Source organism: Calliphora vicina, chromosome 2 (genome assembly GCF_958450345.1).
Source record: "Calliphora vicina chromosome 2, idCalVici1.1, whole genome shotgun sequence".
NCBI classification, from domain to species: Eukaryota; Metazoa; Arthropoda; class Insecta; order Diptera; family Calliphoridae; genus Calliphora; species Calliphora vicina.
In genome coordinates, this window is record NC_088781.1 from 12,941,861 (window position 1) to 13,086,039 (window position 144,179).

Sequence of the window (144,179 nt, forward strand, 5' to 3'; positions counted from 1 at the left end):
TAGAGCTTTAAAAATTCAAAAATACTAAATAAAAATTTAATATAAACCGGTTAATCGGTTTTTTTGAAGACAAAAACCGAAACCGTTTAACAGGTTTTTTAAAAGACACTTTTTCGGTTAAACCGGAAACCGGTTTTTCAAATTTGCCGGTTTTTTAGACACTCTACTTCTCACTTAGTTATTGAACATTATAGTATAAACAACAAAGTTAGTTTTTGCTTCGAAAATGTCGAATTTTTTACCAACAAAGCGTCATATGCGGGAAGTTTTGCTTTACTTCATTAACTTGAAAACAGTGCCGCTGAGACACACCGTTTGCTCACCAAAGCTTATGGTGAATGTGCGGTTCAGAAGTGGTGATTTTGACACGAAAGACAAAGATGTCCCAGGGCAGCCAAAAAAGTTTGAAGACCAAGAATTGGAGGCATTAGTCTGTATGAAAATTGTTGTCAAACTCAACAAGAGCTTGCAAAATCATTGGGAGCAACTAAAGCAGGAATTTCAAAACGTTTACGAGCAGTGTACCATACCAATTGAAGCCGAGAGACCTTGAAAGTATTTAGAATGAATCGGTTGGTAAGTTTTGCCTCACCCGCTTTATATTCCAGACCTTGTCCCGTTCGACAACTATTTGTTTCGATCGAAGCAGTTTGCTCTTTCTGGGATATTCTTCACTTTTGGACAGAGTATCCGATATTGGTTTGATTCCTTTTTGGCCTCAAAAGATGAGGAGATCAGAATCCAAATTATTCAGCTGTATTACGAAAATCTGCGATCTGAGAGAATTGTTTTTCGTTGGCAACAATGGCATAACTGAGAAATAATTTGTATGAGCATCTAATTTTGGATTTTTATTCCTTGGGGTTATGCGAAGTTAAAAGTCGTAATTCGCAAGTAGCAATGCTTTAAAAGGTGATAGAAAATAAGACCTTCCGAATGAGTAATCGCTGCCAACATTTGAATAAAATTATCTTTCGGATCATAATAACGATTTTGACATACAATTCTATTTTAATAGTTTTATTTAAAATATAAAGTGATTCTAAATAAACCATCCTGTAGAGCATTAGCGATGGTTTCTTAAAAAAAATAAACTAAATATTTTTAAAAGAAAAATTTCCATTTTAATACAACTTGACACAAATATATTGTTAAGTCAAATCTATGACGGTACGAATAAACGCCCAAACCCCAATAGGTTGGTTTTTTCACTACTTGTGTGAAAGCAGCCAAGGTTTTGTGAAAAATTATACAAATGAAAAATGAACATAAAACCATCTGTGGAGAGTAACAAAATTCTCCCAATATTTGAATTTACTTCCATTTATGCAGTAAAGTGTTGTCAATAAAAACAATTTTACAGCTGACAGTTTAGGTTGAGTAAATGAACGTTTTAAGTTTTCGTTATTTCAAAAATAATTAGCAAAATCATCATAAAAGTGAAGCACACTTTCACATCGATACCTTTGTTAATAGACTAAATTGACGTAAGCATATCGGGTTCAGAGGTATCACATGTAACCCCATGATGTGTACTTTATGATCCAATAAAAACACAATAGGTCAGATGAAAGCGGACAGCAGTCGGATTTACCATATATGTTTCTCATTTCAATGAAAACTCACGATTTGAAAATTGAAAAATTTGTTAAAATTGTGTAATATTATTTAAACATAACTGTCCATAACTTTGAAACTACTCAAAGACAATTTAAAGCCAAAGATATTGTCCTTAAAATGGTGCGAATAAAATTGTTTACTTCCAAAAGATTAACGGTCAATATTCGGAGTATATATTTCAATGTAAAAAATATCAAAGATCACGGTGTTAAGTTCAAAAAGAACGTATTATGAGAAAGGGTTTTCGATGAAAAAGTCATTGATTTGAGGAACCCTTTGGAACCGTAATATGTGTGGTAAATTTCATTAAAATCGAAGATGTCAAATTCGAAAATAGTAGTTTTCTGTCCGTTTTGATATGGATTCTCCCAATAATCTAAATAAAAAAAAGTATTTCATTCAATAGTATTAATTCAAATCATACGTAAATTTTGGGACAAATGAGGAACAAAAAGTCAAGATTTTTAAAAGAGAACTTTCCATTTTAAAAAAACTTGAGAAAGTGGTTTCACATCTGGATATATCGAATAGCGGCTGCTCTATGTAAAGCCTTTATGCATATCTCCCTTTCAGTAGTTCATGTTTTGGCGTAATTTTCCTTTCTAGTTCTCGGTGGTCAAGGGATTGAGTTTCTTCGCTTCATCAGATTGCACTGATTTTTCACAGACTGTTCTATATAGGAATAAGCCAAGTGGTTGCCGTCCCTGCCCTGCAACTGTTATTTAACACAAAAAAAAAACAATAAAAAAATTAACTTTCAGCATTTTACTTTGTCTCTTTTAAAACAACAAATTAAATAGAATTCATGTTTATTTTCTTTTCAGACCCTGTTAAGAAGGAACGTTTAAATTTTTATTTTTTTTTTGCTTCATGTTTGTGCCATCATCAATTTGGCATGGCAAAGTAAACTATTTTGTTGGGCTGCAACAAAGATTCATTGTTTATTTATTTTACAACCAAAGAAGTCTGGCTGGCTGGCTGTTTGTTGTGTGTTAAGATGTCGTTTCAATGGACAATGAATGGATAGATGGACGGACGGATGAACAACGACACACAGACCAAAATCAAAGGCAGTGGCAGAAAAACATAAAAATAAATTTTAAACAGATTGTGTCATAATAACATTTTCCATAATGAAGACGTAGCAAAAACATCAAGTATCAAAAACAAAAACATCAAATCAACGACAATGACAACTAGGAACAACCACAAAACATAAAAAGAAGCCATAACAGAACGAATAATAAACGGAAAACATATAGAAATGAATGGACTCTTTAAGACACCTAGGAGAGCGAGCATGTTATTAACATGCTGCCACAAAATGACCAGTGTTTTAATAAATATTAGGGGGCTATCAAAAATTAAATTAAGAATTTTTTCCTGAACATTTTTTGTTTTAGTGATTGCAGAGATTTTTCTCAGACGTATAGGTAGATGGAAGCTTTCCTTCCATATACTTCAAAATTGATTGGATACAGCCGTGGTAATTGGAATTGATTATGTGTATTGAGTTTTCATAGTGAATAATGGAACATTCCTCTCTTGTAGGGATGCATGCAGGGATGACACAAAATGGGACCAATCGTGTGGATTATGGATTACTCCACTTTATTTTAAATAATTATTCTGGCGGTAGGTGTAGACGTATGAGTTTTACTACCTTATATTTAATTTAATAATTAGGAATAAAATAAATGTTTGAAAAATATCGCAAAGGACTCATATGAGTGAGTTTTAATCCCGATTGAAATTACGAAAGGGCTAACTGTCAAAGGAACTGCATTTTGTGATATTTATGATCAGTTGGCCATTATGATTGTCGGCCATTGTTCAAATCGATCGAAACAAATATAAGTCGGTTGGGAAAAGGTCTGTACTATAAGGCGAGTGTGGGGAAACTTCCCAATCACTTCATTGTAAATAGTTTTTAACAAGTATTGCAACATATGGACGAGCGTTGAAATTAGTGTTTATAAAAAACCGACTTTTAAAAAAACTGGTTTGTCGGTTAACCGAAAATTGGCCTTTTTTAAAAAAAAGGTTTTTCGGTTAATCGACTTCGAAAAAATCGGTTAACCGACATTGAAAGGAATTATTTTAAAAGTTTAAACAATACAGTATACATAGCTTTAAAATGGGTTTTTAGTTGTTGTTGTTGTAGCAGCAGTGATTGCTGAGTTGACAGCCCTTGACCGAGTGAACTCAGGTCAGTCCGGTGCGTAGAACCGGCTGTCGTGGGAATGATTTGGTTTTTAGTAGTCAGGAATGGTTAATATATAATAACTATAAATATGCCAAATTGCTAGTCCATTTTATTTTGTAAAAATTTCGAAATTATTATCTCAGTCAAATAGAATTGATTATAAATATGTTACTAAATATATACATGTTTTATTATTCATTAAATTTCAACCAAAAAGTGTAAATTATACATTTTTTAATTAAAAATTTGATAATTTTGAAAATTATTATTACAAAATTCGTCTTAAAATTGTATTTTATTAATCATTTCGTTCGCTTAGTGTACAAACGTGCTAAGTTCCTTTTCAGAAATATTGCAGCAGAGACTAAAAACGTTATAAAATCCTTAATTATACCCTACACCACCATAGTGGGGAGGGTATTATGCGTTTGTGCAGATGTTTGTAACGCCCAAAAATATTAGTCAATTTTAACACCCAATAACACCCACCTTAAAGTATACCGATCGACTTTCTGAGTCGATTAAGCGATGTCCGTCCGTCCGTCTGGTCGGCTGGCTGGCTGTCCATATAAACCTTGTGCGCAGAGTAAAGGTCGCAATTTTAAAGATATTTCGATAAAATTTGGTACATATTATTTTTTCGGCCCAAAGACCAAGCCTGTTGAAACTGTCCGAAATCGGTCTATTATTTCACCTAGCCACCATACAAATGTCCTTCCGAAATTGGACTTTATCGGTCATAAATGTTTAATTTATAAATGTATCTCCACAAATTGCGCTCCAAATATGTTTTATATACAAAATTCATGTCACCAAATTTTGTTACGATCGGTCCATAATTAGTCATAGCTCCCATATATACCAGCTTCCGAAAATCACTTTAACGTGCATAAATCGCTTAAAAATGTTGGTATACTCACAAAATTAAACATAAATAACTTTCATATAGACATAAATCACACGACCTAATTTCATGGTGATCGGTCCATAATTGGTGATTGCTCCCATATAAGGCCCTCTTCCGAAAATCACTCAAAAATATAAATTATTGAAATTTTAAAAGAAAAATGTTTTTGCTCTCTTACTTAGTGTAGGGTATTATATGGTCGGGCTTGACCGACCATACTTTCTTACTTGTTTAACTTAAAATGTTGTCAGGAATAAACTGAAGGAAAAAGTAAGAGAGCTATATTCGAATCTATAACCTTCAACAAATTATAATTCAAAATAAAAATTTTAAATATTTTTAGGTAAACAAAATTTATTTTTTTCCAAAGTTGTTTTTTAATTTTTTGAAAAAAATGCTTTCGAATTGTTTTTTCTTTTTTTTTTAAATTTAAAAAATTTTTTTTCTTTAATTTTTTTGTTTTTTTAAATTTTTTTTTTAATATTTAACGAAAAAAATTCGTGTTAAAAATATTTTTTTCCGGATTTTAGGTCCAATTTACTATGGTCTTATATACGTCATTGCAAAGGTCTTTCAAGTATCTATCATTAGGTATCCATATTGTCTATATTAATGACATAGTAATCCAGATATAGGTAAAAAAATAGATCAAAAATCGAGGTTGTCCTGGTTTTTTCCTTATATCTCAGCCATTTGTGGACCGATTTTCTCGATTTTAAATAGCAATTGAGCCGGAATATGACTTCCTTAAAAGTTGTGAACAAAAATTTTATTTTTGAGGCCCAAAAATTTAAAAAGTGATTTATTACTTTAACATTTTTCTTTAAATTATGAAAATTCTTTATTAAATCGAAGAAAAATTAAAATTTCTTGAAGAGCCATGACGAAATTTTTAAATTCCCGAGTTAGAAACAAATTTGTATACAAATCTTTGATATATTTTGTGAAGAATTAAAATAATTAAAATTTTATTTGTAAAATTATTTTAATCTGACTTCTAAGTGTCATACAATTACATAAATTTGTTTAGCTGTATCGTTTTGTAAGGATGAGACAAACAATACTGTTTGGTATTGGCCGCAAAAAGGAATACATATGTATATAAATGAAGGAAAAAATACACATATGTAGATATAAAATACATTTGTTATTATCTGCTCCAATTGAACGCAAACATTGAGCTAAAACACAACTACTGTTGTTCCCCCCTTTATAGATGACCGACACTCGGCAACAGCACAATTTTTCAGCCAAAACTGAATGATAATAAAATGACCAAGCAAACACTATATCGATAGAAAAAGGGGGGAGGGGTGTTGAAAAACAGATGACATTAAATGCCACGCCCTATTGACAATCACACGCACACACAGATACACAGATAGTCATTCACACATACATTCACTAATTTTTTCCATAAATAGATACAAATGTATTTAATTCGTTTTGATTATTTATCACTCATCCGCTCGTAAGCAGCTATAAACAATTTCGTATTTGTACACGATTAACTTATAAAATGAAGAGATAAGAATCAAAATTATTTTATGATTTATATGATTAGCGACAAATTATTGATTTTTATCCGCCGGTTTTTTTTTTGTATTTCTTTTGATTGAAATTTAAACATTTCAGCACGCACTGTGTTGATACTTGCTGGAAACTAATGCCATTATTTAGAGACTTTGAAACAAACAATTTAATAAAATTCAAGGACTTTTTGATGGCGACGGACGGCCTTGTATTTGTGTGTAAGTACAATATATATGTATGTTTGAATGTATACATATTTGCATTCCTCTTCTAAGGCTTTAGACTTCAACACTTGGCAAACTTCGTGGTTTTAATCGTCGTCAGACACTCGTCTTTTTAATAGAAATTTTCAAAAAAAAAACTGTTTGCTCTTGGTGGATACATATCGGCCGTTCTTCGTTTGCCCTCTTAACACACTTCATTAGTTGATTATTTCACACAGAAACATGAATAAAAAAAATAAACTAGCAGCGAGCAAAAATACTGAAAAAATCTTTTACTACATTGCTACGAACAACATTTCCCATTTCACTTGATTACGCGGCAAAAAATCTGCAAACAATTACCACAGCCAGCAAGCAAGCAGACAGACAGACCTATAGACCCACAGACATTCAAACATATGCATAGCCAGGCGACCTTTATGAAGCAGCAGCTTACAAATAAATGAGCATTCAAAATGAATTCGCCTTAACGGCGAAATAATCTTTAACATACAACAAGCAAACAAACAAACATACTCCCAAGAGAGCAGAAATTGTATCCATTTTAATAAAGCATCAAAAGCTCCGCCCTCTTTCAATAAAAGCGCATGCTTCAACAGTGAGACGACAGACGACCGACCAACAATTCAGCTCACTGCCAACTAACTGACTAGTCTGGAACACACATACCAACTAACAAAAGGTTTGTCTGCATGTATGTATCTGTGTGTAAGTATTTGTATTTAAAAGATAATTTTGGAGAGATAAGAATATAAAGATTACAACGTTTCGTGTGTGCATTGTAAGTATTGCCCGCCAGTCACGGAACTCGCTGGGTTTCGGTATGAAGTACTACACAAATGTGTAGTGGAAAACATCTTTTGCTCAAAATAAAAACACAAAAAAAAACAGTAACAATCATTAAGTATTCCTTTCCTTTCAAAAGAGAGGAGCATCATATAAAATATCCACCATCATCATCATCATCATCGTCGTCATATAAATATTATATAGGGGTAGTGGGCGTCCCCCATTACAATTGTACTCGTTTATTTTCAACATTTGCTTTTATCATTTTATTTGATAAAATAGAATCTCTGTATACAATTCGCGTTTGTATACAATTATACTGCATGCGTTTAAATAGTAGATGTCTGTTGCTCCCTTCCCCTCTCTGTCCCTCTCTCCTTATCCCCATTATTTACTGTGGCATCTGATTTTAATGTAATACTTGTATTGCAATTTTTTTTCCATTTTATTATTTTTCCCCTTCCTTTTTTAAAATATTGTTTGCATTGTAACGCACCTTTGCTGCCTGCCTTAAAATGTATCATACTCATACCTTTTTTTATACAAAAAAAAGATGAAAAAAAAAAAAGAAAACAATTCCAACATTATTATGGTTTAAAGGTAATTTTGGGGTTTAACCATAAAGAAATAAATAAAATCTAAACGAATCTCCAGATTATTTATTTTGTATAAATGGCTTTTGAGAGATGTTAGAATGGCTGAGACTTTGGCTATAAATTGTATGTTTGTTAAATAGATATATGAGTACAAAAGTTTGAATTATAATCTCGTTTAGCTGGATAAAGGATATTTAGGAAATGGAAATGAAAATTAATTTGGAAATTAAATTCAAATAGAAGGTAGCTATTGTTTAAATTTAAAATGTTTATTGTTGCAAGCAACCTCAGCTTCTTTGCTGATGATTAAGATTTTCAAACCAAATAGCTAAAGTTTCGGCTTTTAAAATGATCAAGAGTCTTCAGTTCTTGATCTAACTCGATCATGTAAGAGTTTACTTTAAGATCATTAGATAAACTTCGCCTCAATACGATCTGCCAGCTATTCAATTTCAGTGAACCACATGGAATTGACTGATATTGGGCCAATTTGAAAATGAAACATTCTTTGCTGAAATATTTTCGTCTTTTGAGGAAAATAACCAATCGAGTCAATTTCTGATAATCTGTTCTGAAGTGAACCGTATCTCAGAGAGAACGTTCTGCATCGATTGAAACAAATAGTACCTATTCGGACGGGCCCAGGCGTGTGAGCCAAAACCAAACCAATTCAATCTAAATAGTTTTTAACAGGCATTGCATAATATGGCCTAGCGTTGTCATGATGGAATATTACGGCTTCATGTCTGGCTGCATATTCTGGGTGTTCTTCGCCAAATTCTCGCTTTAAACGAATCAGTTGCGTTCGGTACAGGTTCCATGTGATGGTCTGCTCAGAATTCAGCAGATCATAATAGATAGGATATGACACGTTTGCTCCCACCAAATATAGATCATAATCTTGGCGCCATGGATAATTGGCTTTGGTGTCGATTCGGCTGGTTAACCGGGCTTCACGTATGTTGTCTTACGCTTCGGGTTATCGTAATGGATCCATCGTAATGTATCCATTTTCATGCAAAAATGATTCTCTTTTCGCTTCAATTCGCATGGTACCAAATTGGATAAATCCTGCTGCTAGCTTTGCACGGAAGACAAATATCGCCCAGGACAGCCAAAAAAGTTAGAAGACCAAGAATTGGAGGCATTACTCCATGAAGATTGTTGTCAAACTCAAAAAGAGCTTGCAAAATCCATGGATGCAACTCAAGCTATAATTTAAAAACGTTTACGAGCAGCAGGATTCACACAAAAGCAGGGATAATGGGTAGAATACGAATTGAAGCCGAGAGACCTTGAAATAAGATTTTGCATGTCCGAAATGATGTTTGTACGCTATAAAAGAAGATAATTTTTGCACCGAATCATTACTTGCGATGAAAAATGGATTCATTACGATAACCAGAAACGTAGGTGATCGTACGTAAAGCCTGGCCAACTAGACGAATCGACACCAAAATCCAAATATCCATGGCGCTAAGGTTATTCACAGTATTTGGTGGGAGTAAAAGGTCCTATATATTATGAGCTGCTGAAATCTGGCCAGACCATCACAGGGAGTATGCAGCCAGAAATGAAACTGGATGGAATATTACATCATGTCAGCACTCGGCCACATATTGCAATACCTGTTAAAAACAATTTAGAATGAAGTGGTTGGGAAGTTTTGCCTGACCCGCATTATAGTCCAGAGCTTGCACAGTCCTACTACTATTTGTTTCGATCGAAGTAGAACGCTCTCTGTAGGATACGCTTCACTTTGGAATAGAGTATCTGAAATTGGTTTGACTCGTTTTTGACCTCAAAAGATGAGCAGTTCTTTTGTCTTGGAATCCATATGTTGAATGAATGATGGGAAAAGGTCATAGCTAACAATGACCAATACTTTGAATAAATTTATATTGTAAAAATGTTAAAAAATATTTGAAATGAATTCTGACATTTCTGCAGACAGTTTTTTCAAATACTCGGCCAACATTAAATATTATTGTAAACCTCTCGATTGGCATTTTAAATCTATGAGGGATTTTATGATTCATTTACATTCAATTCTATGAAATTGAATTCCTTAAATTGGAAGAGGATCAAGTTTGAACAGATTTTAGGAATAATCAGGGGAAGATAGCCCAGAAGTGTTAGAATTGTCATTATCTGACTAAGGGTGATAATTTATTTTCCAGCACTCAGTGATTAACCCGAAACTAGGAAAATATGTTAAATAAAGTAATGTTTGTGGGCATTATATACCATCCATTCGCCTTTCTGTGTTCTTTAATTCTTTACATTAACTATCAGCCATATAAAAATCTTGACCCGGAAGTTGTGAAAAGTCTGCCAGTATATAAGTTTCATCATCCATTACAGGTGTATTTTTTTTTTTATAAAATTTGACCTCAATTTGTTCGCTCGTTCTTTTGCTTCTAAGTTCTTTAACGTATTGCGATCTGAAACTTTCTGAACTTTATACCACTTCAACCCAGCATTAGCTTTGGCTCTCAGCAAAAAAGAATCCGAGCATTTAACTTTGCGAGCTGCTTTTCTAATAGAAGTGTTCGATGCTATTTGAAAGAGTTGTTCGATTTCATTTGCCTTACCAATATCTGTTAGACCATTTTTTCCTCCTGATCCAGGTTTTGTTTCAATGCACGGTGGTAAATTCCGGCCAAAAATGTTTTTTTTTTTTTGATATTAATTTTTATAAAATTTTGATGGTAAATTTTTCTTTACATTTCAGAATATACAGCATCATTATTATTTTAGCCATAAAGTAACTATATTCATAGTGCTGTAAAGTCAAAGGTTTTTTCTTGTCATTTTAATATTAGAAAAATGTGATTTTTTTACTTTTGAATCGAAGTAGCCTGTGCTTTTTTCTTAATTTTTTTTTTTTGCAAATTATCACAGTTATCAGTTAACTATTCCACGTGGTTATTACGGAGTTTTTACGTGTTCTTTTTATATAAAAGTGAAGTGATTAGGAACTAGTTTTAAATCTATAGGAACTAAATTAAAAAAGTTTGAAAGGCCAGAACAAATTAAAAGAGGTTGGAGGTTAAATGTAAATTACATATAATACTGTAAAGTATCTGGAGGAAGAACTATAAATTTCAGCTGCAATAATCTGCCATTCCAATAACCAGAATGATTTCAGTGCATTCATATTTTACACATTTTTTTGTATTTTTTTGGTCAATTTCAAAAATTATGTAAGTTTATGCTGATATTGGCCAAACCATGTTATTGTATGTCGAGATTTTTTCAATTGATCATTTATGTTATTTTTAATTATAAACCTAATTGAAGCCATTTACAAAAATTACATACTTTTTTCGATACTTTTATAACGTCAATGTTTATTTGGCCAAGCACTGTATGCAATTTCTAAATTTTTTTGGGATGGATCAAGTGTGTTGTTCTTAAATGTACACCAAATTTCAGGCATTTACCTGAATAATATAATTTTAAAAGTAATTTCAAAACGTCCATGATTGTTTGGCTGTATTTGTATTCCGAAATTTGTATGACCATTTTTTCAATCATTTATGTTATTCTTAATTTTTGGACTAAATTTCAGGCATTTTCTCAATTTTCTCGATACTTTTAAAATTTCCATGATTGTTTGGCCAAACCCTGTATATGTCCTCAGTCAAAAACATAACAGCTATATTCAAAGCTTCGTTCCATAAAGAACTCATTCGATTATCGATACAAGACAGCTGTGTGGTAAAGAAGATTTCAAAGGAAGCAAATCATTGAAGAACCTAAATAGACTAGGCATATCCCAGATGGTAAAGATCGAATTGTTTATTTAAATTTCAAAATATTCGCAATTCTGATTTTATACCCACTATCAAACAAATATTGGAGGTATCTTGATTTAGTCATTCTGTTTGTAACACCTCATAATATTTGCCCCAGACCCACATTAGTATGTTTATTCTGGGGTCTCAAAATAATCTAAGAAGATCTAGCAATGTCCGTTCGTCTGTTGAAAATACGATAGGTCCCAAACTAAAGGAGATAAATGGCCCCCTGGAATACTGCAGTCATAAATATGTTGATTATGCGGCAATCCTGAAAAATTTTGCACAAATTAGTTCTAAGTACTCTAAGATTATACTGTAAAGTATGGCGAAAATCGGACAACATTTGTCCCTAGTCCCCATACAAGGCCCCCCTCAGAAAATGACTTCATAATTGTCTTATATTAATTAATATCGTATATTTACATACATATTAACAATCGTAAAATAAATACTTGTATTATTCCGCTCATGTGGCGGCCATAATTATTCAATGCAGCCTGATAGAGGCAACAAAATTAGCACAATAACTAAACTAAGTCACAAATACTAGCACAGTGTAGCTAGCCTCCTAGCATTTATACAGAGAAATAGTACTCAGTACTCTTATGGACTTGAGACGATTGCCGGTGACCCACTTATGCTTAAATAGATACGTGTAAATACATGAACACTCACAAACAAAACAAGAGCAGTAAAAAAAGAATCATGAAGATAATCATGGACTAAATATGAATAAAACGCCTAGATGCACATACAGTCTGATATGTGTAAATATGTATAGAATCTATACTAATATTTACTACATACATACATACATGTACAAATATGTATCGTAATATTTATAAAAACTCAAGTATGAATATCAAAACAATTACAAAATAAAATACACACCACTCTCATCGAAATCGAATGAAATATTTATAAAGCAGCAAAAAATAACATCGTAAATTAAAAACGAAAACAAATGAATAAAATAGTTTTTAATAATGCCCAGAAACAATTACAAATAGAATCAGAAATATTAAAGGAAGTGCTCTATCTCTGTATTATTTATTATTTTATGGTCTGTATTAGAGAATAAAAACAAAAAAATCCAATGAAATTTGTTGTTGTTTGTATAATAATTTCTGAGTGAGCGTAACGCCATTAAAATTATAAAAATTCCTAAAAATAAATCCAATTGCAATAGATATAAAAATTGTAATTTACAGTGGAGAAAATAATTATACATATATTTATTATTAGTTATTGGAGCATGAAAACTTTATTGAAAATTTGGAAACATAAAGGTGTATGTGATGAGCAAGGCAAGGATTTTCATGCACTAAAAAATTAAAAATATCCGCTTATAATATGCACTATAAAGAGAGAAAATATGCACTAAAAATTACAAAAATATGCAATAAAAACAAGTTTTTCATTTGAAATATATTTATTAATAAAAGAAAAATATAAATTTCACTATTTTCAGATAGGGCAATTATATGGGGGCTAGGAGAAATAATGGACCGATTCTAACCAAATTCAATAGACTTCGTCCTTGGAGCAATAGAAAAGATTGTACCAAATTTTGTCGAATTATTTTTGACAAAAATACACGATTTCGTTACATAATATGTATACATTCGACGGTAAATGCAGACTGTTCTGCAGGTATTATCGAATTACTTCGTTAGCAAAAGTTTAATGATTTCTTGCAAGCATTGATTTTCTGATATTGGGGTGGTACACCCTAAGGTAGGAACAAAAATCTGGAGAATAAATACTAGTACTAAAATTGATATATCATACTTTAAGATCCGACTGTAAATGGCAAAGATATAACGAAAAATGTAAAAAGGCGACCCCTACGTTCGGCAAAAAAAAAATAGTTTGTAACTGTCTTGCAGAAATACATTATATTGGGGGCTGTACGCGGAATTTTTTTGAGGTATGGTCTAATGTACAGTGTACACTAATATAAAAATATTGTTACGTTTTAACCTTTTCAAAACGTTTGGTTTATTTCCTTTAAATAAACCGGATACTTTTGATTGCAAATAAAAGCCGTTTAGTAGTTTGAAAATTGTAACAACTCTTTATTTATTTAAAATGTACAACAACAACAGAATTAAATAGTCACTCAATGTTTTTTATACACGTTTGCAAATTCGCAGAAATACAGACACAATTTATAATATACACGAATTTACTTGAAAAACACAACACACTTTAAGGCACTAGTTGATGTTTATTCGAAAAGCGTCTCTGATAAACTCACTCACGACTGCAACCTCTGCCACTATTTATAACACTGCATTACCATCTAGAAAGCTCTATTTCTACAATGTTCTTTAAGTGAATATTCGAATTCGACAGCGTTGCCAACTTACGATCAATGGTCAACTGAAAGCTTTTATTTAATAATGACCACAGATATGTTACAGTTTGCTATTACAGCACTGTTATTTGAAAGCATTATGCTACTTTTAAATCAGCCCTTAAAATCGTTATATTTGAATTCAAGTACAATTTCGTAACAATATATCCAAAAGAAAATTAAATATACAATAAAATGGAAAAATATGCTAAATATATGCATTTAACAGAAAAATATGCAAAATATGCTTTTATAACAAAATATGCAAAAATATGCCACAACAAATCGATGCCATTTTGTTGCAAATTCTTCGATTCAGAAATATAAATTGTCAAAAGTGATTTTATGTTACTGGCAACAAACATGCATTTGCATAGAAATCCTTGCCCTGGTGATGAACAAGGCAATAAAAGAAAAATATGCTCTAAAAATATAAAAAATATGCGCTTAAAAATGGTTTATTATACCTTTCGCCATGAGTGGCAAGGGCATATACAAGTTTGTCATTCCGTTTGTAATTTCTACATTTTTCATTTGCGACCCCACAAAGTATATATTCTGAATCGTTATAGATAGCGAAGTCGGTGTAGCCATGTCCGTCTGTATGTTGAAATTAACTTTCCGTAGCCCGCAAATATCGTACATACATGATTCATACATCAATATATCGGCAATTCTTCCGGCTCGGTTGCAATTTAATAAATCGGTCCACTAATGGCTGAGATATAAGGAAAAAACCTTGACAACCTCGATTTTTTCCCAATTTTTGATCTATATCTGGATTACTAAGTCATTAATATAGATAATATGGATATCTAATGATAGATATTTCAAAGTCCATTGCAACGATGTATATAAGGCTATAGTAAGCTGGACATACAATGGGATTGTATATCCATTTATTTATTTAATTTATGAACATTTTTTTTTCATAAATTCTTTTATCCAAAATTTTTTTTTAAAATTTAAAAAAAAATTTTAAAAATTTGGAAAAAAAACTTTTTTAAAAAAAATTTAATTTTAAATTAAAGTTTCACTACATTAAATAGTTTGAATTAAATTATGTTATTATTAGACCCCTTTCACACTAGGCAATTTAGTTGCGCAAGTCTCTTGCCCAACAACAAAACAGCATGTAAAATTTTCTTCTCTTTAACCCGACATTACCTCTGGCATCTACAAACACAAGAGACTTGCGCAACTAAATTGCCTAGTGTGAGAGGGGTCTTATAATAAATTACTATTTTTAGTAATTTAATCTTGCAAACCGAATAGACTGAAATTTAAACTGTTAAAATTTTAATTTTATGTTCAAAAAAAGGAATTTGAGTTCGAACATTTTTTAAATATGTTAAAATAATATTTAAATCATGAGGATCCTTAAAAAATACTTTTAGTTTTATTTGACGCCAATATTTTCTTATATTTTTCAATTTCGAATTTAAGAATTTTGAAATAAAATCAAAAGGTTTGAATTCGGGACCAAAATGACCAGAGTATTTTTCTGAAATTTCATAAAATTCTGCTAATAAAGACAAAATAACTTTTTTTCTCTTGATAAAAAATTCCAAATATTCAAGGTATAAACTTTGACTTCGAAATTGAAATGGTTAACGTTTGGTAATATTAACCCTTTGTCGACCGTCGGAACGTTTTCCGATTTTAGTAAAACTTTCAGACCACATTTCAAATTACCAGGACTATAATATTATGAATAGGTTTCACTTAAAATTTAAACAGTAAGGAAATTTTGCTCATTCGCCAAAATATGGACAAAAAATTAGTTTTTCTTGAAAATCGCAAAATTTAAATCGCAAATCCATTTTAAAATGGACATTCGTAACGGCCGTTAAAAAAAATATTTTTTTTGGCCATACCTGCGAATAGGTTAACGGTATCCTACGAAGACAAAACACGTAAATACGGATATATTTTAAATAAAAATTAGCTTTTATTTTAATTTTTCTCGAAATATGTTAATTTTTTTTCCTAAATTTTTTGTTCAAGTGGCCTGAAACACGTTAATGGTCTGGCGAATTTGTAATAACTTTAAAATTTTTTAACCAAATTTTGTCATTTATATCTCATTACAACGATAATTACGTACATATTTCGATTATTTTGCATTCAATTGCAAAAGTATTTATTTAGTAGCAACATTTTTTCTAAAACTGAAAAATTAAAATTTTTTTTTCGAATTTTGGCGATAATACAGTTTTTGGCTCATTTTAACCCAAAGGAGATACAGGGTTAATTTCCAAAAAAAATTTTTAATGTAATATTCATTAATATAAATAAATCTACATGTTTCTAGAAAACAATGCAGAAAGTTAACGAGTTTCACCTGTTGATTCCATATAAATATTAAAATTTTGCATATATCTGAACCTCGATGCGTGTCCAGAAATCGTTGTCCGATTTGGCTCAAATTTTGTGCACTTAACTAGTGTCACAATATTCAACCCGGCACTCTTTGAAATCTAAAAAAAATCGGCTGTCACTCTAATGAACACATTATTATGACGGTACTAAAATTTATTTAAATAAAATTTGTATAATTTCAATGGGGACAAAAAAAATACCAAAAAGTGGTGAACATGGGAAAACACATTCCATTCCAAAACATCAACAAACTAGAACATTTTAAAAATATTTTTTATATATTTTTAGAAAAGATAATATATATGGATTACGATGTCTTAAAACTAAGCGAGAAATTGAATATCCAGTAAGACTTTTTTTTGGAACCAAACTGTAAAAAATAAAATGTTCCCCTAATAAACTCATTTTCTAAATTCAGATCTGGGTTGACTAAAATTTTCAGAAATCAACTATTTAATAATACGATCTGTATATAAGCAAAATTCATTAAAACAAATTAAATATACATAAGAATTTCTATGTATTTAAGGAATTTGATAAAAACCCCTTAATACTTTAAATGAGTAGCTGGTTTGCATTTTAACATGATAAGACATTGTCGGCTTGTGTCTCAAAATTGTGCACGAATTTCAACAAAAAAACTAATGTTTTATACACACATATGAATAAATATTAAAAATAAAAATTATAATAAATTTAATTTAAAGATAAAAGAGAGAGAAAGAGCAAAAATTTCAAAACGGATGACGATTAATCTACACAATTTCAAAAATATAACAAAAAAAAATTACTCAATCTAGAGCAACAATGCTGGAAAACAATTGAAAGCATCTAAATATTCTGTTCATTCATTAAGTTAGAACAAAAAAATAGATCGTTGTGGTTAGAATTGATTAAAGTATAGAACAGTTGATATTGTAGCAGTTTCGGATTTTTGTTTAAAATAAATTTTTAAAAAGTCCTGTGGCAGTTTTCTAAAAATAACCAAGTAATTAACGGCAACAAATTCGAAAGAGATAAAGTTCTAAATATAAAAACATTTAAAAAAAAAGTTTTGTAAATCAAATAAATATATATTGAAAGTATGTTTGAGTTTAAGTGGAGTGGAGTAAAGGTGGTGTAACTGTAATATGCTGCTGGTTTGCGTGACTTAATTTAAATAACGTCCACGTTTTATGGCGCTGAATAAAGCGACAACTTATAAGGTGCTAGGTCAGCAAAACTCAACCAAAAAAACAAAACTAAACAAAAGAAAATTGTTTCAAAAAAACTGTAAAACTATCATAATAATAAAAAGAGTCAAGCAGTCAGTCAGTAAGTCAGTTAACAAACGTGTGCCACAATAGTTAAAAATCATTGTCCTTATTCCGAGTAATCCTCCGCTCTAGCCATGACTCCAACCCCCACTCACTCACTCACTAATAATAATAATAATTGTGGTTACTTCGTTTTAGAATCTATTTTGTGTTGTTGTTTTTGCTGAGCCTAGTGGCAAGTTGTAGTTGCCTAGTAGTGGCCGTGTTGTTGTTGCTGGTTTCCACCTGCTTTTTTTGTTGTTGTTGTTGAAGCAATAGAAAGAAATTTACCCACAACTTTATAGTAATATACAACAATTCTTTGGTGCTTTTTCAGAAGAACAGACTGTTTTTGCTAAAGCCGCCAAGGAAATGTCTCGTCAGTCGCGTCTACAGAGTTTTAACGAAAACAGCTATTCATGATTGTCGTGTAATATAAACAAATAACAAACAAAAAACATACAAACTTGCAACAAACTCTGAAAAAAAGGCTTCTTAACAAAAGCTGCGGTAAATACGCGCTCCCTATGTACAAACTACTTACAAAATCCTTATAAATTTACAAAAAAAAAAAAAATATATAAAAGAAATTTAACCAACAAACAGTAAAAGAAATCGTTTCTCGTTCGTATTGCTTTAAAATTTTGTATTATAACTTCAAAATACCATTAGCTTAAGTTTTTATTTTGCTGCTTCTATTAAGAAGCAAATCAAATAGTGCCTTTTTACCTTATAAGCCTGTTATTTCAAACAAACAACAAAAAAAACAAGACACAAATTTTCAAGGTGAATGTTTCTAAAGAAAAAAGAAAAAAAAAATACTTACAAACGAAACCAAATAAATAAAAAAAACTTTGCAAAACCTGTTGTTCAGTGTAGTGCAGTGTAAATTGAATTGATTTGTATGTCCACCTAACAAAAAAAGGGGAATTTTTAATTGACCCATTTAACGGCTCAACATATGTGATCGTGAATCTGCCTAATTCTACTTATGTTCAAATCAACAAAACAGAGCTGCTGCAGATGATGAGGTCTAAACTATTGCCTAGAAAATTAAATCAATGTGAGTGAGTTTTATTATGAAAATATTTATTTAAACTAATTTAGAAAGAGGATTAATGAACATATAACTATTTATATTAGTGGTGGGCACTCATAGCTACCAAGGGTCGAAAGCGATCAACACGATTGTGAGCAAAACTCATAAAAATAAACAAAAAAGCAACAAATTGGAGATTGTAAATTAAATAACACTAGTTTACAAATCAAACATTTTTGTTTGTTCATGGAATGAAACTTATATTTTTGAAAAGAGCTAGGGACGCTATTTAATTGGCAATTTTTGGTTTCCCATCTATACGTCAAAATTTTGAGATATATGGGTTTTTTTCACCTGCCCTGAGTACTACTAATGCATACTGTAGTGTACTGAATTGTAGTAATTAAGTATTTACATCGTTTTTGGGTACTCAACACTCTAGCGAAGCTATTAGATACTTTTAGAGTTGTATTCTTTTGACAAATTCAAAAAAAATTAAAGGGGAAAAATAAATACTGTTTAAAAGTACATCTTTCTTGTAGATAAACGTTAATAAATCGCTATTAAATACAAAACTCTAAAGTAAAAACTATTTTAAAATGTCTTCTAGAAAGTGTAAAATAAACCCAGGCCATTTTTGTTTTATTTGCGGAAAAATTATTCAGTCAAATCGAGGTTTTCCTATAACACAAATACTGCAAAATGCTTATTTGCATTAACAAATTTCGTAAAAGCTTTAGATAAGACAAAACCAGAATTTAAATATTTATGCAGCGTGTTCCGGAGTCTTTTTGAGACTAAACTAAAAGAAGTGATATTTGTGGGTCCTCAAATAAGAAAAATTTAGGTTGATACCAAATTTGAGTGTTGAAAATGCAGCATGGAATTCTTTTAAACTTGTTATTCAAGAATTTTTGAGGAATAAGAGATATTGTTGAGCTGAAAAGCTGGGTGAAGGGGGAAAAGGCTGGATAATTGGAAGAGATGTTCAAACTCTCTGAGCCGAAACAAAATCGTTTAGATTTTGTACTCAGAATAATTTAACAAACAATATGAAACGAAAGAAATGAATAAAACCAAAGGATTAGGAATTTTTCTAATTATTTATTAAATTATTTGGAAGGCGGATTCTTACCATAAGGAACAATAGGATTAGGATATCGATGTACACAGTTCAGAGTTAGATTTGTATCTCTCTCAAAAAAAAGTATTTATGACCCTTTACGATTGATTTAGTACTTAATGACAAGTGGAAGTATACTGCAACACATATCATTCTGCATTTATATATATTAAGGAAAAATAGGAATTGCAGGGAACTGAGGAAAATCGCTAAGTGTTGTTTTTGGCGTAAACAGATATTGTTGCGAATTTATTACATAATTTTGAACTGATGGGTGTAAATATATCCCCCAAAATTCACTTTTTATTCTCATGTGGATTTTTTCCCGGAAAACCTCGGACACATGAGTGACGAACATGGAGAGCGTTTCCATCAAGATTTGAAGTTTTTCGAGAGGAATTATCAAGGTTTTTGGGATCAGAATATGCTAGGAGACTACTGTTGAAGTGTCGTGAGGGAGACAAATGAAAATAATTATATAAAGAGGACTAAACACTTCACTTTTAATTTGTTTGTCCTTAATTTGTTTTAATGTACATTTTTATATGTTTCGTTTTTAATAAATATCTCAAAAGTTTAACGTCCAGGATTTTTTTTTTAATATTTTTTCCGAAGTTAGAAGACCTAAATACACAAATCCCCATATGTTTCAATTCATGAGCAAAAACCTTGTAAACTAGTTTAATTAGTACTTAATAAATAAAACATTTTTAAAACAAGCTTTTATTTAAATGCTCTAAAAATAACTTCAAATTAAATCAAACAATTGAAAATAACTTCAAATTAAATCAAACAATGTCGAAATTTGTGCCAAAAAAGCGCCAAATGCTGAATGTTTTGCTTTACTTCTTTAATTTGAAAAAAAATACCGCTGCAGCACACCAAGTGCTCACCAAAGTTTACGGTGAATGTGATCCATCGGTTTCAACGAGGCCAGCAAGAAAACTTTGAAGACCTAGAATTAGAGGCATTACTTCATCAATATTGTAGTCAAATTCAAAAAAAAAAAAAAATTTGGTAGCTACTCAATCAGCAATTTCAAAACGTTTGCAAACAGCAGGATTCATCCAAAACCAGGGGTATTGGGTACCATAAAATGCTGCTAGAACGCTATAAAAGAAAACGATTTTTGCACCAAATCATTTCTTGCGATGAAAAATGGATTCATTACGATAATCCGATGCATTAGAGATCGTATGTGAAACCCGGCCAACCAGCCGAATCGACACCAAAGCCAAATATCCATAGCGCTAAGCTAAATCTCAGTATTTGGTGGGAGCAATTGGGTCTTATCTATTATGAGCTGCTGAAATCTGACCAGACCATCACAGGAAACCTGTACCGAACGCAACAGATTCGTTTGAAGCGAGCATTGGCCGAAAAACGCACAGAATATGTGGCCAGACATGAAACCCTAATATTCCATTAAGACAACACTAGGCCACATGTTGCAATATCTTACTACTATCCGACTACTATTTCTTTCGATCTATGCAAAACGCTCTATCTGTGATACGCCTCTTTGGGCTCGTATATATTTTGGATATATTTCCGAAACGTAAATGCTTGTAAAGTAAAAATTGGCACATTTAATTAAACAGAGATCCCCTAAGCCTTATCCAAAATTGGCTTATTATGAAGAAAAATTTCAGATTTATCTAAAAATTTCAAAAAACAAAAAATTATTTTCATCAACAAATATTTTCAATCTGTTTCTTAAAGTTTTATTTAGTGAAGTCACATCCGAATATAGCTCTCTTACTTGTTTTAATTTCAGAATGTTTATATGAAAAATACCTAATTGTTATTAGCCAATCAGTATTAAAAGCTGAGAATAAAGAATATATTTTTAACATCTAATCAGGTGCTTATTAAAATATTGTATTTGTATTGTGTACGGCAAACTATATTAAATTTGTATTGTGGTCTGTGGTCGGTAAAATATACAGCTTCTTGGTTTGGGTTTTTTTCACCAGATGTACAACAAACAGTCTTGTTTATTTTTATATTAACTTTTGGTATATGAATATTAAATTTAATATTTGATCACCTTCCATAATTAATGCGGCTTCTGTGGTGATCACACCACCAGTTTGCCTGGCATTCATTTCTTTTAGTGTATTTCTGTGTACAATGACGTGGGGGTGCAGTACAGCACGTATCATTAGATTGCTGCAAGAAATTTGCAGATAAGAAATACTCAAATCTGAAAATATTTGTAGAAAAATATATTTTTTGAAATCTGCGCTTTATGGCTATTTATCAAATAGTGTTATTAAGTTACACTTAAGCTATTGTTTGAATTCATCTTACTTGTTTATTCTTAATCGGAATTAGTTTTCAAAATTATTCTAAGTATCTTAGAATGAAATTCACAAGTATTTATTTAACATAACCTCTAAAAAAATATTAATCATACGCTCTAGGTAACTTTTATTTTAAAAAATGTGCTGTAATTTTTTACAATTTCAATAGAGTACGATTTGAAGAATCTACAGAAATTTTACATAAGAACTTTCATGGATTTCATGAAAATCTTTTGCTCCAGATTTTAACAAATTTTTTCTTGCAGAAAATTAATTTTTTTACAATCAGCTAAATAGCTATGTTTGTTTTGTTTTGGAGTTTATTTTTTTTAATACAACTTAATAATAGAAATGAAACTAAAATCATTGTTTGAAATCTTTTTTGTAATGGGAACAAAATGAGATATCGGTCATAAAAATCGATTGAAGTTTTTGAAATTTTTATCTTTTATTTTGAAAGATTTGCAAAATATAAATTTATTCAAAGTATTGCCCATTGTTGGATTCCGAGTCAAAAGAACTGTGCAAGAACGAATCAAGCATATCGGATACTCTGTTTTGAAGTGAAGAGTATCTTAGAGAGAGCGTTATGCTTCGATCGAAACAAATAGTAGTCGGACGGAGCAAGGACTGGACTATAAGTCTGGTGAGTCAAAACATCCCAACAACTTCACTCAAAATACTTTTTGACAGGTATTGCAACATGTGGCCGAGTGTTGCCATGATGGAATATAACAGTTACATTCCAGGCGTTTTTCGGCAAATGCTCGCTTCAAACGAATCAGTTGCGTTCGGTATAGGTTCCCCGTGATGGTGAGATAAGATTTTAGCAGCTCATAATAGAAAGGACCCTTCTGCTCCCACCAAATACAGGGAATTACCTTAGCGCCATGGATATTTGGCTTTGGTGTCGATTCGGCTGGTTGGCCGGGCTTCACATACGATATCGTAATGGATTCATTTTTAATCGCAAGTAATGATTTGCTGCAAAAATGATTTTCTTTATAGCGTTTAAGCATAATTTCGGACATACAAAATTGACTTTCAAGTTCACTAGGCTTTGGTGTCGATTTGGCTGGTAGGCCGGCCTTCACATTCGGTCTCTTACGCCTAGGGTTATCGTAATGGATACATTTTTCATCGCAAGTAGTGTTTCAGTGCAAAAATTATTTTCCTGCTACTCGCAAACCTTTCGAAATTGCTGCTTGAGTAGCTCCCAATGATTTCGCAATCTCTTGTTGAATTTTACAAAAATCTTCATGTCTCTAATTCTTGTTCTTCAAACTTTTTTGGCTGGCCTGGGGGATCTTTGTCTTCCGTGCCAAACTAACCACTTCTAAACCGAACAAACCATCTTTCGCACGCAGAAACCGATGAAACCCATTCACCATAAGCGGCAATTTTTTTTCAAATTAAAAAAGTAAAGCAAAACTTCCCACATATGACGCTTTGGTGGCACACAACTCAACATTTTCGAAGCGAACAAAAATTTGTTGTTTACACTATAAAGTTCAATAACTAATTGAGAATAATTGACAGATATGTACCCTTCAAAATGACATATAAGTTATTAAAAACAAATACCGCGTTCAAAAGCTTCGCCATCTATTGTAAATCCCGCCTTTTTAAGTCATACTACAAAAAAGTTGTAAGTTTTTAGTCATAAAATGTTAACTGAGCTGAAAGTAATGCAGCTCACACACATTCCAAACTTCAGAGCCGATGCGACAAGGCACAGTGGGGCAGAATCGAAATTTTTTGGAAATAAATCTGGCATATATGTATAAACGGTTGGACCGATCGGGATAAAATTATACGTGGGTGTAGCCAAGGAGCATTCGAGTTTAAGCCATTAAAATGGGCCATACAAATGCTCCAGGGTCGTCGATATGGGGCCTCAAAGTAGGGTACCATTTTTTTGTTTCCCATCCGATTTCAATATTTTTGAAAAGACATGCTTACGTGTGCTTTTTCTAATTTTCGAGTTATAGGCATTTAAAAATTGAAATTTTAAAATTTGGCCCGCTTTTTTAAAAATATAGGGCGTAATTTCGGACCCACTATGGTGGTGTAGGGTATAAAAATTGTATAAGCATGTTTTTTCAAGACCTAGCCGAGCGCTTTCCAAAAAGCTTTGAAATCGGGTAGGAAACAAAAAAAATTGCACGTGTTTTTTGTTATTTCCAAAAAATTTTGATTCTGCCCCACTGTGCAAGGGTTGATTAAAATTTTCAGAATTTGACTATTATACCAAGTGTCACAATAAAACGAACCCACTTCTGGAAATTCATAATAAATTATGTGTTTCTCTTTAAAAAACAAGAAAACCATACCGCAATTTATAAAAAGTTTAGTTGGTGGTTTCTGGAATGGGATTTTACTGTTCTATTCTCAGTTGTTTAACCGAAAATTCAGTTGGGATAATCAAAATATATGTATGACTCAAAACAAATACACGTAACTGATAAATTCGTTTAGAGAAAACGAACTACTACTGCTACTTAGTCGGTTTGCTAACACGATACTGATTAATCTGCACAGAAGAGCTAATTATATCTACATTACTACTATATACTTTGGCATAACTTTGAGTTTATGGTGACATTGAAAATATAAATAATAAAATAATCTTTTCAGTAACTTATTATCACGCAAATATGTACATATGTACACACAAACATGTGGCCACAAATTCTAATTTCAAATTCCTTATAGATGCTGTTAGTTGGTTGGTTGTACGTACAATCAATCCCCTTAGAATTGGCGAGTTGGTTTGGTGATAAGAAATCGTTGCTAATGGTTTTAGTTTAAAATTAACTTCAAAAACAAAACCAAACAATATAACAACTTCTTTTAACAAATGCTGCAGCAAAAGTAAGTGATAAAACAAACTGAACAAAAGAACAACGAATCATTTCAGAACTTATGGAAATACAAAGTAGATGCTTGAGGAAATGTGGTGATTTATTTACGTGGTATTTTTTTCTTATCAAAAGCAGAAAAAAATAATGTAAATTTTATGAAACAAAATGTTAGATAGCAAAGTAACTAATGTACAGAAATCAGTTTTAAAAAAATTCCCAAAAATTTTCAAAATAATGAATTTTCTTTTCTTTATGAAATGAAGTCTTAGAATAACTTGTTCTCTTTCAGTATAAATTAATAAAATTTTATTACAGCAATTGATAAATCATTTAAAAATGTCATATATAACCATAAAATTAGGCAGTTATTATCTTCGAAAATAAGTGTAATTTCTTACCAAATACTCGCACCAATAAACACCTCAAATGTAGTCAAAATGTCATAAAAGTGTCTTGACAATGTTAAACGCATTGTATACATATATCCATATCTCTATCTAGAGGTAAATGTATAAATGTTTAAATGTTTAAATGAATAAATGAATATGATAAACATCTAAAGACACTTGTTCAACTATTTGTTTATAATTTTTTGTCAAATAACTGATAATCGAATCTAACAACATGCGATTGTTAATGATTGTGATTAAATTGTATTGTCAGCTAAAGTCTAAAAGTTACTTCGAAGAGATAAGTTGGTTTGCAATGGAGAGGGGAGCACGGAATAGTGTGTGTTTTCAATATGTGCCATATTATAAATTAGGTAATTAAAGACCTGTTAACCTTAATTAAATTATATACAGTGACGGGCAATACAATAGAATCACTACATATGAATTCGATTAAAGCGGTAAAACTACAAAATTTGATTTCAAAATTTTAAATTTGTTCATTATATATTATTGCTCATAACGTAAACAATAAATAGAAAAAAATAAAATAAAAAAATAACACATTCTTATGTTAAAAATGATGTCAAATCTAAAAGACTAAATAAAATATGCGACATTCAAATAGAATCAATCAGTCTTAAAATGATTAAAAATAAAAAATCATCATAAGAATTCGTTGTTTTCTTAATATTTTGTTGCATATCAATTATTTCTAACAACAGCATCAAATCTTTTGGGGATTGAGTTTAACAAACTTTCGCATGTAGATCGGGAAATTGCATACCATATTTCCTGAATTTTCTGCCAAAGTTCTTCCTTGTTTTTCAATTTTTCAGGTCCGAGTTTGTCTTTTACTATTTTCCATAGGATTTAAGTCTGGTTATTGAGACGGTCATTCCATAACACGAATTTAGTTATATAAAAACCATTTTTTGGCAAGACCTGACGTTGCTTTGGGTCATTATCTTGCTGGAAGAGCCATTTTAAGGGCATATTCCATTCTGCATGTGGCTTTATAACATTCTCCAAAATATTTACATACAAGTGCTTATCCATATTTTCTTTAATCCAATAAATTGGATCAACGCAATACCAAGAAAAGTATCCCCATATATTAATATTTCCCCAACCATGTTTAAACGTTTTTGGTTTTTGCCATTTTTTGGACATCTAACTCATGTCTTATCGTCACTACCAATTAAATTAATGGTCGTTTCGTCTATCCACAACACATTTTGCCACTTTTTTATATTTTCTGGCCCACACCAATCCTTATGATTACTCCTGGTTTTAAATGAAATATTGGTAGTGATTCTATTGTAATGTCCGTCACTGTATATCATCATCTGATACAATCATCTGAATAATAAATTAACCATATTATGATTACCACAATCATTTAAATAGTTACTGTAACTATAATATTGTTAAAAATCTTGTAACACTATTTAAATGGTTACAGTAACCATGCCCAATTATATTTTTTATCTGCGTGTATATTCTGTGCCGAATATTATATACCCTTCACCGAATTATACTTTAAAATAATTTTTTTTTATATATTTTTAAGAAAACAAAATTTATTTTCTTAAATTTTTTTTTTTCAAATTTATTTTTAATTTTTTTTGAAAAAGTTTTCCAATTTTTTTTAATTATTTTGAAATAGAATTTATGACAAAACAATTTTTTTGATGAAAAAAAATTTCGTGATAAAAAATATTTTTTCCGATTTTATACTTTAAAATAATTTTTTTTATATATTTTCAAGTAAACAAAATTTATTTTCTTAAATTGATTTTCAATTTTTTTTCCAATTTTTTTTTTTAATTTTTTTTGAAATTATGGAATTTGGGGGCTTGATTTGATTTCAATAATCATAACAATTGAGTTCTGACGACGTTGCAGCAAATGAGCGATATATACTTGATGAGACCGTAAATGAAAAATGTATTACTTACTGAACGGTAAAAATTATGAACAAAGCAATTATGTAAAAAAAATCTTCATGAAAAAGCTTTTTCGTAAAATGTTAGCTTAGCATTTTTGTTGTAACAAAAGTTAAAGGCTTTTTGAAAAACTTTTCCAGAATAAAGTTTTGTAAAAGAATTGTGTTAAAAATATATTTTTTTTTCATTAAAAAGTTTTGTTTTTTAAAAAAACTTTTTGAGAACATTTTTTCATAAAATTAATGCTTTTCTTTGATAATTTTTTTTAACAAAACTAAAGAACATTTGAAACAAAAACTATTTTTTAATTTTTTTTTAAAAAATTTTATTGCAAAAAAAGAACATTAGAAGCTTTTTGCGAAAAAAGCTTATTTTTGTAAAAGTGAGCTTTTTTCTATATAACTGATTTAATGAACTTATTTAAATATGCTTGTAAAGATAACTTTTTTGTGAAACACGGTTTTGGTGAAAATAAAATAATAAATAATGAAAAAAGATTTTTGTTAGAAAAAAAGATTTAAAAGTAATATCCGTAAAAAGCTTTTTTTTTAATTTACAAAACTTTTTCTGAAAATCATCTTTCCTAAACAACAAAATTATTAAAAAAAAACTTATCGCACTTTAAAATATATCGTGCTAAATCCATTTTCTGGTATGCATACGTGCTAAGTCAATACTTTCAAAATTTTGTATTTATTATCTCAGTCAAATGGAATTGAGTATAACAATGTGGTTTTAATTACACAAGTTTACAAACAATATTTGTTGGTTCATTGAATAAATAATTAACAAATCCGTATAAGTTTCACATCATCAACAAAAACCTTGTAGACTAGTGTTATCATTTATACTGCAAACCATGGTCCCCCCTTTTTACTATATAGACAAACTCGTATCTCTCTGCTAGGTTGTCCACTAAGTTTCTAATATTTTCGAAAGAATAATTATGTATGTTAACATGATTCTCTAATTCCAACACTTATCTATTAGCAATATAAATGAAAATAAAAGTTTGTTCTGAATTTTATATTCTTGAATAAATTTATGACACCTTTGGTTATTGCCTTATCAAACGAAAATATTGTTGTAGTATTGTATTTTTAAAACGGTTTATAACTCACTGTAAATACCCCAAAAATAAAGAAAAGTAAAGAAGAAATAAATAAATATAAATCGATTGACGATAAAATATCTTGTCTTGATGGAAAATGATAGCTTGTACTCATAGTCATAATCGTACTACATACAATACTATCCATGACCATGTCTGTGGGTAAACGAGTACATACCAGCTAAATGTATGTGAATATTAAGGTGGTGCGGTTTTAGTTTGTAACAAATAATTGCACATTTTTAGAGAAATCTAATTAAGAAATTTGTCTAAAAGCTTAAAGAGAATAAATGAAAACTTTAAACATTATTATATTAATAATGATATTGAGAAATAACTTTGGATTCTGATTTAAAAATTGGAGTAATTTGTTGTTTGTTTTAATGGACCGCTGTCGAAAGTTCTTTCCGGAACGATTATCAATTTGTTGTCGGAACGTAAAAGAATTTTCGACACAAAAGTTTTCATAATATACCTTACCTGCTTCTCAAGTAGAACAGTTTGGTCTAACTTGAATATTATGTACCCAGTTAGAATACTACTTTTTAGTTATTTGAGAAAATTTTCTAAAATTTCTATATTCCCTTAAGTGCCACCCTAATGTGCATTGTACTCATTAATACTCCGCGTACTTGTGTGTACTCGCTCGTACTACTCGTCGTGTTTGCTCAATATTTTGTATTTTATGATCCATTATAAAGTTAACGAAAGTGAATTTATTTGTTTGTTAAGACAAGTATATCTTAGATTGGACAGGTAATAATAATAATATTTTTGTGTGTATCAATTAGTCAGGTGTTGTCATTGAACAAAAAAGAAGAAATTTATTATTGAAAAATTTCTTGTGAACAAAAAACAACAACTAAATGGAATTCAAAATTGACCGGGGCGATACGCAGGAAATCGGTAATTTTGTTTATTACATACTAATACAGGCGCGGATCCAGGGGGTGCAAAACGAAAGACGGCTAGACGGACATGGTTATAACTCCGTTATCTATAACGGTCCAGAATATATATACTTTGTGTAGTCGTAAATGAAAAAATGTAGAAATTACAAACAAACAAAATAAATTTTACTTTATTTCCCCCCGCAAATGTTTGACCAGGAAAAACAATAAAAACGTCTCTTAAGGATATTGTGAACGAAAGAGTTGTGTTCTAATAAGCTCCCGATCAGTCTCAAAACCATAAGCATCAAATTGTCAGTATAAAGAAAGATTTGTAATCAATAATTTCCATGAGTTATGATAGACAATTTAATTTAGCGAAGCCGGTTTTCTAACCAACCAACCAACGAAATTTTATACAGGACATATTTATAAGCGAAATCGGAATCTAATTCCCATTAGAGTTGGCACATGTTAGATCCAGTCAAAATCTTTAAATACCTCAAAACCATTGAGATCGTTTGACATTCAGGAGACGTTTGTAATGTAAAGAGAAACAAATAATTTACTTCCACCTTGCTAATCTAATTTGTCATATGTCACATTTATTTCTCTTATTAATCTGGAGTGTAATCAGTTTGAACATTCCTATTTATTTGTTTCACTTCACGAAACTGTTTTTTACTCACAAGAAGTAATATACTAACAGACTGTCTCTTTGTAATCTATGTAGGGTCAATTGGACACACGTGTCACTCAGTGAGTCATTAATTAAACTATGAAAAGTATACGTTGTTTTCATTTATAATGCATGATATACAATTGTTAAAACGATACAGTAATTCATTATTCAAAATTCATTTCATAAAAAATTAAAAAATTTGTCACACATTTTGTCTCATAACTTTTTTGCAACTAAACCAATGTTACTTATTTTCAATAGCAAACTACTTAGGATAATGATAAATATTCTGACTGAATCTTCTCGATTTTGGTTTTGTATTTTAGACGTGAGCGTGATTTACACAAACAAAATGAATGTTACAGGATATAAACAAGTAAAACTCTTCTTACAATAGAAAATGGCTCAAAACATGTTAAATTTATTTCAATATTTCTTACTCAAGTCATCAAGGAAATATAATACATGGGTGGTTGTGGGCTTGCTGACATATACCATTGACTTTCATAAAAAGAAATCTAGGGACCAATTCCAATCTTCTAAACGACAAAGTACTCGACCGGGAAATTGCACATACAGCAATTTAATTGTTTCATGGGCTGTGCGGCAATTTAGACGATTAAAAAAGCCGCCATCAAGGTGAAAATAAGCTTGCTTGAAAAATCAGCATGCGCTTCTGCATGTTAAATAATCCATTCAACGAACTGTACTCGCTGTGCTTGGTCATTAGGCATCGTTTCTTATGTCAATTGAACTTTGAAAGCATAGGGACTAGATCATCAGTGAGCTAATTCAAATTTGCAATTATTGTCCACGACTTATTGTTAATTAAACGGCGTGTTTTTGAACGACCCGTGTGTTAAGCATCACAAATTGATCCCATTTTCCTGGATTTTTTAATTACACAATTCAATTTAAGCTTAATTAACTAAAATCTTATTTCAGTCTTTTGTTTGAATATGATTAATTCATTGTTGAACCAATTCATAATGGAATTCATTCAGCATTTAAATAGTTATATTTTTCTTAATTCAAATGTAACTCAAATTTAATGAAAGTAGTATTTCATCTTTTTGTTTTATTTTTAATCATTTAAAAAATTAGTTAAAATAAAATTGTCTAAATTCATTTTGTAAGTGTTTTGAATTGATGAAAAATTTAAACATTCAATAAATTTTTGGATTTCAATTAAAGACAATTTGAATGATTTAATAAGGAGTTAGTTTTATAAAAAATGAATTAAGGTATGAATTTGATACATTTGAAGTACTAAGGAATTAGGCATAGGAATTAATTCGTAAATAACACTGCGGAACAGAGTTTTTGGTGCCCAAGATTTGAACTACCTTTTGTACACGTTGATGAACCCACATTACTATGTTATACTTGTTTTTTTACAGTCAGCTCGCGTTTTCGAAATATCGCGCTTTTTATATTTTCATTTGTGTGTTTTTCTTAAAAATTTTGGGTAATGAAATTAAGAATGTGAAATTTTTTTAGCATGAGACTGGTCTACATAAACATATGCTTCTTTTGAGTATAATAATTCTAATGGATATTTTGGCATATTTGTCTAATCTTTCGGGAAAGTCGAAATTTGACTTTTTTAGCTTTATCCTTAATAAAATTGTGCATTATGAAAATTTTAAATAAAAATTTATCACTGCACATTCAAGGCATTATAGCGAATATATTTTTTAATTAAAATGAAAAATTAGTTAAAAATTTAATGAAATATTTAGATAATATCCCGAAATTTTACATCCTAAAAAACAATTTTTTTTATAAATAAATTTTTAGGTAGTCATTAGTCTTATTTTTTAATACAGTCTTATAATTTAAATCTAACTACAGCAATTTAAATACTTCATTTGACGTTTTTAAAATATTGCGAATTTTGTATTTACGTGATTTACAGCGTTTTTGGTGAAAATATCTTAATTTTTTTTTTAAAACACTAGTATTTTACAGAAAAAAATAAATTTTTACAAACATATAGATTTATTTCTACATTATATATCCAGGAATTGTCTATGTTGCGAATTTTAATACCAAAGTAAGCAAAATACAATTGGAGAACAGTGTTGTAATTGATTTTCGCTGATCTTTTAACATATATTCGTCACTAATGTAACAAAACATATTAGGATCTTTAACACAGCATCTCATCTTACTAGCCATAATGAAATAATATAACAAGTGAAATTATATTTATAAAAAAACAGGTGTAAAACATTCAAGTAACGAACATTTATATAGTTTTTTTAATATGAAATACATATGAAAAATACTATAAAACTTTGAGTTATTTGCCAAATAGTTTAATATATTTTCAGCGAATTTTCAATATTTTTATATAAATTAGTTTATTGACAAGTTTTTATTGTATATAGTGAACAAATTTTGAACCCTTTTACCATAGGTCAAACTTATAAGGATGAAACTGAAAAAAGTTAATTTTCAACATCCTTGCGATATCACCAATATATCCTGAAACTTAGATAAACAAAATTGATGTCAAAGAAAAGATAATTTTGTGTAGAATACCAGTACAAAGATTCGTTTTTAATTTTAGTATCCATTTATGAAATAACCCAAGAAAAAGAGAAAAAAATACAGAATAACCAAAAAAATTAAAACCGCGATATCTTAAAAACAAGAGCTCCTCAAAAAAAACTAAATATAGTTTTGACTATGTAATGTCCCATACATGTTTTATCAAAAACATTTTCCGCGGCACCAAACCAAAATGTCAATTTTGTTCCTCTGTGTAATTCGTTAATGCAATGGTTAAACGATAAAAAATGTTCACTCGTGTCAAACTATTCAAATCTTGATTGAATTTTGGATTTTGGAAATTAGTTTATTTTTAAGATAAATTGGTAAGTTAAATTGTTACATATTACAAATATTTGAAATAGAAATATTCAATACCCATATTTTTATAAAAACGTAAAAAATAATTTCGGGGGTTTACGAACAATTTATACTTCGGGTTTTTTATAATTTCTGCGGCTAATTTTTGTCGACAGTCCCGTGATTTATGCAAATAAGACATGTGGACATGTCCAATTGTGTCAAAAGTTGAGAATTCATCAAATAATTAATATTTTTTGAGTGTTATCAATAATTTTAAGCCAATTTTAGGGCCAGTAATATCATATAATGTCCAAAAAATGTCAAGTTTGTTTATCTTATTTCCGTAAACAGTCACAAAATGCCTAAAATGTGTCAATTTACTCTCTCCGGGGACAAAATGTTAAAACTACAACCGATCACTATCCCCAAGAAACCAATCATGGGATCAGTTTTGTGTCGGTTTTCTTCCCTCTACAGATTCTATGTTGTTGCAAAACATTTCAACACGAAGTTACATTAAAAATTCACAAATTAATTTATTTATTGAGGTCAATCTAATAATCCAAATTACCCGATATAGTTAAATGTTTGTACAATTTTTTAATTCCTGCGAAATAATTTAAGTACAAATTTCACAAAACAGATAACAGCTACTCAAGTTTTAGTGTCTTCAGAGAAATCACTTGAAAACAAATAATGTTTTAGTCGAGTACAAACAAATTTTGACAAAGAGATAGTCGGTAGTCAGTCAGTCAGTTCGGCCAGTTATTTCGTGCATTATGATGGTTTGTCATTAGAACAATAGAACTTATGGTGGGTTTGTGTTGGTTCAAATTGATACTGATAATGGAGTATTGAGGGTATTGAAGGTGGGCAGTTGAGAATTTTGTCTTTTAGCAGCAAGTGAGTGTTCGGTATGTTCTAGCTATTATTGAAAATGAGTGATGGGTGTTTGTTTTTTGGTGGATGAGAGATAGCAGAGCTTTTTGGGGAGTAAGTCAATGCGTGTGTGGCACGAAAAAAGACACATACATTGAATACTATTCTTTTTCTCAGACAAATCCGGTCGTTGAAATCTAACGGACAAGTTAATTAACAAAAAAAAATATATAAAAAAAAACATACAAACAAAGCAAGTGATATGAAAAGATATAGAGCAAAATAAAAGTGATTTAGCGACGGTAAAAGAATCCAAAAAAAAAATAATATAAAAGAAAAATTCAAAGTTTCTTAAATGTTTATTGAATTGATACAGAAAATAAAAGGTAAATATTAAGAAAAAATTGGAATATTTTCGTTCTTTAATAGTAAATCTAAACAAAATATGTAAAGGTGCTGTTAAAAATATAATAAAGGTGATGATGATACGTGCTATAGTAATTTAATATACTCAAATTGGAATACATTTATGAATTCAAATTGATTTAAAGACACGCGCCATACAACTTCCGGTATGTACATGCTCCTAATTCAAATTGACAGTGAATTTATCTATTGAAAAAGCATCTTGATTTGCAGCTTGATTTATGCAATTATTCCTATTTCAATCAATAAAAGGCTGCCATATTATTAAAACAAAATAAGAACTTAATTTAATTTAGAAAATAGTTTATCAGTAACATAAGTTACTTTAACACTATCAATTGACATCTAGAAGATTGTTAAAAAGACATATAATTACATTTACTATACATGTGAGAAACTTCTCTTAAATTGGATAATGATCAAAACCCCTCTCTGGAATCGTTCCATTTCTTTTATTTACATAATAACTTAGAGAATGTAGAGGTTGAAAATCGCAATTTGTTGTTGTAACAGTTCTACTGTGATCGAAAGTTCTTGTCTGAAAAAAAAACGATCGGTTATTAACTGTAGCTGGAACTTTGACCAAATTATACTCGGTTTATTCTGAATGGTAGATTAAATTGCTTTGGGAACGTAAGAAATATTTAAACACAATTATCTTTAAACTCCTCATAATCCCTCATTGAATTTCTTATTCCAAAACCAAACAAAACTTCTGCCCATTAATGCAAATCTGGTAACTTTGTTTTAATGCAATTGATGCCATTCACTACTTCTTCTTCTAACTATTGAATTGTCAGTCAAAATACGAAAACACAAAAACGCCTTATGACATTTGGCAATGCATCAAATGCCATCAAACAAAGCCAACAGCAGACACACTACGCTCGTACACACATCTATTGTATGATTGAAGAACAATGTGTTGTAAGCGCTTGATCAGAATGAAATGATCTTGCAGCCTCTCTCAAGGGCACTTCCTCTAGTTGCGCCTCCAAAAATTCCCAACTAAAGCGCATGCTGTATACAAAAAAAGTAAAGTAAAGTATTCAATTTCACTATTCCTTTCAATCACATTGCATTGCTCGCACACATTTTGTGATGAGTGTTATAAAACCTTATAAAGTGGGAAGTTCTTAAAGAAACATATGCAATTTATATGGAGTTGAGGTTTGTTAATAAAGCAATTTTTGAAAATAATTGAAATGAATAAAGTTGTGGAAACTACATGTCAATAATATTGAATTGAATTCCGTTATATTGAAATGCATATGTAAAGTATTTTCCATTTACTGCCCTTTGAATATTAAGCAAGGGAATCTTTTAACTTCAGCTGTAGTGTTAAAACATGTCCAAAGATATGGAGTCCAGCTAAAACTTTTCAATAACTAATAGATACTGTCTGTCTTACATGTACTATGTAGCCTAATAATGACTTATTATAAGTATTTATACATCAAATTGCTGTCAAGAGAAACAAATTATCTCTTATAGTCTCCATTTATTGCACAGTTTTACAATGATTTTAGTGCCGTCAAAACTAAAACAGATTTTAAGTATATTCGATATCTTGATTCTAACTGTAAACTTATGTTTTTAAAGCTAAGTGTAGTTTAGGGTTACAAACAAAAATAAGTGCTGGTTCATACACGTCAAGTTTACTTGAGCAAGTCTTGAGTTTATAGAAGAGAGAGGAGAGGAGATTAGAACAATTTACCTCTTTTTCTTCCTAACTCTTCTATAAACTCAAGACTTGCTTAAGTAAACTTGACGTGTGCGAACCAGCACTAAACGATTTTACAGGATTTTATTAAAATATTTCACAGGTTAGAATTTTAGATTTTCTAATATGGAAGTCATTATAAGAAACAGTAATATGTTCATCCCTGCGACCTTTTAAATATTTATGGAAACGTTCTCCTTGTTCTTCCATATACGATCCAAGATTTTCCGGAAACTTATTTAAATGACTGTGCAGATAGTGTACTTTTATGCTCATATTACTAATATTAAAGCCAATTAAAAGTTCCAAGAAATTTTTCCCAACGGCAACAAGAGATTTCCAAGCCGCTGCTTCTAAATCATTCATTGAATGTATGATATCATTGTCTTTCATTAAAAGTCTTATTTGTGGGTCATCAAAAATACCAGCTTTTAGTTTTTCTGTACTCACACCAGGAAACTTTCTTGAACGAAAGATAAAACATGGACCAGCTTCATCTAATGCCTATCACATGTTGCTTTATATGGCTCAAGTTGATGTGTAATGGAGGCAAAATGATCTTATCTCTAGAAACCAAAGCCAGCTTTCTAATATTTTATTTTCCAACCGTCATATTTTCTCTCAGAGGCCAGTCATTCTCGATACAATGATCTTGTTGTGCTCTGCTGTCCCATAAACAGCGGCAACCATTTTCAAATCGACTCATATAATCAATCTGATTACATACTTAAGTTTTGTTTTTAAACGAAATCTACGTTTTGATACGTTAATTTCGTAAGAATGAGCAATAGGCGCAGCTGCATTATTATTACCAATATCTAGTAAAACACATTTTAAAACAATCTCCATTCATCAGCTTTAAAACTTGAGAGTCCCATTTTCATAAAAAGGCCACCAATGTCTATACAAAAGACTACATCATTTTCAAAAACCAAAAACTGGAAGATGTTCTTTTTCGAGATCGCAAAACTATGGGAGTTTCCATCTTGAATTATAAGATTTATTTCACTGAGTCTTGAGCTCAGGTCTCTCTTTCGAAAGGCCAAGTCATACACCAATTACTCACCATACCTTATGGTGAATGTGTTCCAGATGTGTGGCAGATGGTTTATTCGGTTCAGAAGTGGTGATTTTGACACGGAAGACAAAGATCACCCAGGCCAGCCAAAAAAGTTTGAAGACCGAGGCATTACTACATGAAGATTGTTGTCAAACTCAACAAGAGCTTGCAAAATTGTTGGAAACTACTCAATCAGCAATTTAAAAATTTTTGCAAGCAGCAGAATTCATCCAAAAGCAGGATAATTGGGTATCGTACGAATTGAAGCAGATCTTGACAGATGATTTTGCATGTCCAAAATTATGTTTGAAGGCTATAAATAAAATAATTTTTACACTGAATCATTACAAAGCGTAAGAGATCATATGTGAAACTCGGCCGACCAGCTGAATCGACACCAAAGCCAAATATCTATGGCATTAAGGTAATTCTCTTAATTTGGTGGTCCTATCTATTATGAGCTGCTGAAATCAGACCAGACCATCACAGGGACCATGTACCGAACGCAACTAATTCGTTTGAAGCGAGCATTTACCGAAAAACTCCCAGAATATGCGGCCAGATATGAATCTGTAATATTTCATCATGACAAAGCTCGGCCACATGTTGCAATAACAGTTAAAAAGTATTTAGAATGAAGTGGTTGGGAAGTTTTGCCTTACCCGCTTGATAGTCCAGACCGAGCCCCGTCCGTCTGCTATTTGTTTCGATCAATGCAAAACGCTCTCTCTGGGATACGCTTTACTTTGGAATAAAGTATACGATATTGACTTAATTCGCTCTTAGCCTCAGCTAAGAATTCTGCATTTTTAAGTCTACTAATGTGGCTCTGCGACAAATATTTTGATATGTTACAATTGTATGACAAAATCCATATACCCCATTCTTTTTTGATGGCGGGTATAAAAGGTATGACATTGCAATCAAAATGGAATCAGAATAATACCTACTTTTCGACTCTTTATCGCTCAGCACTCTACAAAGGAAAACAGGCACAATCGCGACGTTATATTGAATTCTATATCGCAGTAATTTTACAAAAAATGTATTCATTTTCAAGACAACTTCGAATCATTTTGCATACTGGGTCAACTTAGAGTTGTAACCGATTATCAGTCAGTGTGAGTTGACCACTGGCCAGCAGTTCTAGGGGACTGTCCCAATCTAGTCATTTTACCTATCATAGGTGACAACATAACTAGCTGCATGACTAGTTATTTTAACACATGCATGACCCTCTTGGATTATAATGAGACCCTCTGATAGCTCGACCAAAGTCCAATAAGCATGTTTATTGGAATTGACATTGAAAGCAAGTGTAATTCAATCCTTGAATTATATTCAAGCAATTGAATTACAGTTGTATTAGACTTTATTGCAATAGCATTCTCCGGTAAAAAGGAAACATAAATTCAAGCCATATGGTTTTTGTTTGAAAAATATATAATTTTTCAAATATTTTTAAAGTTTAAAACATAATTACATTTCCAACAAAATGATCAAGTGCTTGAATTTTTGGGGTTTTGGTGCTTATTGGGAGTAGTCAATGCATTGGATAGATTACATAGAGACACTTAAGTGATTACCTGGGATGTATAAAGTAACCAATATACTTCTTTCTGCACTACAAAGAACACATAACTGTCAAATAATTAAAAATATATAAATTGGAGTCTGCCTAGTGATCAAATATTTGTGACTATTACTTTCTATAAGGGATTCATTGACTACTTGCTTAACTGTCTTGTGGTTTAAAAAAAATGAGTTAAAAGGCTACTGTGTAATTAATACAGAGCATTTTAAAACATTATTTTTAAAAATAAAGTTTGTGCTGGGAATAATATCAGAACATGGGTAATGTTCTAAAATTTACTTGTAAAACAGGAGTAAATCTTATTCAATTTTAAATAAAAACCAGTTTTTCATTGTTACACCCGAAACTTTTCAAACCCTAAAGCTATAGTTTTGTCAAGAATGTATAGTAAAAAAAACATATTATTAGGCGTTACTCCTACTCTTGTTTTCAATGTATAAACATAATTACTTTGTCAGTCAGTTAGTTTTATCGTGAGATAAAATCAAATATTTTCATACTTAAAGTTGTTTTTAAAAGTCAGATGTCAGTTATATTTCTTACAAACACTTGAGCTTCTTGAGTTTTACATCTTTTTAAATGAAAATACAAAAGGACGTACATATTCAAACATTATTTTTTTATACATACATAGTTTAGACATATAGTAGTACATTGAGTACATATTTTTGAATGTAGACTGCAACTTCCGCTTATGATGAATAAGGCAAATGAATAACAAAAGATATCCTTGATCGCTCTCTCATAATAAGATCGTTTTGAATGATTTGCAGTTGATGATTTTGACTTGAAGGGGGAACTTTTTTTTCTTTATTTATTCTTGCGTTTTACTTAATAAAAGCCTGGAATGAATGTATGTATGTAGTATAAGGACCAGTGACCGTAATGTTTAATATTATAAAAAATAAATACAAGAAGGTACTCGTACTGTTCTAGTTTTACCGTTGCTTTCGATGAGAAATCATGTCCTGGTTTCAACTATTGTTTATCACATATTTATATGTACAACAATTGTTTTATATACATATATATGTATTTTTGAAGGATTTGAAATCATTTCCAACCGAGTTAATTATAGAGGAGTTTTGTTAATGACAAAAAAAAGTAAAGTTGATGTGAGTAGAGTAAAGGAATTTCGTGCTTTGTTTAGGGCAAAGAAGTAAAGAAAAGCAGACTTTAAGCAGACACCATTGATATAAAGTCAAAGATAGGGAAGTGTAAGAAATCTTGAAATCATTTCAACATTCGACTTGTACAAATTAATAACAATAATAAGGCAAAAAAATAAGCAAAACAAAAAGAAACTACTGCGCAGCTTGTCTCCAAAATTCTTTACTTAAGCAAATGATAAATAAGCAGCAGTATACAATTCTAAGATCAATTTTTTTCTTCTGTTTAGCAACCAACGAAATCATAACTTAAGGTCATGACATTTAAAACAGAAAACAATAAAATTTTGCACAAACTATTGAATTTTGGCATAAAACTATTGAAATGTGATCGAACTGTTATGAATCATGTAATTATTTTTGCACAAATATTACTTTCCCGGCGAAAATGAAAGCAGCAAGAATAATAAAACTCTAACAAACCCCTACTACTTGCAGAACCTTACTTTCACTGCTGTTTAAAAATTCATAATTTTGTGGATTTTTCTATTTCATATTATAATTTAAGGGTGCTTTTTATTGTACTTCTCGAGCAAACAGAAAAGGGTGCTTTGCTAATAGCGTAAAATTAACACATTTATGTTAAACATCAACACCATAAATTCACCAAATAAGACAAATGTTTGTCTCTGTTTTGTCTGTGTTCTTGGTTAATTTATTTGTTATCTATCACTGCTAACCCTTATTTCAATATTATTTTGAATATTTGAAACGCAACTCTTGCTTTTGTCACTTAATAAAAGGATTACAAACACCCTGCATATCCCTGCTTCTCATGAAATGCCTGGATTTTTGATTTTGAATTCCCTAGTTTTCCTTATACACTGAACCACTCTATTTAAATTTGTAATGGTTTATGGCTTTTATGTATTGTATTTTTTATTATTGTTTAAAAAAACTAATAAATTTGTCATTTAGCATCATTGACTTCGTTGTTTAAAAGTCAATTGTTTGCTAGTAAAAAGGGGTTTTCAGACAGACTTCTTCCTATTGTCTGTACGCTAGAACGCCTTTTAATGAATTTCTAAAACTGAATTTGTTTAAATACCATAAAATTTATTTAACAATTGTTTACAAATATAATAAGTCAGTAACTATTTGTGTTCTGGTAGATTTTACATGCATACAATTTCATTAGTGTCTTAATTTATAAATGCAGTGAATGATTCTTATGATTAAAAACAAGTTAGATTTACTATATATGCGTTATACTGTCCAGCTAAAATTTCAATCCATGTTCTGTTTTAAAACAAATTTTTTCGAATTAAATTTTCAAGAAGATGTTGTTTTTGAAAAAGTATTTATTGAGATTAAGCATTGGATGTATGACTTAAAAATTACGTACATATCTTCTGAACTCGGTTTTTATTTTTAACTAGTTGACCGCCCCGGCTTCGCCCGGTAGCATTTACTATTGTTAGTTCTTTAAGTCTCTCCAACCCACATAAACCTGTCTGTTCTTATTGATTTGCAAATAAAATGTCAAAATTTGTACTGCATACTTTAGGGAGCTTTTTTATTACAGTTGGCTGGACTCAAAAAAATTCCGAGTTTTACCCGGAATTTTTGAATATTTTTTTCTTTACAAACCATCTCCTGAAAATTTCGAATCGAATAAAAAAAAAATCAGCCAAATCGCTTCAGCCGTTCTCACGTGATGACATTGCATACATGGACCATTTCATTTTTATATATATAGATATAGAAGATGGATAACTTCTATGTTATTTTAAAGGGTACGTTTAAAGGGTAAGTTTTTTTTACTTCAAAAATGTAGATTTTTTCCCAACAAAACGTCTTATGCGGGAAGTTTTGCTTTACTTCTTTAATTTAAAGCACACCGATTGCTCACCGAAGCTTATGGTGAATGTGTTCCATCAGTTTCATTGTGCGATAGATGGTTTGTGCAGTTCAAAAGTGGAGATTTAGACACGGAAGACAAATATCGCCCAGGCCAGCCAAATAATGTATGAAGACCAAGAATTGGAGGCATTACTGCATAATGATTGTTGTCAAACTTAACAAGAGCTTGCAAAATCATTGGGAGCTACTCAGTCAGCAATTTCAAGACATTTGAAAGCAGCAGGATTCATCCAAAAGCAATGGGGAAGTGGGGTACCATACGAATTGAAGCCCAGAGACATTGAAAGACGATTTTGTGTGTCTGAAATGATGCTTGAACTATATAAAAGATAATCATTTTTTTACCGCAACATTACTTGTGGTACAAAATGGATCCATTACAATAACCCGAAGTGTAAGAGATCGTATCCAAAGAGTAGAATCGTCACCAAAACCAAATATCCATGGCGCTAAGGTAATTCTCTGTATTTGGTGGGAGCAAAAAGATCATATCTATTATGAGCTGCTGAAATCTGGCCAGACCATCACAGGGAACACAACCGATTCGTTTGAAGCGAGCATTGGCCGAAAGACGCCCAGAATATGCGGTCAGACTTGAATCCGTAATATTCCATCATGACAATGCTCGGCCAAATGTTGCAAAGTATTTAGAATGAAGTGGTTGGGAAGTTTTGACCTTTCCCCGTCCGACTACTATTTGTTTCGATCGATGCAGAACGATCTCTCTGGAATACGCTTCAATTTGCAATGGATTATCCGATATTGGCTTGATTCGTTCTTGGCCTCAAAAGATGAGTAGTTCTTTTTTCTCGGAATCCATATGTTGGCAGAAAGATGGGAAAATGTCATAGCTAACAATGGCCAATACTTTGAATAAATTTCTATTGTATAAATGTTGCAAAATAAAAGCTAAACATTTAAAAAAATCACGCATTTTTAAGTCATACACCCAATAGTTAAAAAGGAGTTTGACTTTTCCCAGGCGCCAGGAATGTTAGAGAAATGGTTAATCTTCATTAGAGATATAAAAGAAATGGGACTTTTCAATCCATATAATATACAATTTCCTCTATGTTTGAAAATAGATGAGTAAAGATGCAATGGGGAAAGTTATCATTACAAACAATGAAAAGTATTATGGAGAGTATGAACATATCGATTGAAAAGTGTTTCCTAGGTGCTCAGTAGTAGTCTCAGATTACAATATTTACTCCTACGTAGGAAGCCAAGCTTCAATTAAGGTCCTCAATATCGACTTAATAAGATCTAAATGTGTTCTCAATTGCATTTATTCTCTGACTCAGCTTGTACAACATTTTATCTAGTTAGTAACGGTTCCAAAAAACGAAATGGCAAACGAATGCGGGAAAATCAACCAGAATGAAGCTGTGGACCCACTGAAGGGTTTTCAGATATAAAGGATATTTCACACGGAGACCATAGGATTCATATCTGATCTGTGAACTTTGGCTTTGTATATTAATCCGTGTATTCAAACCAAAATTAATGAATAATGATTATTAACGTCTAAGAAGCCAATTAAGCATTTCTATAGTTTTTTTCAAAGACACATTCAGGATGGAAAAACATTATCAAGATTTTTTTTTTCGAATATGAAAGAATACAAATTTAACTTGGTTTTTCATTTCTGTGGAGAAAAACTATGTGATGCAAGTTTGAAAAATGTCAAACATTGATTGCAAACATCAATAAATAAGCATTTTTATTACTTAATTTGGAAGGTTGTTCAAAATGCAGAAAATCTTAATACAAATTGGAGGAATTCTTTGAGAATAGGAAACGGAGCTATTTGGTGTAAATATGATCCAAATAAAAGTCACTTAAATAATGTTCACATTGTTGAAATAGTGTCCCAAATATACAAGATTGCTTATATGCAATATGCTGGCATATACGCACGCTTTTCTTAAAATTGTCCATGACCAATTTTGATGAATGTGCCTGAATTTCGTTGATGCTGCTTTGAATTGTCTTCTTCAATATACGGCTGGTTAAGGGCTTGTTGGGATAGATCTTCATTGACTACAAATAACCCAATAAAGAAAAATAGTGTTAAATCATATGGTATAGAAGGCCCATTCTGCTCACGGAAACGAGAGAGTACATAACCAGGAAATGTCTCATGTAGTAATGGAAGTATGTATTTCAATTGAAACCAAGTGTCGTCCACATCTATATCATTCAATTTAGAAAAAAAGAACTCTGTAATAATATCGCGTCATTGAGAACCAGTAACATTCACTGATTGACCAAGCTCATTTTCAAAGAAGTAGATTCCAATGATGCGTCCGGACCAAAATCCGCATTAAAGAGTGAATGTGAATGCATTTTTATTTAGACAATAACATGTGAAACACAAATTTGGAATATTGATTTAGATTAACAAACTCATCAAGATGAAAATCTGCTTCACGCTTAATATGATTTTGTCCGAACTGCAAACGTGATAATTTCTTTGACATATTTTTCATATAAAACATAATTTGTTTGAACTATTACCGCGATTAGTTCCTGGGCTATATGGATATGTTCTATTTTAAACCCATTATATTAGAGAGATCTGTTACTTTAACATTTTGTTGTATTAGTAGGTCTAGAGCTTCTTAAGAATTTCGTGGAAGATCGGTGAACTTATCTAAGCGATCTTGTTCTGTTTTGAATGGTGGTCACAAAATTATGTTGAAACTTTAGTTATTTATTATTATTAATTTCAATACAAAATTAGTTTTTTAATAAACTTTTAAACTTTGCAAACATTTACTAAAATATCGTGTCATATCTTTGTCCACTCTTCCACATAATATATAAATGTACTTAAAAGAAAACTTTTTTTCAACAAACAACATCCTCCATAGAAAGTACATTAAAAGTGTATTGGCAACATTTAAAAACAAAATTTGGGAAACAAAATTAATATATGATGCGCAGTCTCCTTGCGGGCACAATTGGAAAAAGAGGCAAAAAGCCATAAACACCTACACTCCCACATTTCTTATCCTCGTTACAAATGAGAGATACATTGAACCCGCATCTTTTAAAACTCTTCTTTGACGATATCTCTTACACCCACCATCAGCATCGGCATATTTATCACTCCACACATTTTGCTCTGCTGGCACTTAGATGGTAAAACCCCACCAACCAAAACCAACAAAAACCATAATATTTGTAATCGTATGGCAGGCCAGTCATTCAGTCAGCCAGACCAGACCTGAACAGCCAGCCAGTCGTTCAGGCAAAACGCACCATACCTAAAAAGCCATAATGTCGGTCGACCACAAATGAACGAGGGTTTTGTTCAGCAATCGTAGTATTTGCTTTTTGGTGTCACAACATTATACTATTGTTGTTCTTGTTCTTGTTGGTTTTCTGTATTATTTAGTTTTGCCTCGCGAGTTGTTTTAACAGAATACAGCAGCGTTATAATGTTGTACATATGGATGGTTGGATGGATGGTTGGATGGATGTTTGTATAAGTTACTCGTACTTCATTCTACTTATTTTATCTTATGTTCCTGGTGTTGGTTTTGCTGCTGCTTCCATTTGTTCAATCGTAATAGGTAGGAAAGAAGAGACGAGTTCCCCACAAAATATATGTATGTAGTCGCATGTGAGAATTGGATTTCGGCAGACAGAATGAGATGCCAGATACAATGAGTGGATATGTTAAAGTAGATACATAGATAGTAAGCACAAGCAGATACAACAATCATACAGACACAATTGTGAGATACATTGGGTTCTGGCACACACAAACACACACAGATACTCAATTTTATATACAAATAATTCACACACACTGCCACACAAAGATTTCAGTTTTCATTTTGAGTGTGTATTTGTATTCTCATATTGAATGAGCAGAATTTTTTATATATTATCCACAGTGCACAGTAGCTCGTACTAACATGAGTGTGTGCCAGGGATGGAATATGAATAGTTTTGTTTCCGTATCAAAATAATATTCAAATAGAACTTTTTTCATCCTTAGACTATTATTATATTTTGTTATTATTAATACTGTTGTACAGAAATTTGTCGATATAAAATACTGCTATAGGCAGGAAACAATCATTTTCGACAGGTTCTTCTTCAAGTTGCTGAAAAATTTTAAATATACTTAAGAATGGTGTAAAATATTACAATATATTTGTCTCACAGTAATGCTTATGTACCCTTACTTCAATATATTTTCCTAAAAAAAAAATTTAACATAGGATATTAAATCAAAAATTTGTGCTAGAACAAATTATATCTCAAACAAGTAAGACGGGTATATAAATTTCGGATGTTTTTTTTAATTTTTTGGAATTTTTTTTTTTTGGAATTGTTATTTTAATTTTTTTTTTAAATTTTAAAATTTTTGTTTTAAATTTTAAAAAAAAATTTTGGTTTTTTAAATTTTTTTTGGTGAAAAAAAAAATCGGGTTAAAAAAATCCATTGTAGGTCTATGGTCTTATATAAGGTGTTGCAAAGGTCTTTGAAATATCTAGTAACCCAGATATATGTCAAAAATAGGTAAAAAATCTAGGTTGCCATTTGTGGACCGATTTTGCTGATTTTAAAACTTCTCGAAAGTATGTCTGACAGAATTATTGAAGATTGGATCCCGAAGATATCTGCGGTCTTCAGAAAATTGATTTCAACAGAGAGACAGACGGACATGGCTTAATCGACTCCGCTATCTATAAGGATCCAGAATATATATGGCCATAACTAAAGCACCCCCTCAATGAATTTTTTTCATATGTTATTTTTTGTATAAAATCAGTTTTAAATATCTATTATGTATTATTTTCATTTGTTAATATGTTTAGTATTGATAAACAAATACCTTCAAAGTTAACCTTTCTATAAGAGGTAACTTCAAATCAAAAAATATTTTAAGGTAGAAAATGAAACGGACAAAACTAAAGAACCCCTTCAATGATATACTATAAAAAAATTTTAATTCATTTTTTGTTGCAAATCCTTTGTTTTGGATGGCACAAGAACATCTCTTGGCATAGATATTATGTTTTTATGGCGTTTTTCGATATTCCTTCCCAAGCTATTTTAACGGCATGAAATAAATCGTGAAAATTTCCAATCCTTAGTTCAGCAATTTTCACGATTTATTTTCATATTAACAATGTGCCACAAGTTCTCAATAGGATTTAGATCGGGAGAATGACCAGGCCAATGAAGAACTTGAATCTTATTGCTCTATAGCCAAGTCTTACAAACTTTGGAGGGGTGCTCAGGATCGTTATCCTGTTGGAAGCTCCCTATAATTGGCATCTCTTCACTGGCATAAGGCAACATTACAACTTTCAATACATCACGGTGCACGAACCGATCCATAATCCCATAAATTTTATGATTTGGCCCAAATCCTTGACCAGAAAAGCAACCCCAGACCATTACATTGCCACCTCCATGTTTAATTGTTGATTTGCAATACTTAGGATTCAGTCTTTCTCCTTTTGGTCTGCGTACATGCCTTATTCCAGCGGAACTTTTTAAGTTGTATTTGGATTCGTCAGGAAACAGTACTGTCTTTCATTTTTGGACACTCCATTCGATGTGGGATTTGGCAAATTTCAGTCTAGCTTTCTTGTTATTAGCTGATAGAAATGTTTTTTTTTTGCTGGTCGTCAGCTGAATAATCGGGCTTTGGCTACTCTTCTACGGATTGTTCTTTCGCTAACGCATAATCTTAAACTTGTTCGTACTTGAATAGCTGATGCTTTAGGATCTTTTTGTATTGCTCTTTTGATCAAGGAATCATAATATCGTATTTTTTTCGCGAACGACCTCCAGAATTCACCGGTGTTAAAAAAAAATACTTGTTCCTTGTCATTGTTTTTTTTCCTTTTTATCTTTTGGAATTTTTAAGTCCATTCATTGTGATTCCCGATATGCAGTACCGAGTCAAATTTTTAACATCTTATAAGAATGAAAAAAAATTTGTTGATGAAAAAAAAAATTGGGTTAAAAGATATTATTCCAGATTTTGACCCATTGTAGGTCCAACTTACTATATCCTTGTATACATCCTAACAATGGACTTTGAAATATCTATCATTAGATATCCATATTGACTATATCAAAAATATGCCAAAAATCGAGGTTTTCCCGGTACCACAAAATTCAGACCATAACCTTAGAGTCATGGATATTTGGCTTTTATGTCGATTCGGCTGGTTGGGCGGGCTTCACGTACGATCTCTTACACTTCGGGTTATCGTAATGGATTAATTTGTCATAGCAAGTAATGAATCGGTGCAACAAATTATTTTCTTTTTTAGCATTCAAGCATCATTTCGGACATGCTAAATCGTATTTCAAAGTCTCTCGGCTTTAATTCGTATCGTACCCAATTTCGCTGCTTTTGGATGAATCCTGCTGCTCGCAAAGGTTTTGAAATTGCTGCTTGAGTAGCTCCTAATGATTTTGCAAGCTCTTGTTGAGCGATCTTTGTTTTCCGTGTCAAAATTACCCCTTCTGAACCGCACAAACCATCTCTCGCACGTTGAAACTTTTTTCAAAAAAAAAGTAAAACAATCTTCCCCCATATGACAATTCGTTGGTACAAAAAAAATCATTTACACTATAATGTTCAATAACTAAGTGAGAATAAATGACAGATATGTACCCTACAAAATGACATATAAGTTATTAAAAACAAAAAACGCGTTCAAAAGATACGTCATCCATTGTAAATACCGCATTTTTAAGTCATATGTCCAATAATAAATTTGAATTGAAGAAATATTTAGTGATTCAATAAGGAATTAATTCTATAAAGAATGTATTAAGAATTCATTATTTTGAACCTTTGGCTTTTTGATTTTTATATGACTAATTTTATAAAAATTGTACAATTAGTTATAAAAATATACACAAAAACGTAAATAAATTTTTTTCAAATATATCCCTCTATGTCTATTATCTCAAGAACCCATTCAGAATTTTCTATATATTTTTTATACCCTTCACCATGGTGAATTAGTTGATTAGTGTTTGTAAACCGGTTAACCGAAAACCCGTTTTTTTTTCGCAATTTCGTTTTTTTGTGAACCGATTAATTTAATATGTTGATTTTCGGTTAAATTTGTTAATTATACCCTTTGCCATGAGTGGCAAGGGTATATATCAGTTTGTCATTCCGTTTGTAATTTCTACATTTTTCATTTGCGACCCCACAAAGTATATATTCTGGATCGTTATAGTTAGAGAAGTCGATATAGCCATGACCGTCTGTCTGTATGTTGAAATCAACTTTCCGTAGCCCCCAAATTACTTACAAACACGATTGATACATCAATATATCGGGAATTCTCCCGGCTCAGTTGCTGTTGTAAATCGAAACAATCAACCCACAAATGGCTGAAATATAAGGAAAGACCGGGAAAAACCTAGATTTTTGGCATATTTTTTATCTATATCTGGATTACTAAGTCATTAATATAGACAATCTGGATATGTAATGATAGATATTTTGAAGACCATGTATATAAGGATGTATATAATAGTATAGTATAGTGCAATGGGTCAAAATCGGAAAAATATTTTTTTTTACAAATTTTTTACAATTTTTTTTAATTTTTCCAATTTTTATACCCTTCACCATGAGTGGCATGGGTATATATAAGTTTGTCATTCCGTTTGTAATTTCTACATTTTTCATTTGCGACCCCACAAAGTATATATTCTGGATCGTTATAGATAGCGGAGTGTGTTGAAATCAACTTTCTGAAGCTCCCAAATAACTTACATACACGAATCAATATCTCCGAAATTCTTCCGGCTCGGTTGCTATTTAAAATCGAGAAAATCGGTCCACAAATGGCTGATATATAAGGAAAAAAACAGGACAACCTCGATTTTTGACCTATTTTTGACCCATATCTGGATTACTAAATCATTAATATAGACAATATGGATATCTAATGATAGATATTTCAAAGACCTGTGCAACGACGTATATAAGACCATAGTAAGTTGGACCTACAATGGGTCAAAATCGGAAAAAATATTTTTTAAAACGAATTTTTTTTTTCACCAAAATTTTTTTCACTAAATATTAAAAAAAAAAATTTAAAAACTAAAAAAAATTATTAAATTTAAAAAAAAAAAAAATTTCGAAAAAACAACTGGAAAAAAAATTAAATTTTGTTTACCTAAAAATATTTAAAATTTTTATTTTAAAGTATATTTTGGTGAAGGGTATATAAAATTCGGCACAGCCGAATATAACTCTCTTACTTGTTTTTTTTAATTTGTCTTAAATTTTTTTGTCATACATTTTTTTCACTAATAAATTAAAAAATATTTTTTTTTTAAATTAAAAAAAAAATCGAAAAAAATTGTGAAAAAATTTAAATTTTGTTTAGCTCTCTCATATTTTGCTAATTTTTTTTTCTTTTTTGAGATATTAGTTGACCAAGTACATTTTTGTATTGATAAGAAACGAATTTCTATAAAAAAATAGTTTTTTCGTTTTGTACCTATATTTTCAGAGTCTGTAAGATAATATCAACTTTTCCATGCCTGTTTTGTGTGTCTACACTTTTCATTTGTTTGTTTTTTTTTTGTTTCTGCTCACTACAACGTCGCATCAACATTTTGTTTGTGCCACAGATGGCTTGTTTTCGGATGAGTGAGTGTATTCCTGGCTAAATTTTGTACGAATAACAACAAAATTTTATTTATCTTTGTGTTTGTGTATCTCTTTTGTTAATAATATTGTAGATACACATGAATGTATGTATATAAACACAGATAGAGAAGGACAAGCCCGCCCAATATTATCCTGTAATTATGATGCTCCTCCCAGTTTTTGTGTTGTTGTTGTTGTTGTTTTGCTATAGATGTATGTATTCTACATTCTACATACTTATACTATATCTTTGTTTATACAATTATTATGTAATTGTATTCTCATGACTGACTGTTCGCATTTATCTATGAAGTACATATCCATATATATTTATATCTGAATGTGTTAAAACAATAGTAACTACTACGAGTATGAAAATATGTTTAATTCACTTAAATTTTAAAGATTTTTATAATTTTATGAAAATGGAACATGTTTTAAGAAAAATGATAACAATTTAGAGCAATTAGCGAGAACATTTCGAATAATTTTTAGCCTTAAACGCTTGTTAGCTGTAATTGAGATTTATGTTTGCATTAGTCAGCTTCTTTATGTGAGATGTTCAAAAAAGAAATATTTTTGGATTTGATTTAACTTTAATTTCTTCAGCATTATATCTAAAAAAGAAATGATCTTTCAGATATAATTTCCGCAATTCTTCATAAATTTCTATTCTTTAAATTAATTTACATTTCTTTAAATATGAAAAGAATTGCCATCCAACCATTCTTATACATTTTTAGATTTAAAAGTGTATAATAAAGCTGTCATATGGGCTAATCCTGCGTGACGAACGTTTCATTCTTACACGTTTTCATATTTAAATATGAAATATTTTTGATCGCAAAATTTTGTGACGCACGTTACAAAAAGTGGAATAAACTTTAAAAGTTGAAGTGTTTATTCGTAATTTTAGCGAATTTGGCATAATAAAGCACACAAAATCTTATTCCTAAAAGAAAGATGAATGAAACAGAATTCTAATATAACTTATTTACATGAACAATCATTTGCCGTTTTCATAAAAAAGCCGAGAACATTTTGTTACGCACGTTACGTGACACTCGTTACAAATTATCCAGATGCTAGAAAAGTATCTCCTTTTCCGTGAGAAGTTGCGAAAAATTCCATTCAAAGTGAAATTACTCAAAATTCATTTGTATTTAAATTGAATGGTCAAAAATATAGCTGTCAATCGAACCATCTTGTTAACATTTCAGTAATTATAAAAACACATTAAAAAATTCAATTTTTTTTGTATACAATTAAGATATCTGACCTAGTGTTGGATTTGATAACCATTTTTGTATGAATGACCATCAAAATACATTTTGTTTATATATAAAATATAATATACATATCAAGTCTAATATTACAATTAAGAATTCCAAGTTTGATTCATTTAAACATTTTTTTGTTGGTAGACTGTTTCTGGGACTTGTATTCATTGAGTATGAAGATTTAAAACACAAAAATAATCAAGATTCTAGATTATTTCATAGTATTTTTAACCATTTCCCCTCTTGGGAGCATATCGCTTCCACAAATCACCTTCATCTTACATGATATGTTGTTTTCGCGTCTTCCCACGTAAGATTGCACTGTCTTAGGTCTTGGAGTATCGTGTGTCTCCATGTATTTTTTGGTCGACCACGGCTTCTTGAACCTTGAGGGTTCCACTCTAGCACCATCCTTGTTATACTGTCAGGATTCTTTCTGATAGTATGGCCGATCCACCTCCATTTACTACATTTTATTTGTGTTAGTATGGATTCCAGAGATCCGTGTTGCTGATGTTGTTAGGCCAGAATATTCTGCATACGATTTTGAGGCACTTGTTGCTGAATACCAGTAGTTTTTGCGTCATGATGTTCGATAGTAACCAAGTTTCAATTCCGTACAACAGAGTAGACTTTACACATGCGTTGAATACGATCCACGACTGGTCTTAGAGAGTTCATATCGATAAAAAAAAGATTGCGACCTCGATGTAGGATTAAGATATAATTTTAGGTATAGCCGCTTAAATTTTAAGTCTGTTCGACTTTTAAATTCTTACATGATCTGAGTTCAAGAAATCTGGGAATAGTTTCGCATGATTACGAATGTATTGAAGAGTGTGTTACTCTTGATATTATGAAAAGATGACGAAAAGATTTCTTTGGCAAAAACTGGAACTTTAGTATTGGAAATCATATAGATTATATTTGATTGCTACACAGAGAAAACAGATTCGTGATACCAACCGAATTTGTTGCCAATCGAATGATTCGGTTGCACACATAGAATTTTTCAGTTCTAACAACAGAAAGTCAGTTGAGGCAACCGAACTTTAGTTACCCCTTCCAAAATCATTCGATTAGCAACAAATTCGGTTGCTATCAGGAATATGCTTTCTCTGTGTACTGTTCAGCAAACGTAAGCTAGGATGGTCATTATGTTTAAGGAAGTTATCCGAAATTGATTCAGCATTTTAACATTTCTATATAATTTCCTTGGCAGTACTTACATAGTATGAATATAGATTTCTCAATATCTGAACTTACATTACTATTGTGGTTTGAGAGGAACAACTGTAAACTGAGGTCCAGTAGGACATTTATGTCATATTCCTATTCAAAGAGTTGTCGTTTTTGAATAGGAGTAATAAAAAATTGTAAAATTCCAAAATATCATAAGTACTGAACAGGATTATCTAGGGACCAAATATGGTCACGATAAACCAAATCGTTACTGCTCCATCCTGTTGAAATCACATCTACAGATCAATGTCTTCGATATTTCCAAACAAGAAATCATTGATTATGATGCCTTAACGATCTCCACTGACCGATAAACGCGAGTTCAATTTCATTTTTAAAGAAATAAGGTCCGATTTTGCCACCAGCGAGAGATGGTTTGTGCGGTTCTGAAGTGGTGATTTTGTTACAGAAGACAAATATCGCCCAGGCCAGCCAAAAAAGTTTGAAGACCTAGAATTTTGAGGCATTACTCCATGAAGATTGTTGTAAAACTCAGTTGGGAGCTACATACGCAGCAGTTTGTAAAAATTTGCGAGCAGCAGGACTGATTTAAAAGCAGGGAAATTCGGTAGCATACGATTTAAACCCGAGAGAACTTGAAGAGACAATTTTGCATGTCCGAAATGCTGCTTGAACGAAATAAAAGATAATTATTATTGCATCGAGTCATTACTTGCAATGAAAATTGAATTCATTACGAACCCGAAGCTTAAGAGATCGTATGTGAAGCCCGGCCATCCGGCTGAATCCACACCAAAGGCAAATATTCATAGCGCTAAGGTAATGCTCTGTATTTGATGGGAGTAAAAGGGTCCTATTTATTGTGAGTTGCTGAAATCTGAGAGAGATGGTTTATGCGGTTCAGAAGAAGTGATTTTGACACGGAAGACAAATATCGACTAGATATGAAACCGTAATATTCCATCATGACAACGCTCACCCACATGTTGAAATACCTGTAAAAAATTATATAGAATGAAGTAGTTGGGAAGTTTTAACTCACCCGCTTTATATTCCTGACCATGCCCCGTCTGACTACTATTTGTTTCGATCGAAGCTAAAAGCTCTCTCTGGGATACGCTTCACTTCAGAACAGAGTATCCAAAATTGGCTTGAATCGTTAGTTATTGACATCAAAAGATGAGAAGTTGTAAATAGTTTATCTTCTCCTGCAGGCAGTTGACCAGATATATGAAAAAGTCAGGTGTAGTTAAAAGGTTGTTTATATTTATCAATCCGGACAGAAAATCTATGTAAGCTCTAAAGGAAGATGAGTTTTCAACATTAAAAAGAAAAACAATTATTCCAATCGCACTTAATTGGTTAAACGACGGCCATTTTTTGTTTTCTTTAGCTAAATAAAATAGAATACCAATAAGAAACGGATGAATGAGTGTAGTCTAACCTCAGGCTACTTCAGCACGACTTCTACTCGTACCACGAGACTCTAAGGGAGTTTGAGAGAATCAATTGTTGTGGGGTCTGAGTAAGAGTGTGTTGTGTGTATGTAAATGATACAAATGAATAAATGTATGAGATGTACAAACGAGTGTGTGTGTGTAAATATTTCAGAGAGATGAGTGACTCAAAAAAAAAGTTTTTTTTTATAAATTTGAAAAGTATTATAGGGTTTTATTTGATTTGGTTTCGTTTTGTACGTTACAAAAACGATAAACTTGGTTTCGATGCTGTGGTTTCAATTTCTTAATGTTTAAGAAAGAACAAAAAAACAAAACATGAACGCCTCCGTGGTAACGATTGTGCTATATATTGTGTATAGTACGAGTATATACTTAGTATAGATGTGGAAACAGAAAACAGTTTGTATGTAAACGCAGATAACAACAAATACTCCTTAGGGGTCTTCGTTTCGTCGAAATGTGACATTGATTTGAGAGCAACAAAAATTTTTACAAACATTCCAACAAAAAGACGGCGCATAACCGCATAGCAAAATAGGAAAATATCCCAAAAACACCCAGTCAACAATGTCTGGCTGAGGTTACTTTAGTTGTACAACAAAAAAAGAAATGAAGAAAAAAATATAGAAAAAGTTATGATTATATATATCGTTAGTTTAGTGGCCAAACTAGTTAAGTCCATTTTTACAACTTTTACTGGAGTCACAAAAAACTTGCTAAATTATTTGTTTTAAATATTAATAAAGTTTTTTTCTGATTTGGTATGATTTGTAATAATAAATATACACAGTTTAGAGGTCCTTTTTTAGGACTTAGCTTATTTTCAATGAATAATTTTGTATTTTTTAAAGGACTTAACATATTTTGTCATAATTTTGCTTTCTTTATTTTTGTCGTTTTATCTTTGTTGTTTGAAGAAATCGGGGCTTTGCCTTTTTATACATTTTTAGATAAATCAAAATTTTTTCGTCAAAATTGGCAAAACTTGGAGAGCACTGAGGGGAGCCCTTTCCCTTTTAATGAGTTTAATAAGATATATATACCAGCCCGAAGAAATTGTTTAGCTATAACAGAAATAATATGATGAGCTATTTAAGAAAATCTTATTTTATATTTATATTCCGAATTTGGATGCGTGTAACTTTTTATAGGGCCCAGATATCTATTGAAATTTTTTCTATTTCATTTAAAATTTTATCAGAAATATAATTGATATTTAAAAAAAAACGACCAGTCACATCAATACCAAAAAAAAAGTCGGCCAAAAAAAACAATTTGTCAACATAATATCTCTTGAATTAAAAGATATAAGCCACTCATGTAACAGTATTTTTGTAGATATGTTGAAGTACTATCTAAATATACAATTTCTTGGCATTCGGATAAAAACTAAATTTTTGGTGTTTTTATACCCTAACCTTCGTTGTCATTCCGTTTGTAATTTCTACATTTTTCATTTCCGACCCTATAAAGTATAAAAATTCTGGAGCCTTATAGACAGCCATGTCTGTCTGTCTGTCTGTCTGTCTGCCTGTCTGTTGAAATCAATTTTCTAAAGACCCCAGATATCTGTCAGACATGCTTCCGAGAAGTTTGCTATTTAAAATCACCAAAATCGGTCCACAAATGGCTGAGATATTAGGAAAAAAACAGGACAACCTCGATTTTTGACCTATATTTGGATTACTAAGTCATTAATATAGACAATATGGATATCTAATTATAGATCTTTCAAAGACCTTTGCGATGACGTATGGATCTACAATGGATCAAAATCGGAAAAATATTTTTTAACTTGACTTTTTTTTCACCAAAAGTTTTTTTTTTCGTTAAATATTAAAAAAAAAAATTGAAAAAACAAAAAAAAAATTTTTTAATTTAAAAAAAAAAATTAAAAAAATTTTTTTACAAAAAAAATAAATTTTGTTTACCTAAAAATAGTTAAAATTGTTATTTTGAAGTATAATTTGGTGAAGGGTATATAAGATTCGGCACAGCCGAATATAGCTCTCTAAATTGTTTTTTTAAATTTGTTGGCCCGAGAATATAAATTTTGGGGAGCTGCCCACTAGCTGCCGTTTCAACTACGAAACCATGTAAATACAAATCAACTCGAAAACACCTCAGCAATGACTGTGTTTCATTAAGCTAACTCCAGCCGTTCACGAACTACCGAATTATCCTTACCCTCTTGTGTGGTTTTCCACACATCTGTAATTTTAATAAATTTTGCACTAAAAGATGGAATTGTTCTAGCTCATACAAATTTATTTGATGATAAACAGAAAAACATAATGCTAGTGTAAAATATATAGACTTACCGTATGTGTGGAAAACAACACATGCGAGTGTGATGAGGGTTAAAGTCACTAAAGTTGCTCTCAAAAGTTAAAATTATATCAATAAACTAATAGTTTAAACCAGTTCGGCTTTATTATTGGGTGAATGATTTAAAAATGCGGGATTTTTTTAAATTTTTTGCTTTTATTTTGAAATATTTGCACAGCTATAATATTTTCCCATCTTTCTGGCAAGATGTGGATTCCGAGCCAAAAAAACTTCTCATATTTTGAGGCAAAGAACAAATCAAATAAATATCGGATACTCTGTTCTAGAGTTGGGCATAATCGTTCTTTTTACTGATTGGTCGTTTTTGTTCACAACAAATAAATGAACAAGTTCGTTCTTTTTGTTCAGTTGTTCACTTCAATTCTGTGGTGTTTGACTGAACAAAGTGAATGAACAATTACTCTCTTAATGTTTTTGCAGTGAACAAAACGAACAGGTCACTTCTGTTTTTGGAAAAAGAATTTGATTTTAATAATAAAGAAATGAAGAAGGAATTATATAAAATTCAAACAACATAAATCCCATTTAATAGCGTATTCAAAATACAAGTTTCATATAGTGCCAGATTACCAAAAGGAATAAAGTGAATAAAAAGAACAATAAAGAACAAGATGATTGAACAACTTCACATTGTTCATTTGACTGAATTGTTCAATTGAACTTGTTCGTTCATGAACAACCCAACTCTACTCTGTTCCAAAGTGAACGTTTTGCATCGATCGAAACAAATAGGTGTTGGACGGGGCAATGTCTGTACTATAAAGCGGGTAAGGCAAAACTTCCCAACCACTTCATTCTAAATACTTTTTAACAGATATTACAACATGTGGCCGAGTCATGATGGAATATTAGGGGTCTCACCGCATATTCTGGGAGTTTTTCGGCCAATGCTCTCTTCAAATGAATCTGTTGCGTTCGGTACAGGTTCCCTGTGAGGGTCTGGTCAGATTTTTACAGCTCATAATAGATATGACCCTTTTGGTTCCATCAAATACAGAGCATTATATTTTGGTTCCATCAAATACAGAGCATTATATTAGCGCCATGGATATTTGGCTTTTTTGTCGCTTCAACTGGTTGGCCGGGCTTCACATAGGATCCTGTAATGGATTAATGTTTAATCGCAAGTAATGATTTGCTGTAAAATGATTTTCTTTTATAGCGCTTAGGCATCATTTCGGACATGCAAAATTGCCTTTCAAAGTCTCTAGGCTTTAATTCGTATGGTACCAAAATTTTTGGATGAATCTGGCTGCTCACAAACGTTTTGAAATTGTTATTGTAGTAATACCTCCAATTCTTGGTCTTCAAAACTTTTTTGGCTGGCCTGGTTGATCTTTGTCTTTCATGTCAAAATCACCACTTCTGAACCGAACAAATCATCTCACGCACGTTGAAACCAATGGAACACATTCACCATAAGCTTTAGCAGCTTCAGCGTCACTTTCTTTTCAATTAAAGAATTAACGTAAAACTTCCCGCATATGACGATTCGTTGGTACAAAATTCAATACCGATTGACTCAGAATCTATTTCTAAACGATGTCCGTCCGTCTGGCTGTCCATGTATACTTTGAAGATATTTCAATCAAATTTAGCATATAAATTTGTTTTCGGACCAATGACGAATTCTATTGAAACTGACTGAAATCGGTTCATTATTTAACCTAGCTCCTATACAAAAGTTCTCCCAAAATAGGACATTTTTGTCATAAATGTCTGATTTATATAGGTATGCTTATAAATTCCTCCATAAATAAGTTTTATATAAAAGGAAATCACATTTGATTTTTTTTGGATCAATCCATAATTGCAATTCCATATCATCGTACGTGACATTTGTACGCCTATAGAGTGGAATAGATTTTGCAAAAATAAGAGTATCTGAAAAATAATTTGGTCTTTATGTTCCAATCAGAGGGTACTATATTTTAAAATAATAAAAAGTTCTTTCGAAATATTGTTGTCCAAAATATTGAGCGAAACATAAAAACGTGACATAAAACGGAACTCATTTTGAGGTACATGTAGAAATATGCGAAAATATTCGAATCGTGAGAGGCGTAATGTTTTCTTTTAATTTCTTATACTAAACGAAATATTTTTCCTTTACAATCCGTCATATTTAAATAAAAACAATCTTTGGATTATTTTTTAATAAATAAAATTTAATATCGTACGTGACATACCGTACGTGACATATTTTTCTCTTATAATAAAACAATCTAAATTCTGCAAAAATATGTATACAAAAACTAAAAAAATTAATAGAAAATATACATTCGGTTTCAATAAACAATTTGACAATAGCAAAAAATCCATCAAATTCATTTCATACTAACTGTACAAGCTAATTGGGAGTCTAGTTTTCGCCGCAATTTTAGCCTGAAACATTAAAAAATTAAATATAATCAGTTTAAACTATTATTTTTGTCTTTAAAATGTTGAAATTTGATCTAAATACTTTCACATAGCAAAATTTTATTATTTTCTTCTATTCAAATCATCTTGAAAAAAAAGTTTCAAGTATTTTTGTGTTTTCAGTCGTGGTAGCGATTCTCGTGAAATTGCCCATATAAGACCCACTTCCCAAAATCACTTTAACGAGCATAAATCTCTTAAAAATGTTGGTATTCACATAAAATTTAAACAGAAATAAGTAACATTTAGAAAGAAATCTCAAAACCTTATTTCAGGACTATCGGTCCATAATTAGTCAAAGCTCCTTTATAAGGCCCACTTTCGAAAGTACTCAGAAAAAAAATTTTATTTTATTTATCAGCCCCCAAATGGTTGACCTGGATCCGTTAGTGGTGCAGGGTATTATATGGTCGGGCTTGTCTGGCTAGACCTTTTTACTTGTTTTACTTATGCTACTGTTTTAAATTTAAATCTCAATTGTTGACTTAACACATTTACTTCCTAAGCTAATAACGATATGTATTTCTGAGGTTTTTCTGCTGTTTCGGGATGGTGGGCTATTGTGGGGTTTTTTTAATTCTTGTTCTTGTTGTTTTTCTTTACTTTTGAGGTTGGGGAAATTGAAACAGACGAATGTGTCTTTTTATAATTTTTTTGTTTGTTCTTTATTTTATATGTAGTATTTCAAATAATCTCTGGTATTCGACTTTATAGAACAGCACAGTTTTAGTGTACAATCAGCAACCAACCAACTGCTTGGAGTAGTAGTAGTTAGTTACATAGTTAGTTTGTTTAAAACTTCAAAGCAAATAAACGAAACGGCGGTAAAACTGAAAATCTCAAATACGTGTTGCTCGATTATTATGTTAGATAAAAAGAAATAAAAAAACTAACAAGAATATTGCATTATCCTTTATAAGATTTAAAAGATAAAAAAAATATATAAAAATCAAATAAGAATATTTAGTTTGCAACAGTAAAATGTGCTCAAATATTTTGAAAAGAAAAAAAAAGAAACAACCCCTACTGAGAGTGTAGTTAGTTGATTGAGTAACAAACTGTTTATCATTATTATAAGGTTTAAAGTAGTGTGTGAGTTTGAGTTTGTGTAGCTGTGTATTTGTATGAGTGTATCTGAGGAATAACGATACATCGTCGTCCTGCAATCTACCCTCTAAACAGTTGTTTGTTAAGGATGATGTTGTACATAGATGTTGATGATGATACTTATAGGTTGATGCTCTACTCTGCTACCATCTATGGCACAACCACCACCATCGTATCATCATTTGTTGGTCTCTATATTCTGCCAGTTTAGTGTTCTGTTCTGTTTGAAATCCAATCTCAATGTTTGTTTATTTGTTAGAGGAGATTCATCTCTTCACAGATACACGACAATCGGTCACAATTGAAAACACACACACTCTCACTCACAGTTACACAGATACAAATACAAATTCACACACACAACATCCTCAACATCATCTTTAAATATTAAACCCAAACAGTTCATTCTCTGTCACGACGTCATCACGTCAAATACGCGACACACTACGCATTCGTATCCTATAGATATTATGATATTTTACTAGATTTCATAATTTGTACAATTTTTTTTTTGAAAAAAATAAAAAAACGAGAGACATCATCGACGTCAGTCATTTGCTTGGATACATTTTATGTGAAATATTTTCTTCCGTTGTGTTACTGTTGCTGTTCTGTGGTGGCTTCTAATTCAGTATTTAATTGTAAAGTGTTTACGCAACGAGTTGATACGCTTCCGTTTTGAACATAATTATAAAAAAAATATAAAAAAATTTTGTCAAATAAAAAGAATTAAATTATAAAATATAAAAAAAGAAATATTTAAGAAAAATTAAATAAATTAAAACAAATTAGTGAAAAATGTTTTAAAATATTAAAAAAATATATCATTTAAGTTTAACAAAAGTGCCAAAGAAAGCTGGAAATATCAAAAGGATTTAATAAACCAAAAGAACCAACGAAAATTTTAAATTTAAAATCAAAGCTGGAATAATTTTCAAATAAAATGATTTTCGATCGTTATGCTGCCTCAGGTAGGTTTTGTGATTAAAAGTGAAACTAAGATAAATTTCCAAAAAAAAAACCAAACTTTAAGCTTTTAAAACAAAACAGTTCAAAAGCCGACGGTTCCCCAAAGTGAAAAATTTTAAAATTGAACAAAAGAAAATAATTAGCAATCGCAAATGATAAAATGAAACATTGGCTTCGTTAGAACCCCTCATATAAATAAATTATAAAAAAGTACTTTTTGCTTAGTGAGTGCCCCACAAAAAGGACAATGCCCAAGAAATGGTATTTGTTCCTACATTTAAATGAAAGTTTATTTAGTTAAACAAAAATCTTGCTAAAATGAATTGTTTTTAGATTAAAAAGTTTATGAGTTGCAGTAAATTATAAAAAAATGTACTTTTTGCTTTATGGGTTTCCCACAAAAACGATGATACCTAAGAAAGTGGTCTTTGTTCCTCCTTTTAAATGAACATTTATTTAGTTAAACACAAACCTTGCTAGAATGAATTGGTTCTAAAGTTAAAGTTAAAATTTAAAGTGTTGGAGTGAATTATAAAAAAGTACTTTTTTACAGCTTTTTGTAATTTTGTTTACAAGTTCAGCAATATGAAAATTTGATATCATAAAAATGAATGACTAGTAAAGGGCCCCTCATACTACTAAAAATAAATAACCAGTATTGTTTTTTTATAAAACAAATATGAATAAAAACAGTAATACCCCAAAATAAAATACCTTATTCTAGCGACGAATAAATCACACACGGCTATGGTTTAAAAATCTAAAAATGTCATGTGCCTTGAAAGGTCTTTTGAAAACCCTTGGAATGGCCTTAAAGGTGTTTCCTATGTTGAGGCTTAGTAACAAATATAAAAAAGTGACATTTTATATTCTTAAAAAAGTACCTTTTTGGTACTTTATTCTACGACAGCAAGGGATAAAGCTATAGAAAAATATAGCTTTATTCCTTGTAAACCTTTAATGTCCATTAAAAGGCTTTAATAAAATTACTTAACAAAAGTTTTCCATATTAAGGCTTAGTAACCAATATGTAAAAAAAAATAAATTTAAAAAAGTACTTTTGTTCCAAAACACCAAGGATTAGGATTTTCAAACTCCCTTCAAAAGGCCTATAAACTGTATTAAGGCTTTGTAGCTTAAATTATCTAAAATAGTAAAATGTACCTAAAAGAATCTTCAAACTGCTTAAATAAATTTAATGACTTGATTGGAATAAATATGAATAAAATAAAACCTAAAAAAGGAAATTTTTGTCAGTTGATTTAGTTCACCATAAGACTAATGCCAAGGAATAAAGCTGCAACCAAAATGTTATATTATTTAAAAGGTTTTTTGAAAGTACCCTCAAAAGTCCTAAAATGTGTTTAATATTAAGGCGTTGTAGCTAAAATTAACTAAAATAGTAATATATAAAATAGTAGTATCTACAAAAAGTACCTTTCTAGCCTTTTTTCACTTTACCAACGGCTAAAAGTATTAAAAATAACTTTCAAACTGCTTAAACAAATTTAAAGACTTGATTCTTTGGATCTAATATGAATAAATACAATGAAACCTAAAAAAGTACCTTTTTGTCACTTGATTTAGATCACCAATGTTAAATTATTTAAAAGGTTTTTAAAAGTCCCATCAAGAGGCCTAAAAAGTGTTTAGTATTATTGCTTTGTAGCAGAAATTTACTAAATTAGTAATATGTACCTACAAATAGTACATTTCTGTTGTTTTACTCAGTTTACCAATGGCTAAAAAGGAAACTTCAAACAAATTTGAAGACATGATTCTTTGTATCAAACAAAACCTAAAAATGGTATCTTTTTGTCACTTTATTTTAATCACCAACGGTCGAATGCTTTACCAAAAAGTAGCTATTAAACAAAATGTTTTAAAAATGCTTATCATCCAGTATTTTTGCCATTTGATTTAGTTCATCAACGAAAAGCTTTTAAAAGCTGCATAAAAGTTATAAACAGTATTGCTCCGTAGCAATCCACCGACGGCTTTAAAATGACTTTAAAATTCCATCAAATTCAAATATGAATAAAACACAAAAAAGTACCATTTTACGCTAAGGTACACTTTGCCAACGGCTAATGCAAAAGCTAAATTTGTATATCCCTTTAAAATTTAAAAGGCCAATCGAATGAAATCAAACAAATTTCCGTTATTGTTGCTTTGGCACGAATATGAACAAAATTAGTAATACCTCAAAAAAGTACATTTTTGTCCTGTGATCAACTATTGCAACATAGTTACATCCTGTGAAAGTTCTTTGAAAGGACCATCGAACGACATCAAACTAATTTACGATATTGTTGCTTTACCCAAAAAAGTACCTTTTTGTCCTGCGGTTCAATTTATTAAGGCATACAAATACATACAGCTACAATTTTGTATAATATATAAGACTTTTGCAAGAACCCACTATATGACATAAAAGTAATTTTAATACCGTTTTTTTTAAAGCAATTGTGGACCAAACTAGTAGCACTTAAAAATTTACTTTTTTGATTTTTTTATACATTTCGCCAGGGTTAAAGTTATAGCAAAAATATGATAAAGGCTTTAAAAGCCCATTTGAAGGCTTTAAAAAAACTTGTTTATTGTTTCTCTAATACAAATAGGAACAAAATTAATAAAAGTACTTTTTGGAAAAGTAAAAAAGTTCTTTTTGGTTTTTTGATCCAGTTTAACAACGGCTAAATCTAGAATAAAAAATGTATATCATAAGATAAATTTGTGATATGTATTTCGATTTCTTTCAACAAAAATACGAACAAAATTTGAAAAAATTATAACCTAAAAGTACCTTTTTGTCCTTAAATTAACAAATAAATCATATTGATACGTATTTGATATTTTTATTTTTTTTGAAAAAGTATTTAATAAAGTTTAAAATAAACTGAAAGAAGAACAAAACCTTTTGGATATTGAATTACAAAACACTTTAGTTTAAAGGACAGTGTATTTGATGAAAATTATTAGCATTTCCCAAAATTATTTGAATTTCAGGGAGTTTTTTTATCGAGCCTTATAAGAAATCTATGAAATGGAAGAAATTTCAAAATAACAGTAATTTAAAGTAAAATGTTTAACAAAAATTGGTTTACAATGTGTAAATTTTTAAAATTATGTTTAAATTACATTGATATTATTGAAATATTGTTGTCTCTTTAAAAGCATTTTATGTCTTGCAGTTTATTTAATGTGACCACATTTATTTTACTTTTAGAACAACTAAATAACATATTTGGGGGATTCAAACGGTCTGCTATTAGGTCATATTGTCCTAATATACTATGATAGTTGAAACAAATGTTTGTTGTGTTTCAAACAAAAAAGTTCTGAACTAATAAGAGTTTTTGAACTAGGTTTTGTATATATTAGGACATTATAACAATATGACTTAATAGCAGATCGTTTGAATCCCCCAATTATCAAACCATTTTTATAATTTTAAAGTATCATTTTTATGGTATCAGGAGATAAAAAGCCTAACTCAACTTTTCGAAAATTTCTCAATTTTGTTATACATATTACTATCTAAATAGTTCTGAACTCTTTGAAAATTATTTTGTTCTTCTGTTACTTAATTTAATTTATGAGAAGTGAGTACAATCACATTTTGTCCGTTTTATAATTTTCATAAATTTTGGAAATCAATTTTTCAAACATCACCAATATTTGTCCTTGAAGAACTTTACTATTTCTCTCAAAGAATTATACAAAGCTTTCGAAATTCTTTAAGGACAAATAATAAAATAATTCACAAGCAATTCAACAGTTTTTGCGCCCACCTGAAAAATTTAAAAATTACACTTAAGTTGTTTTGTCAAGAGTCCACAGTTATGTTGTTTTTGAAATCTATACATTAGTTTTGTCAAAATTTTCATTACAATTGTTGTATTCGATTTTGTAAATATAAATTTTTCCATAAAAATCCCTAATGTGTGATATATAGCGCCATATCTACTTTCAATTTCCTTTATCCTTTTTTTAAAAGAATTTTGAAATATATATTACAAGTCCTTTTTCGTTATGTATTATTTATTTATTTTGCCAAACAATCAAGTACCTGTTAACACTAACTATTTCCCTTTAAACATGTTTTTATCTGTTATTGAATTGTTAAAATTCGTTATAACTAATCAACATTTTTAAAAAACAAGGATATTCACACTTGTTAAAGTAAATAGAAAAAGCGGTGAACCACTAAAGATGGTTGATATTGATATTTGTGTTTCTGTTTCTGTTACAATACATTGTGTAAAACAAATAATAAACAAACAAAATACCATAAAATTTAAGCGCCTAATTATTTATTATAATTTATTTAGTTATTTGAGTGTTAGATAAATAAATGTGTGTGGTCAGTTGTTATATGGGGCAAAGATAGTAGGATAGAATGTAAATAAATGTTAAATCAAGCCTTACAGGAAATTTTCCTAAACTATGAGGAGAATTTCAAAATTCTTGGTTTTGAATATTTTTGGCAATTCTTTTTAATCTGTTTAAATGTTCTTAATAAAACAAGTTTATGAAGAATAAATGTCGGTATTTGGTTTTAGGGCTGGAAAAATCGCGCTTTCGGTTTCGTTTAAAACAGAACTCGAAACTCCTGTTTTACCAATTAAAAATGGGATTAAACATAGTTAAATAATTACCAATTAATATTGAAAAACATTATATTGGAATCTAAATTTTTTGTAGCATTGTATGTCATAAATATTTTTCAAACCAATTTTTCGAAACAAAACATTAATAAAAATAAATTACGACATACAACGCTACGACACCAATTGTGAATTGGGCAAATATGTTTAATACAGACTAAATAGAGTACTTGTACTTCACATTGGGGTACAAAAAGATAATAAAGTATCTGTGCGATTTTCTACAAACGATTAAATGCTTATTGAATTTATCAATTTTAACTTGTCTCTTGTCTGTCATCTCTCAATAACTGTCAATCAACAAAATATCAATTGATATTGCGTATTTTCTAAGTTTTTTTTTATTATTATTTTGTAGATACACTATACATATTTGTAGTACTTTGTTAAAATCTAGTTGTCATATGAAGATAGTTGTCATACTTGCTGGTATAAAAAAAGAACAAGAAAAACATTTGATGGACATCACATGATAATGCCAATTTCCTTATTCAGTTATTGTCAGATTGTTTAGAGATAATTAAACTTTAGTTTTGTTGTTCTTAAAGGTTTGTGGTGTATAACACATTTGTATTAACTATCTATTATCTATTTGTTTAAATGTTGTTTACTTTAAGTGGAAATATGAGTAATTCCCCAAAAATTTTAACTATAAATTAGTCAAAATCTAGTAATTCCACTGAATATTTAGTTCTGGAATTTGGATTGCATCAAAAATCGGCTTATAGAAATAAGTAACTGAGAAAAATTTAAAAATATTCAAAAATTTCGAGCATTAAATTATGAATTTCAAAAATTTAAAAATTCAAAATTTGATTTTTTAATAGAAATTTCAATATTTTTCTGTAACTCGAAAACCTTTTAAAATATTTTCTTAAATAAATGAATATTTTTAAAAAGTTTTGTTTTAAAAAAATAATTTTTTTTTTAATTTTTATTATTATTTCATTTCCAGGCAGCACAGGTGACGACTACGAATTCGGTGGTGCATTCAAACAATATCCCAACAATCTGGCCTCCCCCGACTCCACCAACACCCTAAGATTAGCCACCAACACTAACGATCTTAACAACTACCAGCATAATACACATCAACACCACCACCTCCACCAACAACAACAACAACGCCACAACGGTTATAGTCAAAGTAATTCACCTAGTCGTTCGCTGGGCATCGATTCCACAACATTGGTTAATACATTGCCCCACTCACCAGCCCACATGGAACATTTATTTAGCAGTAAACTTCAGGCGGAAAGACTTCTGCTGGAGTTGACACATTTACAAGAACCTATCTGTGATTTGAAACAAAGTGAGAATGGCGGCGTTATAGCGAAACAGCATTTGAGGAGGGGTACACGCTTTGGACCGTTTGCGATAACGGAGTCAATGGAAAAATCAAATGCCTGGGATGTAAGTAGAAATTGAGAGATTATTTAAATTATATATGGTTCATTAGGTTTCAATTACTTGGATTAGATTTTAAAATTTTCAAAACAAAATATTGGAATGTAATAAAATTAACAGGCAAAAAAACTGGATACACAGTAAGGGAATTAAAAACAAATGGAAATAAACTTATAGTCCGACTTTAATAGAGGAGCTGTAGTTGAGTTTAAGATTTGAATTTGGAATTTAAACACCAAACTCAGACTAAAAAACTGAAATTCGAATTTTCAAATGGTTATATCTCGCAAACTATAAAATATAGCTGTAAAAATGTTTTCAAATATACCGAAAACAATTTGGCATAATTTTTAATTTTTTATACGCAAGGTTCCAAAATACGGGTCCTTGAGACTTTTGAATATTTATATATCGATATATTTGGAAACATTTTTACAGCTATACTTTTGTAGTTTGCGAGATATAAGCATTTGAAAATTCAAATTTCAGTTTTTAGTCTTTTTTAGTCTGGGTTTTTTGCTAATAGCAAATGTAATTCTTTCCCTATTTTTTATATTGTTTTAATTAACAACACATTTGGACGTATTTATAATAAAGAATTCTTTAAAAATCACTACTGAGTCATAAGTTATGTGCATCAAAAAAAAATTGAAAAAAGTAGTTTTTTTTTCGAAATTTTTTTTTCGAAAATTATTAATTTTTAGTTATACAGAAAATAAAAGAGAAAAAGCTTATTAATATAATATATAGTATATTGAAAGGTAACATGTTGAGAAATATTATAAAAGAAAAATAATTTCAAAATTTGTATTACTGCAAGGTCCAAAGTCTTCCGAAGTACACCCATTTTTTATGTAAATTTAAATTTTAGGCCAAATTTTCTCCAATTGCATAGCTGCTTTTAAAAAAATTAAAATCTATTTTGTTTGTTTCAATATGTTTTTAAATATCTTGCAAAGAGAATTTCTAGCACCCAAGTTGGTAAGGTCAATAGCGAAAAAAATCTAAAAAATTTAATTTTTCGGATTTTTGATAAGTTTTTTTGGGAATTAAGGGATTCTCAATAACAAATCTTAATTTAATTTTTCTTTTTTTGCATTTTGATTAAAAATGTCTCTAAAATTTCATTAAAAAAGTTTTATAAACAAAAATTTTATAGCATTTCAAAAATTTTAATTTTCAAAAAAAAATCTGCTAAATTTAGTTTTTCGTTATTTTGGCCAAAAATGTTCTATGAATTTTCTAATTCTTAAAAATTTTATACATTTTTGAAAAGAAGACACAATTCCCTACACTTTGATATAAAATATGTCTTATGTTATCTTATTTTTTCCATTAGTTTTTTAAGTTTATTCTAGAATAGATATTGAAGTGTTTATTACTTTGTTTCCTTGACAATTCTAAATACTAATTGAATTGAACTTGATTTTAGTGCTCTTTATTTAGGGCCTCATTTTATAAAACGAAACGTTTGGAAGCGTAAGCAATTTGTATGAAGAATACTGGGAAAAGGATTAAAAACTTGAATATTTTCCATACAAAATTTTGTTAACGTTTGTCGTTTCGTTTTATAAAATTAGGCCCTTACAGTCTAACTATAAAAGAAATTTTAAAGTTAATTTTTGTTAAACCCGATTTTTTTTTTAAAGTAGAACTTTTGTTTTTTTCGTACCATAAGATATATTTTAAAAAAGCTTTCAAAACTTTTTTCAACTCATACATTCAAATAAATAAAAATATTTTTCAATGAATGTAAATAAAAAAAAGAAATTTCAAAAAATTAAAAAACAAAATGTACATAAAAGTTCAAAACAAATTAAATTATATTTAAAATTTGTTGTATGGTAGGAAATTTAGAATAATAGTCAACTTTATGGACTTCAAATCGACTTTAAGGCTTCTGTGGTTAGGCTGTTAGTTTTTATGAAACCTGGTTTAGTAATTGTTATACAGTGGAGTCGGGATAGAGTGAACTAATTAATGCAAGGCCTGTCTAATAAATTCACTTTATCGAGACTGTAAAAATTATAAAAAATTCATAAAATTGTATGTCAAAAATGTACATTTTATTATATTTTTATAAAGGAACAAATAAATCATTAATAGTTGCTTGTTTTGTACATGTACTTTTGGCTTTTTGTACTGCTAAATCACGAAATTTGTAAAACTAAGATATTTTCATAATCTTTAGTAATGTTCTCAGCCCAGTCAATGGCTTTTTCAAAAATTTGAACAGCTTGAGTTGCTGCTTTATACCCTTGAAGTCAGAAACATTCTCCACTAACAGTCAAATTTTTACATCGCTGCTTTAAAAGTCAATTATGGAGTATTTTTTCGACACCTTTATTGTGGCATAGAATTCCACATTGAATTGTTTTAATGCCACATATTGTGGACTTTATCTTTAATTATTTCTTGCTAAATTTTTTAGAGTCTTCTAAAGGTATTGATTATTTTCTGGAATAGAGCACATTGCTGGACAATTCTGTTAACTAATTCGAATCTAATATGTTTATTTACTATTTAGTAAATATTTTGTAAATCTATCTTAAGAATTATTATATTATTATAAAGGTTTTGAAGTCCGCAAAAAAAAATGTGCGCATTTTCTAGAATAGAGCAGTTTCCTTAAAAATTTTGATTACTAACATGAATTTGTCATGCTTTTATTGCTCTTTAGTTATTTTTTCTCAACCCATTATTATATTATTATAAAAGGTTTCTATTTAGTTTCCTCAAAAAATGATTGGTTTTTTCTAAGAATAGAGCAGAATATTATATTTAAGTATTATTACTCTTTAGTTTATATTTTTTAAACCTGAATTCTAAATTATTATAATATAAAGATTTTCTAATTGCCCCAAAAAAAATGAAAAAAAATACGCACATTTTCCAGAATAGAGCAGTTTCCTTGAAAATTCTGATTACTAACTAAATTTTATCAAACTTTTATCACTCTTTAAATATTAAATAAACCCATCTTAATTATTATGATATTATTATAAAGGTTTTCTATTTAGTCCCCCCCAAAAATGGTAACTTATTTCCCAGAATAGAGCAGAATATTTATATTTAAGTATTAATTGCATCAAGTTTAGAGACATTTTTTTTATTCAATTTAACAATCAAAAGTGACATTTTTTCAAAGATTTTATGCAACTTTAATCCTTTCACATCTGTTTAGAAAAAGTAGTTATTTTTCCACAAAAAATCTGTGCAATTTTTTTTTTTGCCAGATCGTATTTCGCAATTATAATACATTTTCATTCAATTGCACACAGCCATCTATATATTATTGTAACTTAATCCTGTTACAGCATTAAACCCAATACAATATTCATACACGAAAATTTAGTTATAACAAATCCCAACACATTCACACAAAAATTCTAATATTAAAAGTGGCGAAAAATTCACCCAAAACTAAATTAATTCTTTTTTGGGTTGGAAAATTAAATGGTTGGGAAGTTATTTAATTAAAAGATGTTTCATTTGAGGGAAACTCTTCAAATTGACTGAGTATCAATTAGACAATTAAAAGCAGGCAAAATTTTATATGCAGAATTGCAAAACTGGCCGTTAAAGGATAATACCCCCTAACACTTACTTACCCTACAAATGAACACGACCAGAGCTAATTTCCAAACACACACAACAGCAGCAAAAAAAAACACACACACATTAGATTGTGTTAAAAACGGAAGCAAATAAGCGCAAATCCACAAAGTATTTCCTAAATGAGGCTTAAATTCGGTGTATAGATAATTCCAATTAGGGGCTTGTCACACTCTATGCTCAAAATAGCACCTTTATCATACTCAATATCTGTTGTTTTTGCTTTAAGGTTTTAGCAAAAAGAGATTGACAGACAATCCAATAAATTTTTGGTGGAAGAAAAAAAAAAGTAAATTGAGTACAAGATTTTTCAGGTAGCATTTCAAATTTCATCTAGCAGAATATTGGCTATATTTATGAAACACTCGAAACCGTATCTGTTTTTTATTATTACCAGGGCAACCAAAAATATGCTCTAAAAAAAGTGTTTTATGCGCATAAAATATGCACTTAAAAACGAAAAATATGCTCTTAAAATATAAAAAATATGCACTTAAAAATAGTTGGTTATTGTTTGATTTCAATGTTTTATTAAAAATATTATAAGAAGTAAATGAAATTTGTTTAGTAATTAGTTGCATAATATTGTAGGGAGAGGATAACAAGAATTTCTCGAAATGTTTCTATTCTACATAAAGCTTTAAAATCTACTTTTTTTATCATTTGAATTATGTTTCGAAATCACTATAGAGAGCGTTTGTAATTGTTTGGTAAAAAATTGCAGTGGATTTTGGAGAATTCATCATATATGAAGATTGACATCATAATTTAACTTCCAAAATTTAAACGGAGTTATCAAAATGTCTTACAATAGTGAAATGATTTGTTTCCTTTAAAACTGCGGAAAACTAAAAAAAAAATTTTGCATTTTTATTACTGGAACTCAAAATACCGTGACATTTCTTATGTTTCTTCCTTTCTCATCAATTGATTGTTTTTTAATGATTTCCTAATATCTTTGTTACAATTTGTGTAAATCTATCAACGTGCTTTGAACGTGATATTTTCGATGGATCTTAATATTCTGATAAGTCGATTATGGATACTCTAATTTTTTCTTTAAGTAGCATAGGCAAATTATCATTGGACCTTAACAAAATTGTAAAATATAGAAATGAAAAATTACAATACAAGCAATAAAATTATATTTAGAAAACAAAATAATGGAAATAAAGAAAATATGCAACAAAAATATGCAGTTATGAGTTAAATATGCAAAAATATGCTATAAAACGCAAAATATGCAAAAATAAGCAGTAAAGCTCAAAATATGCAAAAATATGCACTAACAAATCGATGCCAAAATTCTTATAATTGTCTGAAACGGATAAATAACTAACTCATATGTTTATACGATGCACAGCAAAAAATATGATATTGCATATTTTTGGTTGCCCTGATTATTACTATTATTGTTATTATTATATTTGTATCTGTATCTGCCAGTTCTTAAGTGTTTTGTTGGTGTGAAACATCTAACAAATAAACACATCTAAATCGAAAACTCTGAAATATGAAATGTTATCTGTCAGTTAGGAATTATGAAAATTTCAAATGTGTTAAATATTCTTTTACTCTTTTTCATACAAAAAGGTGCAAATAAATTGTGTGTGTTATGGTTTTATTTAAATCTTTTTACAAACAAAATATATATGATACAAATACAGAGTCTCATTTGACATTAAATGTGTTGAAATGAATTGAATTTTAGACTATTTTTTTGTTTTTTGACAAACAGGAAACAAATGTATATCAGTTTAATCCTCATATTCAGATGAGATTAAGATGATCCTGCCTTATTTAGGGATGTTTTCATACAATACTTTCTCATATCTCATATTTTAAATACAAAAAAGTATGATACAAATAAAATTAAAAAAAAAACTTAAAAAATAAGAGTTAATTTAGAGCATTTATTTCAAAACTAGTAAGAAATAGCATCTCAACGAACTGCCTTAATAGTAAGAGTAACTTAGTATATATCAGTGATCGTCATAAAGAGAACATGGCATGTAAATTATAATAACAGGTTATGCACTTTCTTTCTCTGTAGTAATCAGACATTTAACATTTATAATCGTTATTGATATTCGTATTTTTTACATTTAAATAACCGATCATGACCTGTGGTGGCTATGAGTGGCAATCGCTCATAGTCACATACTTTAAGAGAATAATTAAGTTTTGTTTTAAAAAAAACTAGTTGACCGCCCCGGCTTCGCCCAGTAGCATTTACTAATGTTAGTTCTTCAAGATTCTCCAACCCACATACACCTGCCTGTTCTTATTTATTTGCAAATGAAATATCTAAATTTGTACTGCATACTTTAGGGAGTTTTTTTTATTACAGTTGACTGGACTCAAAAAAAATTTCCGAGTTTTACCGGGAATTTTTTATTCTTTACAAACCATCTCCTGAAAATTTCGAATCGAATAAAAAAAGTCAGTCAAATTGCTCCAGCCGTTACATACATGGACCATTTCATTTTTATATATATAGATAAAACAAATTCATCATTTCAGTGTTTTTGGTGAAATTTTTTTTTTTTGTGGAACTAAATTTGCTCAAATTTTTATTTATTATAAAAATAGCCAATTACATTTAAAAGTGCTTTCAAATCCTTTAATTTGATATACATATTGCCTTTGTACAATATTTAGTATCCAAGATATATGCATAAATACATGTCTTTCCAAAATTGGAGGTTGGCGAGATTTTTGATCATATCTCAGCTATTTATGGATTGATTTTGCTGATTTTCAATACCGAAATTCCTAAAAGTATATCAGACGTGTTGATATAAGATTTGCATCCATTGCTTATATGGTGCCGTCGGAGAGTTGATTTCCACTAACATGCAGACAACAGACATCACTATATCAACTATACTATCTATAAGGAAATGACAAACGGAATGACAAACCTCTACAGCCAAAATATGCTATGAGAGTAGGTGAAAATAGTGTTACGTTTTAACCTTTTCAAAACGTTAGTTTATTTCCTTTAAACAAACCGGATACTTTTGATTGCAAATAAAAGCCGTTTAGTAGTTTGAAAATTGTAACAACTCTTTATTTATTTAAAATGTACAACAACAGAATTAAATAGTCACTCAATTTTTTTTTTATACACGTTTATAAATTCTCAGAAATACAGACACTTTATAATGTATACGAATTCACTTGAAAAATGCAGCACAATTTAAGGCACTCAGTTGATGTTTATTCAAATAGCGTCTCTGATAAACTCATTAACGACTACAACCTCTGCCACTATTTATAACACTGCCATCTGCACTCTATATTGCTCTTTAACTGTCAAAGTTCGAATATTCTAGATCTTACTAATACATACGCCATCTGTGGTGTACTTTCTACAATGTTCCTTAACTGAATATTCGAATTCAAACAGCGTTGCCAACTTACGATCAATGGTCAACTGAAAGCTTTTATTTAATAATGCCCACAGATATGTTACAGTTTGCTATTACAGCACTGTTATTTGAAAGCATTATGCTACTTTTAAATCAGCCCTTAAAATCGTTATATTTGAATTCAAGTACAATTTCGTAACAATAGTAACTGCGTATCAACAAAAGTATTAAGTATTATCAACAATCATTAATTTAAACTCTTTAAATATTATAAATTAAGAAAATTGGATGTTCTTTTAGTTTAGAATAGGCGATAGTGTGCTCGACTATATTATATTGAGGCTTGCGGGTTCTATTCCCAGAGACTCAGGGTATATTTGCAGATAACCAAAACGCTTTGCATTTTGTGTTTGTTTTAAAAAAACCGAGAGTTCGAAAACCGTATAATTTATTAGTACAACATTTCAGAAGTTTTTCTGGAAATTTTCATAAACAAATGCACTCATTTATGACTTCATAGAACTCATAGAAAGTGTGATCTTAACTTTAAGAAATGCCTATTTGTTTAGATCTAAAAAAAAACTAAAAATGTGGATATTTTATTAGAACTAAATGGCTCCTTTGACTCTAAATCAGTGTAAAGTATTCACATTGCTCATATTACGAACTTGATACGATATTGAACTCCAAAAACACGAATATGAACGCAACTCCATAAAAGTTACTTGTTTAAGATACAAAAACCTAACTCAATTTATTATTAGTTTTAATATAAGCAGTGTTAGGTCATCACTGAATAATGAAGAGATCACAATGTGTAATTTTACACAATCGGTGTATGAAGAATGTGAGCAGAATTAAACGTACACAGCTTTCGCTATCCCTGTGCCTATCACTGCTTCAAAGACATGTTTCTGCTGCAATGACACTGAATATTGAAAAAAATTATAGAGGCAAAGAGTAAAATTCTCATTTCAAATTTGCCGAAAATTTGTTAAACAAATGTTACTAATTTTAATATTGCTTTTTAAGAGATTTGTGTCATAATTTACTAAAATGTTTGTGCTGAATCTGCCCTATTGAGGAAATTATTGTTACAAACTTGACGCATGTGAACCAGCACTAACTTGATAGGTATGGACGGAATAATTAAAATATTGCAGAATTTAATTATTCGTGTCGCTATTGGTTATCGTTTTGTGGGTGTGCTAGGAAAAAGTCAATTGTTCCTTTATTGTTTACAAAGAGTCAGTCTGGTAACCGTTGCCAAACAATGGAAGAATTACAATTAAATTACTGTATCTGCTCATTAACTACTTTTTGATGCTAGTTATATAGATTTTAAATAATTTGCTTTCTTGTAAAAGTATTTCAAAACTTTTGGCCCTATATCTGTCCTTTATTGATTACAAAGAGTCAGTCTGGTAACCGTTGCCAAGCAATGGAAGTATAGCAATGAACTTACTGGATCTGCTTACTAAATAGTTTCTGGTTCTAGTTATATAGATTTAAATTAATTTGGTTTCCTGTAAACATATTTCAGAAGCTTAGGCCCGATATCTGACAATTGTTCCTTCATTGTTTACAAAGCGTCAGTCTGGTAACCGTTGCCAAACAATGGAAGTATAACAATGAACTTACTGGATCTGCTTACTACTAATTTCTGGTGCTAGTTATATAGATTTAAATTAATTTGGTTTCTTTTAAAAGTATTTCAAAACCTTAGGTCCGATATCTGGAATAATGACTATTTTCAGCTAAGATTTAAATTTGTTTTGGAATTATTTGAATTTAGCATAAGTATAAGTGAGTGAAATTTAAATATTTTCCACATATAAGTAAGTGTATACATGTGTCACCGAGACACTTCAACCAAAATCCGTTTTATGTGCTCGTATTTTTTTGTTAAACTCATTGAAATTCTTTTGTGCTGCAAAAGAGAAGAAAAAAGTTTGAGAAAAAAAATTTTAATTTTATTTAAAATAAAATGAACAACTTATTTTTTATAATTTTTTTTTTTTGTAAAACAATATAATTTTTGGAGCGTGTTGCATGTTGCATATTCACATACGTATGAGCCACTTAATAAAACATTTATTTAAACACACAACAACAACAGCTGGATATTCTAAAAGACTTATTCATATAACAGAGAGAAATAAAATATCATTTAAATAACCGACGTTTTTCCAAATGACTTGCTAGACAAGAGCATCTAAATAAACCAAGCAGCAGCAAAAAAAAGTTGGAAAAAAATATATTAAATAATAAAAAAAAAATATGAAGTGAAGAGTGTACATGTGCAAAACATTTATATGTTTAAATAAAAAAAATATGGAAAAAAAATGAATAAAAGCACAACTTTAACTGGCCATTGAAGTTTACAAATACAATTTATGTTTAGTATGGTAGGTATAGTATTTATACAAGGAGTAGGTTTTTTTACTTCTTTCTATACATGGCTATACGAGTATGTGTATGATTTTACTCTAAGTGATGATGAAAACTGAAGAGTAAAGTACCCAATTCAGTCCGGTTGAAAAAGGAAAAAAATAAACGTTTTTTTTACAAAACTACTACTACCCTTTACACTCTAGTTAATGTAAAATAAGGCGAGACGTTTTTATCATCATCAAATTGTTCAAAAAAATACAAAAAAAAAAATAAGCATGAATTGTAAAAGTGATGCTTTAGTTTGAAAACTGCAGGCTGGTTTAATTGTTTGCCAAAGGGTTTTTGAAAGTGATTATGAATTACAGAAAACAAACCCAGCAGTGGCTAAAAAATACTCACTCACACAAACATAATTTATATTGTAATATATAAAAAAAATTTAACAAAATTTCCTTAAAAAAAAGGAGTTCTAGGTAATTGAAATAACTGTTAATAATTTGTAAAATTTATTTTTATTTCTGGGACACATATGGTTAGGCTTCATTGATTTGTGTTATCTATTTTCTTTTAACAAATACTCTGGGGTAATATGTCTCTGGCTTGTTTTAAAAATGTGTCTTTTCTTTTCTCCTAGACTAGCTGACGTCTGTGTCTTCATGTTCCTGCTTAATTGTTTTTTGCCTTTGTCTCAAGCCTACAAGTGTTTGTTCTTGTTTCTTCAAAAACTCTTTACAGTAGTTAGGTGGTGGTGGCTACTGAATTGTGTCTTGTACGCTTCTTTTTGTGGTTTCCCTTTTTTAATTAGTCGTGTCATTGTCTTCGTAGGGATGGCATTTACCTTAATAACAACTTAAGGTTGCTGTCACGCTCAATTCATATATCATAAGAGGCACAGTGGTAATGGCTGACAAATGCTGGGCATAAAACAAGTCATATATTAAAGCGACTTGAAAAAAATTAGGAATAGAATAGTTAAGGAAGATTTTAAATTTAAGTAAATGGTAACCAAAAACAGCCTTGTTTTACGAACATTAATCGTTATTTTACGCAAACACAAAACGAACTACCCACTGAACTCTCAACAAAGAGAGATTCCATTTAGTCCTAGCAACAAAGCATGTTCGTGAACATTCTCTGTGTATTAATCAATTAATTTACCACTGAGGGCACAAAAAACAATACCCTGGCTGATTTAGATATTAGTCTAAAGGATTAATAAACGTTTTTTTTATAATACTGAGAACAAACTGTCCCTAAATAATTTTTGAACTAATTTGACCCAAAGTTAATTTAAAAATTATCATAAATACATATTTAATTATGTATATAAATAAAAAGTTTATTTTATAATGAGCAAGTGCCTAAAAGAGTAAATTTAAAAACTATTTTCCAAAATTAATTTAAAATTCTTCTTCAATACAAACATTGTATTAAGTAAGTACTCTTGGATCTAGGGTCCTTATTTGCTGATTTATATTATATATATAAATGGTTAAATACAAAGTATTCCAGGAATTTCGGAATAAATGAATTTTTTAAACATTTTAGAAAAGAAGATACACTTACCTATCCAATGATATATAATCATGGCAATTCCTGTTCTCACTTTCACCATTCACGGTATTTTTGGAAGCATATTACAACAATATTTATATTAAAGTTTCTAAAATTATATAATTAAGGTTAGAACAATCACGTCTAAACATTTATAATTAGATATGCTGAAGAAATTGCATAATATTGTTGTAATTATGCTTCCAAAAATACGGAGAATGGTGAAAGTGAGAACAGGAATAGCCATGAATATGTCTAGCATATCTTTTCCTTTTGTCAATTTAAAGGACTTTAATTGACACCTTTTAGGGGAAAGGCTCGTTTGAAAAATGTTCTCATATTCTCCTGTTCACATGACATTTTCAATTGGCTGCACTATTTTACATTGAAATGTTATTTTTGCTTCCATAAAATTTTCTTTTATAATTAATTCATAACAGTTTTTGATTTTAATTTAGGCCCTAATTTTGTAAATCACGTCACAAAGTGATATTTATATGGAAAGCAAAACCAAAATTTCAAAAATTTTAAAAATTTGTTTTTGTTTTATATACAAATTCTTAACAGAACAAACGCACAAAAATTCAAGCGTTGATTTGCCTTTCATAATTCGAAAATTTTGTATATAAAACAAAAACAAATTTTTAAAATTTTTGAAATTTTGGTTTTGCTTTCCATATAAATATCACTTTGGTGACGTGATTTACAAAATTTGGGCCTTAAAAACCTTCAATATTTTACAAGCAACTTAATTTTAAATATCATTTGTTTTAAATTTCAATTAAAATTTTTAATTTCCTAAATAAATTTTTTTCAAAATTTTGTTAAAAAATAAAAGTTACTCTAACAGAATCAGTAAAATTTGTTTTTTTTTCCTGACCTGTAACAGATAAAATTATACTCTTTGTTGGACTTTGTAAAAGAAAACTTTGTCTTTGATTTTCTAACAAATCAGAAATTAATCAAGAAAAATCTCTCATAGAAAATTTAATACAAAAATCTATAGAAAAACAGACGTTTAAAATTAACTTACAATATGAAAACAATAAAATACAACATGATTCTGTTAAATTAACATTGCTACAGCAAAGACACAAACCATTTAACTAACTACCACAGTAAAAACATGGCGTTGATAAACCGTTAACTAAAATGTTTCGCTACTAAACAGTAGATGGCAGCACCAGGTACACAACGAAAATAGAAAAATGTAAATGTTTTCAATGAAGGAAGAATAATTGTTACAAAATTATTCCTTAAATGTATTAGTTTTTATATTGTTTATTTATCTCAGAAAGATTTTAATAAATTTGTATTGGTTTTTATATTATTTACATATTTTTCTTAAAAATATTTTTATAAAAAATTTATTTTGTTTTTTCTACTTGCAGATCTTACCCATGTCCCATATACGTAGCCTATTGGAACCCTCGCCCGAAGTTAAGTTGTTATTAAAGAAAATTCGTACTTCCTCCAATTTGGAGTGTGAAAAAGAGGCTAATTTTAATAATTTTTATGTGGCGGGATGTGTAAGTTTATTATCCATATTATTAATTTTGCTTAAATATTTTTAATAATAAATGTTTTTTTTTTCATAATAACTAAAGCTTTGGTATGAATCTAATCGTGATATTGAGGCTGGTGAAGAGATTATTATTGACGGCCGGTCCAAAACCCTCTACGAGCACAATGAATTATTGGCGAATGGAGAAATGCACAATGGTTCCTCAATACATAGCAGTGATGATAGAAGTGAACGTGATAATGGTAAGTCAAATTTAGAATTTACAATTTTTTAAGAAAAATTACATTAAAATAATTTAAAAACTAGAATGCTAAAACTTTTAGAAGAAATTTCTTTGGTTTTTAGTTTTCCCACCCTTTTTCGTGGCAAAATTTAAATTTAATAACGCATTAATTTTATTGTCGTGCCATATGTCTTTTAGTCAAGGTTGTTCTTCTTACTTTGCACTGAACATTTGCATTGGCCGTTCAATGTGTAGGCACCTGAGCATGACTTCTTTTAAGTTGATTTTTTGTTTCTGTTAAAGTCACCAAAGAAAATACGTTACAATTGAAGTGAAAAGGTGTTTCGATGGGTTGGAAAAATGTTTAAATTAAAACAAAACACCCCATCGTTAAAAAATTCTAGACTTTGGGAAAATTTCTAGCAAAAACGGTTACTTTACGAAACAAAAAAAGTTTTTTTTGAAAGAATGCTAATACAGTAAAGGATTTTATATAATAAAAAATTCTGGAAGGCATTTCTATACTTATTATTCATAGACCAACTATGTAAGGTCATAAATTTTCCTTAACTATTGCATAATTTGTTTTAAAATTATGTACCAATAAAGCGTCATATGCGGGAAGTTTTGCTTTACTTTTTTAATTTGAAAAAAGTGCAGCTGAAGCACATCGATTGCTCACCAAAGCTTATGGTGAATGTATTTCAACGGTTTCAACGTGTTTGTGAGGTTCAGCAGTGGTGATTTTTACTCGGAAGACAAAGATCGGCCTGGCCAGCCAAAAAAGTTTGAAGACCTAGAATTGGAGGCATTTCTCCATGAAAATTCTTGTAAAACTCAACAAGAGCTTGCAAAATCATTGGGAGCTAAACAATCAGCAATTTCAAAATGTTTGCGAGCAGCAGGATTCATACAAAAGCAGGTATTGGCTCAAAAGTTCTTTTAGCTCGGAATTCATATGTTGCCAGAAAAATGGGAAAATATCATAGCTAACAATGGCCAATACTTCATACATCCAATACCTAAAAAAATCATTGGGTTGTTCGAGTACCCCGGGGGGTCATTTACAAAATATTAGTAAAACTTCTGCAATACTTATCCCTTATCTATAGATTTTGGTATGGCAAAAGAGCAGGAGTTAAGCTTTCAGAATAAAGCTTGAGCACAAACTAAGACACCTTGATTAAGAAAATTTTTTCAAAAATTTAAATAGTTTTAATTTAATAATATTGAATAGTCCTTGTGTAAGCATTTAAGGTTATTAGGGTATATTTTGTCATGTACCCTACACTCAGCAATAGTATAATAAATTTCTACAAATTTAAATAAAATTCCAAATTTTCGAGAGTGCTGGACAAATAGTTTAAAAATTAAGTTGACTAATCCTAAAATCTCAAGTTTTCTTTATGTCGAAGATTTATTTACGAGTTTCACTTAAATTTTTCATATCTACAACATGTTAAAGAAAGAGAACTATCTATTTTTAGTAAAAAATTCATTGGGTTGTCTAAGTTCCCCCGGGGGTTATTTAAAATATATGAGTAAAACTTCTACAATACTAACCCCTTATCTATAGATTTTGGTATGTCAATAGTACAGGAGTTAAGCTTTCAAAATAAAGCTTGAAAACATTTCAATCCGAAACACAAGACGCGCTACTTTGGTCCAAAGTAGGACATCTAGGGTAAGATTGTTTCAGTTACCCCGTTTACAATATATGTGTAAAACTTCTGCAATACTAATCCCTGATCTATATATTTTGGTATGTCAATAGTACAGGAATTAAGCTTTCAGAGTCAAGCTTGAAAACATTTCAAAGTTAAAAACGAAGAGCGCTATAGAGGACCAAAGTTGGTCATTTCAAGTATTAAAAAAATTTTCAGAAATTTTCAAAAATTTAAATAGTATAAATGTATTAATATTAAATCAGATGTATTGTGGTATATTTTGCCATGTATACCCTATACTCAGCATTATTAGAAATTTGGAAAAATTTAATTAAAATTCCAGATTTTCGCGTGAGCAGAAAGTTAGACAAAATTTAGGAGACATTTTAAAAAATCTCATGTTTTCTTATTTATTTACGAGTTTCACTTAAATTTTTCTATCCTCTGCATGTTCCAAAAATTGAGAGCGAAAAAAAACTAAAACAATTGTAGAGATAAACATCAATTTCCTATATTGAGGAAAATATGTTCAGTACAAATAAATGTAATAAAATAAACCAAAACAAACTCTAAAAAAAAACAAATACACATTACGCAAACAAGATTATAAGATTGTAAGACACGTACCTCAACTTCAGCATTTTAATGTTTTTGATCTTGACGCCACACAGTCATAAATGTGGGAATCAACACAGCTGGACTCTCTGCTGTGACTGACTGAGTGAATGACTGGGTTCGAGTGTAAAGTTTAACTCAGAGGAAAACTAAACCAAACCACAACTAAAAGGCTGCTCAGATGGAAAACAGTAGTTGTAGAAGTAGTCGTAGTAATCTACTGCATAAAACAATTAGCAGAGACAACTGGGAAACAAACAAAAATTGTGTTAAATTTTTTTTATTGTTTTTCCTACTCAATGTAGGTACTGCTGCAGGCTTTTGCCTACCGAGAGTTAAACTAAGATGTGTTAAATGCGTGACTTTGTTCAAGGCACGCGTTCAAAAGTGTCACATACATACGTACATAGACACAGCTAATGACAATTAAACACACAAAATAAGGTTCAATTTAGTAATGAATCTTTGAATGTACAGACATTTTATAAGGGCTTTTTATGGCTGCAAGTTTTTGGTTGCAATACCCAAACAATATTTGTTGATTACACAATTATTAAACCAAAAAAAAAAAAAAAGAAACTACATGCAAACGATGCTGACAAAAATCCACCACCTTCTCATGCTCTTTGCTGGAAATGATCAATGATACTCACTCGTATCATATTCAAAATTCATGTTTCTGTCTTTGTGCAATCCCATGAAAATATGACATTAAATTGATATAATGTTTGTCAAACAGATTATAAGGGCTCAGCAGCACCCTTTTGTCAACAAATCAAAAACGGAAACAATCAAAAAGGCACATGCTCGTACACACACAGCCAGCCAGCCAGCCACACGGTAGCAGGCAACAAAAGTGTGAATTAGGACATGACTGCCAATGTGTTAAGAGCAAAAGGACACTGTCATTAATTGCCTGCAAATGTGTATAAGAGTTGTGTGTGTTTGATTCAAAAACGACCACATGATTTTGTAGGCAGCCAACAAACAACACACATGTTTTCATTTGTTATTAAAAAAATGTTTGGTTAATACCATTTAAATCATAAATAGAAACTGTAGAGGGAGACTTATCATCATCTACAACACTGCTAAATCAACACATCACCGCCAACTTAACAACAGTTTTATGACTGTCAAACTTTATTTGATACAATCCTAATCCTCCCGTATAAATAAAACTCATGCATTGTATTTTTGCTGCTGCATGATGCAAGCCCATGTAACAAATTTCCTGCTTTGCGATCTTTAATGAAGATCAGTGTAATCATGATACACTAGCAGCACGTTAATGTTTATTTCATGTTTTTGATAATGGTTTTTGTCTTGTTCAACACAATTGAGGATTAAAATTATAAATAAATACTTATATTTTTGAAAACTGTTCTAGAAAAAATGCGGGATTAATTTTTAGAATATTTTACAAAGACTCGTGTCAATTGAAAAAATCCTTGTACTTATATAAACTACATTTAAAGCCTTTTTATTTTTTTCAAAATTTTAAGCCGGCTAGAAATTTGAATATGTGAATTGCACTTAACATAAGCAAAGGATTAGTTTAAAAGTTAATTGAATACTTATTCTAAAGTAGTAGGTTTTGGAAAATTTGTAACGTGCTCAAAATTGTTTGATTTTTAAAAATATTTTTACGTTTTTACCTTTTAAAAACTGTGGTTTATTTCCATTAAATAAACCGGATACTTTTGATTGCAAATAAAAGCAGTTTAGTAGTTTAAAATTGTTACAACTCTTTATTTATTCAAATTTACACAACAACTATGTTTTTTTAATACACACACTTAAATTACACAGCACACTTTAAGGAAGTTAATTTGTCTTTACTTAACGATACTTTAAATTAGACTCACTGGTTGGTAGTCTCACGGCGAATTTATATGCACTGCATTACCATCTAGATGTTTCTTGAAAGCTCTATTTCGACAATGATCTTCAAACTAGTATATTCGAATTCCAGAGCTTTCGATGTTAATGTTAGCAGCTTAATCATTTAGTGTTGCCATACTTACAAACAATGCTCAACTCAAAGCATTTATTCAATGTTGTATGTTCCACAGCTATGTTAACTGCTGTTAACATAAAATAAAAACATTATGCAACTTTAAACCGGTTAAAAGTGTTATAATTTTGAATAATACAATTTCGTAACAATATTTAATTTAAATGAAGTTTGTTTTGGAACCATTTCCCATTACAATTTAAAACATTTATTAGACATTTTGAATGAAAATTAATTTTTTTTTAGAAAAGATTTTAAACTATTTAAAATTTGTAAACGAATTATTACATTCGCAGTGCTCAACTTTGTTCCACTGTAGCATTACTAGTGATTCAATTTCAAATCTATTCTAGCGGTATTCTGAAAGCCTAACTCCTGCTCTATTGACATACCAAGTTTTATCTATAAAGGAATACATATATTTAGAAAACGACCCCTTGGGGACTCCCAAAACAAATATTTTCTATGTAATCTAACTCAATTTATATATGTAGGGATCCAAGCCGAATTTAATTGTAACTCCATTTCTAAAGTTCTTTAACTTCTTATGAATATTTTGAAAACTTTTACAGTTTTAAGCAATTTAACCGCAAGAGCCTCAAAGGTTTTATATTAATTTTATAAGTTTCTAATACAAATTTATGATTTCTCATGTTTCAACAAACATCCCTTAAGAAACCAAAATATCTTGTTCTATTTTGAAAGAATATCTGAAACATTTAGCCCCATTTTCTCAATCTCTGTTTATTTTTTATCGTGACGATTAATTGAAAGTATATTGTTTCGAAAAATAATAATCAGAGATTGTGACAAAGGGACTTAATATTATTAATATTGTTTCTTTAAATGTGCCCAGTAAGCACCAAAGCCCCAAAAATTCAAGCAATTGAACATTTTGTTGGAATTTGACTTGAATGCAAATGTAATTATGATTTAAACTTGAAAAATATTTGAAAAATTAAATATTTTTCAAAAAAAAAAACCTATGGCTTGAATTTATGTTTCCTTTTTACTGGAGAATGCTATTGAAATAAAGTGCAATACAACTGTAATTCAATTGCTAGACTATAATTAAAGGCTTGAATTACACTTGCATTCAACTTGAATTCTCTTAAAGCTTAAATTTAATATAGAAAGCCAAAGACCCTTAACAGTTTTTCTATAAAAAGCATAAATTTCTAATGTAGCTTTTCAAAATCCATAATAAATACATCTTCATGATCAAATATTAAATCAATTAGTGTTTTTAAGGTTTAATGGTGGGATGGTCATTTTGGACCCCCAAAAATGATAATTTTTTTTTTCATATTTTTACCAGCCAACTATTTTTTCTAAATTCATGAATTATTTTTCACAATTTTTATAGAAATCTGTAAAAAAAATAAATTTTCTTTTAAAAAAAAACTCAAAAAAAAATTTGTTTTAAAAAATTTTAATGAAACCTTTTAAAAATGTTACACAAGGTCTTAAATTTGTATGGAAAGCAAAAAAATCAACATTTAACAGCTAAAGTACTTTGGGGACAAAAAGGCCCCCAACCAGTTTGTGCCATAAAAGGATTAATTTTCGAATTTTAATTTAAAAAAAGTTACTCAAACTCTGAAATTGTTATAAAAACCCAAAAAAAAAATAGAAAATGAACACTTTAAAGTATTGGTGGTCAAAAGACCCCTTACTTTTTTCTACATAAAATGATTAATTTTCAAAATTTAATTAAGAGGAGTTACACAAAGAGTCTGATATTGTTATGGAACAGCAAAAAAAAAAAATAGAAACTAAACACTTTAATGTATTGGTGGTCTAAAGACCCCCTTCCTTTTTAGCATAAAAGGATTCATTTTCAAAGTTTCGCTTACACTTTTTACACACCAAAGAGTTTTTGAAATTTTTTCTGAAGCAAATGTATCCAAAAATGAGAGCTAAAATTTAAAAAAGTTTACAAAAAATCTGAAGTTGTTATAGAAAACTAAAAAAAAAATAGAAAATTAACACTTTAAGGTCAAAATGACTCCATAATTTTTTTTCATAAAAGGGTTAAGTTTCAAACTTTCAATTAAAAGATCTTCTTACTTAGACCCCCAGAGGTAGCTATTTTAGACAAATGTTCAGTATTATTATAATTATTATGTTGCTGGACATATTATTCAGAAATTATTGTATTACAACTAATAGATTTTCACTAACCGAGTGGGTTAAAAATGGATTAACTTAAAAGATACCAAATTCAACAGCTTATAAACTTGAAATTTGAAATAATCTTCTATATATATAAAAATGAAATAGTCCATGTATGTAATGGCATCACGTGATTTTTTTATTCGATTCAAAATTTTCAAGAGATGGTTTGTAAAGAAAAAAAAAATTAAAAAATTCCTGGTAAAACTCGGAAATTTTTTTTTTTTAGTCCAGTCAACTGTAATAAAAAAGCTCCCTAAAGTATGCAGTACAAATTTAGATATTTTATTTGCAAATAAATAAGAACAGCCAGGTGTATGTGGGTTGGAGAAACTTGAAGAACTAACATTAGTAAATGCTACCGGGCGAAGCCGTGGCGGTCAACTAGTTTTTGAATAAAATTTGTGGATTTAGGTTGTTCAATAGAGTGGGCTAAAAATGGGTTAAATTAAAAGATACCAAAAATTAAATTTGATGCAATATTTATCAATCAAAGCTGGTGATTTTATTTGTTCAATAAGTTACTATAATTTGTCATTTGTCAACCATTTAGTTTAATACTAAGTTTTTCCTCTCTCATAATCATTAAAAACTTTACATCGTCACAACTTAATTAAATCTAAAATGGCCCACCAAAAAAAGGGATAAAACATCAGCCAGTCAGTCATCATTAATTTCCACACTGTTAAAAGCAATATTTGATCATCAATCATTTTGGCAAACAAAAGCCCAAGTCAAATCACTAAACCAAATGACTACTGTTTTTGCAATTGATGACAAAACAATATGTGGCAGGCACATACATACATGTGTCATTATTACAAATATATTATGTATAAAATGTATCTACTAGTAATGTTATCTCTAACGAGTTGATCTCTAATAAAAAAAAAACAGAAATATTCTATATAAGATGTATTGGAAAGATCATTTTTTATTCTAGGCGATTTTTTGCATCATCAATCGTTAGTTATAAGTCAAATTGATAGCAGGAGAAAGTGACAGTTGGATAGATAGTTAAAGAGAGAGAAATCATTTTTCATTTATAGAGACATGGAAAAAAATCATTAAGTATTTAGAGTATAAAGATGTCAAGTAACAAAATGAAAGGGTTTAGAAATCATTTTAAAAAGAGCAAAAAGGATTAACAAGGGGGCTAGTTTTAAATAGATTTTGTTAGTTTTTAAGGAAAATGATTAATATTGTTTTATAAAGTAACGGTTTTTTAAAAATATTTATAAAATTGCGTGGGAATTTGAAACAGGTGCCTTCTTTTTAAGGTAACTCAATTTACCACCCAACTTTATGTCATCGTTTTAGTTTGAATGTTGACTTTTTGAACCCTCTTTTTGTTTGGCCTGTTGGGTTTAACAAATAATTAGTGTTGGTGAAAAGTAGTTCATAATAAAAATGAAAAATCCTTAAATGTTAACCTTAGCCTAAGTTAGCCTTAGTACCCTTTGGAAAAAGTCAAGTGGCTAAACAACCACCTTAAATGGCCATCTGGGCCATAAGAAAATTCAAATACAAATGAAACAAGACAGGGTAAAAATCACTCCAGCGTAGCCAAAACATATTTTTAGAAATCTTTGCGACCTCAAAAATACAACCAACATCCCCTAAAGCTGACCCGAACACAAAAGTACCTGTTTCTAAAAACGTTTGACTTTAGCTTGTTCATATATTTTGGTGGTCAATTTGATTTTTGTGTTTTAACAAGAAGCTCTTAAACTTCGTATGCAAACATCCTACATATTTAGTTGTAGTTTAGTAATGCAACACACACTTGTCCATTTTTAAACTAGAGTCCTTTGAGGTTTTTCTTTTTCCTTAAATTCTATACCAACTATTCAGGTGTTTGCTCGGCGTTCTGTGTTTTTTAGGGGTGTTATGGGCAAATATTATTGAATGTTTGTATTTGAAAAGGTAGAGATGAGGGTGTTTTTTTTTTGTTTTGTTGGTACCTATATAGACATACGTTAAATACAAAGGCCAATTATCTATTCACATTTATTTATATGAATATGTTTACGTGTTTAGTGAATAAAAAATAAAAATATAGACAATGAGTGTTTCTAGTTATTAACACACATGAAAACACAATAAACTCCCAAAGTCCTTGTGTTTTTTGAAGCATTAACAGTGAAAAAAAGAACTCACAGAAAGCTTCACATAAAGGACACTTGACGCTTAAAAGGATTCAATGGTCAAACACTTGTTCAACGGAAACGGAAGAGTTCGGTTGTAGATCGTCCTGAAAATAAATAAACAAAGTGCCTTAAATATAAAATTGTTAAAGTAATTTTAATAAAAATTAAATTAAAGAAGCAACAACAAAGTAATTGAAATTATTAAATTAAAAAAAAACTAAACCCCTGATTCTCATAAAAAAAGTAATTATTTTGTTAAAAATTCAAAAAAAATTAATAATTTTTAAAATTATTGTTTAAGTGAAGTGTTTTACCAAGTCTTATATGCCAAATATATTATCACCACTTTTGGAAAATTTTTATTTTTCCTGAAATATTATTCAGATTTTCACAAACCGAGTGGCTTAGAAATGGATTAAATTAAGTTACCAGCTTCAACAGCTTATAAAAATGAAATTTTAAATAATTTTTTAATAAAATTTGTGGATTTTGTTTGCTCAATAGAGTGGGCTAAAATGGGTTAAATTAAAAGTTACCTAAAATTAAATTTCATACAAGTTTTCTCAATCAAAGTTTGTGATTCCATTTGTTCAATAAGCTACTTTCCTTTGTCAGTAAGACCATTTATTTTAATGTATTTTTTCCTCTCCTAAAATTATTGCCACAACTTAATAGATGGCCCATCAAAAAAGTTGTAAAATATCAGCCAGTCAGTCAGTCATCACCAAGTCTTATATGCCAAATATGTTAACTTCAGCTTTTGGAGTCTTCGGAAAATTTTTATATGGAAAGCATTTCCTTGGATTTTTATAATTTACAATTCAGTTTAAGTTTTACTAATGTTTTTGTAAATAAAAGCAATTGTTTTTATATTCAAAAAATTCAAAAATGTTATTTAAAAAAACAATCAGCCCTATAGGGGAAAAGGAGCATTATGTTCTCCAGATGAAGAATCACTTCATATTTCTTAACATACGTTAAAATAAAAAACCTATTTTAACAGAATTTTGAATATTGTTGTAATTTCAACTGCCTAATAGGAAATTATAGTGAAAAAACAAGCCTGAATGTAAAATATTTTATTACTTTTCTACACTTTATAATTTGAAAACAAAAGCATATTTCATCACTTTATTACATTTAGTAATTTAATGAGTTAAACTATTTAGCATATTTGGCAAACTTTAAAAAATAAGCATTTTAATTATCCCAGATTTGTATTTTATAATTTAAAGACTTTACCCATTTAGCATATAAAACTTTACTTCCATATTAAAAATAATGATTTAAATTATTAAAAATCTATATTTCTTTTTTTCATCTTACAGCCTCATTTTATGGATCAAATTTAAACCGTGAAGACGATTACAAAAAAGACAAGTCATCCGATCAAATAAAAAGTGAACAAAGTGATGATGAAAATGGTTTTGATATACGCTGTGAAGTGTGCGATAAAGTCTTTATAGAATTACAAGAGTATGTACAAACAAACTTAAATAAAATTCTTGTATATAATTTATAAACAATCGATTTAATGTTCCTTATGACAAAATCCCTTAGGGAGTAATTAATTTGGAAGAACCCCCTATGATTATACTAAAACATGCTCTAGGTGATAATTACTATGTCTATACAGTGTTTAATGATTTAGTTTTATTAATTTGTCATTTACTCATCAACACACCTCTGCGGTTAAGCAATTAAAAATGATTGAATAGGTTTTTTTAAAAGAAAAACAACAAAAGAAGAAATTAAAATAATAAAAAAAGGGTTAAATAAGGCCAATGAAGAATATTCAATATAAACTACAGAATAAATCAAATATACAAAACTAGAAAACTAAGATTAAGCTCCATTTTATCGTTTTTCGTAACGATATACTACCAATTAATATAAATTTTTAACGAAAGATCTTCGGAAAAATAAATGATTTTAATGTATGATGCATAGATTACTGTTGTAACACTATAGAATCAGTTGATAAACCAGCAATAGGTTTGAAACAAGCTAAATTTGGTCAACACAACTAAATGATATTTGGCAATAATTTCTTTATTAGCCAAACTCTTCTATAATAAGGCTGGATTAAGCAATACTATAGCAGAATATTATCTCTCAATTTACAAAAATGATAAACATTTGGCTTCAATGTGTCAAAGTGTAATGAAGCTAAATTTGTTGGGGTCATTTTAACCCCAAATTTTAAAATTGCCCAAAAATGCACAGGCTGTATAAGAAATGTAGCCAATGAACTTAAAAATATTTAATAATATTGTTAAAAATTATAAATTAAATAATAAAATTTCTGAAATTAACCCTTCTAAGAACTAAAATTTGTTAGGCGGTCATTTAGACCCCACAAGCTAAAAAGGGTTAATATAAAAATTTTAGTTTTCAAAATTAATTTTCATTTATTTTATAAATAAATCCAAATTAACTCCAAATTGCATCCCAATTTGTTGGGGGTCATTTGGCCAAAAATGATAAAAACTTAAAAAAAACAACGGCTGCTTACAAAAAATTTTAAATAAACTTAAGAAACTTTAGTAAAGAGAACCAAAAAATAAAATTTCTGAATTTAATCCTTCTAAGAACCAAAATAAGTTGGGGGTCATTTAGTTGGGGGTCATTGTGTTAATTTAAAAATGTTCATCTTTTTATCAATTTTCTACAAAATTCCCAATTAACTGCGAAAAATGGTGTTTGTTCGTCGAAATTTGTTCGGGGGTTATTTGACCACAAATGTAAAAACTTAAAAAAAAACAATGACTGCTTACAAAAAATTGTAAATAAACTTAAGAAACTTTTATAAAGAGAACCAAAAAATAAAATTTTTTAAATTAACCCTTCTAAGAACCAAAATTTTTTTGCGGGTCATTTAGACCCCCCACGCCAAAAAGGTTTAATTTAAAAATTTCCGTTTTTATAATTAATTTTAGATGTTTGGCTACTATTTTTATCAATTTTCCGAAAAAAAAAATCCAAATTAACTCCGACATTTTTTTGGGGGTCTTTTGATTTAATTTTAAAAACTAAAAAAACAACGACTGCTTACAGAAAATTCTAAATTAACTTAAGAAACTTTAGTAATGATAACAAAATATGTAATACAATTTTTGAAAGAACAAAAATATGCTGGGGGTCATTTTACCCCACAAGCAAAAAAGGGTTAATTTAATTTTTTTATTGTTTCTTTAATTTTTATAACTAATTCTAGATGTTCAGCTTCTTTTAAAAATTATTCAAAAAATTCTACAAAATATAAAATTTTTTTGTCATATTATATTAAAAAAATTAAAAATATCGCATCTTAGACCCTGTAAGTACAGAGTTCTGGATGTTCCATTTAGGTTTCATTAAATATTTTTTGTATACAGAAAGTTTCAAATGTTCTGCAGAATATGTCTTTAATATATTTGTGGTCAAAATGCCCCCAAAATGTTGAAATGAAAAAAAATACAGCGGCTGCTTAAAAATTTATTTAATAAATTAAGAATATTAAAATAATTTAACCAGAATTTTTACATAAGAAAACTTTTAAAATTAACCCTTTCGGGCACCGAAATTTGTTGGGGGTTATTTTGACCCCTAATACCATACAATTTCCATTAAGAAGTTTTATTTTTTAATAGTAATTTAAGGCTTTAATTAATAGTAATTTCAAGCTTCACTTAAATATAAATTTTTGGAATCAATGACAAATATTAAAAAATCTGACCTTTGACCTTGTCCCGATATATTTGTTATTTTCAAATATTATTTTCTGTTGAATAGGTTTTTGTAATTAAAGTTTGATGTATTTATCTTATGATTTGCCTTGCTACTAAACCTCTTTTAAAAATTGTAATACTTTTGATTCCAAAATGCTTAAAATCAAATTTAAAACTATTAAAGCTTCTCTTGCTTTACAAATCAAAACGAAAGTGTTAATCATTTTTAAACAAATTTGCTAAATATTTGCTCTAAAACAAGTCTGTTTTATAAACAACAAATAAATATTTGATGACTTATTTACATTTGCAAAAAAAAAAACTAGTAAAATAATTGCATTAATATGATTCAAACAATTAGAATATTTAAATTTAAATATACAAATATGTATAGAAGAGTTACAATATTTGAATACAAAGTATAAATCTATGTTTGTTTTTATTATATATTTTGACATGATTTGTCAGGCGAACTAAACTAAACTACAGTACACTACACTCCAATAATACAGTTAATGGACAATTTTGATTTTTCAACAACACGCAATTGACAAATCACAAAAATCATCATCATCATAAAACATAAAAGTCACTTCAAACTGAAAACTAACTAACAACCTTATAAACACTCATTCACTCTCACACGACAAGTAGAGTAGTTGCATATTAAGGGAAGGTATGCTAACAGACAGAAATACTTAATTTTACTCTTTGACTTTTATGAAAATTGCTACACTACCAATAGGTTTATTTTAAATAATACCAAAATTAAAATTAAGTAAATATCAAGCGGATAATAATACTTGGCATAACTTCCCTTCAATATTCAAGTGAAAAAAGGACATGTGACAGCAACACGAACTGATGAAACCCTATGATTTGTATTAGTAAATTTCAGGTAGCAAATAAAAACCCCTTCGTATAAAAAATATAGAAAAAAAATCACAGAGAAAACTAAAATGACATGGCACACTTAGTTTTAGATTTGGATGGGTTTATTTTTTTGCTGTTATCAGATGTAAATGTTTGGGGCAAAAAAAAAAATTGTGGGAGTTACTGAAATAACGCAAATACTGAACGCCTTTCTTTCTTTCTTTCTTTGGCCAGGGTGTTGTACATATATTTTGTTTTCATGTCATAGAGATTTCAATCTGTAAATATTGAACTTCAATTTTGTGTTGTACTAAATGAAATGTGAATTTTGACACATGTTGCTTAATGTTTAGCTAATTATATTTATTATTTTCTTTTCTATTTTAATTCATTTTAGTTTGGACGATCATTTGGTGGGTGCCCATCATTTTCGTAAAGACGAATTTTTCTGTGAATTGTGTTCGCAGCGTTTCTGTCATCGACCGCTTTTACTGAAACATCGTGCATTGCAGCACAACGAGATACGGAAATATCCCTGTGAAAATTGTACCAAGGTAAGTTTTGAACATTAATTGTAATAATTCTAATGATAGGAGGAAAAATTCAATCGAGTTTTCTGAAAAATTATTTCTAACTACAAAATCGAGACACAACAAGTTATTTTTTATAGAAAAATGTCTCGCCAATAGAGTTTTTGTGTAGAAAACTGTCTCGTCCAGATAGTTTTTGTTTAGAAAACTGTCTCGCCCAGACAGTTTTTGTATAGAAAACTGTCTCGTTAAGACAGTTTTTGTATAGAAAACTGTCTCGTTAAGACAGTTTTTGTATAGAAAACTGTCTCGTTAAGACAGTTTTTGTATAGAAAACTGTCTCGTTAAGACAGTTTTTGTATAGAAAACTGTCTCGTTAAGACAGTTTTTGTATAGAAAACTGTCTCGTTAAGACAGTTTTTGTATAGAAAACTGTCTCGTTAAGACAGTTTTTGTATAGAAAACTGTCTCGTTAAGACAGTTTTTGTATAGAAAACTGTCTCGTTAAGACAGTTTTTGTATAGAAAACTGTCTCGTTAAGACAGTTTTTGTATAGAAAACTGTCTCGTTAAGACAGTTTTTGTATAGAAAACTGTCTCGTTAAGACAGTTTTTGTATAGAAAACTGTCTCGTTAAGACAGTTTTTGTATAGAAAACTGTCTCGTTAAGACAGTTTTTGTATAGAAAACTGTCTCGTTAAGACAGTTTTTGTATAGAAAACTGTCTCGTTAAGACAGTTTTTGTATAGAAAACTGTCTCGTTAAGACAGTTTTTGTATAGAAAACTGTCTCGTTAAGACAGTTTTTGTATAGAAAACTGTCTCGTTAAGACAGTTTTTGTATAGAAAACTGTCTCGTTAAGACAGTTTTTGTATAGAAAACTGTCTCGTTAAGACAGTTTTTGTATAGAAAACTGTCTCGTTAAGACAGTTTTTGTATAGAAAACTGTCTCGTTAAGACAGTTTTTGTATAGAAAACTGTCTCGTTAAACAGTTTTTGTATAGAAAACTGTCTCGCTAAGACAGATTAGTATAGAAAACTGTCTCGTTAAGACAGTTTTTGTAAAGAAAACTGTCTTGCCAAGACAGTTGTTATATAGAAAACTGTCTCGCTAAGACAGTTTTGTAAAGAAAACAATATCGCCAGGACAGTTTTTATATAGAAAACTGTCCCGCAATGAGAGTTTTTGTATAGAGAACTGTATGTTCATTTGTTTAGATACTTAACGGATCTTCTAAATTTGTTTACTCAAAACCAGTTTGAGATTCAAGTATTATTATCTAAATTTAGCTTTTGAAAACTATTTTTTCGATATAAATTTTATTTTTTTGTAATAATTGTCAATTTATAGTATTTCTTGTTTAATTTTGATGGATTACTAACAAGCTCTGGTTTATTTTGAATAAATGTGATCACGACACTTCACTCTATTTATAAATTTCAATGTTTTCAAAAAGCTTCAATTGTTAATTCTGAAAAAAAAAATCCAAAAAAGTAAGTGGTTTGTCACACCACTTTACAAAAAAGTGTGAAGATTGATCAACTTTAAACAAATGAAATTAAATTATTATCAAAGTTTATATAGAAGCAACTTTTGATTTCTAACATACAAAAAAAAAATAAACCCAAAGGCCATTAAAACAATTTGATACATTTTTTTTATATATAAAAAAACATAACACCACATCTAACAAACAAAAGACTTTAAAAAAAAAATCTGGTTTCAAACTCCCCACAAAAAACACAGTTAATAACAAGTTAAAGGAAAATATTCAGCAATTAGACATCATTTCCAGTACCAATATATAAAACGTCCAATACCAAAAAAAAAAAAATTATAAAAAAAAGAAATAAAGTAGTTTAAGTAAGAAAATATGTTGTTGCTAACAAATTAAGGTGTGTTCCATTCCATTCCATTCGATTGGTATGTTTTTTAAAAGGCTTTTCTTCATACTCATGTAATTTATGACAATATTTCTTTTTTTTCTTATTTTTTTTATTCATCTGCTGCTTTGATTTCATCTTGATGATGCCCATCATTTTCATGTTGTATTGAAATAGGTTTTCTTTCATTATTCTGTTAATAACAAAGTTATTTTAATGGATTTTGAACAAGGTTTCGCTTAAAGTTTAGATCAATAGAAATATTCTTCTCATCATCATCAGTATTATGAACAAATAGCATACCTTGTATTAGTTATTTTTTTACATTTTTTGTGAGATAGTGGGGGCCTTAAATAGGCACTACAATTCAAATTTGTTCTTAATATCTTTTCAAAATTATAGTCTGGGCATGATGACCACGCCTACATTTTTGTAACATTTGCTGAAATGTCTGCATGACCTAAGAAGCAAGTTGTCAGTAGCAAGTACCTTACTATTCCTATAGTTTTCATCAGTATGTTTATACAAAGTAATGACAACCTGCTGATTATTTTCAGTTGTCAGTTGACCAAATGTTTGAGCAAGAGCTCAGGTTAATTAATGTTGGTACTCTTTAGGTAAACATGAATAATTTAAAAGTATTACAAATGTCTTCATGAACTAAGTATACCATCATTTTCTAATAAAAATATCATACAAATAATTAACCTTTACAAAAAATCAGTATGATGAGCATTCTATTGAAACTAAAGTGCGGTAGAAAGGAAAAAAGAGTTATTTAGAAATATAATACAATTTGTAAAGAATGTAAATGTTACGGTACATGTACTCTAATGAGCTACAGTTTATACAAGGCCATGATCCCTTTCATAAAACGCATTAGAACTAAAACCGTTTCCTACCACTAAGGAACCAATCACAGTACCAGGTCTGTGTCGGTTCACTTCATTCTAGAGATTTTGTTTGCTTGATCATGATGGAGATTGATTGAAAAATGTCCCAAAGTTAAAAATTTATTCAAGTTAGCTATGACCTTTTCCCATATTTCTGGCAAAATATGGATTACGAGCCAAAAGAACTGTTCATCTTTTGAGGAAAGGAATCAGTCAAGCCAATATCGGATACACTGTTCTAAAGTGAATCGTATGCCAAAAAGAGCGTTCTGCATCGATGAATAGTAATCGGAAGGGGCACGGTCTGGAATATAAGGCGGGTAAAGCAAAACTCCCTGACAGGTATTGTATCATGTGACCGAGTGTTGTCATGATGGAATATTACGGTTTCTGAGCGGCTTTGCGGCCAATGCTCGCTGCAAACGAATCAGTTTCGTTCAGTACAGGAACCTTGAGATGATCTGGCCAGATTTCAGCAGCTCAAAATATATAGGACCCTTTTGCTCCCACCAAATACAGAGCATTACCTTGGCGCCATGGATATTTGGCTTGGGTGTGGATTCGACTGGTTGGACGTGCATACGATCTCTTACGCTTCGGGTTATCGTAATGGATCCATTTTTCATTGCATGTAATGATTCAGTGCAAAAGTGATTTCTTTTATAGCGTTCAAAAATCATTTGAGGTCTTTCGGCTTCAATTCGTATGGTACCCAATTTCCATATTTTTGGATGAATCCTGCTGCTTGCAAACGTTTTGAAATAGCAGATTGAGTAGCTCCCAATGATATTCCAAGCTCTTGTTGAGTTTGACAACAATTTTAATGGAATAGTGCCTCCAATTCTTAGTCTTCAAACTTTTTTGGATGGCCTGGGCCATATTTGTCTTCCGTATCAAAGTCTGCACTTCTGAATCGAACAAACCATCTCTGAAACCGATGGAAAACATTCACCATAAGCTTTGGTGTGCAATCGATAGGCTTCAGCGGCAATTTTTTCACATTAAAGAAGTAAAGCAAAACTTCCCGCATGTGACGCTTTGTTGGACCAAATTCAACATATTCGAAGCAAAAAAAAACTTTGTTGTTTGCACTACAATGTTCAATAACTATGAGAGAATAAATGTCAGATATATACTCTTCAAAATGACATATAAGTTATTGAGAACAGAAATCGCGTTCAAAAGATACGCTGTCTATTGTATCAAACATTTTTGAAAAATGAAAGTGCTTTACAGTATCATCCGGAAAAGTTATTATCGAAAGCATTTAAAAAATCAAACCATTCTTATATGAATTATAGAAATTATTTCCATCAAATCGATTTACTTAGAAACTAACCTGTAGCAGTGGTCGGCTCTCATAGCCAACAGGCCACGAACAAGTTCGTTTAGCTATAAAGATGTTTATACACAACTGTCAAATAAATACTGGTTCCCACACGTCAAGTTTACATGAGCAAGTCTTGAATTTATAGAAGATAGAGGAGAGGAGATTGGAAGGATTTTCCTCTTTTTCTTCCTCTCTCTTCTAAAACTCATGACTTACTCAAGTAAACTTTACAATAAATCACAATAAACAGCTGGTTCGAAAGAACAAGTTATTATAATCCATGTTCTCTTTATGACGACCACTGATGTGTAAGAATCACAGCACCTCGAGCATTATTACAACAGTCTGTTATAGCAAAATTCTCAAGTTCGATTGATGGAATATTATTGTTTAATCAAGAATATATCTCTCTAAAAAAACCTTCAATCTTTAGCAATGTCGTCAACATTAACCCATCATGAGCAGCATCTTACCAAAATAAAGAAGAAAATACCACATTAAGCTGACAAGCAAAAAGCTTGAACACCCCCTCACTTATTAAAACTCCTTTGATTTGGTTTTTTTTTTTTTTCTTCAAATTCTGTAATAGTAGTCAAGCAGCACGAGCTAAACAATAATTGTGTTTTTTTTATTAATCTTTTTTGTTGGTTTATGAAAAGATACACAAAATTTAAATGCTCAAGCAGAAAAATATTTTGTGTATAGAAATTTGAAAATCTTGAACATTATGACAGCATGATTAGGCAAACAACAGAAAGCTAGAAAAAAAAAATAAGACAATAGCTGGCAAAGAGTAAGAGTGAGTGGGGCAGTAACGAATGAAGGATGCCCTAAAGTAGAGGATTTCTATAGCTGGCTCTTAAGTATAAGGAGTAGCAAATGAATGCTGAAACTTGAATGCTTTATTTTTTATTAAGTTTTAGAAATGATTTGAATTCGTTTTGGTTTCTTTTAATAATTTTTTGTTGGTAACTGTTGGATGTTTGAATTTCATTGTTTTATCAAACGACAATTGTTACAATTGATGGCCATCGATTCGTAATAAGTATTAGAGTGCTGTTGCGAGTAGGTGTTTCAGCGTTTAGCTGACTTGGCTGTTTGATCTTGATTGGTTGTTTGACTGGGTATTCTTCGGCCTAATCTGCTCTTAAACTCGAAATGCTGTTTTATTCAAATTTGGTTTATTTTTTGGTTTATTTGCTTCGTCTTCTATGAATTATACAATTGAAATTGAAATCGAAACAATATAACAAATACAATATGTAATTGTGAGCAGTACGCGAGAGGTATGAGTTTAATCTAAGGCGGTAGTTGTGTTGGCTATGAGTAGTTTTTTTTTCATTCAATAAACATCGCTGTATGATTGATTAATTACACATTTCGTTATCGTTTCATTTGCTGTTAAGCGTTTGAAAAAGAGGGTTTTTTTCAAATTTTAATTATTTGTCCTCAAACGAGATTTTTTACACTCTTCTATTGCTGCTCAAAAGGTTTACTCTTCGGTTTATTTTAAGGCTTGTCATTGTCTATACGGTAGCTAGGCCTGTTATTATTGTTAGAGGTTTAAACAACTTGGCTTAGAAACTGTAAGCCATTAATACTCATATACAAGACAACAAACCATACACATCAATCAAATTGTAATAAAAAATCTCTTCTTTCTTGACCATTTGCAGGTATTTTGTGATCCATCGAATTTACAGCGACATATTCGTAACCACCACATTGGAGCCAGAAGTCACGCTTGCCCTGAGTGCGGTAAAACATTTGCTACCTCATCAGGTCTTAAACAACACACGCACATACACTCCTCCGTCAAACCCTTCCAGTGTGAGGTCTGTTTCAAAGCCTATACGCAGTTCTCGAATTTGTGCCGACACAGGCGCATGCATGCCGATTGTCGCATGCAGATAAAGTGCAGCAAGTGTGGTCAAAGTTTTAGTACGGTTACCTCTTTGTCCAAACACAAAAGATTTTGTGATTCTACCAACGTACCACCGGCGGGAGTAGGTTTGCCACCCAGTTTAGCACACTCTTTGCATCATCAAACTCAGAATCAGTCTCCCACACAAACAAGATCATCAGGAGTAAACGGTAATTTAGCCAACAACATGACTACACCACCGAATCCATTTTTGTTTTGGCGTTCCACCTTCTTTCCGGCATTTCCTCCGGCTGCTGCTGCCTTTGGTTTGCAGGGCATGTTTCCCCAGGCGGCCGCTACCCAAACCTCAAATTTTGCACCCATGTTCTCAAAACCCAATATGGACTTTAAACTGCAGCAGCTGAGATGCCAGCCTCCAGCAAATGCCCTCAACCACAACCTCAATAACAACAGTAATAAGACCAACTCCCTGGCCGTTAGTCCAGCCAAGGAACACATAAATACATCAGCAAATCAAGAAGCATTTGGTCTCTATTTTCCCAAATTCGAAATGGAGCAAAAGCTGAAACGTGAAAGAAATTCAGCTGATAGTAATCATATAAAATATAAGAAAGAAGCACAGCGTTTTTCTTCTGATGAAGAGTCCCTGGAGACCAAAGAAAAAACTACTAAACATGATATAAAAAAAGAAACGGACCACAAATTGAAAAAAGAGGAGGAAGAAGAGGTCTCCTTGAGAATGAATGAGGATGATAAGGTAAGTTTGAAACTTAATTTTCATTTAAATAATAAAATATTAATTAAATCTCTCTATTTTCCTTAAAGAAATCCATTGACATTGTCTCAGTGTCTCCTCACCATGAAGCGGAGGCAAAAACCGCCTATACAGAACTGCCTTTGGATCTAAGTGTCTCGCGCAAAAGAAGCAGTATTGATTCAAATTTTAGTCAACAGTCAGCAGAACAGAAATCTACAAGAGTTGTTGACCACAACTCCTCTATAATAAATATTCGAGATATCAGTCCCATAGCCCATGAAGAACTAAGCAATGCGGACAGTTATGAGCAACCTCCGAAAAAGCAAAGAATATTCAACTCCTCGGTAAACAGCAGTCGCACTCCCACGGCCTCTCCAGGACCCACACCCTCTCCCTCACCACCCTGCAATGTCAGCAGTACGGCAGCCCATGAAAATACTTCAGCCTCCCTGCCCACTTGTCCACGGCCCATACATCCCATGCTGCTCGATGAAATCTATCGCACACATGCATTGGAATCCACATTTCAACGTCCGTTCCCTTTTTTAGGACTAATGGGCGAGCGGCCGTCTTTAGAGGCCAATGCATTACGCGCTAGAGAAGAGCAGTTTGCAGCCGAACCCATGTTTCATGAAGCCTTGAGGGGCCTTTCTGCCGGCGCTCTACAAGTAGCCCAAGCGGGCAAATTGAAAGATCGTTATACCTGCAAGTTCTGTGGCAAAGTTTTTCCCCGGTCGGCCAATCTAACCCGCCACTTGAGAACTCACACCGGCGAACAACCCTATACCTGTAAATATTGTGATCGTGCTTTTAGCATCTCCTCAAATCTGCAACGGCATGTACGCAATATACACAACAAAGAAAGACCTTTCAGATGTCATTTATGTGATCGTTGCTTTGGCCAGCAAACCAACTTGGATCGGCATTTGAAGAAACATGAATCGGATACCACGGGTCTGGGTTTGGCCATCAGTGATTCGCCCAGTTCAAATGAGGCCGATCGTGAGGACTCCTATTTCGATGAAATACGCAATTTCATGGATCGTGTCACCTACAATGAGGACTTATATACACCCTCCAGCATAGGCAATGCAGAAAATGATACCGACTACAATGCCAGCGATAATGATAATGAGCTATCGGTTTCCCGGCCCTCATCGGCTGATTTAACTAATGATCATCAATCCAAAACTACTGAGGCTAATGAAATCTTAGAGGATGATTAATAAATAAATTAATAACATAAAATAAGTTATTTATACCAACACACTCAAACTTTAAAGTAAATATATTTAAATAGTTATTGTTTCATTTAACTAAATATTTCTTTAATAAATTATTGCAACCGTTTAACTCCTCTCTATGTAAAATGTACAGTTAATATTAAATAATTACAAACAAAATACAAAACAAAACAAGATTTTTTCAAATAAATCATAGTTAAACCACCATTGTTATAAGTATTCTAAATTTACCTAGTAATATTTTATAGTCACTTATGAACAAAAAAAAACAAAATACTTTAAACAGAAAACAAAAACAATAAAATACTTATGTATTTATTTTATTTTATTATTTTAGATTCTATATTAATTTAAGTTTGTTTCTTCTTATTATAAATTGTTTAGTTTTAATTAAATTAATAACTATACGAATTTGTTTGCATAAGATCACTATTAATTAATTTTAGGTCTTTAACTATTATTATAATTTCTTTTCATTTTTAATTTTGCATCATTTTTTTCACAATTTAAATAAATAAAAAACAAATTCTTAACTATTATAAATTAATATTCAAAAGTAAATAAAAAAATAATCGAATTATAATCAAAAGTTTTTTTATTTGTATTTATCGTTTGGTAGAAAGAGAAATTTCAAAACAGGGAGTTTCCCAGTAAAACTCCTTGTTGACACGATTTTTGAATAACTCCATATAAAGAAATCTAATGATGTTAAATCATGCGATCTAGGGGTCGAATTCTGATCACTGAAACCAGACAGTATTGATGTCGTCTACATCAATATCATCAAATTTAGGCAGAAAGGACTAATATAATAGCTAAAAAATTGCTCACATACTAGAACTAAACTAGAACTGAACTAGAACTGAACTAGAACTGAACTAGAACTGAACTAGAACTGAACTAGAACTGAACTAGAACTGAACTAGAACTGAACTAGAACTGAACTAGAACTGAACTAGAACTGAACTAGAACTGAACTAGAACTGAACTAGAACTGAACTAGAACTGAACTAGAACTGAACTAGAACTGAACTAGAACTGAACTAGAACTGAACTAGAACTGAACTAGAACTGAACTAGAACTGAACTAGAACTGAACTAGAACTGAACTAGAACTGAACTAGAACTGAACTAGAACTGAACTAGAACTGAACTAGAACTGAACTAGAACTGAACTAGAACTGAACTAGAACTGAACTAGAACTGAACTAGAACTGAACTAGAACTGAACTAGAACTGAACTAGAACTGAACTAGAACTGAACTAGAACTGAACTAGAACTGAACTAGAACTGAACTAGAACTGAACTAGAACTGAACTAGAACTGAACTAGAACTGAACTAGAACTGAACTAGAACTGAACTAGAACTGAACTAGAACTGAACTAGAACTGAACTAGAACTGAACTAGAACTGAACTAGAACTGAACTAGAACTGAACTAGAACTGAACTAGAACTGAACTAGAACTGAACTAGAACTGAACTAGAACTGAACTAGAACTGAACTAGAACTGAACTAGAACTGAACTAGAACTGAACTAGAACTGAACTAGAACTGAACTAGAACTGAACTAGAACTGAACTAGAACTGAACTAGAACTGAACTAGAACTGAACTAGAACTGAACTAGAACTGAACTAGAACTGAACTAGAACTGAACTAGAACTGAACTAGAACTGAACTAGAACTGAACTAGAACTGAACTAGAACTGAACTAGAACTGAACTAGAACTGAACTAGAACTGAACTAGAACTGAACTAGAACTGAACTAGAACTGAACTAGAACTGAACTAGAACTGAACTAGAACTGAACTAGAACTGAACTAGAACTGAACTAGAACTGAACTAGAACTGAACTAGAACTGAACTAGAACTGAACTAGAACTGAACTAGAACTGAACTAGAACTGAACTAGAACTGAACTAGAACTGAACTAGAACTGAACTAGAACTGAACTAGAACTGAACTAGAACTGAACTAGAACTGAACTAGAACTGAACTAGAACTGAACTAGAACTGAACTAGAACTGAACTAGAACTGAACTAGAACTGAACTAGAACTGAACTAGAACTGAACTAGAACTGAACTAGAACTGAACTAGAACTGAACTAGAACTGAACTAGAACTGAACTAGAACTGAACTAGAACTGAACTAGAACTGAACTAGAACTGAACTTGAACTGAATTAGAACTGTAAAACCTCCAACATGTTAAAATAATATGTTAAAATGCTATTATGTAAATAGTAAAGTGAACGAATATAGGATTTTAATATATTACTTGACAATGAAATAGGGTTCCTAATTTTCCGGACTTTTACCTTTCTTTTCATTCCCGGGAATTTTTTTAATACTAAATTAAACGAAATTCCAGTATATTTCTTTTATAATAAATTGTTTTATAATTTTAACAGTTCTTTAACTGTCAAAACTCGTATATTCGAAGTTTTGAGCTTTCCAATACACACGCCATCTCTGGTGAACTTTCTACAATGTTCTTTAACTGTCAAAACTCGTACATTTCGAATTCGAATATACGAGTCGCAGCAAACATTCAGCGTTGCCATACTTACGATCAATTATCAACTCAAAGCTTTTATTCAATGTTAATAATGCCCACAGATATGTTACAGTTTGAGAGGCACTGTTATTTGAAAGCATTATGCAACTTTAAAATAGCCGTTAAAATCGTTATATTTGAATTCAAGTACAATTTCGTAACAATAGAATAATTCAATTAGCAATAAATTTGGTCATCATAGCTTATAAAGAAATTCCCGAAAATTCGCGACAAACATTTCCCGAAAATTTACAAAAAAAAAATATTCCCGGAAATTTTTCCCGCGTAGGAACCCTACAATGAAAGCTTTTACTGGCACTTGTATGTTCGAAGTCTAACGGTGGTTTATTTGATAAACCCGATTATTTTAATTGCTAAAAAAGCGACCAATAGTTTAACAATTTGTGACCCGATGGATCGTTATAGATAACGGAGTTGATATAGCAATGTCCGTCTGTATGTTGAAATCAACTTTCTGTAGCCCCCAAATAACACACATACATGATTCATACATATATTAATACATCACATATAGACCCGGTTCGGTTACCTCTTAAAATCGAGAAAATCGGCCAACAAATAGCTGAGATTTTTACCTATTTGTGATCTATATCTGGATTATAAAGTCATTAGTATAGACAATATGGATATCTAATGATAAATATTTGAAAGACCTATGTAACGACGTCTATAAGTCGAACATACAATGGGTGATAATCAGGAAAAATATTTTTTAATCCGAATTTTTTTTTCACCAAAATTGTTTTTCTAATAAAATTTAAAAAAAAAAATGAAACAAGAAATTAAATTTTGCCATACAATTTATTCCACTAAAAAATATTTTTTTTTTTTGAAAAAAAAAATTAAAATTTTTATTTTCATGAATAATTTGGTGAAGATTCCTCACAGCTGAATATAGTTCCCTTACTTGTTAATACACACACTTTAGAAACTCACTGGTAATACGGTTGATGTTAACACAGCGTCAATGATGCACTGACTCACTGACATCTTGCTGTTACTATTTATATACACAGCGACATCTTTCAGAATTCTCATATCGAACTGGAAAAATTTAATGTTCCATTTCCATAGTGATCACCTAGAGCTTTTAAAGTTGCTTTATATTTAATGTTGTCATTCTTAACCCCATTAACACGAAGTCTGGTTATGTGTTAACTAATAGTTATACTTTCGGTTAAAATTATTGGGTATATGACATAGATATAATATAATTTATTATATTTATATAATTTTATTCAAAGTATTGGAAATTGGAAACTATGACCTTTTCCCATCTTTCTGTGCAACATATGAATTCCGAGACAAAAGAACTGATCATATTTTGAGGCCAAGAATGAATCCAGCCAATTTCGAATATTCTGTTCTGAAGTGAAGAGTATCCGAGAGAGCGTTCTGCATCGATCGAAACAAATATTAGTCGGATGGAGCAAGGCACTGTGGTTCCAAATCAAAATCTAGGTGGACAAAATTATGAAAATCAGTATCTTCAGAATTTGGAAAAACTAAGTTTTTTCGGAAGCTGACAATCTGCTCTCCTCCAACACAAATGGGTTTTTCAATTGGACATTTCGTTTTCTCGACAGAAGCGGCAGAAGTTCAACAAATTTTAAATCATATTTTCGTTAATTTTTTTTAATATTTTACTGCTTTACTAAATTAGATATATCTCAATGGTTTTACCATGTAGAAATTCATACTTTAAAACGTAGATAAACATTGATATAGGCTTTTATTAAATGTATATCTTATATTTATGGGCCTCTCCATTTTCCTGTTATAGACCTTTAAACTTGGTTCTCAAATATACTGATATTTTTTTCTTCTAAGAATGTTATATAGCTTGCCAAAAAAAAGACCGTCGAAGCCCGTCCAATGACTATATATATCATTTAAAGAAACTTCTGGGGAATGTCTTTGTAAAAAAATTGTAGCCGCCAGCACCCGCCGAAATACTTTTTTTTAATTTTTACAGAATGGAATTTTTAGAAATATTTCTTTATTTATTAATGATTTTTATATATCTAGACCAGCGAAATGCAAACTCACACCACTACAGTTTTTAGATATTGTAGTTGTATGAGTTGAGAATTATTCTCTGGCAAAAACAAAAACAACTAGCTGAAATAATGAAATAAACAAGCATAAAAGCGTAACACAACCTGCTTCTATCAATGCTCATGCGAGACTGACTGTTTTTATACAATGTGTGTGCTTGCGTACATGTGAAAATAAAAACAAGAGAGCTCATTTGAGAGCTCATTGCATTTCGCTGATCTAGACCCTACTGTAACTTGAAAAAAGTTTATATTAATCTTTTAAAGATTTTTTTTTTAAAATCGGAGATACCAATTCTATATAAAAAGATCGCCAAATAATTTTGTCCACGTAGATTTTGATTTGGAACCACAGTCTGGATTTTAAGGCGAGTGGGCATAACATACCAACCACTTCTTTCTAAATAGTTTTGAACAGATATTGCAACACGTGCCGAGTGTTGTCATGATGAAATATTAGGGTTTCATGTCTGGCCGCATATTCTGGGCGTTTTCAGCCAATCCTGGCTTTAATTTAATCAGCTGCGTTCGTTACAGGTTCCATGTGATGGTTTGGCCATATTACAGCAGCTCATAATAGATAGGACTCTTTTGGTCCCACCAAATACAAAGAATTACCTTAGCGTCATGTCGATTCGTCTGGTTGGCCGAGCTTCACATAAGATCTCTTACGCTTCGAGTTATCGTAGTGGATCCATTTTTCATCGCAAGTAATGATTCGGTGCAAAAATTTATTATTTTTATTTTCTTTTATTTCAAGGTCTCTTAACTTCAATTCATATGGTACCCAATGTCCCTGCATTTGGATGAATCCTGCTGCTTGCAAACGTTTTAAAATTGCTGCTTGAGTAGGTCCCAATGATTTTACAGGCTCTTGTTGAGTTTGTCAAGAATCTTCATGTTATAATGCCTTCAATTCTTGGTTTCAAACTTTTTTGGCCGGCCTGGGCGATCTTTGTCTTCCGTGACAAAATCACTACTACTCAAATTCCGTAATAATATTTTAAACAATCCTCGATTCTTTATGCACACAAAAATTTAATTCCCTCAAAAACAAAACCTTAACCAGCTAGAAATATATAAAGGACAAAAGGACACCCAGCCACATTTCGACATCAGTTTAAATTTTACACAGCGTGTCAGTGGGAGCAAGGACTTGCCTACTCGTTACTTCTTACATGGCCCTTAGAAGGTCTGTTTAAAAAGAACTATTAGAAGGTCTTCCATTGAAATCTTGTAGAAAGAACTGCATACTAAACTGAGTTTAGAAGGAATCTTAAAGGTAGAAAATGTTCAAGCTCAGCCACGTTTATCGGAGTATTTTGGTAATTTTTCATAAACAACGCCAAAGTTATTGTAAGGGAGGCCACAAAAAATGTTTTAGCCAAACGAACCACCTTTACAATATCTGACTTTCACATCTGAATTGGACTCGTTCGGAAAATGATTTTGAAAAGTGAATGTGAATCTAATAAATCATACGGTTTAAATTGAATTTTCAACATTCATCTTACATAGTGTTAAGTTAGTTATGATAGTTTCAAAAACTCCCCTAAACTCGTAGGCATATTTATATTTTTCGATAAAATTGTAAGTCTTCACACAAGTCTACGATTAGCAGCTATTGAAATTAAGACGAAAATTACAATTGACAAATTTTGCACGCATGAAATCAAATGTCTGTGTAATACTCGTGCAAAATAAAATAGAAAATGAGAAAAAAACATTAATAAACATCGTTAAAGAATGGAAAACTGTCAGTTAGTCCAACGACGACCACTGGTCAGTTTCAGATGAATTATGTGAAGCTAAAATAAAATATCATAAACCAAAAACAAATAAAACAAAAAATAGTTAACAAAAACCAAAATATGGTCTATGGCAAACTAAGTAACTATATGTTGTACAATTGAGAGGACGTCGCGACGTGATAAAAATTAAACTCACCTACCAAAAATCCATACCATGAACAAAACTAGACAGCACGAGATTTAAATTTCAATATTATATTGTACACAACATCCATACTACACCACATACATACTTCTTTTTCTATACATTAGACTACAATATTAAATGCCAAACCTGGTTTTAAGGGGTATAGATTGATCTGAAAAAAAAACTGAAAAAATAAATAAATAAAATTAGAAGCAAAAAAAAAACAGTCTAGCAATCTCTTCAATGTTGTTCAAAAAAAAGTATGCACTACATTTAGTATGAGTGTATAAGGGGGATTTCGTAGGATCAAGAAAAGATCAGTTGGAATCGAAACTTATATTTATCTTAACCCGCAAACTTTAAAAAGCTAAAAAAAAAGATGTCGAATAATTTTTTTATGGCAATTATAAACAATAAACTCAGAACAGCCATCAGAAACTAATTTGCAAACTAAGTTTAGGAACCAGGTGCAAAAAGGTGACAAGTGCCTCAGGGCATTGTTGCCGGTTTAGGTGTAAAAATCAATAATTATGATACGATTTTATTGAAATACTAATGAAAAGGATCTAATAAAAAATATTTCGAATAGATGGGGCAACTAAAAGTTAGTAAAACTTTGATATAAAAAAAAATACACAAAATTTCACGTGCTTAAATTATGATATCACTCAGAATGCATTTCGACATTCGAGGGGAATGTTAATAAATCTGTAACTAAAGTCACAGTTAAATTTAAACAAGTAAGAGAGCTACATTCGGCTATGCCGAATCTTATATACCCTTCACCAAATTTATTATATATTTATACTTTAAAATATTTTTATTTTAACAAAATTGTATTTTTTTAAAATTTTTTTTTAAAAAAAAGTTTTTTAAAATTTTTTTTTTTTAATTTTTAAAAAAAAATATTTTTGGAAAAATTATTTATGACAAAAAAAAAACTTTGAAAAAAAAATTCGGGTTAAAAAATATTTTTCCCGATTTTGACAATGGACTTTGAAATATCTATCATTAGGTATCCATTAGAGTATTCATTCGACTAATGATCGTTCGAATAATTTCTTACGAATAATTATTCGAACAATTTAAAAATGGCCATTTTCGAATAACGAATAATTCGAACAATTTTATGTAGAATAACCGAATAAAACGAATAAATGTTCATATATGTAAATTTAAATTTATTAAATTGCTTAAAATTTTTCATAATTAAAATTTAAATAAGTAATAATGACTCACAAAAATTGTATTGTTTCTGAAATTCAACAAAAAACTAAAGACAAAGGGACTTTCGATCACTGTAGATGAGTGTTCCGATAGCTCCTTCTATAAATATATAAATATTACTGCAAGAAGTTACAATTCTAAAAACAAATCTTTCAAAATTTTTAACTTAGGACTTGAACCAATGAAAATAAAAGGTACGGAATAAAATATTTGTTATTTAGCTGGCGAAATATTTGAAGAATCGAAATTAATAATCAAACTTAGATTAAAGTAGAATTGGATGTGATGGAGAATGTGATTTTGAAACGGTCATCGAAAGTGATATTGAGGATGACATTTATAATGATTACATTGAAATAGACGAAGGCCATGATCTTAAAATATATGTATAAAAGTGATGTTATTAACCGCGTACGTAAGTGTCGCAAAATATTTAATAAATCGAATGATAAACACAAATATTGCAAACTAACGTTTTGTTGTAAGAAAAGCATGGAGTTCGTCTTATATAAGATTTTGAACATCGTTGAACATCTTTGTCTAACATGGTAATAAACTTTTTGCTTACTTCTAAATGCGTCAATCATGCACTGCCTGACTTCAAATTAGCCACGTTCACTGATAATGATATCAAACATTGGACAGATTCCCTTTATTGTGTAATTCCCCATGACCACTTTATTAAGCAAAGATTCGGCAACGTTGATAGAGTTTGATGTATAATACAATTTGTTAAAAATAATTTAGAAATAGTGAATAATTAATTTACTAAAGAATTAGTTACTCAATTTAAAACCCGAATTAATGAACGACAAAAAAGTTCTTAATACGTTTATATTGTATTTAAATTCAGGATCATGTCCAACTAGCTCAAATTTTTTAAAGCATAGCTCCAAAACGGAAACTAAGGGTTTGCTAGTCAATTGTTTTGTAGATTGTTCGGGAGTTAAACTGATCAGAATATTTTTGATGAAAATTTAATGATGGACTTTGTTCTCGAATGTTTTTTAACATTATCAATACTTGAATTGTTAATTTTAACGTTATTTTTTGTTTTTCTTTAACAATAAAATATTAAAAAACCGACATCATAACTTCATTCTTTACTTTTTTAAAAAAAAATTAAATTATTCGAATAATTCGATTAATTTTAAACTACTCGAACAAGTTAAAATATCTTATTCGAATTATTCGTTTTATTCGAACAAGAGAAAAATCGAATAATTCGATTACCCTAGTATCCATATTGTCTATAATCCAGACATAGATAAAAAATAGGGCAAAAATTAAGGTTCTCCCGATTTTTTTCCTTACATCTCAGCCATTTATGGGCCGATTATACAGTAAATTGTCACACGATTTCAAAAATGCTACTCTTATTACAATCAGATTTTTGGTTCAGAAGATAAGCAATTTAAAGTTGACTGATTTTCAGTTTTCAAAACAACAGACAATTTTTAGGTTATTTGGTCCGCTTTCAGATACAATATATCGAAAACTATGTAACTGATCGTCATTATTTTTGATTATTTTGATAGATATATTTATTAAGAAAAGAATAAACAAAAATTGTACTGTTTGCTTTGTATTTGTCCAGGTAAATCGATATTTACCAACTATCCATTTTTTCAAGATTTCTCAACTTTGAAGGAAAATAAAAAAACTATCAATTTCTATATTTCCCATATTTTCAAAATAAGTTCTTTGATTACTCCTTTACTTAATGCAAAAATTCCCAGCTGCCCGTCCTTGCCCCATTTTTTGCTAGAGGCAAATGTTTTTTTATTTAAACAAAATTAAATTTTTTTTAAAAAAAAGTTTTTTTTTTTCATTTTTAAAAAAAATATTTTTGGAAAAATAATTTATGACAAAAAAATCCTTTTGATGAAAAAAAAAATCGGGTTAAAAAATATTTTTCCCGATTTTGACCCATTGTAGGTCCAACTCAAGTCGTTGCAATGGACTTTGAAATATCTATCATTAGGTATCCATTTTGTCTATATTAAGGACTTAGTAATCCAGATATAGATCAAAAATAGGGCAAAAATTTAGGTTCTCCCTGTTTTTCCCTTATATCTCAGCCATTTATGGGCCGATTTTGTCGATTTTAAATAGCAACCAAGCCGGAAGAATTCCCGACATATCGATGTATGAATTATGTATTTCAGTTATTTGGGGGCTACGGAAAGTTGATTTCAACATACATACAGAATGACAAACTTATATATGTATATCTTGCTCTCACTCATGGTAAAGGGTATGTAAAAAATATTATAATTACTTTTTGAGATAATTGGTGTTTTGTAATAGGCAATCTTGCGGGTTAGAGGGTTAAGGAAAATGCTAGACCTTTGTTTTGAACGATTATTTTATTGGTAGTTTTTTTGTATTGAAATTCTGATTCCTAAATCATTAAACATTTTCATTTATGATACTCCCCATAACAATTTTGATATTAAAAAAAATCGAAAAGAAAAAAAAATCAAAAATAAAACATGTAGTGGCATGGTGTTGCATGAAAATTTGTATGTTTGTTTGTTACGAGTACTTTTTACTCGATTTTAAATAACTGAAAATGTATTTTAAACTGTAACAACGACGACAGATACTCTCGTTAGATGAATGAATATTCACACAAACCTACATACTCCAAAAACCAAACGACCGTCAGTTAGACAAACTAATAGACCCAGCGACGGTTGGACTCAACTCAACACAGGACAGGACAGACAAAATTATAAACGAACGCATAGCTTGGCAAGGCATGTCCATATCCAAGTCTAAGTCTAAGTAGTCTAAGCATAAGTAAGTAAGTATTTTTGAGGTTGTTCTTCTTGTTCACCTGGGTTGGTATATTACGATTGCCTAGTACACAATACAGCAAATAGAAAAAAAAAATTGATATAGAAAAATAATAAAAATAATAACGTAGAAACTGACTGAAGAAACATTCATACATAAAACCAGATCCAACGTAATTGGGGCAAAATGCGTTGTATTTGTTGCATTTATTATTATAAAATGCTGTGTGTGTCTCATATCGGATGTTATAAGTTAAAAATATGTGCAGCATTTAAAATTGAAATTGTTTGGAGATGTAAAAAAAACACACAACAAAAAAACAAACAAAAAAAAAACTCTACAACAACTGATTGTTGCGTCATTGCAAAATATGTAATTTCAAAGGCTTTTGTGTCCGTCCGTCCGTCCGTCTTTTTTTGCTGGCTGTCTATATTATCGTTCTTGTTTAGTTGGGGCTGGCATCTCTTCTGAACAAATTGGAATGCAGTTTAAGCTGAGTTTAGTTTTATGTGAGTGAGACTACAACCTAAACCGTAACACACAAACACCACCACCATTATTACTATTATCAACTGCAGAGGCCAGGTCACTTAAGTGCTTTAAATAATTTTTTTTATTTTCAAAAATTTTTGTTTGCTAAACTCCCACATTCTATGTACATTCTTAAAAGTTTAACTAACAAGCTTAATAATTACATTTTCTAATTAGCTTTTGTTTCTTTGTGTTTTTGATTGATTTTAATGTCATCTTACATATAATTTATTATAAAATATGCTGCTCATTGAACCCAGCACAAACTTCCATTACGAAGTAATGGATTAAACCATTGATGCCTATTTATTTATGACAGTCTTTGGTTTGCCTCCATTGTACATCAAATTGGGACTTATAAAGCAGCATGTGAAGGCATTAGATAAAACTGGTCCATGGTTTACCTTTCTTTCAAGAAAGTTTCCAAGAAAAACTAAAAGCTTGTATATTTTATGGCTCCCAAATAAGACTTTTAATAAATACTTTCAATGAATGATTTAGAAGCAGCGGTTTTGAAATCTTCTGTTGCCGTTGTGAAAAATTGCTTATGAAATCAAAAGACTGAAAATTAGTTTTTTCTCTTGGACCGGCACTCATGCAATTCATTGTGTTGGAGCTAGGAAAATAGGTTATGTGATTGAGGATAGAGGGAGTAGTGTTTGTGGACATTTGATTTAAATTTTCCTATATTGAAAATGACAGGATAGACTTCAGGAGGAAGCTTTTTCTACATACGGACAGTACAGCTAAAGAAGGAATTTTCCCTGCAATGTTTTGTGCGATCCACTGCCCATTGACATCGAATTGATGAGCCCTCGCCGAAGAACATGTGTTGCTTAAAAAACTACGGGAACAAGTTCCCTAATTTCAGCAGAGCACATGCCATTGTAGTATCGGTAGAACAGTGAAACACAACCCACATTGCGACGATGTTCCAGTGAGTCAATAGAACTGGATACCCTACTATCACCGATAAACATCTTCGCCCTCTCCTGTAAGTGGTCGAGTAACTCCAAAATAGAACCTCAAGAGCTTGTGATTCCTTAATATTTACACCACCCATAAAAACAGATGAAACAACTTTAACTGTTGTGTGTTAATATACAACATTGAGTCATGCGTTCATTAAAATCTACTCTATTCGCACAACCCCATTCAGAGATTGTCACAAGATCTTGATTAAGCGTATCATTCATGTTTTGCCTCATTGCCCCAATCACCCACATGCTTGGTCTATAATTGAATGAATATGAATGGCAAATGTTGCTGTCATCTGCAAAAGAGTAGATGGGGTAGTAAGTTTGACGTAGAAGATCGTTTAGAAAGATAAGAAATAGAGTAGGAGAAAGGACGAAGCCTTTCGGTACCCCTGAATTGATCTTGAACTCGTTTGATGAAATTTCATCTATAACAACTCGTTTAGTGCGAAAGCTCGATATAAATCGAGAGAAGTTATTACCGACACCAAAAGCAATAAGTTTTGATAAAAGCGCTCCATGATACACTCTATCGAACGCCTTAGAAATATCTAGAGTCACTACTTTATTTTCGGCAAAACGGTGTACGGGACGACACCATTTTTCCGATAGGAAGGCTAGCAAATCACCCGTAGAGCATCCTCTACGAAAGCAATACTGCCGGTCCCTGAGTAAATTGTTGGACTCTAAATATTTAACAACATTGCAGTTAACCATACTCTCTATAATTTTGGAAAGTGCAGAACAAATTGCTAATGGGCGATAATTTTCAGGGTTGTTAGCCTCTCCGTTTTTAGGAATTGGCGGTACATTAGCAACTGTCCAACATTCAGGTGCTGAAAAGGTTAATGGACGAGCTATCGTCGATAATCACTGCTGGTATACCATCAGACCCATTTATTTATGTTGAGATTCGGTAAAATCTTTTTAACTGCACGCAGAGAAAAAATATAGTTGGGCATGGTTACTGTTACCATTTCAAAATTGTTACCAGTTTTTTAACAATATTATAGTCACAGTAACCATTTAAACGATTGTGGTAACCATAATATGGTTAATTTACGATTCACATGATTGTATCAACCATATATATGGTTACAGTAAACAAATATATGTTTGTGACAACCATTCATATGATGAAGGACTTATCATATTATGTTGCACTCGGCTATAAGGCTTATCATAATCTGAGAACAACATATTATGATAAAATTATACATCATAAATATGGTTGCCACAAACATATATTTGTTTACTGTAACCATATATATGGTTGATACAATTATGTGAATCATGAATTAACCATATTATGGTTACCACAATCATTTAAACAGTTAATGTGACTATAATATTGTTAAAAATCTTGCAACACTATTTAAATGGTTACAGTAACCATGCCCAATTATATTTTTTCTCTGCGTGTGCGCGAGCGCGAAATAATATATTCGGCATAATTTAATAAAATGTTCTTGAAAATATTTCTTTCACCAAATTTTTATTTCTTCAAAAACAATTTTTTGTTTTAAATTTTTTTCACAAATAATTATTTTTTTTTTATCTTTTTTTCTTTATTGAATCTTTCTTTTTAAAAATTTACAATAAGTATTAAAATCTTAACCTAAACTAAAACTAAAGATGTTATTGCCGCTGCAATGTCACAAATAATTTAAACATTTTTTCTAAAAAAAAAAATTTTTAAATTTTGGCATAACATATTTTTTTCCAAATAGTTTTTTAATTTTTATTTTTTAAATTTATTATTGAAAAAAAAATTTATAACAAAACTACTATAGCCTTATATCCCTTAAATGCATGATTTTTACTTTTATTTTTCTATATATTATCAAATATTTAGTTGATTTTTATTTATTATATTTAGTTTAGCTTTAGTTTGATTTAGAATTTCTTTAACTGAAACTTTTCGCACTCCATTTGATTTTTCTGAATTAGTATCAAGGTTATATTCGTCTAAAATTAGTTGGAACTGGAATGTAGACAATTGGTAACAATATGCATTAAAGGGATATACATCGTTGCAATGGACTTTGAAGTATATATCATTAGTAATCCAGATATATATCCATTGACCTGGTTTTTTTATATCTCAGCCATTTGTAGACTGATGTTCTCGATTTTAAATAGCAACCGAACCGGGTCTATAGCGGATATATTGATGTATGTAAGTTATTTGGGGGTTACGGAAAGTTGATTTCAACATACAAACGGACATGGCTATATCGACTCAGCTATCTATAACGATCCAGAATATATATACTTTGTGGAGTCGCAAAACAAAAATGTAGAAATTATAAACGGAATGACAAACTTATATATACACTTGTCACTCGTGATGAAGGGTGTAATAACAGTCTAAAGAATATAACCATGTTTCCTATTTAATACAAATATTGCGTCACTTTTGGTACACCCTTTGATAAATTGCCTGCCATAGAAGTTAAATGATAACAAATTTTTCTTCGCAAATGGTTTAGAAGCTTAAAGTTCTTATGTTTTTTTATAATCCAAAAATAAGTCAATCGGCTACTTTACACATCCCCGGTAACATATACAAGAGTTTAGATAATTATCACTTTAGTATCTCTAAGTAATATTGAGTTGTTGTATTTCACTTTAGGAAGTAGTTTTTTTTAGTATCAATCAGTTAGATGCCTTGTGGGGTAAATGACTCATTGTAACCAATAAGTATATTTTCATACATCCATTACTTAGGACTAGCTACCAGACTGTCTCTTTGAAATGTATGGTTAGACAATAGTCACCAGAACTGCAGGGTCATAACACTTATTGGGTGTCATAATTTTTGTATAGAATATAAAATTTTTTGACATCTTCAGATCCTTGTATAGTTTCTAACAAATTAATTTAAGCCTAACCACTATATTTTGATAATTCTTAAAATTTCCATTTATAATTTTGTCATAAACTTTAGATAGCGAGGTTTTTAGTGTTAATTGAATTGGTCATTTAAACTTAGTGGCACCAAAACTAGTAACACTTTTGTATTTAATGGTTACTGAGATGTCACAAACAAAACACTTTTCCATTTTGTCACGCGCTACTTTTAATGATCGTTGCCGCCAACATGGATGGGATAATGCAAAAAATGTAACTTGTAAACAGACACATACTAACAATTTTATAGTTTTATACTTGTGGTTAATAGCTGTGGCGCATGCTCGTAATTTTGTAAATTTAAGCCAAGAAGTTAGACGAAAAACAAAAGTATACTAAACGAAGATGAAGTTTACAAACCAGTCCAAAAACAAAAACACTGCAGTTCAAGGAACTGAATTGTCACAAAACAACAACATTGGGTACCTCTTATATTAAAGGCTTTATAATGGCCAGGAATACATTTATAATACATTCGTAATACAGTTGATATTAATTCTAACAGCGCCTATGATAAACTGACTGAATGCAACTTGCTTATACGTGAAAACTTCTAGAAGTTTCATGAATTATCTAACGAACAAAACTAGAATATTCTATTTCTAGAGCTTTAAGCAGGCTTAGTGTTAATGTTAGCAGCATTAACATTTAATGTTGGCAGCACTGTGCTGATGAGTAGAGTATCTACTTATGACAATATATACATAAGATGGTGGATATGGAAACCCAATGTTGAGACCCTTAAATTCAGTTTGATAGTGCAATTTCGTAACCATATTTTATAAGCAGAATCCTGCTTAATACGAATTTTTCACTGTAATGCTGATATAGACAAGCAAACTGGTTTTATTTGATTTCGATGATTATGTCAGCATTACCATCAGCATTACTTAGGGCAATACAAGTAACTAGCGATAAAGATAATACAAAATTCCTAATAATGAACAAGTATACCAGTTAAATGTAAATTAATATTTACTACACATTACAAAATTTAAATCATTCCTTTAATCTCCTGCCAGCAGACTTGTCTGTATTATTGCATCTGTAAATATCCATTTTTCAGTGGGGCAATTGGTGGCGACCCACCCGTTAGTGTGTTTTTATTGCATTTCTGGTTGCAGTGTGGCTTTTTTTTTTCTTTCCTTAAAGACCATAATTTTACACGCGCATTTGTGCAATTGCGTAGCATTTGTTTTTCTGCCACAATATGGAAAAAAAGTAGAAAAAAAAAACTATATAATAGATAATCTGCAGCTGGCCACGTTTTTATGAATAAACTCGAAGAAAAAAACTATTGAATGAAACAATAGCAATGGCAACAAGTAAAAACAATTTCAATTTTGGCGTTTCACATTTTGTGGCGTTGTTGGTTGGTTGGTGATGATGATGATGAAGACAACGATGACTCACTCATAAATGGGCGAGAATTGGTCTGGGGGTCTTTTTTTTGTGTTGGTTAGTTGTTAAATAGAGATTGTTAAACAGAGAGAACTACATGTAAGTACTCTAAATATTTTCAGTATTTTCGTCCAAGTTTAGAGCAGTTCTTTAAAATGATGAGCTGTGGAAGGGTATTTCGGGAATTTTTAAATTTAAGACAATTGTGGCAAAGCATTGCTGGCCGTATGTCACGAATAACACGAACATTCTTGGCCTCCACGGCCTATTGTTGCTGGTTTCTCAGCATAAACCAGTGACTTCACGTGGCCCCACAGAAAATAATCGAGTGGTGTCAAATCGCACGGCAATGGCGGCCAATTGATAGGTTAATTTATCGAAATCAAGTCATCGCCAAATTTTGATTTCCATAAATCCATAGTTGCGATCTCGGCCGGATCAATGGCATCCATATTTTCAAACAGAAAATCATTGATCATGGTGCGGTAACGATCTCCAATAACCGTAACGCGAGATCCGGCTTAATTTTTGAAGCCACTAGCATGTAAACAGCACATGGAATCATCGGCAACTAGGGTTTTTATCCCGGGAATTCCCGGTACAAATTTCCATGGAATTTTGCCAATTTTTCACTACCCGATTAAAAACTGACGAAAATACATAGGAAACAAGTTAGAACTCTTTTTTTTAAACAAAAAACAGTGAAAAGTTTCATTCATTGAATCATTCTAATTTCTTTAAATTTCTTCTTCAAATCCATAACAAAATAGCTTCAAAAATTTATTAAATTTTTCTGCAATTAAAATCTAGTACAAAAAGGTTTAAGACAATTTTTTCAATTAATTTTGTAAATGATTTGATTTAACAAAAATTTAATTATTCAAAGTTTGAATAAATTCTGTTATTAATTCAGTTTAAACAAAGGCTAAAAAATTAAATAGTATTAGGAAGGGATTTATGGAATGAAAGGCTGCAAATGATTGAAATTAACCATAAAACAACTTGTATCGTAAAGTTAAGATGTCAGGCAATAATTATTTGCTGAAATTATGGTTATTATATCAACAGAAGTATTCGAAAATGGCGAAAGAATACACTACTTTCCACTTTTAAGATTTGGGGAGTTAAAATTATACCTTATTCAGGGGCGTATTTTTAATATTTATAATTATTTCTTTCAGAATTGTTATACCTTGTTGAAAAGGTTATCTTGTCCAGATTCTATATCTGTAAAGAGCTTTATATATATTGTTAGTAGATTTGAAATTTATTAATTTAAAATATATAATGTTTTTTGGCTTATATACGCAACTTTGACTAGGATTTTAACTATTGGCGCCGTTTGCCGCCGATCTAGTTTTAACATAGAATTAAAGTTTAACTTATTATCTAAAATATATATCAAAATTAGCTGCCTTTTGCTGCCTATAAACAAATGGCATGCAAAAATGTTAAGCAACTCAGAAATTTAAGAAAAAAAAATATCATTTTTTTATACCCTCCACCACCATAAGTGGTGAATGAGGGTATATATAAGTTTGTCATTCCGTGTGTAACATTGAGAAATATTCATCTGCGACCCAACAAAGTATATATATTATTGATCCTTATGAAATTTTAAGTCGATTGAGCCATGTCCGTCTGTCTGTCCGTCTGTCTGTCTGTCTGTCTGTGTAAAACACGCTCACGTCCAAAATAGACAAACAAAATGGTTAAACTTGCAAGAAAAATGTTTATTGTTCTCCTAAGCAGTTTGGTATTGAAAATCAGCGAAATCGGTACAGTGGAACCAAAGTTATGAATGAAAATGTGGGACAACCTCAAAAAAAAATTGATAATTTTCATATATTTTTGGACATTTTTTGTAAATATATTGCAGCTAATATCATAAAATTTTGAACTCGTTACTTTTATGATAAAAGGAGTAACTCTGGTTAAAATTATAAGAATCGGTCCAAGATTTCGCCCCCATACAAATTTCTTCCCGAAATATGGTTATATGGTCTATAAATGCCTACAGAATATGAATATCCATATGAAATTCAGCGAAAATAAGTTTCGTGGTAAAAGAAATTATATTACAAAATTTTTCGTGGATCGGCCCATATTTGACCATAGCCCCCATATAAAGTACACTTCCGAAAATCTCTTAAATAAGCATAAATGTCTTATAAATATCGCTATCAAGTTGAAATTCGACATGAATAATCCCCATATATACCAAAATTGCTGTACCTAATTCTATGAAAATCGGCCGATAATTGGTTATAGCTCCCATATAAGGACCACTTCCGAAAAACACAATAACCTACATAAATATCTAAAAAATATCAATATCAAAACAAAATTTCACACACATCCATAGTTTATATTTAGAAATCATACTACTGGATTTTGTGAATACTGGTCCATATTTGACCATAGCTCCCATATAAGGTCCACTTCCAAAAATCAGTTAAGTACTCATAAATCTCTTATAAATACCTTTAACATGCTAAAATTCGACAAAAATTATACTCATATATATAGATATCACTGTACCAAATTTTATGCAGATTGGCCGATAATTGGTCATAGCTCCCCTATAAGGCCCATTTCCGAAAAAAGATATTAACCTTAAAAAGTATTAAAAACATATCGATATCAAAATGAAATTACTCACAGATCCAGTAATTTGAATCCAGTAATCATACTTCTGGATTTTGTGAATATCGGTCCATATTTAACCATAGCTCCCATATAAGGTCCACTCCCGAAAATCACTAATATCCTCATAAATTTCTTACAAATATAGTTATCAGGTTGAAATTCAAAACAAATTTATTCAATATATACAAAAATCGATGTACCAAATTTTATGATGATAGGCCCATAATTGGTCATAACCTCCATATAAGAACTACTTCAGGAAAACACATTACCCTGCACAAATATCCATAAAAATCTACACTCAACCAAAATTTTACACCGATGAGTAATTTGTATCCAAGAATCGTACTACAAGATTTTTTAAATATTGGTGCATAATTCGGCATAGCTCCCACATAAGATCCATTCTTGTTAATAGCGTTGTTTATATGAAATTCTACAAAAATAGCCCTCAAATACTTAGGACCATAATAGGTCATAGCATCCATATATTAAATAAAAATAGTATACAGATCAGTAATTTGTATTCAAAAATCATAATACTGAATTTTGTGAATATTGGCCCATAATTGGCACCAGCTGTCATATAAATACATAAAAATCACGTTAAAATATTTTATAACAATCGAACGATAATAGGTCATAGCTAACACATAAGTCCCACAACCAAATATTTTGAAATTTGTCTAAATATATTTGTATACCCTTTTTTATACTCTGTTTCTTCACTTGAGGTTAAAAGAGCAAAATGTTGAGGTCCAGACTTAAACTCGACAACACTTCCCCTTTGCGCATGTGAAATTTCATTAACATCGGACTAAGGGTTTAGAAGTTACAGATTTGTTTCCCTCTTTTTTTTCTCATACCACTGTGCGCCACTTTGACACTGAGATATTGTATATCGTTTAACCCAGTTCCAACAAATTGTTTACGGTTACCCATGTAAGAAAATAATAATTTACACGAAGATTTAGAAAAATTAAATTTAGACGACAATTTCTCAATTAAAAGACAATAATTAACTGTGTCAAACGTTCTAATAGGAATTTCAGTTATAAATTGCTGAATTAGATACAATTTTTTGTACATTTGAAATTAAATATCTTCTGCGTAAACTAGTCTTTCTAACAATTGTTATATTATTTCAGCTTTTATACCATCATATTTAGGTGGAGGGTATTTAAGATTCGGCACCGCCGAATATAGTACTCTTACTTGTTTTGATTTTAGTTTCTTTTCAAAGCTTATTTTGATATGATAGGTTATACAAATTTAAAACCACATATAAAGTAAATTTTGTTCCTAACAAAAGAGTGTTTTAATTTTTTTTAACCCGGTGAAAATTGTAAAAGTTATTCAACTTTTCATTAACACCTTTTATAGTATTTTCTCCCTCAGCGCATATGTATAAAAAAAAAAACAAAAAACTAAGTATAAAAAAATTGTTTTGTACAATTTTTAATTTAACAAGTAATGTCTCATTTTTGTCTATATAACATTATCTTTAAAACACTGTGCAAAAAAAATTAGGTTTTCATAAAAAAAAATTAAGATGACTATTGTAGAATTTGAAAAATTACGAAAAAAAAAATAAAAAAAATGCTAAACTTTTTATAAAAACTTACATAATTTCATGAAATATTCAGACATTTATGAAAGATTAATTCGATGTCTCTCCATAAGTGTTTAAATTTTTGAAATCGGTCTAAAAATATGTGAGTTATAGGTACTACTAATACTTTTATACAAAAACTCAAAAAAAAAATAATTTAATAATTAAATTTTTATGATTAAAAATACATATTAAAGCTTAAAGTCCCACCTATTCAACAAAAAAAAAATTCTTACAAAAATCCTCATCAATTCAAATGTAACAGATTTTTGATCCGAAAATTTCAAAAATTTTCCACTGTGCATTTTTCTGGATGTAATGGAGTCTGTAGTGGATTGTCTCATTCCATAAGCGACAATTTTTTATACCCTTCGCCATGAGTGGCAAGGGAGTATATAAGTTTGTCATTCCGTTTGTAATTTCTACATTTTTCATTTGCGACCCCACAAAGTATATGGGGGATTTCATGTCAAGTGAACCAACTTTTGAAATCGATGTCTTCCGATCGGGATGAAATTTGCACCAAGGTTAGCTCTATTGGATAGTAACTCAGACACAATTTTTCAACAACATCGGTCGAGAACTCTCTGAGTTATAGGGGGTAAAATTTTGACAATTTGGTCAAACAGGGGTTTTTTCTTATCCATGTAACTTATTACCTATTGTTCTTAGCAAAATGTGTTCCAAATAGTATAGATAGCTATTTCTTCGATCTTTCGAAAAAAAATATTTAAAAAAAAAAATAAAAAATTTTTAATATTTTTTTTCCGAAATCAAAAACTTTTTTGACTTTTTTTTAAAATACGCTATTTTTTTTTATTTTTTTTTTTTCTTAAAATAAAGTTTAGATATTTTCCTTGAACACCTACTTGGTCGCTTAGTGGGATGCGAGTGGGATATCTATCAAAATAAATATTTTGTAACTCAAAACATCAAATTTTTGACTTTTTTTGCAAAATCAAAAACTTTGTTGACTTTTTTTTTTCAAAATGGACCCTTTTTTAATCTTTTTTTTTAGGTCAAACAAAAGCTTAGATATTATCCTTGAAGACCCTTTTGGTCGCTTAGTGGGATGCGAGTGGGATATCTATCAAAATAAATATTTTTTAACTCAAGACTTAAAATTTTTGACTTTTTTTTTTGCAAATACGATTTTTTTTCCAAATGGGCCCTTTTTTTAAAATTTTTTTTGTAGTCAAAAGAAAGCTTAGGTCCATTCCTTTAAGATATTTTTAGTCCCTCAGTGGGATGCGAGTAGGATATCTATCAAAATAAATATTTTGTAACGCAAGACATACCATTTTTTAATTTTTTTTTGCAAAATCAAAATTTTTTTCCAATATGGGCCCTTTTTTAATTTTTTTTTTTGCTCAAAAGAAAGCCTAGGTCCATTCCTTTAAGATATTTTTAGTCCCTTAGTGGGATGCGAGTGGGATATCTATCAAAATAAATGTTTTAACACAAAAATTGTATGTCTTGAGTTACAAAACATTTATTTTGATATATATCCCACTCGCATCCCACTAAGCGATCAAAACCATCTTAAAGGAATAGGCCTAAGCTTTCTTTATAGCAAAAAAAAAAAGTCAAAAAAGTTTTTGATTTTGCCAAAAAATCAAAAATTGTATATCTTGAGTTACAAAATATTTATTTTGATAGATATCCCACTCGTATCCCACTAAGGGACCTAAAATATCTTAAAGGAATGGACCTAAGCTTTCTTTTGACTAAAAAAAAATTTTTAAAAAAGGGCCCATTTTGAAAAAAAATTCGAATTTGCAAAAAAAAAGTCAATAATTGAATGTCTTGAGTTACAACATTTTTATTTTAATAGATATCCTACTCACATCTTCCTAAGTGACAAAATAGGTCTTAAAGGAAAAGACCTAAGCTTTCTTTTGAGCAAAAAAATTTTTTAAAAAAAAGTCCCATATTGGAAAAAAATTTCGATTTTGCAAAAAAAAATTAAAAAATTGTATGTCTTGCGTTACAAAATATTTATTTTGATAGATATCCCACTCGCATCCCACTAAGGGACTAAAAATCTCTTAAAGGAATGGACCTAGACTTTCTTTTGAGCAAAAAAAAAAAATTAAAAAAGGGCCCATATTGGAAAAAAATTTTGATTTTGCAAAAAAAAATTAAAAAATTGTAAGTCTTGCGTTACAAAATATTTATTTTGATAGATATCCTACTCGCATCCCACTAAGGGACTAAAAATATCTTAAAGGAATGGACCTAAGCTTTCTTTTGACTACAAAAAAAATTTTAAAAAAAGGGCCCATTTGGAAAAAAAAATCGTATTTGCAAAAAAAAAAAGTCAAAAATTTTAAGTCTTGAGTTAAAAAATATTTATTTTGATAGATATCCCACTCGCATCCCACTAAGCGACCAAAAGGGTCTTCAAGGATAATATCTAAGCTTTTGTTTGACCTAAAAAAAAAGATTAAAAAAGGGTCCATTTTGAAAAAAAAAAGTCAACAAAGTTTTTGATTTTGCAAAAAAAGTCAAAAATTTTATGTTTTGAGTTACAAAATATTTATTTTGATAGATATCCCACTCGCATCCCACTAAGCGACCAAGTAGGTGTATTTTAAAAAAAAGTCAAAAAAGTTTTTGATTTCGGAAAAAAAATATTAAAAATTTTTTATTTTTTTTTTAAAATATTTTTTTTCGAAAGATCGAAGAAATAGCTATCTATACTATTTGGAACACATTTTGCTAAGAACAATAGGTAATAAGTTACATGGATAAGAAAAAACCGCTGTTTGACCAAATTGTCAAAATTTTACCCCCTATAACTCAGAGAGTTCTCGACCGATGTTGTTGAAAAATTGTGTCTGAGTTACTATCCAATAGAGCTAACCTTGGTGCAAATTTCATCCCGATCGGAAGACATCGATTTCAAAAGTTGGTTCACTTGACATGAAATCCCCCATATATATTCTGAATCTTTATAGATAGCGGAGTCGATATAGACATGTCCGTCTGTGTGTTGAAATCAACTTTCTGAAGCCCCCAAATAACTTACATACACGAATGATACATCAATATCTCCGAAATTCTTCCGGCTCGGTTGCTATTTAAAATCGGTCCACAAATGGCTGAGATATAAGGAAAAAACCAGGACAACCTCGATTTTTTATCTATTTTTGACCCATATCTGGATTACTAAATCATTAATATAGACAATATGGATATCTAATGATAGATATTTCAAAGACCTGTGCAACGACGTATATAAGACCATAGTAAGTTGGACCTAGAATGGGTCAAAATCAGAAAAAATATTTATTAACCCGAATTTTTTTTTTCACCAAATTTTTTTTTACTAAATATTAAAAAAAAAAATTAAAAACTAGAAAAAAAAAATTTTAAATTAAAAACAAAATTTTAAAAAACAATTTCGAAAAAACTGGAAAAAAAAAATTTAAATTTTGTTTACCTAAAAATATTTAAAATTTTTATTTTAAAGTATAATTTGGAGAAGGGTAAGATTCGGCACAGCCGAATATAGCTCTCTTACTTGTTTTTTATTAACGCCGAACACAATTGTTCAAGCGTCAATCTATTCATGATGATTTGCCAGAGTATACTGATCATAAACGTCAAAAAGTCAACGCATTATGCCAGTTCGTTTGACAGTTAAGTTCTATCAGGCTTTAAAAAAACAGCCTTTACATACGTTCTTAGGATATTGAACTGTCTCTTTGCAGTTAATACGTGCTCTACCAACAAATCCGTTAACTTCGAAGAACCGTCTACCGAACTGTCTCTTTGTAGCGTGTATCCGATTGGGTTGAATATCATGCCGCACAGTGGGGAATCTGAGAAAAGAAGTGTAAATAAATCTGTAACTTCTAAACGAATAGAGCGATTTTAATAAAAAATTCCCATGGTTATAAGTTTTGAATTTGGGCTTATAACAACTTGGGGGCGCCGAGCCACAATGTCCCAAAGTGGAGCACCTCTGGTATATCAAAAATTAAAAATTATGCCAAATTTTTGTTTGCGATCCGATTTAAAAGATTTTTATATATAAGGAATCTACTAGACGAGATCTACAAAAACATTAGCCACATATTATCTCTTATAGTTTACGAGTTACTCGCATTTGAAAAGTAAAATTTTATGCTTTTTACCTACTTTGGTCAGCTTTTTTCCTAATAACAGATCCAATTCTTTCCCGATTTTCTAAAAGTACATTTTTTTGAATTAACAACAAATTTGTTAATAATCGTAAGAAAAAAACTGTTTAAAAAACCTTTACTGAGTCAAAAGTTATGTGTACTCAAATTTAAAAAAAATTAAAAAAACATTTTTTCGAAAAAAGTAATTTTTTATTAATTTAAAATTATGCAGAAAATAAGAAAAAGATAAATAATGTGTTTATATTTTTCTGAAAGATAACATCTCGGGAAATATAATAATATAATTCGTATTAGAGCTTGGTCCAGAGCCTTCCGAAGTGGACCTATTTTTTATGTAAATTTCAACTTTAGACAACATTTTCTCTAATCGCATTGCAGCTTTCAAAAAATTAAGACCTGTTTTGTATGTCCCAATATGTTCTTCAATATTGCTCAAAGGGATTCATAGTATCGGACTTGGTGCCTTCAATATATCCTCAAATCAAAACAATCTCAATTTTGGGATTTTTGAAAAGTTTTTTGGGAATTGTGGATTGTCATTAACAATTCGCAAATATCTTTTTCACATATAAAAATTTCATTAAAAATTAATCATAAACAAAACTTTTATTGCATTTTAAAAATATAAATTTTCAAAAAAATTAAGCTACCATTTTTTATTCCCATCTTTTTGAAAAAAGTCTTCTATAATTTTTTTAATTCTTAAAAATTTTATACATTGCTGAAAAGAGGACATAATTTCCTACACGTTGATATATAATATGTATATCTTTTCTTTTCCATTAATAAATTTGTTGTTAATTCAAAAAAGGTACTCTAAGAAAATCGGGAAAGAATTGGATCCGTTATTAGCAAAAAAGCTGACCAAGGTAGTTAAAAAACATAAAATTTTACTTTTCAAATGCGAATAACTCGTAAACTATAAGAGATAATATATGGCAAATGTTTTTGTAGATCTCGTCTAGTAGATTCCTTAAATATAAAAATCTTTTAAATCGGATCGCAAACAAAAATTTGGCATAATTTTTAATTTTTGATATACCAGAGGTGCTCCACTTTGGGACATTGTGGCTCGGCGCCTCCTAGTTGTTATAAGCCCAAATTCAAAACTTGCCAACATCTCTATAACCATGGATATTTTTATTAAAATCGGTCTATTCGTTTAGAAGTTACAGATTTATTTACACTTCTTATCTCAGATCCGCCAATGTGTGCCGTTTTTTAGACAGGTTGTTGGGAGTTAATTGGCATTTTCCTGTTCATCATTATGTACAGGCACCACTGGAGACAAACCTCTCAAAATTCTCTCTTATATTTAACTTAAATCATCATCAGTATCCTAATTTTTCTAGCAAATACTTAACAAGTAAATCAGATATACAAGATCATGGTTTTAAAGGATATCATTTGCAATTATTAAAGTAAAGAAGTAAAATCTTACACAATTAATAAACAATACCAAATCATTTAAGCTAACATTAAGAGGCAGGTTGCATTCATTTCTAAAACATAAAAAACCCATTCAAATTGTAGATGAAACAATAAAAAATTAAGAAACTCAATCTCTGCAACAGTTTGCCTTTTCTTTTAACCAAAAAAAAAATTTTTTTTTTTTATAAAACAGCAATAACAACGACAAAATATAATGAAACTAATAATTTAATGTTAACTGTGGTCAGGGCCACACATTTTGCAAATGGTCCGAACAACAACAAGATCGGCAGCAGCAACAATAACGTACATATACATTCATTATTTCATTTTAATATAGATATCCGTCCGTTCATACATCGTACTAATACGTAACGTTGAAGCGACATATAAACAATCGAAAGTGACCGCAATCTGTTTGGAGAATCGTTTAAATAATAACGGTGTAAGGCTACTTAGAAATAAAACATATAAAAAAAAAAACAATGAATGATACCAAATCTACAGGTTGTTTCAATATTTCGCTTTCAATGAATTGTGTTCGAACAAGAGCAAAAAGTATTGTTGCTACTGATCTAAACCATACATTTATACATATTTCATATTATTGTTATTATTGTACAAACCTTATAGACCAGAAGTCAAGCTCATATAATAATACAAACATTTGTATTGAACAGTAAGTATTTGCACCCAAATTTTGTGGTATTGATTGTATGTATGTTTAGTAGGGAGGCACACAAATACATATAATAAGTTTTTTTATATCTTCCAAGCAGTATGTATTCCTAATAGAAAGTAATTACCACTAATGTCTTATCCCTTGGCAGACTCCAATATATATTTTGGGTTATCTCTCATGTATATGCTCTTTGTAGTGCAAATATAAGTCAATGGGTTACTTTATACATCCCATGTAAACCAGCGTAATGACAAATGCCGCTTAAGTGTCTCTAAGTAATCTAGAGTGTATTGGGCATATGACTGAAAAATGAGGGATTTCTTCAAATGTTTTGCGTTGATTTTGAAACATTTGTACAATATAAATTTGTTCAAAGTATTGGCCATTGTCAGCTATGACCTTTGCCCATCTTTCTGGCAACATATGAATTCCGAGACAAAAGAACTGCTCATCTCTTGAGGCCAAGAATGAATCAAGAAAATTTCGGATATTCTGTTCTGAAGTGAAGTGTATCCCAGAGAGAGCGTACTAAATAGTAGTCGGAAAAATTCCCATGACTATAGAGAAAGTGTTGATAAGTTTAAGTTTTGAATTTTGGCTTATAACACCAAGGGGTCGCCGAGCAACAATGCCCCAATGTGGGGTACCTCGGGTATATTAAAAATTAAAAATGATGCCAAATTTTTGTTTGCGATTCGATTTAAAAGATTTTTATATATATGGAATCTACTAGACGAGATCTTCAAAAAACATTATATATTATAGTTTACGAGTTATTCGAATTTGAATAGTAAAATTTTATGTTTTTTTACATACCTTGGTCTGCTTTTTTGCTAATAACGGATCCAATTCTTTCCCGATTTTCTTAAAATATATTTTTTTTAATTAACAACTCATTTATTATTAATCGTAAGGAAAGGAAAGGAAGGAAAAATATTAGTCTAACACCCACCTTAAAGTATACCGATCGACTTAGAATCACTTTCTGAGTCTATTAAATGATGTCCGTCCGTCCGGCTGGCTGATCGGCTGTCTGTCCATGTAAACCTTGTGCGCAGAGTACAGGTCGCAATTTTGAAGATATTGCAATCAAATTTGGTACATATTATTTTTTCAGGCCAAGCCTATTGAAACTGGCTGAAATCGGTCCATTATTTCACCTAGCCCCCATACAAATGTCCTTCCGAAATTGGACTTTATCGGTCATAAATGTTTAATTTATATATGTATCTCAAATTCCGCTCCAAATAAGTTTTATATATACAAAATTCATGTCACCAAATGTTGTTACGATCGGTCCATAATTAGTCATAGCTCCCATATAGACCCGCTTCCGAAAATCACTTTAACGTGCATTAATCGCTTAAAAATGTTGGTATACACACAAAATTCAACATAGTTAACTTTAATATAGACATAAATCACACGACCTAATTTTATGGTGATCGGTCCATAATTGGTAATTTTCCTCATATAAGGCCCACTTACGAAACTCACTCAAAAATATAAAAATGATTGAAATTTTAAAAGAAAAATGTTTTTGCTCTTTTACTTAGTGTAGGAAATTATATGGTCGGGCTTGACCGACCATACTTTCTTACTTGTTTTTTTTTTTTCGAAAATAGTATTTATATTAAATTTTAAATTATACAGAAAATAAGAAAAAGATAAATAATGTATTTATATTTTTCTGAAAGATAACATCTCGGGAAATATAATAAAAGCAAAATAATATCAAAATTCATATTAGTGCATGGTCCAGAGCCTTCCGAAGTGGATCTATTTTTTATGTAAATTTCAACTTTAAACAACATTTTCTCTAATCGCATAGCTGCTTTCAAAAAATTAAGACCTGTTTTGTATGTCCCAATATGTTCTTCAATATTGTGCAAAGGAATTTCATAGCCTCGTACTTCGTGCCTTCAATAGATGCAAGAATAAAAAAAATCCCAATTTTGGGATTTTTGAAAAGTTTTTTTTGGGAATTGTGGGATTGTCATTAACAGTTCTCAAATATCTTTTTCACTTTTGGATTTGGATCAAAAGTTTCTATATAAGTATGAAATTTCATTAAAAACTATTCATAAACAAAACTTTTTTTTGCATTTTAGAAATTAAAATTTTCCAAAAAAAATCAGCTACCATTTTTTATTGACATATTTTTGAAAAAAGTCTTCTATAATTTTTTTAATTCTTAAAAATGTTGTACATTTTTGAAAGAGGACATAATTTCCTATACATTAATATATAATATGTATATCTTTTCTTTTCCACTAGTCTCATTAATGGCCTCAAAATACATAACATATCTTGCAGTGTTCACCGGTACTTGGTTATCCAGCAGTCGGCAAGGCAGTGCAAAAAATATATTACAAAACGGCAAGATCTTATAATTTTTAGTTTGTTGTTGATTTCGAAATTTGACTAGTGTAAAAGGAAAGACATAAGTAATTAAAAACAAAAAACCGCGTTCAAAAGATACGCCATCTATTGTAAATCCCGCATTTTTAAGTCATACAGCCAATAGCTAGTAACGTAAATGGCTCTATGTAATCGGTATGTGAATCCAATGCGTTGACTACTTTGGACCAGCTATCAGACTGTCTCATTGTAACCCAAAAAGGTCAACTGATCCCCTGCTTAGGACATGGACGTGTTAAACTAACTACATTCTAAAGTGCAGTACAAAAAAAGTGGTGACTACATTCTAGATTACTTAGAGACAATAAAGTGACAATTGACTAAACTCTAGATTACCTGTGATCTATAAAGTAACCAAATGATTTCTATTTGCATTACAAAGAGCTTATACGTATCAAACGACCCAAAAATATAGATATTAGAGTCAAATAAGTATTAGATGATAATGAACAGGGGCCGAATTACCGCAATCGTGATCGAATGAACTATCGTATCGAAAAATGATTTCGATATCATAATTATAACAAAATGTACTAAATTCATGCTCGATATCGAATGCCGTAATCTCAAATCAGAAAATTACGATCGAATTTACTCGATATTGAATGCGGTAAATCGGCCCCAGTACTTTCTAAAACTGATACATTGACTATTACGAATATGATTTCTTTATAAATAGTTATATTCATATAAACTACTATTTTTTTCTGCATATTTTTGTTACACCCTTAATCTTCATACATAAATATAATGAAGAAATTATTCATGAAATCCATGCAACTGTAAATACAGTGGTCGCCAAAATCCCCCTCCAAAAAAAAAAAACTAAAACACATTCAGTAATTCATACATTCCATTATTTGGCCACCGCAACACCAGCAACGCTAAAGGCGTTAACAAACTAAAAATAAACTAAAAAAACGGTAAAACAATTCAAAAAATAAACTACAAGACGCTGCCAAACACAAGATTCAAAAGCAACCACCGGAAGGGTAATTAACTCACTTTTCAAAATAACAAAAGATCCAAATTCAATAATATAAAACAGAGCACACGCCTTTCCCTACAGTCACTTATTTATTTATTTATTTGCGCTGGCTTGCAAGACGAATAAAGATACAACAACTAACTAAAATCCAATACAAAATATTTAAAATTGTTTTGTTGAACTCTTTATAAATTATAACAAAAATATATTCATGCGTGCCAACTGCCAAAAAAAAACCTTTTTCTTTTGCTGTTTTTTTTTGGTTGAATCCACAGTATTTAGATGCTTCTTTTGGCTTATTTAGCTGATGGGTGTTGTTTATAAAGATGAGTTTTTTTTTTTTGTTTGTTTGGGCAAATACAAATTATGTACCTTAATTACTTAAAAGTTAATTAATTAACCCACATTTAGTTGCTTTAGTTAAGAAGTGTCCGAAGAGCAGAAGCGGTCTAAAAGAATGCCATTCATTTATCCATACACATATGTATGTATGTAAGTATTTCAATGTTAAATTTATGGTTGGGATTTGACAATGAGTGTCTGTCTGTCAGTCTGTATTGAGGTTTGTGGTTTAGAGGAGACTCTCCTTTCACTGTAACTGATTTAAAACGATTATATTTTAATTGAACATCTTGTGTGAATAAGCGAATACATTACCGATTGATATGTAAATTACACAGATGCAAAAAAACGACAATAATATAATACGTTAAGCAGGTCTATAAAAGAATGAAGTGTGCTTTAAATTTATAGACTATTTAAATCGGATATAATATACAATAGAAATGGAATATGAAATTTTCGTTCGGTTTCAAAATAATACTTTTAAAACGCTCTAATAATTTGCATACTATAGTGTTATACACCAAATTTTGGATAGCCAAAATTGTTATACAAAAAATGTTTTAAAGAAAAAACTGTTATACAGAAAGAAACAGAAAGCTTTCTATAGAAGAAACTCTTATACAGAATATTTTGTATAGAAAAACAGTTAAACAGCAAATTTGCTATAGAAAAAACTGTTATACAGAAAGTTTTTTTCCGAAAAAATTTTAATAGAAAATTTTCTATGAAAAAACAGTCATACAAAACATGTTCTATAGAAAAAATTGTTCTAGAGAAAATTCTTGGTATGAAAAAACTATTATACAAAACATGTTCTAGAGAAAAAATTTTTATACAGAAATTTCTTGATATAAGAACTGTTATACAGGCAATTTTCTATAGAAACAACTGTTAAACAACAAATTTTCTATAGAAAAAACTGTTATACATAAAGTTTTTTTTATAGAAAAAAATTTGAACAGAAATTTTTCTATGGAAAAACTGTTATACAAAACATGTTCTATAAAAAAAACTGTTGTGCAGAAAATTCTTGATATAAGAACTGCTTGTATATCAGTTTTTATATCAAGAATTTTCTGTATGACAGTTTTTTTCTATAGAAACTCTGTTACACTGAATGTTTTTATATTGAAAATCTGCTACACAAAAAATAAAAATTTTTTATAGAAAAAACTCTTATACAGAATATTTTGTATAGAAAATACTGTTAAACGGCAATAATACAAAGAAAAATTTTAATACAAAAAGTATTAATACAAAATAAATTGATTTACAGAATTTTTTTTAAAGAAAAAACTTTAATCTGATAATGTTCTTTGATAAAACGGCAATACAGAATATTTTCTATAGAGAAAACAGTTATACAGAAAATTCTTAATATAGAAAACAGTTATACAGGCAAAAACATTAAACAGAAAATTATCTATGGAAAAACTGTTATACAAAAAATGTTCTATAGAAAAAACGGTTAAAAAGAATATTTTAAAAAAAAATACAGAAAATTCTTGATATAAAAGCAATTTTCTATAGACACAACTGTTATACACAAAGTTTATTTATAGAATCAAATGTTATAAAGAAAGTTTGGTACATATAGAAAAAATTTTAAACAGAAAATGTTCTATGGGAAAACTGTTATACAAAAAATGTTCTATAGAAAAAAAACGGATAGAAACAACAGTTATAAAGAAAATTCTTCTAATAAAAAACAATTAGTCAGGCAATTTTCTATAGAAACAACTGTTATACAGAATGTTTTTTCTAAGGAAAAACTGTTATACAAAAAAAAAATTATATAAAAAAAGTGTTATACAGTCAATTTTCAGTAAAAACAATTTTCAATAAAAATGTACAATATTTTTCCTTTTTTTTGAAAACCATTTACAAAATAAACATGGTTTGTCTAGCCCCCATTATCATAATGTATGATTATATTTTAACCTAAGTTTAAACTGAAAGTTTTCATACAAAAATTATTTTAACCAACATTATAACTATAAGTTAACACAAAACCAGACATTGTATTATTGGGAGTAACTCTCGTCTTCTCAAAATGAAGAAGAAGATTAACAGAAATGAACGGACATGTGAAATGTGTTTAAAGTTGAAAGAACTACGGTACTTTTGATTATGAAATATTACCAAGAAAAGTACAATCGTATCATCGTTTGCATCACTATATATATATGGGGTATTTCATGTCAAGTGAACCATCTTTTGAAATTGATGTCCTCCGATCGGTATAAAATTTGTACCAAGGTTAGTCCTATTGGATTGTAATTCAGACACAAAGCTCTTAAAGGATCTAAGCTTTATTTTCAGAAAAAAAAAATATTTTGGAAAAAATTTAAAAAATTTTCAATTTTTTTCTTGAAAGATCTATGAAATAATTATCAAAACTATTTGGGTCACATTTGGCTAAGAACAAGAGGTAATAAGTTACATGGATGAGAAAAAAACACCTGTTTGACCAAAATGTCAACTCAGAAGTTCTTGACCGATATTGTTGAAAAATTGTGTCGGAATTACTAGCCAATAGGACTAACCTTGCCATCCCGATCGGAAGACAGGAAGGAAGAAAAAAATTTTAAATTTAAAAAATTTTAAAATAACAATTTTTTTTTCCAAAAAATGAAAAAAACAACTTTGGAAAAAAAATATTTGTTTACCCAAAAATATTTAAAATTTGTGTTTTGAAGTATAATTTGGTGAAGGGTATATAAGATTCGGCACAGCCGAATATAGCTCTCTTACTAGTTTTTACTAAAATTTGATCTTCAGATCTCATGTTATATTTCTCTAAAATTTCATCAATATCTGCTAATAAATACAAAATAATAAGTTACCTCTTACAGAAAAGTATTTGATTCTCTATTTATAAAACAAATAAATAAAAAAATCATAATTTTTTTTTCATAATTTGAACTCTGACCTTGATTTTGCTCTAGTTTTTATCATAACATATTTCCTAAGAACTATCTCAACAGTAATCAAATTTCGATTGTTAAACAAATTATTGCCATTTTTAGCAAAAAAAAATTGTATTTTAATGATTTCATTCACTTACATAACTGCACATTCGAATCGATCGAATGCAAGTAATTAATAAACATGTTACTAATTGCATGTAAATAAGTAAACAGCATTATATTGGAGTCAATCATTCATTTAATTTAAATGAGATTTTCTGTAATTAGAAATAAACTAAACTAACGGGCTAATGTAAATCTTAACCCATAATGGGCAGCATTAAAAATTCCATAAAATAGTAAAAATTGTTTAAAAAGTAAGAGTAAATCTTATTTGTATTTTCCTGCAGTTAGTAGTGGGTTAAATTTTCCAGCAAAACAACATTATTATTGCCAACCGTTAACAACTTAGAAAGCAAAAGAATATTGCTAATTAATTATAATAAATATTTTGCAAATTGTATGTACTTTCTTTTATAAATTATTTTAATAACAAAATATATTTGCATATTAGCTGCGTTTAGTAACAAAAATCTATTACAAATTATTAACACTTGAGTAAGTTTTTCGCTGAAATATGGCTGTGCAGAAGAATCAATAAAATTGCGAACTATAAATACCTAATCTTTCAGAAAAAGACAATTGATATATTCAAAAAGATCAAAGTAAACGATCAAATTAAAAAATCGCAATATACAAGGATTTTTGTTTGAATAAATTTTTAATTTAACCGGACAATGTTAACCCTTAAACAGTGAAGGTCAAATTTTACATGGAGACATTATGAAATATAAAAATTATTTATAATGATTGTAATTTGTATGAACATCATTGACATTCAAGTTGTTTACAGGTAAATAATCGATCCTCTTCTCTTCTCAAAAACACATACGATCACAAGCGATCATTTATTTAAGTATCTTTTTTAAAAAAAAAAAAACTTAAAGAATTAGTTAGGTAATTAAAAGTACTTGATAAAATTAACAACTTATGAATCTAAATTAATTCATAATTCAAAGTTTCTTTGAAAGTATTATTACAATAAGACTTTCCCTCTGCTAACCCTTTGTTAAAATAACGCTACTCAAAACATTAAAACAATTTTCACATTCCTCACATAACAAAACTACATACAATACATTCGCTAGCATGGCTTGCAACAAGCGCTTAGCTGGTAACAAAATGTTTAGACTCATAAATGAACATTTATTATTATTATTTCAACTCTGAGAAACGTTGAAGCAAAACAGCACACACACACATTTTCTAATATAAATTATATCAATTGATACTCAATAAACCACATGTTAATGACCAGGTCTTATGATTTAGTTGCCATCTACCATGTTACACTTTAAGAGCGTTTTTTATATGGATTTTCGACGATCTCGTAAAGTAGCAATAGCATTTGATGTCTCAATTTCCTTTCAAACCTGTTCGAATCGAAAACTGTTTGTTGTAGATAGACAGACTGTAGAAGAGTACGTACGAGTATCGTTTATTGCACAGTAACTAACTAATCAGTGCAGTGTGCAATGCAATGGAAGTACACATGTATGCATATATTGACATGGATGTATTGATGTAAGTATGCAAGTGATCGTCAATGTATGAGAGTTGGAAAAAAGCTAATAAGTTAACGTATTTGTAAGTTTGTTACTTTGCTCGTCATAAATGTATGATAATGATGATTGTTTATATATCTTTATGTTGAGGGGATCTGTTAGTTGCTAATGATTATTACTTATGATCATGATCATAGAGTTGAATTATTGAATTCTGCTAAAAAAAAACTAGAACAGGGCAATAGAAGACGAACTAACGAAGTGATCTAAAAAAATGAATTAACTTATTCTGGAATTGTTCTATAAAAATTAAGTTTTAAAAATAAATTAAGATAAGAAATCGCAAGTTAAAGCCCCTCAGTACAGAGAATTGAAAATTTAATATAAAGCTATCAGATTTAATAATTTCATCTTAGATTTCAAGGTTAAAAATTTGTATTTTTCTATTAAATGATATTTGAGTCACAAAATTAATACCAAAATCGACCAAACAGGGTTAATTTTTCATTACTAGTTTTTTAAATCGAAAATAGAAGTGTATTTTTTTAACTTAGAGGACATTTTTGCCTCAAAGATTTCAAACAAAATAATCAAATATTATGAACTTTGACCACTAAGATGTCAGGACTATATTTGTCGAATTTTGAACAAAAAAAATTTTTGCAAAAATCAAAATTTCATGTGCCCCTAAAAAATATTGAATAAACCTCTTTTACAGTAAATTGTCCAACGATTTCAAAAATGCTACTCTTACCACAATCAGATTTTTGGTTCAGAAAATATAGCCCTTCAAAGTTGACTGATTTTCAGTTTTCAAAAAAACAGAAAATTTTTAGGTAATTTGGTCCGTTTTCAGATACAATATATAGAAACTATGTAACAGATCGTCATTATTTTTGATTCTTATGATAGATATATTTATTAAGAAAATAATAAACAAAAATTGTACTGTTTGCTTTGTATTTGTTTAGGTAAATCTATATTTACCAACTATCCATTTTTTTTCAATATTTCTCAACTTTATATATTTGCCATATTTTCAAAATAAGTTCTTTGATTATTCCTTTACCTAATGCAAAAATTTCCAGCTGCCCGTTCTTGCCCCATTTTTTGCTAGAGGTCAAATTTTGAAAAAAGACATGGTTTCAAAAATGACATATGACCGTGAAAAACCAAGCAAAAAATTTTTTTTTCAAATAAAATTTTTTTTAATCTTTTCTGGAATAATTTTAAATCATAAAAGCCTTTTAAAAAGAAACATAAAAAATTTTAAAAAATATTTTATTTTACTTCCCATAAAATTGATTTTTCCACAAATTTCAACTTTGTTAACCCTTAAGTAGGCACCTGAAAGGCGTAGAACCATTTTCAAACACTCATTTCATAGGTTGATCAATTATCTATAATATGCCTTTTAAATTTTTTGATTATCTCATTTGGCTCAAAAGTTATGATTTTTGCAACGATAAAGACTAAAATGGCGCCACTGTGAAACGGTCTACACTTGAAGCTTCTGATTTGGTTCATAATATTTTAACAAGGTTTTATTGAAAATGGATAAGGAAAAATAAAAAGGCCTATTTTGGAAAATATGGCCAAAAATATTAGATTTACGAAATCCTCTGAAGTGAAATTCTAACAGTTGGATTAGGCGGAATTTTTTCGAATTTGTAGCTTTTATTTTTAAACATTTGTATAATATAAATTTATTCAAAGTATTAGCCATTGTTAGCTATGACCTTTTCCCATCTTTCTGGCAACATATGAATTCCGAGCCGAAAAAACTAGAGGCCAAGAAAGAATCATGCCGTCTGGACTATAAGCCACTTCACTCTAAATATTTTTTAACAGGTATATTTTTAACATGTGGCCGAGCGTGTATTACGGTTTCATATTCTGGTCATTTTTCGGTTAATGCTCGCTTCAAACGAATCAGTTGTGTTCGCTACAGGTTCCCTGCTCTGGCCAGCAGCATAATAGATAGAACCGTTTTGCTCCCAGCAAATACAGAAAATTACCTAAGCTCCGTGGATATTTGGCTAGGTTGGACGGGCTTCACATACGATCTCTTACGCTTCGGGTTTTGATAATGAATTCATTTTTCATCGCCAGTAATGATTCGGCGCAAAAACGATTTTTATTTATACACAGAGAAAACAGATTCATAGCAACCGAATTTATTGTCAATCGAATGATTCTACCTTAGTAACCAAAATTTTACAGTTGTAGATACAAAATTTTAGAAGGATAACAAAAGTTTGATTGCTTCCACCAAAATTCTGCTTTGTCAACTGATTTTCTGTTGATAGAGCCGAAAATTCGGTTGCTACTACGCATCCGATTTTTCTGTATAGCATTGAAGCAGCATTTCAGACAAACAAGGTATATCAGCTTCAATTCGTATGGTACCGAATTTCCCTACTTTTAAATGAATCCTGCTGTTCGCAAACGTTTTGAAATTGCTGCTTGAATAGTTCCCAATGATTTTGCAACTTCTTGTTGAGTTTGATAAGAATCTTCATGGAGTAATGGCTCCAATTCTTGGTCTTCAAACTTTTTTGGCTGGCCTGGGCGATCTTTGTCTTCCGTGTCAAAATCACCGTTTCTGAACCGCACAAATCATCTCATCCCTCAGCTTATGGTGAATGTGTTTCATCTGTTTCAACGTGCAACCGATGAAACACATTCACCATATGCTTCGGTGAGCTTCAGCGGCACCTTTCCAATTAAAGAAGTAAAGCCAAACTTCCCGCATATAGCGCTTTGTTGGTACAAAATTCGACAAAATTTTCGAAGCAAAAAAAAATACGTTATTGTTTACACTATAAGTGAGAATAAATGATAGATATTGTTACGTTTTAACCTTTTCAAAACGCTGGTTTATTTCCTTTAAATAAACCGGATACTTTTGATTGCAAATAAAAGCCGTTTAGTAGTTTAAAAATTGTAACAACTTATTTATTTAAAATGTACAACAACAGAATTAAATAGTAACTCAATGTTTTATTTTATACACGTTCTCAGAAATACAGACACAATTTATAATGTACACGAATTTACTTGAAAAACACAACACACTTTAAGGCACTCAGTTGATGTTTATTTGAAAAGCGTCTCTGATAAACTCACTCACGACTGCAACCTCTGCCACTATTTATAACACTGCCATCTGCACTCTAGATTGTTCTTTAACTGTCAAAATTCGAATATTCTAGATCTTACTAATATATACGCCATCTGTGGTGTACTTTCTACAATATTATTTAACTGAATATTTGAATTCAAATACAGCGTTGCCAACTTACGATCAAATCAACTGAAAGCTTTTATTTAATAATGCCCACAGATATGTTACAGTTTGCTATTACAGCACTGTTATTTGAAAGCATTATACTACTTTTAAATCAGCCCTTAAAATCGTTATATTTGAATTCAAGTACAATTTCTTAACAATATGTACTCTTCAAAATGTCATAAAGGTTATTAAAAACAAAAACCGCGTTTTTCACCCAAATTTTTTACCAAAACTATATTTTTTTTGTCAACAAAAATATTTTTATTATTTCTATATTTTTTCACCAAATTCTTCTTTATTCCAAAATATTTTTTTCCCAAATTATAAAAAATTTTTTTCTCGAATTTTTTTTTTTAATATTTTTTAAAAAGTATATTTTTGTGAAGGGTAGTTTGGGTTTATTTTTTATATATCGTATGGATTCATTTCTTTATTCGAAATTCATCAGTCAAAAACTAGCCTGATTTGTGCCAACATCTCCAAATTTGTATTCAAATCAGTTTCTGTTTAAATATTTTTACAAAACAAACATAATACTTAGTTAGGATTTAAAAAAAAAATACATACATTTTTTATATAACTTTTATATTCCATTTTAGCTTTCTTTTTATGAAATTTCTTTAAAGAACACACAAACTTTAATTAGTATTCTTAAACCACTTGAAGTGAAGAAAATATATAAATATCCTTTTCTTATTAAAATCCTTAAGTAAATTACAAAATGTTAACCATTTTGTTAAGACAGTCATTTTTGTAATCCCAGACATTCTCTACTTTAATGAGCACTAGCAACTGAATGATACATTGTAGATGAATAAAATTTATGCTGAATATTTACAGACGTTTTCTGTTCCCAACTAATAAAAATGGTTAAAATCGTTGATATAATTACAAAGTTATAAAACAAAATGTTAAGCAACTTTACAAAAAAAAAAAAATAAATATTAATCATACGCTCCCTAAGAAAATTTATTTAAATTGTCTATAACTTTTAAACGAATAAAGTAATTTAAATAAAACATCAAATTAAGCAAATTTAATAGATTTTTTAAACCATTTTAACTAAGTTCCTTTAAAACTTGAAATTGTATAAAATTTAAAATTTTGCTATCTGCTAATTGTGATTTAAAGAGCATGAGAGTCTTTAATGATATACAAAGTGTGATAAATATTTACAAAAATCAAATTAAGCTCATTTAGTTGGATTTTTAAACTAATATTCTTTTAGACTTAAAATTTTATAAATTTTTTAAAAATATAACATTTTTGTGATCTGTCTTTTTGTTGTATAAACTTGTACTATATATTTACGGTAATAATATTAAGCAAAACTAATAATTTTTATAATCATCGTGTCTGTTTAAACTAAAATCCTTTTAGTTTTAAAATTTTAAATTTTTTTAAAATATAAAATGTTTGTGATCTCTTTAAAATCTGAATGCTAAGCTTTAGTTGAAAAAAAAAATGCTGAATATTTACTATGGTCTTATAAACTTAAATATTAAAAATGGTTAAATTATTTGAAATAGTTTAAAAGTTATAAACTAAAGTTTCAAGCAATCTTTTAAAATTCTGTAATTAATATTAATCATACGCTCTCATATAAAACAATTGGAAATTCTCTATAACTGTTAATCTAATAAAGACATTTTTATAAAACAAAACAGAAAATTAAGCAAATGCAATACATTTTCGGAAAAAATCCTTTAAATTTTTTTAATAAAATAAATCATTTTTGTGATGTACCTTTTTCTATTGCTTAAAGTTACCTTTAACTATAAAGGCAAGTTGTAATAATGGCCCTATGTCTTATAATATTAAATATTAAAAATAGTTAACATATTTGAAATAACTTAAAAGTTATTAAACAAATTTTCAAGTTACCTTGTGAAAATGTTTAATTAATATTAATCATATGCTCTCTTAAAAAATAATTGTAAATTCTCTATAAAATCTAAACCACTAAAGTAATGTTAATAAAACAAAAAGCTAATAATGTTGACTTTTTTGGACCAGATATCAGACAGTCTATGTGTAATCTATGTGCTATGAAATGACCTCACATAGCTAATTCTGTAATTAGTGTTAAACCTAAATAATAGTTAAAATCACTAGTGCAGGACATTCACCCAGAATTCCTGGGTATTTAATATTTACGTTCATGTCAGTTTAAATAAAAAAATATATTTAAAAAGGTATTAACAGTTAAAATTTGGTTGTTGCAACATGCCTACAGATTGATGAGAGCATCTATATGCTTCTTCAAACGTTAAATAACTAAGATTAAAAGCCAAACTTGCACTATGCTGCTGCTGCTACCCCATTTAATCTTAACCTAGTCTAGATACTCTGATGCAGTAATGAACGAACATGCTGTTGACCTTTGCTGTTCAAGTGAAAGAAAGAATTTCTCTCTGATAACGTACAATTGAAAACAAATGAATTCTTTTGTTCCCGGCTGGTTGGTTGGATGGCTAACTGACTGACTGATATTTATATGAGGATAGGGATGCGGTTTTTGTTATAATTTCCGCATGACTATAAAATTGTAATAATTTTCATCTAATAACGTTTTTGAGAGTTTAATCTGATTACAAAGAAGAGAAGAAAAAAAAACAACAACTGCAGCAACAACACAAGACCGTTAGGCATTGCACAACTGAGGTAGAGGAGCAAAACCAAAAAAAAAGCGGTCATAACATCAGCAACAACAAACATCAGCAGCATCAATACCAACAACAGCAAACCAACAAACACAGCAGCAATGTAGCCAGATGAGGGGATTTTGTCCTGAAATTGGGAATTTAATGATTAATTTGGGGATAGAATTTCATGAGTAGGAATTTGGGGAGTAGGGATTCGTTAGTTTAACTTATGGTTAACGACTTTCTGGTGAGGATTATTAACTCAACCCTAGGGGACGATGAGATCAGAAGAGGAGTTACCTGGGGCACACCGCAAGTTGGAGTTCTTTCTGCTCTTTTGTGGTTACTGGCGGTAAACTCTATTCTCAAAATCTTTGAGTCTAAAGGTTGGAAGATAATTGCCTATGTGGATGACGTGGTGGCTCTGATTAAAGGAAATTTTCTCTCCACTATCAGTGACATCGTGCAGGAAGCGATTGGTGATCTCTCGTCAAAAACTAACGGGTAAACCCATCGAAGATAGAATTGGTACTCTTTACCTGGAATATTTCAATTTGCCGAAATTATACGTCGCACAGTGGAGCCATTTGAGTTTTTTCGCTGCAAAAATCATAACTTTTGAACCAAATGAGATAATCATAAAATTTAAAAGGCATATGATAGATAATTGATCAGCCTATGAAATGAATGTTTGAAAATGGTTCTACGCCTTCCAGGTACCTACTTATGGGTTAGCAAATTTGTGGAAAAATCAATTTTATGGGAAATAAAATAAAATATTTTTTTAATTTTTTGTTTCTTTTAAAGGCTTTTATGATTTAAAATTATTACAGAAAAGATTAAAAAAATATATTTCATTTTTGAAACCATATATTTTTTCAAAATTTTAACTCTAGCAAAAAATGTTTATTCTTTTCTTAATAAATATATCTATCTATCAAAAGAATCAAAAATAATGATGATCAGTTACATAGTTTTCGATATATTGTATCTGAAAGCGGACCAAATTACCTAAAAACTGAAAATCGGTCAACTTTGAAGGGCTATATCTACTGAACCAAAAATCTGATAAGAGTAGCATTTTTGAAATCGTTCGAGAATTTACTGTAAATGAGGTTTATTCAATATTTTTTAGGGGCACATGAAATTTTGATTTTTGCAACATCACTTGTTCTACGGACGCCACTGTGCGTCGTTGGGATGATTTTATCAGGAGGAGCCAAGTATTTAAGGACCTTCCTTGACAGTATTTAGGGACCTACATTGGGAAGAATTGAGGTTTGCGACCGAGTATGGTATATTGGATTTATACATCTATTGTTAGACCTATTATTACTTATGGTTGTACGGTGTGGTGGGAGGCAATGAGAAAACATAGCTATAGGATTATACTCAACAAAGTTCAAAGG

The 144,179-nt window shown here is 30.1% G+C and overlaps 1 protein-coding gene across 2 annotated transcripts; it reads left to right on the forward strand.

The window, feature by feature from the left end:
- The first annotated feature begins 18,706 nt into the window (after positions 1-18,706).
- ham (hamlet) lies at positions 18,707-101,671 on the forward strand. Of its 2 annotated transcripts, none has more exons than XM_065501276.1 (8): positions 18,707-18,780; positions 66,724-67,181; positions 79,504-79,641; positions 79,720-79,879; positions 89,813-89,960; positions 93,465-93,621; positions 99,380-100,345; positions 100,414-101,671. In XM_065501276.1, exons 1-8 carry the CDS (start codon positions 18,741-18,743, stop codon positions 101,569-101,571), a joined length of 3,225 nt encoding a protein of 1,074 aa, XP_065357348.1. In that variant the 5' UTR covers positions 18,707-18,740; the 3' UTR covers positions 101,572-101,671. The 2 variants fall into 2 exon arrangements, with proteins under 2 accessions (XP_065357348.1, XP_065357349.1); XM_065501277.1 differs by lacking the exon at positions 18,707-18,780 and adding an exon at positions 60,981-61,100 and having other exon boundaries at positions 100,414-101,666.
- Positions 101,672-144,179: the final 42,508 nt, after the last annotated feature.

Bases quoted from the DNA above. Each gene is read 5' to 3' on its own strand.
- ham (XM_065501276.1), top strand. From the start codon at position 18,741: ATGATGAGGTCTAAACTATTGCCTAGAAAATTAAATCAAT. The intron at 79,880-89,812 runs GTAAGTCAAATT...TTCATCTTACAG, and splicing joins TAGAAGTGAACGTGATAATG to CCTCATTTTATGGATCAAAT. The intron at 93,622-99,379 runs GTAAGTTTTGAA...GACCATTTGCAG, and splicing joins CCTGTGAAAATTGTACCAAG to GTATTTTGTGATCCATCGAA.